The 144,179-nt window shown below is 39.9% G+C and overlaps 6 protein-coding genes and 3 long non-coding RNA genes across 12 annotated transcripts in view; 3 read left to right on the top strand and 6 right to left on the bottom strand.

The window, feature by feature from the left end:
• Positions 1-835: 835 nt before the first annotated feature.
• anos1a (anosmin 1a) lies at positions 836-33,712 on the bottom strand. Its single transcript, XM_074627354.1, has 14 exons — positions 33,439-33,712; positions 29,023-29,070; positions 18,338-18,403; positions 16,718-16,940; positions 14,522-14,706; positions 12,950-13,079; positions 12,584-12,789; positions 12,224-12,350; positions 10,626-10,736; positions 8,964-9,052; positions 8,640-8,814; positions 6,650-6,876; positions 5,723-5,864; positions 836-4,379 (listed from the first exon to the last, which is right to left on the bottom strand). The coding sequence occupies exons 1-14, from the start codon at positions 33,637-33,639 to the stop codon at positions 4,324-4,326; spliced, it is 1,986 nt and encodes a 661-aa protein (XP_074483455.1). The 5' UTR covers positions 33,640-33,712; the 3' UTR covers positions 836-4,323.
• Positions 33,713-34,987: 1,275 nt separating this feature from the next.
• On the top strand, positions 34,988-43,507 carry LOC141763274 (uncharacterized). Its single transcript, XR_012593070.1, has 3 exons — positions 34,988-35,164; positions 35,227-35,362; positions 43,418-43,507. It is a non-coding gene; the product is annotated as an uncharacterized LOC141763274 (long non-coding RNA).
• On the bottom strand, positions 43,387-48,684 carry LOC141763277 (uncharacterized). The gene is made up of 2 exons (XR_012593072.1): positions 48,277-48,684; positions 43,387-44,136 (listed from the first exon to the last, which is right to left on the bottom strand). It is a non-coding gene; the product is annotated as an uncharacterized LOC141763277 (long non-coding RNA).
• LOC141763269 (uncharacterized) lies at positions 44,759-47,285 on the bottom strand. Its single transcript, XM_074627842.1, is given in 4 exon segments — positions 44,759-45,149; positions 45,309-45,429; positions 46,805-46,862; positions 47,153-47,285. Coding segments are annotated over 4 exon segments (459 nt in total). The 5' UTR covers positions 47,249-47,285; the 3' UTR covers positions 44,759-44,965.
• A 1,515-nt stretch (positions 48,685-50,199) lies between the features above and the next one.
• sonb (SON DNA and RNA binding protein b) lies at positions 50,200-67,785 on the top strand. The gene is made up of 20 exons (XM_074627817.1): positions 50,200-50,326; positions 51,950-52,159; positions 52,815-52,849; positions 53,820-54,019; positions 54,481-54,671; positions 54,997-55,214; positions 56,608-56,881; positions 57,120-57,313; positions 59,104-59,256; positions 60,305-60,474; positions 60,702-60,836; positions 61,857-61,943; positions 62,684-62,905; positions 63,201-63,311; positions 64,491-64,607; positions 64,817-64,964; positions 65,430-65,498; positions 65,819-65,934; positions 66,152-66,253; positions 67,085-67,785. The coding sequence occupies exons 1-20, from the start codon at positions 50,244-50,246 to the stop codon at positions 67,160-67,162; spliced, it is 2,913 nt and encodes a 970-aa protein (XP_074483918.1). The 5' UTR covers positions 50,200-50,243; the 3' UTR covers positions 67,163-67,785.
• Positions 67,786-68,213: 428 nt separating this feature from the next.
• gucy1b2 (guanylate cyclase 1, soluble, beta 2) lies at positions 68,214-80,421 on the top strand. The gene is made up of 17 exons (XM_074626482.1): positions 68,214-68,225; positions 69,648-69,721; positions 69,833-69,927; positions 71,451-71,611; positions 71,955-72,054; positions 72,167-72,330; positions 72,429-72,522; positions 74,039-74,142; positions 74,290-74,391; positions 74,614-74,707; positions 74,823-75,019; positions 75,454-75,577; positions 75,657-75,805; positions 75,911-76,057; positions 77,248-77,402; positions 77,930-78,111; positions 79,844-80,421. The coding sequence occupies exons 1-17, from the start codon at positions 68,214-68,216 to the stop codon at positions 80,041-80,043; spliced, it is 2,154 nt and encodes a 717-aa protein (XP_074482583.1). The 3' UTR covers positions 80,044-80,421.
• Positions 80,422-89,180: 8,759 nt separating this feature from the next.
• LOC141762896 (uncharacterized) lies at positions 89,181-93,737 on the bottom strand. Of its 2 annotated transcripts, none has more exons than XR_012592922.1 (4): positions 93,417-93,737; positions 92,075-92,238; positions 89,925-89,994; positions 89,181-89,279 (listed from the first exon to the last, which is right to left on the bottom strand). It is a non-coding gene; the product is annotated as an uncharacterized LOC141762896 (long non-coding RNA). The 2 variants fall into 2 exon arrangements; XR_012592923.1 differs by lacking the exon at positions 93,417-93,737 and adding an exon at positions 93,151-93,369.
• Positions 93,738-95,046: 1,309 nt separating this feature from the next.
• On the bottom strand, positions 95,047-136,809 carry LOC141763289 (uncharacterized). The gene is given in 14 exon segments (XM_074627860.1): positions 95,047-96,061; positions 97,700-97,913; positions 98,654-98,827; positions 101,322-101,495; positions 103,426-103,599; positions 104,387-104,560; positions 106,406-108,197; positions 109,189-109,352; positions 111,594-111,710; positions 112,070-112,213; positions 131,457-131,485; positions 131,487-133,207; positions 135,891-136,186; positions 136,604-136,809. Coding segments are annotated over 14 exon segments (5,415 nt in total). The 3' UTR covers positions 95,047-96,025.
• Positions 136,810-143,934: 7,125 nt separating this feature from the next.
• Positions 143,935-144,179, bottom strand: part of LOC141762869 (serine/threonine-protein kinase pim-2-like) — an 8,938-nt gene continuing 8,693 nt past the window's right edge. For all 3 annotated transcript variants that reach the window (XM_074627008.1, XM_074627010.1, XM_074627011.1), the window contains one exon: positions 143,935-144,179. This exon is cut by the window's right edge and continues 502 nt beyond it. The gene's annotated coding sequence lies outside the window, so the exon portion shown is untranslated.

Raw genomic sequence — 144,179 nt, forward strand, 5'->3', positions numbered from 1 at the left:
TACAGACGGAGAGAATCCTCGCTCAGCAGCAGTGACTTTTAACCATGTACAGACAGTAATAACTGTATGAAATTTATGATATTTAACGGTGCATGCTTTGGCACCAGGCAGCTAGTGAAGAGTGAAGAAAGGAAAAAGAAAATGAGCCTCACTTCTCACTTGATTTATTACCTCAGTAAACATTGTAAACATGAGTTTATGGTCTTAATCGCTAGTTTCAAGTCTTCTTCAATACAGCATGATGTTCATTTAGTAAATGATGGTCCCATTTAGAGTCAGATAGACCATAAAGCAGGGGATGCTTTAGGGCGTGGCTACCTCGTGATTGACAGGTCGCTACCAATGCGTTGTCTGGAGTCTGGGAGTTGTCCCTGTTTTTCGTCTTAGAACTTTAACCCTTTCACAGTGTGTTTTCACTTTATCCTCAGCTCCACCCTCTCGTGTCACTTCTGGTTGCAAAAAGAAACCAAGATGGCAACGGCCAAAAACGCGAACTCGAGGCTTCTTGTACAGTCTGTTTGGCACACCTGCCTGGGGGAAACGGTTCCCTTTAACACTGCAACATGTCTTGTTGTTATTCAATGACTTAGTGTTAACATTTATAAATGGCATCTTTTTTATATACTGTAGTATAATAACAATGTTTATCAAAAAAAGGCAGGTGACTATGCAGGAAATTATTGGTGAATATTGGATGAGTGTGCATCATAACGCCGTAATTTATGTCTTTTTTTTAGGCATACTAACATTATTATGGAAAGCATGATGACCACTTTAATCATATAAATGGGTTTTTCCCGACACAGAAGAGATCACTCCACATAAACCAGTCGTCGTGTGTAAAATCTGTGAATTGCTCCTTTGAGAAAAGTGCATCTTTTACATTTCCCCTCCACTATACTCTCTCCTCAGAGTGACTTTACTGTAATAAAGAATATCTATTGTAGTTTTCTTCCTCTCTCCGTCCCCTCCCTCCAGCGTGGTAAGCATATTTTTAGACCGGCCGGGGGGGGAAAACCCTGAAATGGTCATAAATCGTTGGTAAAGATGTGTTGGGGTTTTTTTTTTACGCTCCAGGCTGAGCTATTCCTTATCCAAATGGACTCCCTGCACAGTGTGTCTGTGTGCAGCCTCCTCCAGCAGGACCTCCATCTTCTGATACAGATGATACTCCATCCTAGAGATGCACTACGTCTGAACTTCATTAACATACGCAGAGCATTAGACAGAGCTGGACTTCGATTACGATGATGGGAAGAACACAGAACATGTTTTGTGTCTAAAGTGTGTGAGGAGTATTAACTTATATACCTGTACTTGTAACACACACACACACACACACTGAAAAACACCATCAGTGTGTGGATATGCATAGGAATGAGGCATGATGCAATCATTGCTGAGCCTTGAGAGTTTCCTCGCCGTGTACACTGTATCCCCCGGGGGGGGGGGGGGTTCTTCAAACCTTTTGTTTGCGCGCCAACTCCAGACTAATGGAGGTAGAATTAGACTGCAGATCTTTGTTTGCTCACGGCTTTCGCTTTTCCCTCACAGGGAATACGGCGTCATTATAAATTCCTCTCGCCAGACAAAGGTCACTGCTGGATACTGAGAAAAAAAACAAAAAATGCTGATGAGGGAGCAGAGACAAAAGATCAAATAATACGAAATAAAAAAACGGCACACGCGCCAAGTAGGCTGTATACATACATCGACGTGGGATTTATCTTCAGTTGAAAAAAACAACTTTGTACAGGGTCTCTAGAGGTTTATAGCACACATACAGTACACGGTACACAAATATACCACAACCAATAAATACAGACAAACAGTATGTACAGCATTTACAGAGTACAGGGGAGCTACACGTCGTTTACAGAACAACATCGGTGAATCAGCTGCAGGAAAATCATTTAAAAACATACTGAAGGTACCACTCCATGATACGGACAACACTATAAAGAGTGTTTGCATGCAATTCCATCAAAAAGGACTGTGTAATGGTGCAGCGGGGGGTTAGGGCTGGGTATCAAAACCTACTACTTCTTCAATACGGAACAATATGTGTCAGCAGAATAGAGAATTGGCACAACCAGCTTCACAGCATTGCTTAATTATTCTTTTATCAGATTGAAATGAATTTATACTGAGCTCCAGTAAAGCTATTTTAAACGCTATCATCAATCAGCTATATGTGATGTGAAGATGTCGACCCTACCTTTGCTCACCGACTACGTTTACATGCACGCTAATATTCAACTGTTATTCCAAATGTGATGATATTCTGAATTTTTGTTGCACACAATCCAACTAGCCGACAGTTTGCAGAGATGCATGCCCAGACGAAAAGAAGGAGAAACACACATTTAAACATTATGAAAGACTTGGATATCAACAGGTTTTTGGTAGGGCTGTCAAAGTTAACGCGATAATATCGGGTTAACGCAACTCGAAATTTTTAGGTTGTAGCAGGCTCAGTTTTAAAGCTAGAGTGAAGATGATGAGAGTGAAATGAATCCATCGGTACCAACCATGTCATATTAACTTGTCGCGATGGAGGCTAAATAACGCTCCAAACCTACGCTAAATTTCCAATATTGATTGACAATAATAAATATATTTACGCATTTGCATAAAGCAGCAGATTTTTCCACTCCCGTGTTGATAAGAGTATTAAATACTTGATAAATCTCTCTTTAAGGTACATTTTGAACAGATTAAAAATGTGGACAATTATGCGATTAATCGAGATCAATCGACAGCTCTAGTTACCTCCGCCAAGGCCAAAGGCCTAGGAAGGAGGTTATGTTTTCACCGGCGTTGGTTTGTCCGTTAGCAGGATTACTTCAAAAGTCCACAATGGATTTGAATGAAATTTTTTGGAGGGGTGGGGCGTGGCACAATGAACAATCCATTCGATTTTAGTGGCGATCCGATTCAGGTCCGGATTCAGGAATTTTTTTAAGCTTTACGATCAGCCAGAACATTAAAACCTCAGGGTATGACACATATTGCAGTGTAACTGATGACGCATTGATGACGCATGACCCCACCTCTTTCCTTCAGAGAGAGAGACAGAGAGTTATAGAAATTACAGTTGAGTTCGACCAAAGCACACTTGGTGATTGTTGGAAAGAGTAACGATGACGGTTTAGGTGAGTTTTATTCTGTTTCTGTCCAGTTTGAATGAAGCGTTTTTAAGGGGAATAAAACTGAATATGTTGTGCATGTAAACGTAGTCATTGTCTCTGTTCTCTTTGATACACACAGCTGCATCTCTATGGGTTGTGTTCAGCCCAAATACAACTTTTGCATAATTGTCTGTATAGTGGACTTGAACTCAAATTCAAATTCAAAACCATGCGTATAGTTCTGATAAAATTGGGAAAAGTTAAGTATCGAGGCGGTAAGACAATGTGGAATATGGTCTCTAGGATCCCACAGAGTTAAGGAAAACTTCTTGTTCAGCTGATTGTGTTAAAATCCAAATCACACGGTCAATGGTTGTTGCTGGACTCGTATCCAAGGGTAGAGTCCAGAAGGGAATCACCAAACTGGGGAAACTCTCGCAAGATTGTTCAGGTTCAGCATTGACCTCGGATGGTTAAGGATAAGATGGGTTGTCGAGCAGCAAGTCTCGCGAGAGTTCTTGTTTTTGCAGATGTCAGATCAGATTTTAGTGTAAAATTGTCATTCTTTAGGTATTGGTACTAAACTTTGGGTAATGTATTAATGTGATTGGATCATACCTAGCCTTACGGGTAATAAAACATGCTATGATGGTGTACACCCACATATCACAAACTAGAGTCAAAGGGAAGTACGACTTCTTTAACTAGATACAGCGTTCCTGCTGTTTCCGAGTAATGCAGTAAATTAATTTTACTCTAGCATTAGTCCTAAGGAATGGGGATTCATTAAAGTGGGATACCTCTGTATTGCTAGTGCAAAATCAATGAGATCATGGTGGATGATTGGCAGCCAGTCTGGTGTTTGTGAATCTGTGTTCCAGTTTGATTCTAGTATATATACAAATTCTAACTGTATTGAAAATGATACAAAAAAGAAGCTCCTGTGGCTTTGTCCTCTAAAGCAGTCCAACAGTTATGGTGAAATAAAGAGGCCAGTAAAGGCTGCCAGTCATGTCAGTGATGGTTTCCTCTCTTTTAACAGTCCACTGGGAGAGATTAAAACGGTTGCTATGGAGAATGCATCTCCATCCTGAGGCTGGTGAGGCTGTCATTACTGATCACTGTTCTGTGGATTCCTCATCATCCTGACTTTGGGAGACTCGGTTCATGCAGGCTGATTGACTGTCTGGGATCAGTGCCTCTCAATGATTGGCTGTTTGTGGTGGTGGTGCTTCCTCAGCCTGGGTCCTGAATGAGGGGAGACATGAGGCGGCATTTGTTAGTAAAAACTTCAAATTAGTCATCAGTTTAAAACATAGAAATAAGAGTTCCAAAAGGGTCCTGAAGGGCTGAGGTTCTACCCAGAACCCTTTTCATCCAAAGAGTTCTTCAAGGATTGTTGAAAGCATGGGTCCTCCCAGCCCACAACCCCAAAAACTGTGATTGTGAACCATGATTGTCGTTGGACGTGGCTCCAATGGCTAACGTGTTTTAAATCCACTGCACCACTGAAATAGTAAAGGCTGTAGTAGAACTAGTTTCACGAAATCTCCACCCCAAAAACTGTGATCGGGAACCTTGTTGTGGGTTGTGCTGGACCACATCAGCCTTTAAGGAGACTCTCAAGGCTTAAAAGGTGTTGAAGGTTCTTTGGGTAATTCCCTAAATCTCCACTCCTAGAACCTGTGACTGTAATCCCCTTGGGTGGGTTCTAGATGAATCCCTTGGAATATTTAGATTTCTTGGTAGACCCCCGTTGGGTGGGATCTAGATGAATTTCTTGGAATATTTAAGATTTCTTGGTAGACCGCCGTTGGGTGGGTTCTAGATGAATCCCTTGGAATATTTAAGATTTCTTGGTAGACCCCCGTTGGGTGGGATCTAGATGAAACCCTTGGAATTACAAAAGGGTTCTCAGTGGTCTCACATGGGTGGGTTCTTGTTAGCACCCTTGGATAGAACCTCCAGAGAGCGTTCTGGTTGGAGCGATTACACCATAGAAGGGCTCTCTGTACAACAGGGGGTACTGGGTCTTGTTACACAGAACCATCTGAGAAGCCGTCATTGGAAACTGTTTGGAAAAGGGCAGGCACTTTCAATAAATACTTGGCAGGTGATTGGATGAACCATCTGTCAATCAAACTCTTGCAGACGCCAGTCCAGAGAAGAGCGAAAAAATATCTTTTCAATCAAGAAAGGCTTTCAATGAAGAAATCCTCTCCATTTCTGATATTACTAATGCTATTGCAGCATCAACGCTAACCTCTACAGGAGCCGCCTCTCTGTGTCACGTCACACACACCTAAGCCACGCCCCTAGCTGCCAGTTGCTCCTCACAGGACGCTGATTGGTCAGAACCACTGTGGTTCACATTACTTGAAGCCTGACAAAATGGATTTTCGTGTGATCTCGTGATATCGCGAGAATCCTCTGCCGTGCAAGGTCAGGGAACCAGAACACCTGGCCGAAACCCACACAGACCAGCGGGTTTAAACCCAGGTTTAGGTTATGGGACGTGGAATACCTGAGATATATAAAGACAAAGTTTGATTCATGCAATTCTGTCAATAGTATTCTCTGTCATGTCTTACTGTGCTTCAGGGTGCTCTGGTGTCCCGGAGTCTGGAAGGTTCGGCTAGTTGCAGGACCTTCCCCGTCTGCCGTGATGGCCTGGACCTCAAGCCTGTACACACTGGCAAGGTGGAGGCCTGACACCACCAGAACGTTACCATCCTGAGTGAGAGGAGAGGAAGAGGAAGCAGGAGACGACGTTTAGAATACTCAAGGGGTGTATTTTTTTTGGCATTTACGCCAATTTGAAATTCATCTGTTCAACTTAATGTTTCTGTAAATATTTCCCAACACAAAGATCTAAATGGTCTATGAACCCTTCTTTAGAAGGGAGTACCTTTGTTTCTTTATGTTGTTGGCCTAAAATAAGTTAATAATCTTAATATTAACTAAAACCAGCCAATTAAATATCCCAAATGTGTATAAAGTTTTATTTGTAGAATCTAAACTTGTAACAATGTATTTTACAGGGCTGTAAAAAATAATCAATTCCTAGGAAATGTCCTGGTAAAATATGTGGTAATATATAGGGGAATTTCTTTGACATGAAATCTCCCTTTTAACTGAAGTATATGTTGATTGATCATTGGAAACTTTATCCTCCGTATATAGTATGCTTGCCACAGTTTTGCATGTTCAGCTGACCTGCTGTGTGCTGCCTGAAAGACTCTCTTGCTTAGCAATTATTTGGAATTAATTGATTGGATTTGTACCAAAACACATGGTAATTTCCTGCAAACGTCCTAGAAAATGATTAGGTAATTATACCCCGCAAAATAATTTGTTACTAACTCCCCTAAAACTCTCTAATTCCCAGAAGAAAACACAGAGGACATGACTTCAGTGTCCTCAATAGTAGCTACGACCCTGTCCCTAATTTAGCTCAAAGCAGTACCACTATACCCGTCTTTACTGAACACATAGGCAAACCTTCTACCAGCACTGACCGGGGGTAGGATCTGGGACTGGGAGATGAGGCTGTGAGGCAGCTTGTAGTTGTTGTGGCGGTTGGTGGGGACGACCTCCGTCCAGGTCACCTGGTAACCTGTCAGCTGCTGGTTGGACGGGGCTGTGGACAGATCCCAGCTAAAGATGGCGGTAACGTTGCTGCTCCAGACCTCAAAGGACGCTGTCAGGTTGGCCGCCTTCACCAGGACCTTCGGAGGGGGCGTCGCTGGAGGGAGCACAGCCAGGGGTTAACTATGATCTTATAGAGCATTCATGGTTGGTTGTACTCATTGACAGAGACAACCATGGAGTCAATGTTGTCACTGTCGCTGCCAGCCAGAACACCGTCACTGTTTCAATGCCTGAAATCCACCCACGGCCTTTCCACCAACATTCCTACACTGTTTTCCATCTTTCTCTTGCACATGCTTCAGGGACTTGCGACTTGTTAGTACAAACTAACGTTGCACATGCATTTTATTTTGGTAGCTGGCACGAGTAAGTCAAGCTGCCATTGGTTTCAGGCCATTAGCTCCCAGATCCACGACTCAGACCTGCATAGTTTAGTTTTTGTTACTGATGCAGTCGCATTTAGCACCTTTAACATGTGAATTGTGTTGATGCTAACTAATTATTCAATGCAGATTTGAAATAATACACACAAACAGGAAGAGTTGGTAAAAGTATTAATACACTACTGCTGTACTGTACTCACTTTCCATTCTTACAGTTACGGTCTACAATTGAGTTTGTCAAACGTTGCCTCAGTTTCTTTTAGTTCGATCAAAGTAACAGTTTGTTGTAGTGTAAAACAGTTAATTACACGTTTTGTGTGTTTGAACCTGCATCAGAGTAATCATGGGAGTAATCAGTGGGGGCTGTATGAGGTGAGGTGTTTGGGGAAATCAAATTCTGCTCAGTGCTCAAGGCTTTATTCTGTGTTAACACCGTGTCACAAAGGGAAGAATGAGCTGACTTTGGAATAATGCATTCACACGCTGTTAATGATTTACCCCCATTTCAAGCCTTGTAGTCACATTAGATGAGTGGGAATAAAGCCTAAATTAGCCATTTTATTTTTATCAAGTATGTATTTGTAATGGTGTGTTAAAGGGACAGTGTGTAGGATTTGGTGGCATCTAGTGGTGTGGTTGCAGATTGCAACCAGCTAAGTACCCCTCGGCTCATTCCTTGGACTGAGGTAACGTGAGCCGCAAAACCGCTTCGTCTTCACTACTTTAGGAGCAACGGAAGTCAGATGGCGGTACCACGGTTTTGCACTCTGCGGTTATCGCAGTTTCACAAGCGTGTCGGAGAACTACGGTGGCCTTTAGGTAACGTAAAAACGCAAAAGGCTCTCTCTAGAGTTTGGTTTGTCCATTCTAGGCTACTGTAGCCCCTGTAAGCATGCATCCAAGAGGAAGCTGCAACAATGGTGGTAACACTTCATTTTACAGGTCTGCAAATTTCATGGTAATTAGGTGATAATTAGCAAGTAACATATTTGAAATTTCTTTGGAATTACTGCCAAATTACACCAATATTTACCTCAAAATGTATCGAAAACTACTTTATTGTAAACATGATTCAATAATTATATTCTGCTATTTCCCAATAACTGGTAATTTATTTAATACATTTCCAGGAAAAGAATACAAAGATGTGTTTTATTTCCATGTCTGTTGATAAATAGATAATAATTAGTAAATCATTTATTTGAAATTTCTTTAAAAAAAACTCCCTTAATCATGACATTAGCTACCAGGACTAACGTGAACATTAGTCTCCTAGTCTCGTTAGTCTCCTATCATATAGTACAGACTGTAATTAAGAGTCTGGATACTCTTAATTACAGTCTGTACTGTATGATATGACAGAACTTTAAATCACCCTGGTTAAAAGGAAGTGTCCAGATGTGCAGACATCCATAAATATGATGCATCACTTTGACTTGTGTGTTTTCTAGACCGGAGGTTCAGGTCGTCTCACCTGTTTCTCCCGAGCAGGTGATGGGTTTGGGGCTCTTGGCCTGGATTGTGGCACAGGAAGGAGTGAAGAAGCTGGTGCTCTCTGACAGCAGAGGATGACTCTTCCTGCTGACGGGCTGCAGAAGGACTTTATACTTACAGGAGAAGAGCAAACCCTGCAGGCTGACAAAGCTCTCCTAGATCACACAAAGACAGGAAATGATCAGAAGATCTGCTCTTACATGAATTACCTGTAGCTCTTGAACTTTACATTTAGTCTTCTTGTGACATTAAATGTTAATTTTTAGATATGTACTTTGAACTTTGTTTTATTTGAATAGGTCACCTGTGTGCTGGTCTTCTCCGCGGGTCTCGTCCGGTTGTGTCCACAATACTCTGGTCCCCACTGGATTCTGTAGAAGTCCACTGAGGGATCTACACACAAAAAAACACACTGCCCTGTCACAGCATGTCTACAACAATGAATGATCTACTAGAAGTTCACTGAACGTTTGATATCAATTTGATTGTCCCAGACAGTGAAAGGTCTTGGAGCTCCATTAAAAGAGCAACATCCTCTCATAAATCCACAGCACAGTGGAGCTTAAAATGTCCCAGACCTATCTGTGCACTCAACACAGAGATGAAGGCTCTTTGATGCCGCACTTGAGCTAAATGCTTAGCGACTCCTCTGATTGTATAGAAGTCTATGAGAAAATGAGCCTACTTCTCACTTGATTTATTACCTCAGTAAACATTGTAAACATGAGTTTATGGTCTCAATCGCAAGTCTTCTTCAATACAGCATGATGTTCATTTAGTAAATTATGGTCCCGTTTAGAGTCAGATAGAGTATAAAGCAGGGGATGCTTTAGGACGGGGCTACCTTGTGATTGACAGGTCGCTACCACGGCGTTATCCGGTCTCACAGTGTGTTTTCAGTTCATCAAAGTTAATTGTAACATTTTGGTCGCCTAAAAAATGTCTCATTCAGCGTTGTACTTAGCTCCACCTTCTCTTTTCAGTTCTGGTTGCAAAAAAAAAACAAGATGGCGACGGACAAAATGGCAAACTCAAAGCTTCAAAACAGCAAGTCCACACACCGTGTCACCACACGGTGACTGCATCCACTTCTTATATACAGTCCTGTGTCTTTTCCTAACCACTTTTCCTTGACCTCGATGGAAAACGTCATCAGGTCAAGGAAATATATGAAGGAGAATTCATAGGAAGAGAGTATCGCGGTACGAAGAGAATCCGACACTAGGCTACGTAATTATACGATGGCGGATGTTATTGATGTGGGTCTGATGCAAGGAATTGTGGGACGGCATTATCTCCTTTCCTTTGGTAGAGGATGGTCCAGTGTACCCTATGCCTAAGGAGATAAGAAAGGAAGCATTGAAGCACCTTTTCTTAGCATTTAGACGATTCGACCAGTTAGGAACCGTCCTGAACAAAAAGGACTATTTGACTGCAGCCTAGGAGTCTGTGGACCATAAATGTCTGTACAAAACTTAATTGCAATCTATCCAATGGTTATTGAGATATTTCAGTCCAAAACCGAAGTGGTGGATCAAACGACACTGTAATACATAGAGCCGTCCCTCTAGTGTGGCTTGAAAAACATGATAACATTTGATTTATGGTTAAAGAACAGATTCCTAGTTTGAATAAAGTTTGCATTAAAAAGGCACAAAGAGGTGAAACAAACACCCGTGCTGGATCTCTCTGCTGTCAACTCTCAGTCAACAGACAAACTAACACCGGCAGAATGACGGACTCCGTATAAGCAGCTTAGTTCATGTTCATACATGTGGGAGGCCGACTGAACATCTCGCGGTGTCGTCCTCAAACAAAAGTGCCTCGGTGCTGCAGCATTACAGACGATCAGCCTTCACAGTCTCTGACAGGAAGGAGTTTTACAGCGTAGCGTGTCAGAGGAAGACTAACTGTTTGCCTCATTCATGTCGATGGCAGACGCTCACATCCGTCAAACTGTACATACCCGTGCTGCTCTGCCAGTAAACATGAACGCGGAGCTGTCCGTCCTGGTAGAATGGAGTCCCCACATCCAGACTGGCACCTGCAGGGATCCTCGGAGCAGCAGTGGTGGTGGCTGGAAAACAGACAGAATATACTGAAACTCCATGGCCTGTTGGAGCAACACATAACTATATGCTTCAGATAATATAAAGTATTACCCCATTTAATACAGTTTGGTTGATCATATTAAGGATGTAACATTTACATGGAACATGGAGCAACCTGGTTATTTACTAAACACAAGATTCAAATGGTACATGTCCATAGGGGCGCTTTGAAAGCATTGGACGCTTGATTGGCCGCCACTGGACCCAAGGCACAAGGCTTTCAAACTGGAACCAACTTGGCAGCTCGTTTTGGAAACTTTCTTCTCTTATATCACGAAAAATAGTTCACCCAAAGGTGTTTCTGAAAACATTTTATGCGAGAAATAAGCTGTACAGTTGGTAAATGTCTTTGTCTTGGATCGACACCGCTTAGTTTATAGGGAGTTTCCCGTGACGCCCACGTCTCTTGGATCGCGCCGCCACGCTACCAGAATAGACATAGACAATGAATGGGAAGCGTGGAAAGGACGGAGGCTGTGAACCAATGACTACAACAGACTAGAAAAAGTCCAAATGAAAAAGGGTTCATGGACCTTGTGTCGTGAGACTTTGCCTGGTGAGATACTACTGTATATCTTACTACTGTATAACATTTTTCTTTCAAGCTCAAGTTTTGTAAATGTCGTCAGGTGATTAAGATGACCACTGTAAGCTCCATCATTTTAAAGATGAACACATTAAACCGTTTAAACTGGCAACGGATAAATTAAAGGCCAACCTGTACATTAAGTTTTGCTATTTTTTGAGTTGAAGTGGACATTTCTTTCTAATGGTGGTACTAAAGGAAAGGTCAGGTGGCCAACAAAAATAATAGGAGACCATGAATATCAAAAGCATATTTCATGGTCGTCTATACAAGGTTTTTGAGACACTTTGTCATGATTCAATCATCTTCTGGGGGCTATGAATATCTATACGGACTTTCATGGCAATCTGGCCAGAAGTTGTTCATATACAACATATACAGAAAACGTCTCTATAGTTGAATGTTTTCACCTTGAGTACTTTTATTTTTCTTGTTTCTACTCGAGAAATGGGCACAAAAAGAAATCCCTTCCATCATTGTATAACGATGCATTCACTCTCAACTTCATGTCTGCCGTCACGCTGCAGATTAAGAGTGTAGAATTTGGTTTGAAGCTCTGAGATACGGAGGATCAAAGATGTAACATCCCAGCGGGAGAAATCTATAGATATTTAAAATGTATTTAAAAAAAAAAAAAAAAAAAGCACCATATATTTCAAAGATCATACAAATGCATTTTCAAAACCAAGAAAAAAAAACATTTACCGCTTCAACATGCTGTTTTATTAAAGAACATTTGAGAATAATAATAATAAGTAATAAGCCCTGCAGCAGACATGAAGAAATGTTCTTTTCTGGCACATTATGAAAAGGTTATCAAGCTGTAAATGCCAAAGTGTCCTTTTTTGATGATGTATAAAGACATACTGCGCTGTGTGCTGAAGTGGAGGATGGCTCGGGGTCCTTTCAGCTGAGTTTGTCCCCAATAAGACACAGCCTGGACCTCCACGCTGTAGCTCCTGTTGGACCGCATGCTGTCCAGTTCCACCTGGGTCTGCACACACACAAGCAGGTGACCAGGCACACAAGAATGGAAAATGAGCTGTCTCTTCACAAAAAAAATATCTGCAATTTTAGTCTTTCAAAGGAGTGAAAATCCTCTCTGAACTCTTCATTGCTTGTCATTTTTCTTAGAGCTTTTCCTAAGCCCCGAAAATAGCTATCCAGACAGCTACCGTGCAAAGGACCTCAGGACATTTTCAGAGTAACATCAGTGTCTTCCCTCACCTCTCTGACTGTCTTCCTCCTCTTGGTCAGGGACGAAGCGGAGGGCTGTCCGAGTGCAGTCCAGCTCCAGCTGACCTTGTAGTGGTGGACGGGGACGTCCAGGTCTGCAGGCGTGCTCCACTGGAGCCTGGCCGACACCGACCTGCCGCTTCCAAAGCTCATGTTGGCCACTCTGAGCTCGGTGGGAGCTGGAGGATTGGAGGGGTCTGAGAGGTGACGGGATGTTGTTAATATTTGTCCATGTGCAATCACAGAGTAATATCACATACTGATGCATTTGTGATATTGGGCTATACTTGACTAAACAAGGATGCTTGACTCAAGAACAAACACTCATGTCACACACAGAGGGTGTGTGTTTCTGACCTCTGCTGGAGTGGATGTGTCTGCTGGGCGTGGTGAATCCTCTGGTCCCGTGGGTGTTGACAGCTGCCACTCTGAACTGGTACCAGCGACCTGGCCGGATGTCAGAGAGCCTCGCTCCCTGCTCGGTGGTCTACGAGGAATCGACAGAGAAGAGGACAAGACGTGAATCCACTGATGGTTGGTCTTCTTACAATCTCAGAAGAGACAGTTGGTTTTCAATCTCAACACAACCAGAAAATTGTCTAGGAATTTGGCATTTGGGCGCTATAAAAACCAAAGTGCGCCCAGTTAAAATTCATAAACAAAAACAAATTTAAAAAGCATGTGTTCAGCAGTGGGACAGCTGCTAAGTCTCAGCTGGTTAGGCCTCTTGCTCTCTGTGATCACCTATACTGTTTTGTAATACAGATGAATTCACGGTTCAGTTGTTTTTATGTGCATTAACATCTTTCCGTTGTTATAACAACTGAATAAGTATAAAATCCAGGCTCATAAATATTAACCAGGTGAACAGGAACTCTTTCACTGCTGCTCTGAGATGTTGGTCAAATCAGTATTTTTGGGTTAGACTCCCGATTCAACAGTTATCAGGCCATTAAATAGGCGTTATCAGTCGCTATAAGCACCATAGATGTGGGTCATTAGGGGCCTACTACACCTACTATGTTGTAAAAGTGAAAATGAAATTTAAAAGTAACACGTTCTAACATGTAAAACTGAATGAAACTTCACGTTTTGAACACAAACAAAAAGGCAACAAAAATACAACTTCTTTAGGTTTAGACAACAAAACTACAACTTCTTTAGGTTTAGGCAACAAAACTACAACTTCTTTAGGTTTAGACAACAAAACTACAACCTCTTTAAGTTTAGGCAATAAAACTAAAACTTCTTTAGGTTTAGGCAACAAAACTACAAGTTCTTTAAGTTTAGGCAACAAGACTACAACTTATTTAGGTTTAGGCAACAAAAATACAACTTATTTAGGTTTAGGCAACAAAAAAAACACTTAAGTAAGTTAAGTTTAGGGAAAAACATTGTGTTTTCAGGTCGCTGTCATGTTTTTTTATACTTTCTTTTGTTGATCTACCATGTGAATAGATGATAAAACCTACTAGTGGGTGTAGTAGGCCCCTATTGACCCACATCTACAGGGCTTATAGCGACTGATAACGCCTATTTAATAGCCTGACAACAGTCTACTTGGCTGGATTGGAAAGGATAAAAGGATGAAATAAACATAAATACAGATTAATGACAACACCTGGACTGTAAAAGGAGAATCAGACACTAAAATGTGCAGCAGGCACTTAAAGAAAGCATTTAAAGCAATAGTTTTCTAAGCTGAATGCCATTAAAACTTTTAAAAGCACAATTACAAAGCACACTGCTGTCAGCAGCCACGTTTAACGCCGTTTGTGCCTCACTCTCAGAGATTTAGAAGTCTTAGCTAAAAGTCTTCAAGAGCAAAGTCATAAATCAGGACGGACACATTATTTTGAGTTAGGAACTGCAGTGCAATGAGCACTTCAATACAAATTTAACACCATACACTGGGCACTGTGAACTAACCTGTGCAACCACCTGCCAGGAGGTGGCAGTGTCCTCGCTGGGCTGAATGCCAAAGTTCCACCTCCTCTCCAGGATGTAGACCACGGGCTCGGCTGAGATGTTGAAGCGGGAGGACCAACGCACCTCCAGCTGACCAGACGAGAGTTCTTCAAAGCCCAGCTCCTTCCTCGGCTTCAGAGGAGCACCTGGGAGACGAATATTATCCTGTTATCTAACCAGGAAATACACACCAAAAGTAGAACAGAATAAAACTGAGGGGATGCATTTGTACGTGTACTAACGGATGTATTTGTCAAACTCTTGTGATTTGAGGTATCTTTTCCTATACCTCTCCCATCTACTGTAATTCTCAGCACATATTGGCTGTGTCCTAGCAGAGAGGACTTGGAGCTCTCAGCCAGGTCAGCCAGCGTCCCCCGGGGCGGTGGGGGATTTACAGCTTTACTCAGTGCCGCGGTGTGAGGAGGCAAAATGAGTTCCCCCCACATCATTCCTCTCCTATCATGTGTGTTACCATCAGTGGGGCCTGAACATTCTGCTGCTAGCTCCCAGGATGTGTTTTTTCCTCAGCTCTCTTTGATCCCTCCTCTGACAATGGAGGCCTAAGTAGGGCAAGCTCCACCTGACTCCGACTCACAGCAGCAGCACAGCCGCACTCTGTTTGTTCCACCTGGATTTACCTCATTTATCTGAGCACAGGCCCATGGGAGGCTGGGATGACGGATTTTTTTTTAGGTTGACAAGACGTTTAAGTATGTCAGGAATGCTTATTAATAATAATATTAACAACAACACAGCACTTTCCTGACAATAAATGTAGCTTTATAATAGAAAACATCTTCAAATTAAAGATTCAGATTGACGGATTAGTCGGCGCGGTGCTATTTTGGTGCTCATCTTGGCATGAAATCAGACCACCTACATTGCAAACAGGACAATTTGTGTGTCTTTAGTTGGCACACACACACACACAGATTACCAGATCACTGATTCATTAAAAACAATTTTCAATGTGACTAAGAAAGAGTTACCAATCCATACGTTACTGAGCAACACATCAGCGCCTCATATGCCCCTCTTGTGTTACTTTTGGACGGACCAGGGACGGCGTGTCAATATATGCTCATTACATGCATAGTGTCCTTTCAAAATAAACTTCATGGGAAGTTAGTTTTAGGCAACACAACCACTTAGTTCGGGTTAGGAACCGGTCGTGGTTGACGTTAACTTGGATAACGTTGACACTAAACGTAGTCACATGACTAAAGAATGACTCACGGGCAAAGAACGCATATTGCCAAGAAGTGAAAGACAACAGTTTGTTCTATTGCAACATCGGCGCCCAGCAGTTTCCGCCATTTTGGACTGAGAGCGGCTACGGATGCCTGTAAAACGTCTGCCTAAAAAGTACAAAAGTAACACTATTCTATTGTCATATTCTACCAAAATGGCCTGTGTTGAACAATAAAATATAATAAATTTAATAAGTGTTTAAGGTTATAAATGGCAGCAATGGTTGTTGTCAAAAAAACGCCGGAGTTTCGTCTCTTTGCTTTTATAGTCTTTGCCCCGCTGCTGACGATACTAAACGACTCACGAGACTAACAAGACTGACGATACCGACGAGTCACGTGACTAAAGACTGACGTGACCTTTCTTCTAGTTTCACGCGGGCCATGAAACAGCTGGTTGAAAGTCATGTGGTTGTTTGACCCATCCACCACCTTATTCTGCTCATGGAAATGTATACATTCCCCTCACTTTTTCCAATAAATAGATGCAGTAAGGGCTGATATTTTGCATGTGAATTTATGAATGTTTATTGGAATTAACCTACATTCAAGACGCATTTCTTGAACATTTCTCTCTCTCAGAGATCTGAGCCTCTCTCCTCAGGTTTGTTTGATCTGTCTGCTTTTTAAAGGGGGTGAGAGGAGCTCATGGGATTCGTCATTACTGCAATTTTCCCCGACTCAACCTGTTCATTCTGTATTCCTTCTACTAATAATGCATTAGCTTCCTTTACATGTTGCTACTGGCTGCACCTGGTTTGCGCTAATGATGGTGGTCATCAAAATTTCAAAAAAGTATGCTGGTCATGTGTGTTTACACCTGGACATTTTGCTTGTGTTTGCTCCCTGTTTCGGGACAGCAGGGCTCTGAGTGTGCAGAACACACTCGTCTGGCTCCACGTACCCTTGTAGAGGTCTTTGGGAGACTGGCAGGTGTGGCCACAGCCGTTGGAGCAGCACTTCTTCGGACCGGAGCATTCCCGGTCGTGATCACAACTCTCCACGCAGGCCGCTTCGAAGCCGCTGGCTCTTTCTGGAGGTGGACATCTGCCCTGCTTCACCGCCAACACGGACTGAAGGAACTCACAGCTGGTCACGCACTCCCAGTGCTTCTTGGGAAACACCCGCTGGATGGGTTGGAGGGAGATCGGTTAGCATCATAGGCTGGGTAACTTATTAGGTTTTCAAGCAAGAACAATCCTGTGAGGGTCACCTGCCACTCAGCAGGTTGGTTGGGTTCATGATCTCTGAGCAGGGGCAGCTGTGGAGCCTAATTGTCCCTGATGAGGATCAGCTGGTTGAAGCCTATATCTACCCCTGGTTTCAGTGCTCAGGTGTTGACTCATTGTCTCTTTGTCAGAGGTAGTGAGAGTGCTGTCCTGTTTTTGCTCTATCTGTATAGGGCTGTGTGAATCTGCAGAAGTACCACATGAACCTATCTGTGGGATTCTTTTAGGCCTGTTTTCATTTGCTGTTTCCCCTCTCCCTTTGAATCGCTTTTTGTGGTTATCCTTCGGGATTAACTTTAAGATTCCCCTGGTCCGCAATTGCATCCCTCCCCGTGTTCCCCTGACAGATACAACATCTCTACATTATACATGAGTATCTACAAACATGAAGATATTTAAATGACATTCAACAGGAGATCTGGTTAAATTTAACAGCCCTTCAATGACAATAATACTTAACAGGACAAAGGCTTGAACATTTGAGTGAAATTTTCTTCTTGACCTGATCCCCATTGTTTTCTTGTCCAATCTCAACCCCTACTATTGGCTTGCCCTATTTCGATATCTATTGTTTTCTTGACCAATCCCGATCCCAACTGTTTGCTTGCCCGATCCCTACTGTTTTCTTGCCTGGTCCCAATTCCCATTGTTTTCTTGCCTAATCCCGATCCCGATTGTTTTCTTGCCTGGTCCCGATCCCGACTGTTTTCTTGCCTGGTCCCAATTCCTATTGTTTTCTTGCCCAATCCCGATCCCGACTGTTTGCTTGCCCGATCCCTACTGTTTTCCTGCCTGGTCCCAATTCCCATTGTTTTCTTGCCTAATCCCGATCCCGACTGTTTGCTTGCCCGATCCCTATTGTTTTCTTGACCAATCCCGATTCCTACTGTTTTCTTGCCAGATCCCAATTCCTATTGTTTTCTTGCCCAATCCTGTCCCTATTGTTTTCTTGTCCAATCTCAGTTCATTTGTTGCCTGATCCTAATTCCTTTTTCAGACCGTTGCCTTTGCTAAAAGTCCAGTCACCATAAATCGGAACTATTAACAGAGCGTAAATGGAAGTGTGATTGTTGAGTGTCCAACCAAAACCCCTTGTGATCGATTAAGGTGTTTGCATTGGACCTCCGTCACCTGCAGCCTTCTGATTCAGCTCTACTTTGTGAAAACAAACTCATGTTTAACAGATTTTCTGACTTTAAGTTAAATCAATAGTTCCACATAATGACACATTGCTGTTTTTGATCCCGTAATACTCCCGCTCCTAGTGCACAGAAAGCATATACAATGCAGTGTACCTCACACAGCTCTCTGCAATTGCTTTTCCTCTTCATCTCCCAGGAAGCTTTGCAGGGCTCCAGGCACTGTGGAAGGCAAAGCAACGAGAGTGAGCAATGACACAAATTACTGTCACATATGACTAAGGAGATTCTGAGGTGAATCTATCTCTCTAGATTGATTAAGAGTAAAATGTCTCAGTGGCAGACAGCTTCTCTTACCAAAGAATGCTGAACGGAGTCAGTGTTAGATAATTTCATCCAAAGAGCTCTATTACAGGTAACAAGAAGTCCTCTGGCATGCTAATATGAATCATTCAGACTGTGAGTTTTATTATTAAAGCCTGAAGTACTGACCAGACCGAGAATTTATCAAACCAGGTCTGACTTTGCCTGTCAGATTACGATCTGTCATCCTGCCGTAAAATGAAAAGCTTGCTTTGGTGAAATATCCTGTATTACATCACCTTGTGAATCGGCCATCTGACCTAATTGGTTCTAGGGAGTACATGTTAGACAAGCACACAATAACTTTCAAACCATTGCAAAGTGAGTTAACCAGTAACACATCCGGTGTTTTAACATAAGAGTATACGTAAAACAGACACAGGTAGAAGTCAGTCCACAAACCTATCATGGTAGCTGATCAAATGTGCTTTTGTTCGCTTGCACACAAGCTTGTCAAAGTTGACACAATAATAACGCGATAACACAAATTTGTTTTAACGCCACTAATTTCTTTAACCCTACTTTTAGGTTGTAGCGGGCTCAGTTTTAAAGCTAGATCGATTGGTACCAACCATGTCATAACAGCTTGTCGCAAAGGAGGCTAAATAACGCTGCAAATGTACACTAAATTTTGGCGAGGAAAAACTGGCATGGCCATTTTCAAAGGGGTCCCTTGAGCTCTGACCTGATTTGAGTGTATTTTTTATGCTAAATGCAGTACCTGTGAGGGTTATTGTCAATATTTGTAATTTTTTTGTGTTGGTAATTGATTTCTAATAATAATATATACATACATTTGAATAAAGCAAGCATATTTGTCCACTCCCATGTTGACAAGAGTATTAAATACTTGAATTACTTAAACAAATTCAGCACCATATGGAGGTCATGAGTCTGAATGAGCCAATCAGCGCAACTCAGCCCACCTGAGAAATGTTTGACTATCTACCACAAAACTCACTGAGAATTGAGAATTGGTGTGTAATCATAGGATATAAACTTCTCCTTAGGTCATTAAATCCTTAAAATCCCAAGAAATATTGCTATCGACATAAACTCTGGTCTCCAGAGTCAAAGTCCTGCTATTTTTAATGTACAAGCATCCATTTGACAAAACAAATTAGTAGTATTTAATAGTATTTTTTTAAGAAATAGGGTTGAATGTCTGACATAACCAATTAACGGCATCGCCCTCCATATATACCATAAAGCTGAATCCTGCACCAGTGAGCAGAGGCAGCCCAGGGGAGCGAGTGTACGCTGATTGTAATTTCATGCTGTAGTGAGAAACAGTGGGGAGGAGAGCGATGTACAGGGACGAGTATCACAAGGCAAGGTCGAAGAGTTAGAGAATACTGTAAACTCTGAACAAACTTGAGGTCTGAAGAGAATTTGTCCCAGGAGTTTGGATAACGGTGCCTTGTGTGGCGTTAACACGCGGCCGTGACAAATCAGCCTCGGTGTTTGACGCCCTGGGAATGAAAACGGGCTGCTGATACTGCACCTACGGTGCCCACCTTATTTCCTCTATGGTCATCTACAATATGATCATGTAAATGTGAAAGAAAATCAATGACAATACCAGCACTTCTATTGTCTGTCCCACAACTGCTTACACCACTCCCACCCAATGCCACACAAGGTTCTTACAGTAAAAGTTGAGTTCATGGGAAGCCCCATGTTCCTGCAATTGAAACAGTCTTTTTGTCTTTTATGATATAAAACTTTCAATAATAGGCGTTTTTGGACCAGAGGGACTTCTTCATACTTCTAAGAACCCCCGTTTTTATTGTGTTCGGACCACGAACGGTCGTAGTTCTTCGAACGCCTTTTTGAGGAACTTTTTTTAGCTCCTATTTCAGAGTGGGTACTATCCCAGTACAAGAGGAACCATGAGTGATGTAGTGATTGGTTCCAGACCGATGGTCAAGACGTAAGTTGATTGGTTGAACACATGAGCCAATGCAACACCGGCAAGCGCCATTTTTGACAACCCGAAGAAAACACGGAAAAATGGACAGCGAAGTCCAGGCTTTATTAAATGCGCCGGGGGAAATACAGTGCTATTTTCAGCGTTCTTATTGGCAAAAAAGGCCCTTGAAAGTATGTAGTTCTTGTGGGGAGCTCCCCAGTAGGCCGGGAGTCCTCAGAACACATCACTCCAATGTTAATGACCTTACACTGGCTACCCATTGGTTTTAGGATTGATTTTAAGATTTTACAGCCCTTCATGGCCTTGCCCCAGAATATACATGCCTGAGGAACTCAGTATCTTGTTTTAAATCCCATTTAAAGACTTATCTATATCAATAGGCTTTCCTATATACAGTATTGTTGTGTTTTATGTGTTTGTTTTCAATAATAAATAAACTTTATTATTATTACTTTATAACTGTTAGGTCCTGTATGCTACAAAGTCTCAACAGTTAAAGCATGTCATTAGGCGTTTTTGGACCAAAGGGTCATAAAAGGTCTGACAAGGACTGTGTTTCCTCATCTTCCTGCAGCATGTTGTGAAAGGATGTATGTAATTGTGTTTACGTTGTGTGTGAGATGCAATAGTTGTCGGAAACTATGAATAAATTGGTGGGAAAGAGGCCCTTCTCTAAATACAGCTGCTCACTTTACAGACAAAATAATACAAGTTAATACAATATTTCTTCTTCCAAATCAGACCAGAACATCTGGTTAGTCACAGCATTACGTATAGGCCAGTTTTCCACTGGCTTCTTATTGTGTAACAATCCAATTATTCCAAATTATGTTGTCAATAAAATACACATATTACATAGTTGGGTGAAAAGCAGTGTTTTTAATTCCTGTCGGTGAATCCGATTCCAGACCAACAAATTAAAACTCAATTGGTTTAGTGATTGTTTGAGGTGATTAAAAAAAAAAAAACGCGGAGCTCCAGGCAGCGCTGTGGTCAGATGTTGCTCCAGTTATCCAGTGTTTTCTGGACGGAGACACTCGGGGGAGGACTGGCAGGAGCGGACGTCCTGAGGGAGTTATTAGCTGAGAAAGAAGTTTTAATTGCTCTGTTCACTGTGTGAACTGCTGGTTCGCAGGAGAAACTGTGCAGAATATTTAATCAAAACGTCAAGTTTGTTGTGCACAAAATAGTCCATGAACCAGACCCCCAAAATTTGGCTGAATATTGATATATTTAAAAGGTCAATGTCCCTAGTGTTGGGAAATGCATGATAGCATCACAGCATTGTGAGCTTTCTATGTGCGATCACTCCTTTTTTCATCCCATCAATACAATTCCTCCATGTTTTTTTCACTATTTTACACATAGAGCCAGTATAAAAGAGGGTAACATACACAGAATAGCACATAGAATGCTACCATTGCTGCAATGCTATCTTGGATTTTCCAACACTAGGGACCTTTAAAAAAAAAAATCACTATGAGACCTGGTTAATAAATAAAATTGATTGATTGATGGTCCCTCCAAATTGGCACGACCAACCCCCTGGCTCATGGACTGTAAGCACTGAGGTCTCTGTGGTTATTATACAACAGTCTGGTGCTGGTTGCACAACATTTAGCCGGCAGATCTGCTCTGTGTAATTGGGTATTAACAGCAGCAACATGGCTCCAGTTCGAAACTGCAGATGGAGTAGATACCTGCAGCCTTCAGATGGCTATAAACAGAGTCACCATCTTTATTCTGCCACGCTGGCATTAATAACAGGAATACAACTTTTTTTCTGTGCACCAGCGAACTGGGATTTTCCTAAGGTTACTGTATTTCGTCAGCTGCACCAGTTTGGTATCTTGGTAACTCGCCAAGCGCCCCAGTGTGAAGGGTAGAGTGGCAGTGCCAATCCAGCGGCATCGTTCTGGTGCCAAGAATGAGCGTGTCTGCTCCGAGCAAGGGCGACAGCTCAATGCACTTGTGTTCAATAATATTCTGGTCACTTCATTTGGTGAAGTCACACTCATATAAACCTCTCTAAAATCACACAAACCCCTTTATTGTTTGGTGCGTCGTTCCACTTTAATTTTACGTTTTTTAACTAGCTGTGACACTGCGTTCACCACACCAACATGAAGCCCCGACTGACTGCTGGTGTTGCTTTACCCATCGGACTGTTCCAAATGTTCCCAAATCTCAGCTATAACTTTGGTGAATACAATAATAAAACGCAAGGTGCGATATTGTAGTTTCTTTTTTTAAGCAAGATTGTGTAACTTTTCTGAATATCGGCATTGTATTCTCAACTACAGGATAATGCAAAAACATAGTGTCACATAAGAAAAGATATCAAGTCTGAGAACTGACTCAGTTCTACAGCAAAATCGATCTAAATTTTACTAACATAAGCTAATATTAGCCACAAACTACTGGTGAGACCAGACAATGGGGTGCGTTTTATTGCATATAAATTCAACTTTTCCTTATAAGAGGGACAATGTGTTATTTTACTGTTGTCAATGTTACATTGCCTTGCTTTAACCCAACACATTAGAGTAGATTCCACACATATACATGAATATGTTCTGTTATAATTGTGATTATTATTTGATTGTTTTAATTCGGGCTGTCAAAGTTAACGCGACAAAAACGCGTTAACGCAAATTGGTATTTTTAATGAACCTCTTAAAAAAAACGACAGACCACCTCAGTTTTAAAGCCAGAGTGAAGATACTGGCATCATATGTAACTACAATACCTAATGTATCCATGGTAACCCTAACATAGCTTGTTGGCGAAGGAGGTTAAATAACGCTCCAAACTTAACGCTAAATGTTGGCGAGGAAAAACTGTCATGGCCAATTTCAAAGGGGTCCCTTGACCTCTGACCCCTGAGTCTCCCCTTTACGGACATGCCCACTTTATGATAATCACATGCAGTTTGGGGCAAGTAATAGTCAAGTCAGCACACTGACACACTGACAGCTGTTGTTGCCTGTTGGGCTTCATGTTATGATTTGAGCATATTGTTTTATGCTAAATGCAGTACCTGTGAGGGTTTCTGGACAATATCTGTCCTTGTTTTGTGTTGTTAATTGATTTCCAATAATACATATTAACATACATTTGCATAAAGCAGCATATTTGTCCACTCCCATGTTGATAAGAGTATTAAATACTTGACAAATCTCCCTTTAAGATACATTTTGAACAGGTAAAAAATGTAAATTTGCAATTAATCGCCAATTTTAATTGATTGACAGCCCTAGTTTTGATGTTATCTGCCTAAAATGCTGCAGGTTTAGAGTGGAGAGGTTGGGTTGTCGCTGCCAAATGGACTACACAGTGTTGTTCATACAGCTCTTCCTGCTATACGATGAAGACTCCTTGAAGCATGTCTGATAGCCCTGTGCCAGCCCTGCCATCTCCCATCTCCCCACTCTGGTCTCCACAGGAGGACTTGTCCACTAATCCAGACTGACGTTCCCACTCTCGTGCCCGGCGTCAGTTAGTTTTCCGCCCCATTTCAAGCTCAAATCAAGCATTTCATTCCACTACGCCGAAAATACAGGGGAAACTTTGTGATGTGGTTGAGAGTGATTTGTGAAAGCACCTATAAGTCCCCAACTGGTAGCGAAGACAACACAGATATTTTGTCTCGGTTGCAGAATTTAGAACCAAATTGGAAACGGTTTGGGATCCAAGCTGTTTCTTTTAGGTCACAGGACGTGACTTGTGTTTATTTGGCTGCAGTGTAAAACTGTGTGTGTGTATGTGTGGTTGCACACCGCTCCTCCATGACCAACCGGAGATAATGGAGCGAACAACTTCTCTGCTGACCGTGCAAAATGCTGTTCTTTCGGTGCTCGGCGCCGTTTGATTCGCTGCCCGGACAAACTCCTCGGAGAGGATACAGGCCCCCTGTTTGTCTCTGGCTTCCTTTTTTTTTTCGACAACTCACACTGTCTTTGAACGTGTTCCAGACCTTTAAACATCCACAGACAAGACCTTGGCTTTTCCAAAGGAACAAACCACATGCAAATTATTTCACAAGTGCTTTTGTACGTTTTGAAAATGTGAGCTGTGAGGAGGAGTGAAGGAAAGGGATGTGTGGCTCTCAGTCAGACATCACAACAAGGCTGTAGGGAGTATTGAAGTCCACTAATGGCTGCCAAGTGCTACTGAAAGAAGTCGTTACACCACGCTCAATGCCAATTGTCTAAGTTTTGCGCTAAGACACCAGCGTCAGTGAATGCACGCAATGTCGCTCCGTGGCTCCGACGCTACAGTATAGTGCCATCTTTAAGCTCTTTTAAAGAGCTGAATTGAACTGGACTGTGTGGGAGTGTGTCGCTAATCAATTCTGGCACTTGCAAATGGCTGTCTGCCTGGAGGAGATAGTGACAGAAGGATTAACAAGCACTCATTACCACCGGGGCCCGCGAGGACGACACGGGGCCAAAATGGTCACGAGCCAAAGTGATGGTGCTGTCTCACAGCAACAAGCTTCAACAAGCTTCTCATCAGGCCTCTCTGAGCTTAAGAGCTGGACAGGGATGTATCAATACTGGCATTGCCACATTACTGCAAAGTTTAGAGTCAAACATAAACCCTGAGAGTGACGGCAAAGTGTCCAGAAATACAATTAGACCTTCTCTTTCCACGTATGGTTCATTGTTCATTTGTATCTAAAGTGTATATAATTTATATTCATTACTTTTATACAGTATTCCATCTATTCTATTTAACACTCAACCAGGGTTTTTGTTTTACATAAATGTCAATAAAACCAAAACTGTGAACCTTACGGGGTGTTTGTAGCTACACCTATGACAAGTAATACATTGTAAATTGTGTATATCCCACAAAATCAATTCATATGTAATCCACGTACGTGTGAACCAGGAAGTATAAAGAGCAATGAACGCAGCATTAGGGAGGAGGTCGGAGTGGATTGGAGTGCGTCAAAAAAGACTTTAGCCCAGAAGACCGGCGTTCGTACCCCGTGTGAAACCAGAAGTCCATGTTGATTTATTTGTCATGTAACTTCCGTAGTTAAGTTCTATCACTTCCAGAGTTATTTTAACCTGGACCACGATCTTTTCCCGAACCTATGTAGGTTTCAATTCAATTAATTTTTATATAGCATCAAATCCAAGTTATCTCTGGACGCTTTTCTTATAGAGCAGGTCTAGACTCTATAATTTAGAGACCCAGCAAGAGATCCCCCATGAGCATTTTTACGCATTCTTATGCGACAGTGGCAAGAAAAAACTCCCCTTTTAGTTTTGTTGCCTAAACCTAACAAAGTCGATCTTTTCCGAAACCTAACTAAGTGGTTTTGTTGCCTAAACCTAACTAGGTTGTTTCCTGTGAAGTTAGACATTTTTTTTAAAAAGACTGGAGCAGGTGTTGCTGGACATTCGTAGGAAAACACACAAAAAATTAGGAATAACTTTTCTCACCTCACCTCTGACCCATAGCTACTAGAACCACAGGTATACAACCACAGGTATTTATATTAAAACTACTTTGAGGTCCAAGATGACACCCATTCATCTGAATGTAAAGCGCACAAGCACAAAAAGTTGTCTTTTGTCTTGGTTTGATTCCATGTTGTTGTCTCTCTCTGGCCTCACCCGCATGTTCCCGCTCAGCCCATTGACTTTAGATTGGGTTGACGTTGCACACATAAAAAATAACTTCTAGGCTAAGAGCATCACTGGTGCTGCTGCTGCTTTAACACTAACACTATGGGGACCATCAGAACCGGTATGTCCGACCACGTCAGGAATCCAAAGTGTTTAGAACTGATCCAAACAGCCACGTTGAAGGGCGGGGTGATTTTCAGATCTCCTGGAAGACATTCATATGCACTCGGTTGTTCACATGCAAAGTGACAGAAGTTGTTGTGTAACAAATGAAAACAGAGCTTGAGAGAGAAGGTCAAGCCCTGGCTCTTTTCTCACCTCCACACAGCTGGCAAATCACGGCGCGAGTGGGGGTGTGAACGTTGGCTTGTCGGTTTCGGGATTTTACAAAAACTGATAGGACACAGTGCTTCGGTATAACGGGCTGTTGGGACATTTTTCGGACTATAGCTCGGGATATTCCTCGACCTCAGCAACTAGTCTCTCCTCATCCATTCATGGACACAAACGAGACAGCAAGATAATAATGCCAGTTAATTTTTTTCAATGTTTTAAACTAAATTTCCTGCCAGATCGAACACATTCCAAAAGGGTTTAAAGTTTGCCCATTCAAACATGCAGATAGTAGTGATTTGGATTAACTTAGCCTTGAAATAATACAAGCCAATGCTTGTTACTGAAAACAGATTAAACGTTATAAAAGTAGTTTATGCCTCCACAGCCGATCATGAGAATTCTAACCAGAATGATCAGCTGTAATGTCGGCAAACCAACCACCCAAAATACAAGAGAATGCGTCCGATACAGCCCTGACCTCCGGCGATGCTTCGGAGAGCACTCGTCATCGCAGAGCAGCTCCGACGGCGTTTACCACGTCCACTGAGCAAACAGACGATCAAGCTGCTCCGGAGTAAATTGCACGCAGCGATATCCTCAGAGGATTGCATCGATTTAACATCAGGCTGAAAGAGCCTCTCATTTCACAATTAACCACCATTAAACAGCAGTGTAATTTGGAGGACTCTCCAAACTAAAAGACACTAGAGGATAACACTGCTCTTATCTATGGAAGGAGTGCAGATAAAAAACCTGAATGTCAGTCTGAGAACGCCGTAATAACTCACCTATAGTTAGTTTTATTATCAGAAACAAGGCGTTCTGCGGCTACATACGAACTATGACGCTCCAAATGTGTGATTAATTTGCTTTTACATATCTTAATTGATTGGCAGCCTTATGTATATTATAATATCATGAAGAGATATTACTAAAATGTTATATAATCATCGTGCAAGTATGATTCTCCAATGAAACGCCAACCAAAATGTACTAATAAAATGCTGTATTTAACACATGACAGGATGAAGCAGCTCTTTGGTATCGTGAGCTAATTCACGCCGACCATGAAACCCTTTCCTCCCTGTGATCATGCATTAAAAAGGCCTGAGTGATGTTTCACTTTAGAGGCTCTTAATAATGCAGCTGGGGAGATGTCTGATGCGCTAACATGTCATCACAATTACCCATCACTAGGATCGCGTGGTTAACAAAGAGAGAGGCTGCTAGGGCGCGTTAATATCTCCATAGCTCAACAAGGAGACGATATTCCTTGTGGTGGGGCTGTTAAATATCTACAGAAACAGGGCGATGTCCGCGCAGTGGATGTGAAATGAAATCATCTGAGCATAATTTCATGAAAGTTACCGGGGGGAAGTTTTATGATTTGAATGTAATATCATAAGAGCGTTGATGTATTAGCTGGGAAACTGGTGTGATGTATCGGACGTCAGAGGATAAAAAGGCAGGTTTGGTGATGAATGGTAGAGCTGAGGAATAGGTAATAACCACTACAGTACAGCAGCATGCATCAATACAGGTTTACACTTGCATACACACACACACAGAACAGTGTCACTGGTTTGCATGTGGAGTGATTTATTGCCGCACATACATGCACATCCAGGTGACACACACTCTGTGCACAGGTGGAGTGATTTATTACACTGGAAAACACCAGCGGTCCCACATGACTTCCTATCTTTAGACTGATCAGCTAAAGGGAACTGATGATATCAACATGCACATTGTGCTGCAGGCATGTTAAAGTGAAGAGCAGTGTATGGTCACGGCACCCTGGGGTGCCTTAAGGTTCTGGCAACATTTATTTCCATTTTTTTACTTTTAATATCGTCTTACAATATAACTAAATACGGTAACATGTGCATGAGTTACGTTTTTATATGACACTTTCAAACATATCAAAGCAGAGAAAATAAGCAATAAATTCACCATATTAAAATCCTGTTAAAATGCAGTTATGCAGCAGTCAGAAATAGTGACTGTTGGAGCAAATGATGGAAAAAAAAAAATTCTGAGAGTATAGAACTTGAGCAGACTATATATATAACTAACTTTATAACTAAAACTGTTAGGGAACGCGTCTCACAGCAGCAACAGACAGTGAAAATGATCTATTGACTGTATACTGACATCATATCAGCAACATTACTACAGTTTCAATGTCTAGACATCTGTTGAATATGTCACAGACGTGAAAAAAGTAAAGATTTATTTTTAAATCAACACTTCCTGTTTCCATTTCAAAATAAAAGCCCTCATGCATTTTTTTTTTCTGTGGACAAAATTCCTTCATTTGTTAACACGAGGCGTTTATTCTGAAATATATGTAGGACAGTGTTGTAGAACATGCAGTGACTTGAAGAGCTCCATGAATGAATATAGTACGGATATTTTGTGGACTATTACTATTATTTACAAATGAGCACACGCTTCTTAACCTTTCTCTGTCTAAAATAAATATAAATGACATTTATAATGAATTGAAATGGCTTTTATGAATGATGCTGTGGTTGAAAAAAGTTTGTGAATCACTGGTTACCTACCTTTGCGCACTGTTTATGATTGTGACACCAGCCCAAGGATCCATTATTCTGAAGAGGAGAATAAAGAAGGAGACAAAGAGAGAACCACAAATGAGAAAGCCGGTCTCACTACATTAAGTGCTGAAGAATACATTTTAATGTCCTTTTTATAGGTTACAGTCACAGCTCACCGGCAGGCAATATAATTACAGTTTGTCAAGAGAACGTCACAGAGTTCACACTTTGTACAGCAAAACTGCTATTTTTCTGTATAAAGACAAATGACTGCTTTTCCTCTGCAGTTTGTGGGACTTGATGTCCTTCATGGCTCCCTGCTGAGAGCCTGAGGCTGTTAGCTGAAAAATAATGAGTGCAGATCCAGGATCATTGGTCAAGCCACATGAGACGGGAGTACAGTGGGTTTATTTTTTCAGTGGGACTCCAGAGGAGAACCGGTGTCTAATCAGCACTCCTGTTCTCGGATCTCTTTGGATTTGTTAAGTAAACACAGAACAGTGTATTCATAACCTAAACAGTATAACAAATATGGATAGACACAGCATGCATTTATACACAGTTTAGTCCGGTCTCTGTACAGATATGATGTACTATCGTAGCTCTGGCTGCCTGCAAACGGTCACAATAAATGTGAGCTTCCGTATTATTATTTTTGGTCTTTTTACCAGATTTGTTGACAATAAGAAAACTATTGAATATTGTGAGCCCTATCTTGCTAGCCATTCACATAATATTGACACCAGAAGTCCATTGTACGGATTAAATATGCAATTGTGAGCTCAGTGTTTTGCATCTATTTTTTTCATTTTACAACTAATGACAGTATTGGAAGAACCACAATTACACATCAAAACAGGTGAAGGTTCCTATTCTCTGTGAACTGAGCTGCACTTCAGCAAATCATAACACTGAGCCCCAGTGGAGCTGCTCAGACTACATAGTGGTTGACCAGGCAGCTCCCAGCAGCAGTAATAACATGTAGGGATGAGTAAATGACTTGATTGGTGGTTGTAAAGATCACCAAACAGACCAAATGAACTACAACAAGTAAATGTCACCCAGACAGGCTTCTCTCGGTCTATTCCAACATGGCAGACCACTCGCAGCCTGAGGCGAGGCCGGCTTACCAACAAGGCCACACGGGCAGCGGCCCAGATCAATGCCCCCAGTGCACTGATTAGTCCGTGGTAATCTGATTAATTACAAATATATTTGGTAATGACGATGGACATTTTTACCTATCATGTCCTGTCTGTTGACCCCATTTGAAAATGTAGTTTTAATGCCAATTTTTCTGTTGAAATTACACTCGCATGGTGTAAATTCTTTAATAATTTTGTGTTGCACACTTTTCTGAAAGCATTGATGATGTAAAAACAAGGTAAGTAAATGTGTACTTGCTTGAGGGACAATTAGACTGTATATAAGAAGTGGACGCAGCCACCGTGACGTCACCCATTGGTTTGTGGACTGCCGTTTTGGAGCCTCGAGTTCGGCAATTTGGCCGTCGCCGTCTCGGTTTTATGTAACCAGAAATGACACGACAGGGTGGAGCTAAGTACAACCGAACACTGAATAAGACGTTTCTAGGCAACCAAAAAGGTTATAATTAACTTTCACGAACTGAAAACACACTGTGAAAGACGAAAACGCAGGCAAACTCCCAGACCGGACAACGCCGTGGTAGCGACCTGCCAATCACAAGGTAGCCCCGCCCTAAAGCATCCCCTGCTTTATGGTCTATTTGACTCTAAATGGGACCATCATTTACTAAATGAACATCATTGAAGAAGACTTGAAACTAGAGATTGAGACCATAAACTCATGTTTACAATGTTTACTGAGGTAATAAATCAAATCAAATGCCTTTGTGCTGCTGCAACAACCGGATCAGTAAAGCGTTATCTTATCTTGATATCGTGATCGGTGTCATCCCTGAAAAGCCTGATGGGAGCATCATGTGTAGACCTAAAAACAGCACACATTGCAAACAATAAAAGTGAAGGTGCAACATAAATGTAGATTAAAATGGTGACTTGGGTACCGCTAGAAACTGACACAGCTCAACAACGGCTGTAACACAATAAATACCCATAAACCACTGCATGTTCCAGACCCCCGGTTCAGCTGGACCCCTGAATCATTCATACTGTACTGGTCACAACATTTTTATGAATGGACCAAAGCAATAAAATATAGCATCAACAGAGTCATATTGTTCCTGATTACCCCAGTCTGGCCTGACCCAGACATCCCCCAGCCCCCATCATCCCACCCACGTCCACGAGGAGGTCAATGTGAGTGTGTTTCACACTCCAGCAGCCAATGATTTGACATCAGCGCTGCACAAAACCATCAGTGACTCGCTTGGCCTGAATGCTGGGCACTGTTAGACCGAGAATGGATGAGTGATGCTTTAGATGTCTGAGGAGTTAAGTGAAGACGTGGAGCTAAAGCCTGCAGTCTACTTCTTGGTTTAGGGAGATAAAAGGAAAGGAATATCAAGACAGCACCGCAGGCATTCATGGTTTAGTCTGATGTCTCCTGGTTGTGGACTGGACCGTCATTCGGTGCACTCATGATTGCTCTAAGTGAGTGTACAGGAAGAGATAGTTACTGACAGAGGGGGGGATCTGTATGAATAATATAATCAGGATAACAAGCCTCTGCTCGCATCCCTGTTGGTCAAAAGGGTCGCAGGGATTTAAATATTATTTATATTTTTTTAATAATAACACAGAATAAGAAAGTTATTGTGGTCTTTTTATTTACCTGGTGGAGATCCTTAGTTCAAGTTCAAACTGCTGCTATGGGGCAAGTAGGTAGCTCGTCCAATCATTACATTCGGGACAAATTATTGGATGGGTTTATTACAGTCAAGACCACTGCCACCCCTAGCTTTAACAAAGGCTTATGTTTGAAATTATTTAAAGGTCCCATATTGTAAAAAGTGAGATTTTCATGTCTTTTATATTATAAAGCAGTTTTAAGTACTATATAAATACTGTTAAACTATCAAAACGCTCAATATATGGAGAAATACACATATTCAGAAATTGCGCATTTGAAACAAGCCGCTAAGATTTCTGTCCATTTGTGATGTCACAAATCTAAAATATTAAGACCATTACACAGTTTTAAATGTAAACATTCTAATTGTGCTCACAGTTTATTTCCTGTTGCAGTGTATGTAAACAACATCAGCTGACAGGAAGTAAACATGGACCCAAACTGTTGCCTATGAACGCAATTCCATTGCAATTCCATTGAAATGCACTAAAACGGAGTGTTTCAGACAGAGGGTGAATATAGGTATGTTCAGGCAGACGGTACGAGGAAAATAAAGTGTTTTTTGAACATTACAGCATGTAAACATGTTCTAGTAGAAACACAAAATACAAGTATGAACCTGAAAATGATCACGATATGGGACCTTTAAGATTCAAGATTGATTCAAGTCCATTTGAGTAAAAATGTATTACCTTTAGCTTTACGCAGCTCAATTATACCCATAAATATTTAAATTGATTATTAAATACCAGTCTTTTAAATATTATTAGACTGGCATTATATATTGTTTGTGATATTTAGTATTCAAAATTCTGTCAAAACTCTGATTAATTCAAATTAAATTTGAGTCAGTGGTTCTTTAAAGCCGTGACTCATCAAAGATACATATTATGAAGGATTCTCCAACAACAACAAAAAACACAATTACACTGTTACATTATATTATCCATGATGATATAATAAATAATATTAATAATTTATAATGACTAATAACTTCACAGACAGTTAACTGAATAAATAACAAAAGAAATACATTATTATTTATTTATTTATTTTAATGGTGGATACTTGGCCTAATAATCTAAGTATTTAAAAAGGCTGTAATGAAAGCAAACAAATTAAAGGACTATACCAAAGCTTTTGTAGGTACAGGTACAGTTAAACACACATCACTGTATTGTACTTTGATTCCTTCAAGGCAAACACTAGTTTCCATTCATTTCACTACAGTTTTCAAATCAAATTATAAATCATAGTAAACATTGTGCCTGCTTTTAATCTACTTACATTGGCATTTAACCGTAACATATGCTGCGCATTGGGATTCATGTCTCTACAGGTTGAGCTCATACTTTATTTGAAAAGATTTGCTGCCAAAGAGGTAAAAAAAAAATCACATTCAAACAGCCAAAACACTGCAGGATATTATGGAAAATCAATTAAGTGCATTTGTAATTAAATAAAAAAGCTTTGCCAACACTGATGATATTTATCCAACTTTATAGTTTTACATTTATTATTTCTTGGCCCCTAAAATGTGCTGATTATTCTAGTTTGAATGCCTTTTAAAGTGCCATAACCTTCATATTAATAAGTCATCCATGGCTCCATCCATCCATCGGGTCCTACCTGCAGCGGAGAGGAGCGCGCGGCCACACTGTGCAGACTGAGGCAGCGCGAGGAGCACGTCGCCCTGGAAACACCCTCCGACCAGGTCTCAGCATCATCATCAGGGTCCTCGCGCTGCTTCCTGGCGCACACATCCGAGCTGAAGAGGAGAATAATCCACAGAGACAGGCTCGTCCTTATACCTCCGCTGGTGGCCAGCATCTTCTTCACAGAGGAGGAGGAGGAGGTGAAACAAGAGGATGCAGTGGGGAGTAATCTGATGGAAGTCCACTTTAACTAGAGTTATATAGCCAAGGGAGGAGCTATACAGTCTAGGCGTTCACAGTTAGGGTCAGGGTGGTGAGAGGCTGTCAGTTCACTGAACCAGCAGCCTAAACTACACTTTAAATATTCACTTCTAAATCCATTAAAGCAGTTCAATCTCATATTATAACAGGAAACAAATATATGTTGTCTGTGATTGCCTTGACCTAATTCATTAGTCCCTTAATTTATGAACAAAACCATTGCAAGATTTCTTTCTTTATTTCTCCAGTTACTGTGGTATATGCATGATGCACATGCAGGTATTATTAATTATAATTATCACATCAAACATGTCATGATCAGGATTTTATTTGCATCTGTGGTTATAAATCAGCTAAATAACTCGAACCAGGCTTATTTTAAAGTGGCAGTAGGCAGGATATATTTTTGGCATCATTGGGCAAAAATTCCATAATAACCTTTCAGCATAATTTAATTAAATTGTTCCTCCTCATGACTCCGTTTTCAGGCTTTAAAAATTCTAGCCTGTGACGGGAGACTTTGACCAATCACAGGTCATTTCAGAGAGAGAGCGTTCCTATTGGCTGTGGTGTAAGGCCATGGGCGGTCTCCTAGGGCACCACCTTCCTGGGGGCTCTGGTCGCCCTCTAAGAATAATAATATTATTAAAAAAGAAAAAAACTTGCCAGTGGGCGCCCTTCCTCATTTTCTGCATTGAGGTAACAAATGAACAAAGATAGAAGGAAATACACTTTTCACCTTTAACTCACTTTCTCACACTTTTTCATCCGCCCTGCCGAACGTTTTTGGTAATGAAAGTGTAAATCATAGTGAAACTGACTAAACACATCCAAGCCAACAATATCAGGAGCCATTTGTTTATTTATATCATAATAAATACAGTTATATATGAAAATAAAAATCTTAAATATTGTCTTAAAACCGTTGTGATGTCTGGTGTGTGTTGCGGTTTAGGGGGCGAAAGGGCTATAGCCTCCAAATCTCCAAACTTTGTCATTTCTAACACAACATATATTCAGTAGTTTGGGGTACCTGTTAAACAGAAACACCTGTACACTGAGGAACAGAAGTCTGAGGAGCAGGAGGAAGAAGTTCAGCCGTCGTCCTCAACCGTATATATTGAAGTGTGTTGTGTGTCAGAGTGAGTGTCTGTCCGTCTTGTAAGGATCTTTGTGTGGCTGTGTTTTTGTGTGAGAGTGAGTGTCTCTCTCTCTCTGATTGGCTGGAGGTTTGTGTCGGCTGCTGATTGGTCCAACCATCATCTCTGCAGTTTAAAAATGCTCAGGTAGTCTGACAGCAGCCATGTTCTGTCCTCAGCCTCCAAACATTTGTGATAAAGCTGTGATCTAGAGTTGAATTAGTAGCCTTAGTGCCCTAGTTGGCTTCATAATTGTGTAACTTGTAGGTTTTCTTTGTTGCTAAAGATAGCACTTCAGTGGTGCCCTTGTCACCCTACCCCATAACAAGGCCTACTGCTGGAATACTCTTTTCAACTGTCAGTTGGATAAAAACTGGCATCAGGGCATCACATCAGACTGAACTCTTTCTCCCTGCTCACCTTTGAAAGGGACTATGAAGTCATTTCAGTGTTCAACACCACAAGAAGCCCCGTCGTCTCCTGCTGGAATCATCAAAAGTAAGCTCATTTACAATGATGGACTAGTGGTCTATTTCATTATTATTGTTTGATATAGTTATATCATATATCATGATATATCATAACTACAGCTGCCTCAGCGTTACCACATTTATGTCTAGTGTCCACACTACTCTGGCATTTTTGAGCCCCTAAAACGGAGACGTTTGAAAATGCTGCCGACCCCGTTTTAGTTGCGTTTCAGTCTGGACAAACAGAAACTTTGAAAACGATGACGCTCACGTTCGCTTCTCGATCGGGTCTTATCAGTCATCACGTGTCCTTCCCTGATTCGTAAACGCCCCATCACGTGAACCTTTTCCAGAAGAAAACAAACGACCACCGGTGGGTTAATTTCAACACGGATAACCCATTACAAGCGTTGCTGACCTTGGTGTCAATGCTGGCAGCTGTAAGGCGGTTAAATTCTGCATTTTATAACGCTTCTACTGCCTAAATGCGCAGCAGGAAAGCTATTATTTGGGCGCTTTACAACAATTCCGGTGTCAGGCTCTGCTTCCTGTTTACACCGGCACGCTACAGTGATATGCATTTTCAGGCGTGCACTGTAAACAATTGCTGTTAATTTACAGCAGGATTTCAACAGTATTAACCTGTTATTGCTAAAAACAGTGCTTTACTGTTAATACAAAAGAAAACCTGTCAAAAAATAATATTGTAAAAAATACAACCTAAATGGTGCATTAAAACAAATCAGTAAAATAATGTAAAAGAAAGGTGAAAAACAGCTATATAATGTATCTTTAAACAGTAAATTAACTGTAAAATACTGTGAAATTAATAAAAAAAAACTGTATTTTTCATTAACAGTACAAAGCTGTAAATTTCAGCGACAGTATAGTAATGTTAATTTTACAGTAACATAAAAACAACCCTGCTGCCAGTTCTTTACTGTTATTTTACTGGGACATTCTTAACAGTGTGCGGTAGTACGGTCGTAGATTAATTCTGAAACGGCCCTAAAACGCTCGCTTAGACGGAGATTGTTTTGTTTTAAAACTCTGACATATGTCATGGGATAACAGGTGGCTGTATATAGGAAAGATGGCAACCCCGGTCTCTGTTCAGAGATGGTCTGTGAGTGATTTTGTGAGTGAACAGCTGATGCTGTATGTGTTCACTGTGTTTCTTATAAAGGTTCAGAAGCTTTATGGCATCTTTCCAGCGGTTTTTATGTTGCAGTAAGGCCAGATGTTGCAGCATAAGGGCAAATCCTCTCACACCTCTCGCTGTTCTATTAGTGCAGTGGAAACATTTATGTTGGTGAATCTGTGATTTGAAACACACACACACACACCAGGAGAGTGTCAAGGGGGACACAGGGCGATGTGTTTTCCAGGGAATCCCATCTGTAATGTTCGGTTGGTAGCTACAAAACAACAACACTTTTTTTATGGACTCCTCTATTAAAGTAACCACAAACATATCTCCCATCAGCAGGCAGGGCACCGCTGGGTTCCTTGCCCAGGGAAAGGAGAAACATGACGTGTTGGAAACTCTGAAGAGATCCTCTTTGGGTCGTAGGTTCTGGCACAAAGGGGCCCCGCTCGCGCTGCTGGAGCATCCTGCAGCGTTTACGAGGTGCCTAGTTTTCCGAGCCGCGTTGCATTTACAAACACACACCGATAGCGTGGTGCTCTCTCTCTCAGGTTTTATAGCACTGTGGCCTAATGAGCCTTTACAGCTGTATACCTCTGCTTTCAGAGAGAGCGAGTCAGGTTCATTACACCTCTCCATGTACAGTCTCATAGACGAGAAGGCGATGATGTGTTCTCACAAGCCAATGGAGTTTCATCCAACTGACTGAATTGAGCCCACGACCAAATCTCTGCAGTGTTTTCTGTTTTGCTTTGCATCTGCCCCCCCGGGGGGTGGGTGGGGGAGGCGTTCCACAAATAGGGTGTTAATGAAGTGAGTGTCTCCGGATCTGTGCGGAGCTGATGCTCTGGTGGTCCACCCACAACAGGAAGGAGAAAATCCCTGCGAGCTCCCCGCTGAGGGCTTCACTTACTGTTTCACAAATAAAAACAAACACACTATGACAGTGTAATTGACTCATTGTGCGTGCGCTTGTGTGTGCCAGTTCGCCGGGGCTAATACCGGCCTCTTTAATTTTTTTTTCAAAATGTCAAACACAGTTCAACCAGGAGAGACAACACGAGTTAACATGAATGCAGATAAAGACTTTTTGGCATTGACCCTGTTAGATCTATAGGGACAGAACAACCCGATAGATCAAGTCCTATAAATAGAGGCTAATTACAGATCCCCCCCTCCAGCGAACCATTGGCAGGGCCTTGACGTTGGTGGTGGTGGGGACGGTGTTAAAATATTCTTCAGCTAAGATCATCGTTGGATGATAGGAAAGCCTGTGAACAGATCCCAGTGACATCAGTTGGATGATAGCTGCGAGGTGGAACTTTAGTGTGATGGTGTCTTCCTGCTTGAACTAAAAGCCTCGTTATGATCCAGGCTCCTCCCTCACACTACCTAATACGAATTAAGAGAAAAACCATGAACAGATGACTGTAGATTTCCCTTGTCTTGTTTCCCGGCGGCTGAGTGGAGTAATGTAGGTTTACTCTGCAGCGAGTAATGTCATCTACTTCGGCTCAAGCAGGACAAGTTTGCAAAGTGGTTTGTTCGTTCTGGGCTACTGTAGAAACATGACGGCCGGGTCCATAAGAAGACCCGGCTCATCCTCAAGCAGGGGTCAGCAACCTGCAGCTCTGGAGCCACATGCAGCTCTTTAGCTCCTCTCCAGTGGCTCCCTGTGGATTTTTAAAAATGGAAATGAATAACTGTTTTTTGTTTGCATTTGCATTTTTATTTTTTCATTGTTGTAGGTCTATGGTACGACGGTACAACGGTACGACGGTACGACGGTACGACGGTACGACGACGAGTATTAGGGCCACATTGCGCAAAAACTAAAAAAACTGAGATTTCGAGAATAAAGCCGTAATATTACGAGAATAAAGTCATAGGTTTACGAGAAAAAAAGTCATATTATGTGAATAAAATCATAAGTTTACTAGAAAAAAAGTCGAAATATTAGGAGAATAAAGTCATAAGTTTACGAGAGAAAAAAGTCGAAATATTATGAGAATAAAGTCGTAAATTTACGAGAAAAAAAGTCTTAATATTATAAAATAGTAATTTTGTGTTATTTTCTTTTTTTCTCGTAATATGACTTTATTCTCGTAATATTAAGACTTTTTTTCTCGTAATATTCTGACTTTATTCTAGTAATCTCAGATTTTTTTTCCCTCAATGTGACTCTAATACTCCGTAGTACATTTGCACTTTGTCCCTCACTGCATTAGACTTACAGTATATACTATATACTTAGACTATAAGTTGTATTACCGTCATCACAATGCTCAAATGTTTTGTGTCTCCAGACAGATTTTCTTTTGGGGGGGGGTTTTCCCTAAAATGTCTCTTTCGATAGTAAAGGTTGCTGACCCTTGTCCTAAGGTAACAAAAACACAACGATTCTTATTTTCAGGTGATTATACACTAAAGAAAACATACTTAATAATATAATATTCTGCAGATACATGCCCCTAAATGTTATACATTGTTGCTTTTAATATGGCAAACAAGAACTGTGATTGGTCATCTTGGGCTGTTTTTCTCCTACAAGTTCCAGATGTTGGAGGAGATTGTTGGTGAAGACAACATGAAGCAGGCGGAAGAAAGACTTCGAAATCTGCTCCTTATCACTGACACACAGACCTTCTGCTCACCACCGTCACTCTCTGTGCCACAGTGAATGAAAGAACGTGAACACAGCGACTGCACAGCAGTAGCCTCCTATTCAGTAATGACACATATAGGAGACATATAAGTGACCTAGTGTAATATAAGCATAGCCTCCATCTATATATTGCAAAATAAATGAAAAGATGTAAACACAGTTACTGTGGGGGATATACAGCCTGAGCACGTAACATATATCCGTCAAGTATAAACCCACTTTTATATTAGTTTCTCCTTTCACACATCGGCATATTTGTATTGTCATTATTTTGTGGCAGCCGTCAACTGTGAGAAAAACACACTTGAACTCACTTTTTTGACAACGTTTTGTTCCTCAGACGTTGATTAGGCAACACGTAAATAGAGTTTACATAGCACCGCCACCATATGTATAAATATAGCCTGGGAAAAGCCATCCATTAGAGGATGCTAGTAGGACCTCCATGGCATTAATCACAATGAGCTCTTCACAGAATCCTGTACTAAGCTCTTCCAGTTGTGAGCATGCAGTATGCCATCGGGGTGCAGAGCTCCGTGGCGCATTGTGTCCTATGGGAACAACCCAATTGTTTTACACCATTTAGACAAAAACAAATCTACAACTTCTTTAGGTTTAGGCAACAAAACTACAACTTCTTTAGGTTTAGACAACAAATCTACAACTTCTTTAGGTTTAGGCAACAAAACTACAACTTCTTTAGGTTTAGGCAATAAAACTACAACTCCTTTAGGTTTAGGCAACAAAATTACAACTTCTTTAGGTTTAGGCAACAAAACTACAACTTCTTTAGGTTTAGGCAACAAACCTACAACTTCTTTAGGTTTAGACAACAAAACTAAAACTTCTTTAGGTTTAGGCAACAAACCTACAACTTCTTTAGGTTTAGACAACAAAACTAACACTTCTTTAGGTTTAGGCAACAAAATTACAACTTATTTAGGTCTAGACAACAAAACTACAACTTCTTTAGGTTTAGGCAATAAACTACAACTTCTTTAGGTTTAGGCAACAAAACTACAACTTCTTTGGGTTTTCTTTATCGTGGGATTTTCACGGCCTATGTAAACACGGGGTAATGCTCATTAGTGTTCCCACTGATGGTCCAAATGCTTGTTTGAATCCTTTTCAACTAAGACAAGAATAAAATAAAGGGGAAGAATGTACTGATCAAGTTAATTGCTGGAAACCAGGAACATAGTGGCATCTTTAAAAAGTCTTGACATGTCAAGAAAAATGAGAAAACAGAGGTGAATGATGAAGAAATATATCTACTGGTCCGACTCTGTTGCGTGATTCCCATCACATGTTTCCCATTGCTTCTGTCAATGCTTGTGAGTGTGCGTGTCTTCCTCTCAACATGTGTGCTGGTGGAATCCCAGTTTTCGGTGTGGGGTCCTAACTGGTATTTCCACAGTGCTCCCAGGCACTTGTTACTGAAGGGAAGCCCCACTTAATGGGGTACACCTCATAAAGAACTGCATTGGTCATTTCCCTGTGGTTTTACTGAGTGTGTGGTGAGGGAGTCCACATTCTGGGGATTCTCTCCATCAACATGTATACTGTATAACCACAGGATTATCTGTGAAGATGGTTGCACATGAACAAATAGCTTCTGGTTATTATTTAATAAGAATCTATCAAAATGTTACCATGGTAATGTTGCCAGGTTGTCCATCCATACCTCCATTTTTTTGTCTCTGGTCACAATGGCAGCAATCAAAGCAGCACAACACAGATGTGCATCTACCTCCCCCCAGCCACATCCTCCAGCTGCTGAATCCTGAGGCATTCACAGGCCAGATGGGATATGAACCCCCTCCAGCTCTGCCCCGGGGTCTTCTCCCCACTGGACGTGTCCTGAATACCTGCACAGAGAGGCGTCCTGCTCAGATGCTTGCTCCAGAGCAGGTTAGGTGTTCAGCATCAGTTACCATGGCGATCTGCCCCGGTAAGAAGTGCAGCATCGTCGTAGGACGGAAAACCCCGAAGGGTTAAACCTGAAGTTACCTCGCTAACCCCAAATCCTGCTTTGTAGTACAGTACAGGCCTCTGGCCTATTCCTATCTTCTTATGCATGTCTAAACTCTTTCACCGGATTCGACTGTTATCAGGTCATTAAATAGGCGTTATCAGTCGCTATAAGCACCATAGATGTGGGTCAGTAGGGGCCTACTACACCTACTACGTTGTGAAAGTGAAACTTAAAAGTAACACGTTCTAACATGTAAAACTGAATGAAACGTCACGTTTTGAACACAAACAAAAAAGTTTCTTTAGGTTTAGGCAACAAAACTACAACTTCTTTAGGTTTAGACAATAAAACTACAACTTCTTCAGGTTAAGGCAACAACACTACAACTTCTTCAGGTTTATACAATAAAACTACAACTTTTTTAGGTTTAGACAACAACACTACAACTTCTTCAGGTTTATGCAATAAAACTACAACTTTTTTAGGTTTAGGCATCAAAACTACAACTTCTTCAGGTTTAGACAAAAAAACACTTAGTTAAGTCTAGGGGAAAACATCATGTTTCAGGTTAATATAACTACAAACACAAAGGCAACTACATAGTGTTGGTTTCACACAGGATGCAAAGTCCTGTGTTTTGTGTCCCGTCCGTCGTCCTCCACCCTTTTATGGAGTTTCACACTGTCTATACTACATCGCCTGACTTCCAGTTCTGCTCCTGTCACATTTACTATCGTCACTATAGGTCGCCGTCGTCTTCTTTTATACCTTCTTTCGGTGATCTACCATGTGAATAGATGATAAAACCAAGTGGGTGTAGTAGGCCCCTATTGACCCACATCTATGGGGCTTATAGTGACTGTTGTCAGGCTATTAAATAGGCATTTTCAGTCTAATCGGCTGACTTTTCACTCTGTTCCATGTGGCCATGCTTGCTTAGCCATGTTTCCTGTTTTATTTTGAAAGTCACTCTCCTATTGCTATGTCTGTGTCTCACACCTGTGTTCCATTAGATGATTAGTTCCTTGTGTATTTAGTCTGTGTTTTCCTTGTCTCAGTGTCAGGTCATCAACATCTCACCCAGTAAGTAGCGTCCTGTAGCTATTATGTCCTAGTGTCTAGTTTTCCCACTGCTTAGTACTTCTAGTTTATTCCCTGCGACCGGTCTTTTGGTTTTCCCCGTTGCCTGCTGCCTGTTGCTCGACTGCCATTACCTGCCTGCCTGTGGACTTTCAGCTGTAAGCCATTCCAAATAAACCATTTAATTGTTCCTGCTGCCTCCTCATCCGTATCTGCGCTTCCTTCTGCCTGCTATCTGCACTCCAAATCATCACAGCCATTTATAAAGTACTAATTTGCAACAGCACACTTTGATAGAAACATAATGTCACAGGGTTATATTTTTTTATCAACATAATGAGTAAATGATTTCTCTAAAGTTGTAATAGGTTCATGCTAAGCATATCTGGAAAACACTGGCTGATGATATATTTTTATCTCTTGGTATTTGCCAAATAAATGTCAAATATACACTCAGTTGCTAAAACTAATGCAGTCTAATACAACAGTCCTGCAGTAAATCCTGCCTTTATGAAGGTTCTAATGTACAGTTTTTGTCCAAAGTGTTGTAGAGAGGTCTTAATTCAATTTAAAACTCATTTAGGAGGATGTATTTTGTGGTGCTGTTGGATGTACAGTATTATACTGAGCGGGATTTCTATTGTTTTTCGGGGGTTTAGAGACCTCAATAGAGTGGTGCAGGGATGACTTCTTTTTGTAGGCCAACCAGGAAGTTAACATCGCCCTGGGTTCCCTTGACAATAAACCAATGGGATTATTCCATTGGGTTTTGGATTATTGCAGAAAATAAACACACGTCAGGCTATTTACTGGCGTATTTTATATTGTAGAACAAAACGTTAAAATCTCTTCAGCTTGTGTTAACCACAGACCTTATTTCAGACATTATAAAAAAAAAAAAACACTGACTTCTAGACGAGGGAACCGAAAGTGCTAAAATGCTGACTCATTTCCAGGTTTTAGGACTCACTTCTGCAGCACTCTATTGAACCCAGAACTTTAGGCTGGACTTGAAAAAAAGGATCGTCACTCACAGTCCCCATGAAACCAGACAGAGCAGTTGTGCAAAGAAGAATGAGAACCAACTGCAGTGTCCAGATGTGCACAGCTGATAAAGACCTATCCACACACACTGAAGGCTGTAACTGTTTCCAAAGGAGCATCGACTATAAACTGACTCCCTGATTGTTGTATTTTATATGTGTTATTTATTTAGACAAGGGGTCAGCAACCTTTACTAACAAAAGAGACATTTTACGCAAAAAATCTGTCTGGAGCCGCAAAATATTTGAGCATTGTGATGAAGGTAACACAGTTTATAATCTAAGTATATAGTATATACTGTAAATCTAATGCAGTGAGGGACAAAGTGCAAATGTACTACGGTATTAGGGTCACATTGAGGGAAAAAACATCTGAGATTTACAGAATAAAGTTGTAATATTATGAAAAAAAAAAAAAGTCATAAATTTACGAGAACAAAAAATAACATGTCAAATTACTACTTTATAATATTATGACTTTATTATCATGATATTATGACTTTTTTCTTGTAAACTTCTGACTTTATTCTCATAATATTACAAGTTTTTTTCTCGTAAACTTGTGACTTTATTCTCATATTACAACTTTTTTTTCGCGTAAACTTGTGACTTTATTCTCATAATATTACAACTTTTTTTCTTGTAAACTTCTAACTTTATTCTCATAATATTACAACTTTTTTTCTTGTAAACTTCTAACTTTATTCTCATAATATTATGACTTTTTTTTTTTTAAACAACTTTTTTTCTCGTAAACTTCTGACTTTGTTCTCGTAATATTACGATGTTTTTTCTTGTAAACTTCTGTCTTTATTCTCATATTACGACTTTTTTTTCATAAACTTATTACTTTATTCTCATATTACAACTTTTTTTTCGCGTAAACTTGTGACTTTTTTCTCGTAATTTTACGACTTTATTCTCTAAATCTCAGATTTCTTTTTTTTTCCTCAATGTGGCCCTGATATTCCATCTTACCGTCGTACCATAGACCTACAACAATGATAAATAAAAATGAAAATGTAAACAAAAAACAGTTATTCATTTCCATTTTTTTTTTAAATCCACAGGGAGCCACTGGAGAGGAGCTGAAGAGCTGCAGGTTGATGGCCGCTGATTTAGGGGTATTTTTCATTGTATAAACACAATTATTTACCATATTATCTGGTCTGTTCGATCGTCAAAGATCTTATTTATTCAGTTAAACATTTGTGTATCTCTGTGTTGATAAAAAGTAGATTTTGATTTTGTAGAACTTTTTACTGAAATCTTTTTCTTTTCATTAACTGTGACTGGCACTGAGTCTTGTTTACAGACTGATTAATGTACAGTAGCCTTTGGATCCTAAATTACTCTTACAAGTGACAAGCCAAGCTGTCAGCTCAAAAGACACGCAAGCTGCTCAATAGACGATCCATTATTAAACGGCGGGTGAAATGAGTGGCTTTAATGGACGATAACTCGTCGTTCAAATCCGTCATGTGAAGAAGAAAGACATCAAAACTCAGTCACAGTCCATGTCACTCAATTCCAGTGTTTGTCTTTTAATAATGCTCTTTAAACACACACAGAACGGTGCTGCTGTGCACAGTTCTCTAGTGCCGTCTAGTGTCGTCAAGCAGTACTTGATCCTCACTGGTTTAAATGTAACCTGCCACAAATGTCTGTATGAATGAGATCATAGCTGTGTTCAAATAACATTTAATTCAATTAAAAAGGAGTCAAACAGGCAGCAGTTGTAACGGCATTATTACAAATCCAACAGCCTGATCAGAGATCAGACGGCTGAAGTGAGGAGAGGCTCAGTTGCAGAGGTCGGTGCTGCAGCACGTGGCGAACACGCCGGGTGTTTGGATGTAGCCCTGACACACCGCCATGTTCATGCACTGACGGAATGAAGAATCATTCTATACATACTGTATATGTATACAGTTTTAACCACTTTCATAGGCTGTGGCATGACATTAAAATACTTCTTTGATATACATTTTATGGATTATTTCTTTTTTATTTAAATGAATAATAAATTAGTGGCACATTGCAGTTTCCATATAGGACTCACGCAGCGCGCCTTGCATGATGACAGCACCGCAGGCGTTCGCTCTTCCTGAACACGTCTGGGTGGAGGTCGGGGTGCAGAGGTCACTCTCCTTTGAGAAGCAGTAGTTACACTTCAGCGCCGCCGCTGGGAACAACACACACACACACACACACACACTTAAGCATTTTCTAAAAACACACCATTTAAAATGATACATTTGCACAATTAAAACTGCAGGACTTTCTTAGCTATGTGTATTTGCCTTAGTAATGTGTAAATCTGTCCAATCAAATGCAATCTACTATATAAACAGGAAGTTACTGCAGCATCGTAACATAACTTCCAAATGACCTCTTCTACTCCTCACTCTAAACAAGTCATGTATTAGCAAGTATTTGTCATTTGGTGCAGTCAACTATGCAACAGCTCTACCTGCAGGTAGTACATGTAAATAACAACTGGACACTGCATAAATTAGGTGGTGCGACCTATTTTAATTAAGAGAAATATAAATCTCTTCAGTAAATACTCATATTATAACTAGACTATGTTTGAACTTTTGAATAGCTAGTGTAACGTCTAATGCAGGGGTCAGCAACCTTTATTATCAAAAGAAACATTTTAAGCAAAAATAATAATAAAAAAAAAAGTCGTAATATTACGAGAATAAATTCATAATATTATTTGAAAAAAGTCAGAAGTATACGAGGATAAAAATCATAACTTTACGAGAAAATAATAAAATAACGAAAATGTAAACAAAAAACAGTTATTCATTTCCATTTTTAAAAATCCACAGGGAGCCACTGGAGAGGGGCTAAAGAGACACATGTGGCTCCGGAGCCGCAGGTTGCCGACCCCTGGTCTAATGGAAACATGCTGTTTATTGCATTATGGGAGATGTAGGATCCACTGTTTTTGGAGCTGGACTCATACTTGGGAATAAAAGTCAAGATATCTCTGCAACTATTACTACAGTGATAACCATTGTTTTTTATTAATCTGCTTCTTGAGTCTACCAACTTTGTGGAGGTGCAGCTCTAAACCAGTGGAATAATCCCTTTAACTACATCATCAATTCATCAGGATGTTTGCAACAGCCAATATGATGTTTCAGTGGCTTTTCTACCTACACAAGAATGAAACGACAGCTGTCAGTGTGCTGACTTGACTATGACTGTAAAGGGGAGACTCGTGGGTACCCATAGAACCCATTTACATTCACATATCTGGAGGTCAGATGTCAAGGGACCCATTTGAAAATGGCCATGACCGTTTTTCCTCGCCAAAATTTAGTGTACATTTGGAGCGTTTTACATGTACATTTGGTTTTAACCTCCTTCGTGACAAGCTAGTATGACATGGTTGGTACCGATGGATTCATCAGGTTTTTCTAGTTTCATATGATACCAGTATCTTCATTCTAACTGCCAGACATACATACATATCACATATATATATATATATATCGCATATATACAGTATATATTTATAGAATGTAGAATAAAAACACACATACCTTGATATATAGTCAGCAGGACAATGGCACATATTGCAGCAGCCTTAATTTTTTTAGTCTAGAATTCAAATAATACGTAAATATATGCAAGAAAAATTGAGACAATTGTGTTCTTATATGTCAGATGATAAAAACACAGACACAATGCACAACACATACATGAGCAACGAGCCACTATCTGCCTTCTATCAAGTTTTAATACAGTTTACTGGCACTAAGTGTTTGAGTGGAGTATCACTTTCTACAGATCACACAGGTCATAAACCTTGAGATAAATGTACAAACTGTTAAAATAGCAAACAAACTGACATTAACATCAGAAAGTATGCAGCTGAAGGACTAACGTACCTGTGAAGAACGGAGATGGGTTGTTACCTTGATGCTCAGATGCTCAGTCTGCAGTGTTCCTGTGTTGCCTTTATTCAACACTCTGTTCCTGTTCATGCGGTTGTGCAATCAACCACGCAGACCTGTTTTCTGTGCTTGACGCGCTGCGATTGGTCATGACTGATTACAACATAGCTGACTTCCCAGCATGTGTTGCAAAAAAGAGGGGAATTTCCCTTCTCAATCCATCACTAACTGACAGGCTTCGTATCACTGTGTGTCAGGACTAATCACATCAGACAGTCCAGTGCAGTGGTCCAAGTCTTCATTAAATTACCATTTTTAAATGGAATTCATTTCATATGTTATTATTTTCTTAATTTTGCTTTGCATGTGTTTTTTTTTCAGTCTTTCTCAATTGCTTTGGCTCATTTTTTTTGCCTTAACGTTCTCTAAACTGTAAGTCAAATTTGATGGGACGTCACACCTCTATTGCATGTCTGCAAAAGTCAATAACTCACCCAAAACACTTCATTCATGCTTCAATACCTAGTTATTGTGTTAGTAAGTTGGTCACCAAAAAGAAAAGTTGTTTTATGTACTAGTTGTGATGGAATTTTCTATCTTTACCTCTCTCCTTGGTGTCTCTCAGGGTGTCTCTCAGGTTGACATCACTGGGGTGGATTCCTTCTAACTATTTCTCTCGCCTTATTTGGGCGTCAAGGTGTCCCTTGTGTTGGATTCCTGCCTAAGGGGGCCACTGTTATCTGTACAGCTGTGTCTGTAGTAGGGGCCATAGAGCCAGTCGCTGGGGCAATCAGGGTCAGAGACGCCAGAGGAAATCTCGCAAGTCAAAACATGATGAGGGTAAAACACTGAGCACCAGGGAGGAAGAGCAGAGTTGCTCTGTAGCCCCTCTCCAGTGGCTCCCTGTGGATTTTTAAAAATGGAAATGAATAACTGTTTTTTGTTTACATTTTCATTTTTATTTATCATTGTTGTAGGTCTATGGTACGACGGTACGACGGAGTATTAAGGCCACATTGAGGAAAAAAAAAAAAATCGGAGATTTCAAGAATAAAGTCATAATATTATAAAATAGTAATTTTACGTATTATTTTCTTTTTTTCTCATAAAGTTATGACTTTTTTTCTCGTAATATTACGACTTTTTTTCTCGTAAAGTTATGACTTTATTCTCATATTACGACTTTATTCTCGTAAAGTTATGACTTAATTCTCTTAATATTACAACTTTTATTCTCGTTAAGTTATGACTTTATTCTCTTAATATTACAACTTTTTTTCTCGTAAAGTTATGACTTTATTCTCTTAATATTAAGACTTTTTTTTCTCGTAAAGTTATGACTTTATTCTGGAAATCTCCAATTTGTTTTCCTTCAATGTGGCCCTAATATTCCGTAGTACATTTGCACTTTGGCCCTCACTGCATTAGACTTATATACTAAATACTAAGACTATAAACTATGTTACCTTCATCACAATGCTCAAATGTTTTGCGGCTCCAGACAGATTTTCTTCTCCTTTTTTTTGCCTAAAGTGGCTTTTTTGTTAGTAAAGGTTGCTGACCCCTGGTATGGACCAACATAGTAAAATTACAGTATTGAAGAATGGGTCCACATTGAGCAACTTCAGGTTTTTGGAGAAAAGAACAAACCCACAGAGGGAGAGAGAGAGACAAGAGGAGAGGCTGGAGGTCCAGATCCAGTCATCTGGAAAAACCCACAGCTAGCACAGAGAAGCCTGAGGAGAGAGGGATCTGCGTTAACAGCAACCTCAGGAAAACCCTCTGTATGATCATCAAACACAGACTCCCTCATTTCCTTACTGAAAATAACATCATCAGCAAATCTCAATTTGGCTTTTTACAAAATTACCGTACAACCCGTACAAATGTTTTGCAGCTCCAGACAGATTTTTTTGGGGGGGGGGGGGGTTTTGCCTAAAATGGCTCTTTTGATAGTAAAGGTTGCTGACCCCTGCCCTAGATCTTAATAGTCTTTACTACTGCCCTCCAGTGGCCACAATGTGTAAGGCATACTCTCTTATTTTAAATTTTAAATAAGTATACTTGAATACTTGCATTGTGACAGGCTCCTGGCCTAGCTATTTAACTTTAATGACTTAAGGGCAGCACTACAGTAAACTCGAGGGGGAAACAGACGGACGCCCGAATGGAGTGGAGATATGGCAGAAAAGATGGGAGGAGGACCAGAAAGGAAGGGGGATATTTCAGAATACAAAAGTCGGTCATAACAAAGACGTATAAAGAAAGGAACAGAAGGGAAGAAATCATCATAACAAGACTCAGACTGGATCACACAGGTCTTAATGGCACTTTGGCTTCAATGGGGGAAAAGGAACAGTGACAAGTGTGGGGATTGTGGTGATAAAGGGAATGTGCAGCATATCCTAATTCATCCTAAAAAGATGTTGCACACTCTTGTACAGTAGGTGGCGGTATGCACCTTAAAGTTGGTTGCGTCACAGATATTATCCAGCAAATCATTATCTTGTTAAGTTTAAACAGGACATCAATGTAAACTGTTCATTCTGTGATGTTACTCCCAGAAATTCTTATTAATTTATTCTGGCACTGGGACCATAGCAAAAAGGCTGTGGAAGGACTTGAGTATTGAGATTCATTATTGATAATATTGACCCTGATTTTATTCTATGTCTGGAGAATGTTTTGTTTGGTTTCCATAAAGGTAACAGTAAAATCAAAGAACATTATATTATTAATCTGATTTATTCTTTTAGCTAAATTTCATATACATAAATCCAAATTTAGTAAATCTAAACCTTCATTTTTTTGTATTTGAACACGAAACCAAACAATACATTAAATTGAACTATTATGCACCTCCTTTAATATATTTATCTAAATGTTTATTTTCCCTGGCTTTGTACTTGTACGCTGTTTATCCCCTGGCATCTGATATTTTGTCTTGTTGTTCCTTTTACAGTTTTGCACATGTCTTTGTAATTGAACCTGTATGACCAGTTTGTGAAATAAAGAAAACGGAACACAGCGGCGGAGGAGGAAACAGTTCCTACCCGGACCTGTTTATGAGAGGAACACTTAAAACATGGCGGCCAACATAGAGCAAATTTTCCAAGATTTTATATTGAATAAAATCCGAGAGATTGAAGACCAGAATGACGACAAAGCGTATGTAAATGTTGCGTTTTCTTTTCCGCTTCAAGTGATGGTTGTAGTATAATGAGCTAGCTGGTGAATATAAGCTAACAGGCTAGTTTTACCAGCTAACGGCCGGTAGCTCTGGTTACCACACAAGCAAGGCCTATTGAAGGAGGATGGGACACGCGTCATAGCTGCGGGGCTATTACGCGTGCGCAGTAGAATCTGGTCTGTAGCTTTAGTGTATTGCGCATGCGCAATACCCCACATTACAAGACGTCCGTGACCTAGCCTCCTTCAATAGGCCTTGCACACAAGCTAATGTTATAGCTTTATGTTTCTGCTTTTAAACGTTGTTGGGATAAAAGTACTTGATGTTATTAACAGGACTGCTCGTGAATGTAGTAGAAGTATTGTTTGTATTTAATGTTATCGTGGAAATGGATTCTGGTGAATACAGACAGTCTGAGTATTTTTTTTATTTTTATTATTTTTTTTATTGAAGATAATTAATTTACAAACATTAAGTTATTGTAATCTAAACTCAATACTTCTAACACACAAGGCACAATTGGATAGGAAAGATAACTTAAATTTAAAAAAAAATTATAATATAATAAAAATAAAAGAGGGTAGAAAATAATTCAAGGAACAAAAAAAGAAATGCATAAATAAATAAATAATAATAAGACTGCACTGTTCCATAGTAGCTCTAGGGGTCATCATCATATATGTTCAGTTCTTCATAAGCTCTGAGGAGACTCTTTGCATGTTGTCCTTTCATTAGTCTTAAAGCACTGAGATGATTGTCCACAAGGTCCCTTTTGAAAACGGAAAATAGGGGTTTCATTTTCCTCCATTTGGATGCATGGATGAAAACAGTGTGCCAGCAGTATCAGACTGTTCAATATCAAGTCACTCTTAATGTCCTTCATGTTAATACTAAACACAATATTAGTAAGTTGTTGGATTTTGGTTGACAGTCAGTCCTGCAAATCTTCCCAGTAAACCGCAGAATATATTCAGTGGAAAAACAGATGATCAGTAGTTTCAATCTCAGTCTCACAAAAGTTGCAGTTATTGTGATCAATAATTCAATCTCAGTCTTAGCAATTCATTGGATGGATAAATATTAGACATTATTTTGAAATGGACTTTCTTTTGTCTTGGGGGCTTACAGGGTAAGTGATGTATTTAGATCTCCATTTCTTAATGTCTGAGTCTGAAAATAGCTGGATGATGTTTCTGTTTGATCGTATTGGGTACGGTATATTGGTCAGGTGATTACGTAACAATTAGTTTGAGTTTTCCCCCGCCCTCTGGAACTCTCTCCCTCCTGAAATAAGAAATGCTTCATCCCTGGACATTTAAAAAAAACAAAACACCTCAAACACCACCTGTTCATCAAGAACTATGATCTCAGCTGACTCTTCCTACACATCACTCTTTTGATTACTTAGCTATAGTTTCTCCTCTGTGTTATTTATTAGTATGATTTTGTGTGCCCCTTTTTTAAAGCACCCTTGGGTTTCTGAAAGGCACTATATAAGTCCAATTTATTATTATTATTATTATTATTGAGTTGCTAGAATAATAACTGTAACTGAATAGTAGTGTCTCTTCTTTTTTTTCTGCCTCTGTGTGTCCCCGTAGTGCTGTTGAGGGAGTGGGTGCTGGCATAGAAATGGTTGGAGCAGAGAAGGCCGCTTCAGAGAGAGACACACAGGAAGACTTGAGGGGCAGCTGTTCACAGAAGAAACACAAGAAGCACAAAAAACACAAAAGCAAGAAGAAGAGGAGGAACCGAGAGAAGGAGAGCAGCTCGGAGTCCGGAGCAGAGGGAGGAACCAAACATCAGCCAAGGTGAATGGGTGTCAATACTCACACAATAGTCTTATCTCCACCTGTATACATGTTGAAGTGTCCTTGGGCAAGACACTGAACCCTAAATTGCTCATGATGATCAGGCCAGCCCCTTGCATGGTAGCTTGTTGCCATAAGCGTGTGAGTGTGTGGGGGGGAATGAGAGGCAAATTGTAAAGTATACATAAAGTATTGATGTATTTATTGGGCAGTGGGGAAAAATCCATATTTACTAGCTTGCAGCCTTCTCCTTCGCTGCCTCTGTTGGTGCATTGCTGCGTTTGTTGATGCTTTACCGCCACCTGTAAATCAGTGGAATAGTGTGAAACCATTGGCTGGAATGGGTTTCAGTGTATGTTCTCATATGCGTGCACAAAATCAAACAAAACGGGCACCCGTATGTTAAAAACAATGTTCCATAGGGTACCTTTAATATATCATTATTTTAAGGAATGGGTAACGCTATAGGCACTGCCTTGTTTCCCTGTGCATTATGGGCCTTTTAGCATACAATCTTATGTTTGCAAAGTTTGCCTGGTAAAGTGATGTGAGTGGTTGGGTTTATTTTGAAATCTTTCTGTCACTTCCTGCCACTTTACTGTCGATACCTGCTTTTAAAATGTGCCTAACTCACGTTTTTCTCTTTGCTTCCCAGAAGAGGAACGCCCACAGAGGCCGATAAGGAGCAAGGTAAGTCTGTCTCTTGTTATTTTGAACTGCATCGTTGCATGTGTTGATCAGCTGTGGTGGAAAAAAACACTCAATTTGTTAATATTTGTAAAAGTACCAGTACCACCATGGAATACTACTGCATTAAAAGTCAAGTATCAAAAGCCCTTATTATGAAGAATGTGATTCAGTGTTAGTTAATTGCCTGCATGTTTTCAGTCAGTTATATTGCTGTGGCTGATGTGTGCCTTATCAAACTAATTTGCCTGGCTACATCACCATACTCCTTAAGAAAAGTCCTATAATTGACCCTTCCTAAGTCCCGCCCCTTTTCGCTCTGTGCTCCAATGACAGTTGAGCAAGCTTGGAACCAAACAGATGTTTTCTTAAGTCTTTAGGATATGATGCGTCGGCCAGGACATCTCTGCAGCACCACAATATTTAATTAGAATATGATTTCGATAACATTTTGATTAATTGTGCAGCCCTTTTTAGGCGGTCCCTGCGGACAAAAGCGGTAGTGAATCCGAGCACCAGAGTCCCTTTAGAAAACCTCTCAATTTACTGCAGCAGGGTCTGACAGTCTGCCGCGCTTAGTCCTGGTTCTGGTTCTCCCGTACCTCCTTTTCCTCCAGTGGTCCCAGCAATACGGCCTGGGCCTCCAGCAGCGTGGTGTCGGTGTCTGCTCCCAGCGGGGACTGGTGTAGCCACTGCTTCCGGGTGCTGAGCTCTCCACCTCCCGCCGGAGCTCCAACTGCAGGGCGCTGCTGGAGTCCCCGCTGGAGTTCTGAGCCGAAGGAGTTTCTGGTGAACCTGCGCGATTTCGTCATTATCTCTGCTCCGTAGCCAAGCTTGTCCAACCTAGCAACAGTAACTAAGGGGGCGGGACTTAGGACGGGTCAATTGTCTATACTTCATCTCTAGATTTACAGTAATTTCTGTTGTACAAAACATGCTGTACTGGCACAGAGCTGCTGAACTGTCTGTCCAGGTGAGGAAAACGAGAGCAAGTCCAGATGCCACAAGCGGCATTCGACAGCAAAGAGGAAGAAGAAGAAGAGGAGGAGGAAAAATGAAGAGAACTCGTCCGATTCCGACTCAGAGTTCGTGTCGAAGCAGAGGGATAGTAAATGCGGTCAGAGCTCATCGCCGAGGCGGCGAGAGGAGCTGCCTGATATCATCCCAAAGCAGGTAAATACAAACTGAAAAAAAAACGTGTCTACACATGCTGTCTAGATAACGTTGACAGTGCATAGTTGACCCCTAGTTTACGGACAGATGCAGCCACCTAGAATTTCCCCATCCAGCCAGTTCCCAGCCAACATCCAGTCGCTGGGACCGCATCCTCCTCCTCCTGTTTCCTGACAGTGTGTGTCTACATTCCACTGTTTTCTAGCCAGCCAGCCAGAAACTGCAATGCATGACAGAGTTACATCAACACAACGTTTTAATAAATGTAACCGCTACATGACTATCCCTAACCTCAACCTAAAACCAATTCTAATCCCTGGATTAGAATTCCCTGGAACAGACTTCTGTCCGTAATGCGACGAATGCAAACAACAATCATGAACACTGATACATAAAAACAAAACTGACATAAAAGACTAATGATAAAACCAGGCTTCTCTTTCTTCGTTGCTTCCTAACAGGACAGCTCCAACAAAGGAAGAGGAGAGGAGGAGAGACACGGCAGGAGGAGTTCTCGTTCACGTTCGCGGTCACATTCCTATTCTCGTTCACATTCCTGTTCGGCGAGGAGGAACTCTCGGTCTCGGCACCGCCGCCAAAGATCTAGGAGCTGCTCCCTATCCGGTTCTCAGCGGCACAGGACCCGGTCCAGGTATGAAGGAGGAACCATCAGTTGATGGGTTGATTGTTGAGAGAAATGCGTAACATCAACACAACAAGAGTTTTGGCCTGTATGACTTTTCCGTTGTTTATTAATTTTCCTGTAAGATGTTAAAGCGTTGATTGATGATTTCAATTTGCCAAACAAACTAAAATGTAATGTAGATAATAATGCTACCCCTGTAAATACTGCGAGTAAAGCAAGAGTATGCTGCTTTCATGGTACCTAAACGGAGAGGCCTTCATCACAATCCTGTCTTTTCTTATTGTGATGTCGTTTTATCCTGCCGTGATCTGGATGACGTTTCTGCTGGTAGGTCTTCAGAGAAGAGGGGAGCTCCGGATGAATCCATACAGTCCAGCCAAGGTCCTCCATCAGGCCTCCAGCCACCTCAGCTGGCCTCCAGCCCCCCCCGCAGTAACACCAAAGCAGAGGAGCTGACAGAGTCGAGCACAGAGCTGCAGAGCTCTGACCAGAGCGAAAAGCCACCGGAGAACAAAGAAGAGAAAGCCGATGAGGCAACACAAAAACTAGGTAGGAACTGTTTGTTGTTCTTGTACTTGTGTTGACTTCAAACTAGTTTATTAGCCTGAATACAGTCTTATGACTATCAGACGGATGGTGTTTAAAAACTAAAGTCTATAGATATTCGTATAGTAGTTTGTTATGCCACATATTATTGATAAAAAAATATTATATTTCTTGAAAAAAGGGATGAACATAGCAGACATTTAAGTTGTAAATGTCCCTCAAAATGCTATTTTTTTATTGCCTCAGTATATAACTAAAAAAAGTGACAGCACATGGCTATTAAGCTTGGCTGTCACTTGTGTTCACCTTGATTAAATTACATGTAAACAGCATCAAGTGTATGTGAGAGACCCGTAGACAGATAAAACAGGAATCCAAGCTTGCAAAGTAGCGCAGATTTATTTTCTTTGGTTTCCTGGTTGATTCATTTTGCATGTGTGTTTTAAGCTCTACAAAGAGCACAATTATTAAAATGCAAATCAAAAATCAGACAAACACAAAAAAATAACATTCTGAGGGGACATTTTCTTGATACTTCAAATACTTTTTGCAGGTAAAACTTCAAATGCAGGACTTGTTTATTTATTTTTTAATATTTGCGCTTTTTTACAACTCTTTTTCTCGTAAAGTTATGACTTTATTCTGGTAATATTACGACTTTTTTTCCCGTAAAGTTACTACTTTATTCTGGTATTATTACAACTTTTTTTCCCGTAAAGTTATGACTTTATTCTGGTAATATTACGACTTTTTTCTCGTACAGTTATGACTTTATTCTGGTAATATTACGACTTTTTTCTCGTACAGTTATGACTTTATTTTCGTAATATTACGACTTTTTTCTCGTAAAGTTCTGACTTTATTCTTGTAATATTACGACTTTTTTTCTTGTAAAGTTGTGACTTTATTCTTGTAATATTACGACTTTATTTCTCGTAAAGTTATGACTTTTTTTCTCGTAATATTACGACTTTTTTTCTGGTAAAGTTATGACTTTATTCTCGAAATCTCACAATTTTTTTTCCCTCAGTGTGGCCCCTACCTCACTGCAAATGTTTTTTTTTTTCTTTGCCTAAAATGGCTCTTTTGATGGTAAAGGTTGCCGACCCCTGGCTTAGACTATACATATGTCTCAATCCTTTATGACTACTCTATGACAACTCAAAAGTGTTTTGTTGCTTCAGAGCAACACCGTGAAGATGAAGGTTAAAGGAGTTTCAGAACGGGAAGATTAAGAAAGTTGCTCTATAGTTATTGTTCTTGTGGAAGTAAAATAATGATTTAGTACCTACCTTTGTACGTTTATGCCAACCCTTACACACAAACCTGTTCTAATAGCTTTGTTGAGTTCTTCAAGATGTGTCCAAGTAATGTGTTTTGTGGTGTAATACCAAAGCTGCAGGTTCTGCTGCACCCCAGTCCATTTCTACTGAACCTGACCAGACCACTGAGCCCAGCTTCCCTCAGCTCAAAGCATCGAAACACCCCGGGGCGTCTGACACCAATGTCAAATCACCAGCGAAGAAGAAGAGGAAACCATCCAAGTCCCCCCAGAGGAAAAAAGAATCAAAGTCATCGAAGAAGCAGAAAAGATCCAAGTCACCATGTAGGAGCCACAGGAGGGGGTCCAGATCCAGGAGTCCCTCAAAGAAGAAGAGATCACGGTCGAGGTAGAGTGACCGGCTTCTTTCCTCTATCCAGGTGTTATAGACAAATTAACCAACAATAATTGCTTGTTTCCTGTACTTTCCTGTACTTTTCCTGAAAACTAACTAACTAACTACAATAAATGGAAGGTCGGTGCAGAGCTGCCGATCAGAGGACTATTTCTCTTTCCAGTCGAGGAGACTTGTTTTAGCCGTTTGCTTCATTGCAGATGAATTGAACTGGATGTTGTTCTCTGTGCAGGTCAGGGGGCCGGCGGTCGCGGAGGTCACGCTCGCGGTCGGCGTCACGTGGTCGGAGGAGGGCTACGTACAGCCAGAGGGACCGCTGGAAACGAGAGCCGAGTCACTCCCCCGTGCTCATCCTCCGCAAAAACAGATCCCCCGCTCGGAAACTCTGCAGTACGAGCAACAGCCCTCAACGCATCAGTGAACTGGGTCAGTTCATATGAAATCACTCATTTGAATGTCACACACCAACTGTAGCACTGTTTTTGTATTATTATTTATAAAGACGGCACCGGTGTCATGAAGTCACTGTACGCCGCGGTCACTTCCCCGATTGGCACAAACAGTGAAAACACAATGGTAAAGAGCTGCTGTGGCAAACAACTGCACAAAAAGGATTCCTTTTTAACAGACTGCCCAAGGCTAAACAGAAGAGAAGCTACATGTTTCTCAGGTGCTGTGTAACATTAGCTTTAATATAGCATCACTTGCCTGGTGTTGACCTACATATTTCTGGCTGGGTGTAGTACGTTGTGCCGATGGAGGTACTTTGTTTTCCTCTCTATATCACAGCTCTACCGATTCATAGCAGCACCAATTTGTTCCATTTAAGCCCCTCAGGCTTGTTGAGGAGGATGGTATCATGTGAAAATGCTAATCCTTAATATCTACAGGTACATTATCTGTGAAAGTGAAATCTGACTTACCTCTGCTTTTTTATGTAGTTTTTGGAGTTACCGGAGCGTTTCAGACAGAGGGTGAATACAGGTTTATTCAGGCAGACAGTATGAGGAAAATCAAGGTGTTTTTTTTTTTTAACATTACAGCATGTAAACATGTTCTGGTAGAAACACAAAATACAAGTATGAACCTGAAAATGAGCACGATATGGGACCTTTAATTAATAAGCTGTACGCCTCACTGTGTGGAAGAGACTAGTAAGTGACTGTAAAGAAACATCAGGCTCGATTTAAACATTGCTTTACTAACTTTGTAAAACAAAATGTAACAAATAAATGGATATAAATTTACTGATTTGTATTAAAGGTCCCATATCGTGCTCAATTTAAGGTTCATACTTGTATTTTGTGTTTCTACTAGGACATGTTTACATGCTGTTATGTTCAAAAAACACTTTATTTTCCTCTTACTGTCTGTCTGAATATACCTGTATCCATGCTCCATCTGAAACGCTCCGTTTTAGTGCATTCCAACGGAATTGCGTTGCTAGGCAACAGCTTGGGTACATGTTTACTTCCTGTCAGCTGATGTTATTTACATACACTGCAACAGGAAATCAACTGGGACACATTTAGAATGTTTACATTTAAAACCGTGTAATGGTCTAAATATTGTATATTTGTGACATCACAAATGGACAGAAAACCATAACGGCTTGTTTCAAACGCACAATTTCTGAATACGGGCTGTGTGTATTTCTCCGTATATTGAGCGTTTTGATAGTTTAACAGTATTTATATAGCACATAAACCTGCTATATAATATAAAAGACATGAAAATCTCACTTTTTACAATATGGGACCTTTAAAATAACAAATCGTGCGACAGCGACTTCGTAAAAAAATCTACCAAATTTAACAGGAATTGCAATTCAAATGTAAACCTTTTTTTTTAATTTAGCAACAAAATGGGTCAAAACAAAACAGGAATTAAAATTTCCAGTTTTAGTATACAAACATAATTGATTGAATTGATCATAATTGAATTAAAAAAATATCGGCCCTATTGTCAACGATACCTGATCCAGCTATTTGAGTCAATATTGGCCCGGTATCAGTATCGGTGCATCCTAGTTTTTTTTCCCAAAGACAATAACAGGTATATAGTCTAAATTTTAGACTCTAAAATAATTAAGTTGGTTTGTGAATAGATATTTAAATGTGTTTGGAACATCAGTGTGAAGAAACTGCAACAACACATCCATTAAATGAATGGATGCCTTTTATTGTATTTATGTTTGTTCTTCGTGTTTTCCTCAGATAAGGACCAGTTGTTGGAAATTGCCAAGGCCAATGCTGCTGCAATGTGTGCCAAAGCAGGTATGCCCATCCCTGCCAGCCTGAGGACCACGGTGCTTCCCCTGACTCTGCCAAGTATGGCCATGAACGCTGCTATGGCCAGTATGACGGCTGGTAAAAACTTGTCTCCTTTTTGCATGTTTTTTTTTCTCAAAAAATGATTTATGTTAGAGAGGTGTTTATTCATTTTGGAGGCTGTAGTTTGTGTTGCTGTTTAAAGCTAGGGTTGGAGGTGTTATTCAGAATTTTTCTTTTGTTATATTTGTTGAAATTCTCATTACATCCTGACAGCAATCACTAAATCAAATGCTTTGACAAAAAAGAAAGAATAAAAAAACCCGGTATCTGTGGCTGTCGCAGGACTGCAATAACTGCCTGTCTACCTACCTACCTGCCTGCACTCAGTGCGCGTCACCAGAGTCCTCCACAAGCTGCTAGCCTGACAGCTGTAAGTACTAATGATGGCCATGTTCATTGTTTTACATTCATAATGATCATTTTAGGGGGGGAGTGGCTTTGTCAGCGTTGATGACTTTGCAACTTTCTCTCTAGACAACTTTTGGAGCTGCCTGCTACTTTCATTGGAAAAGATGGCAACACTGGGCTGGGCTTATCGGTTGAACAATTCTTATAATCTACAGTACTCTTGCTAGTTCCTCAACATTACCAACCCTAGCTTTAATTGTATTCTACTATATTGAGAGGTGTTAGGCCTACTAATTAATTTAGCCCTGTTGAATTGGCTGGAAAATCTTGTCAATTTAGCTTGACTATACATATGCAATTTAGAATAGAATATACAGAAATTGAGTTAATGTTTATTGTATTTATTAATTGAATCACAGATAATGTTTTTTATTAATTTTTTTTTTGTTTGTTATTTAAAATATAATTCAATTAAAAGCTGTTTTCCAGTTCCGTTCTTATTTACATGCGCCCTAATCAGGTTTTTTTTACCTTGGGTTTTACAGATGTTTGTCATTTGTATGTGTCATCATGTCATCTTAGCCTATGTGTTAAGAATTTGGGGAAATTGTATAGTCCTATTATAAGTTGCGGCTTCTGAGACACAGTTGAAACTAACTTGAATTAGCTGCTGTAATAGTTTTTCACTGGCTCCTTGTCTTGTTCTCTTTCTCTGCGTCTCTTATCTTCCTTATAGCCACCATGACGGCGGCATTGTCTAACATGGGCTTGTCTTCACTGCTCCCGCTGCCCTCCATCACCAACAAGCCACCTCCTACCTCCGCCCAACCCAACATCGCTTTGGAGGAAGTGAAGAGGAAAGTAGCGAAGCAGGCCAACAGCATCAGCATCAAGGAGTTTACTGACGTAAGGGTACAGAGCAGAGCGGGGAGTTTCACTGCGCACGGAAAGAAATCAAATGTACTATTCACTCTGTAATGGTAATGAATGTGAAAATCATTTTCTAATATCTCATCTGTAACTAACAGATACAGGTATAGTCTAGAAAAATAGTTAGCCAGGGGCAAGTACACTGGCCAATCACAACCAAGTTAATTAAACCTGTGCTTACATCATTTGGCTTGTGTTTGTAGAAATGCAAGATGATTGTGGACAGCAAAGGAGAGCTGCCGGTGGCAATGCCTCATGTTTCTGACGAAGAGGACGAAGGCAAACCCTTTGGCGGATCGGCTCTTCGGGAGCAAAAAGCCATCAGCTTCAGCATCAACGTAACGTCCACACACACAGTCTACATGTCTTATATGAGTTTACATATTACTGTGAATGACAGTTTCCTCCCTTGTGAATGTGTGGTAAACCCTGCCAGGAATAAAGTGACGTTTATAGGGTAGCACTATAAACAAATAATGGTTATTGTGAACAGATTACCTCATTACCACCCCTATTGTTCCCCTTTTTCTATTTTAACTTCAATCCCATCTTCTATAATAGGCAACATTTTCCTAAAAAAACAATGAATAGACTCAAAATAATCCCTCTCAATCATCACTTATAACCCAAACCAAGTGTGGTATTCAGTCCTCTGCCTGCAGGTGTTCTGCCCCATTATTGCTTGAGATGTGGTAGTCATGCATTGCCTAGGGCCAGTTGCATACAAATAGATCTAGTCTTTGTCTTAAAATAACTTTAAGTCAGACTTGCTATAGACAGTTTGAATTTACCCGTCGCATAAAGCTTCCCTATGAATGGCTAATGTAAGACTGACTTAGATAACCTGTTCCGCAATGCATTATGGGTCAAATAAGACACTTCACAGAAGAGTAAAAATAGAGGATGCAACACCACATCCAAGTATGGGAGGAAATAAGAGAAAAGGTAAACAGCAAAAAAGTCATTAGAATAATTAAAGATGGTCAGAAACAATTCAAGATGTGGTACAAGAATCCCCAAAAAACGTTATGGATAAGTAGTTGAAATAGTTAGCTAATTGACCAACCGACCGACTAACTGATTGATGCCATAGCAACAGCATAACAACAGATTTGACTGACAACAGACAGACAATAGCAGATTTGACTGGGGCAATTATTTGTATGACAATCAATCATCAATAAATGTCATGATCGAGACAGCCGTAGTCATACATTAGATACCTACCAAAAAAAACATTCTGCTTCAGTGTTAAGCAAATGAATGAATGACTTATTAATTAAATGTAAGTTCAGTACTCGTGCAACTCATTGGATGAAAACGAAAATAATGAACACTATCTTACTTTCCCCCTCCAGAACACCACAGTTCGTCCAACAGTGCGTAGTGACGCAGGCATGGCCAAGGAGTTTCCTGTGTCTTCAGGATCCCAACATCGAAAGAAGGTCTGAATAGATGCACATTAGATTTTTGATCTTATAACTGTGTTTAAGGGTCTAGTTTAAAAAATCTACTGTTGAAACTACAGAAAACCTACAACAACGCCGTCTACAATTAACTCACCTATTGTCAAGTTATTGTTTAAATATGTGCAGTATCCAAAGTTGAAAGAGATTGAAACATCCACTCGAAGATTTTTTAACTGGAATCCACTCAATGACAAACAGCTTTTCCTTTTTCCCTCCTTTATTTTGTAGGTTGAGTTGAAAGTTCAGTTCATTTTGGAATTATTAGCCATTGGAAAACCTTTGAAATAGAAAAAATACAGAAAAGAAAATATACACATTATTACAAAATAAGTATAAATAAGAACAAATAAATTTTTTGTTTTAATTAATTAATCCTTATTTAATTGAATACACACACTCCTATTAAATGCCTCATGTTAAATGCAAATAAGCAAATGCCTGGGGTTGCCATATAGCCTTTGCCTTAACATAAAGGTAATATGTATATGTGTATTATATTATTTAATTACTATTTTAAGTATTTATTTAAACACAAAGTATTTTTATAATTACGTTTGAGTTCATATTAAATCATGCAGTCATTTTAAAGGTTCAAAAGTGTTCACAAAGGTGCATCTGTGCAACTGTTACAAATATTACAAATTATATTATTTGAAAAATATTGTCGCACACTAATTTAAGGCTTTGCGAGTAACGTAATGTGTTGTGCTGTCCAGGAGGGCGAGGCACTGGGCGCCTACGGAGAATGGGTTCCGGTTGACAAAGCAGCAGAAAAAGCAGCTGCCTCCAGAAAGGCCCTGACCACCGCTCCCGCAGCGACAGCCTCCTCCTCATCATCATCAGGCGAAACGGCGACAGCGCCGGGGTTACCAGAGGTTGTGGAGCAGCCCGCGTTAGCTCCAGATAATGACAGTGTTTTTCCTGACCCACTACAGCAGGTGAGAACTGGAAGTACACTGTATATATATATATACTGTATTATTATGTATGTATGCAAGTTGTAATATCCACTGGTAAGCACACGGATAATCTGGAACGTATAGATAATGCTGATGCACTGTGTAGGCGAAAGGGTCTTTATTATGTATGTGTAACTTTACTGTTTACTGTTCCCGACTGAACAACCAGACACATACATGACTGACTGACTGACTGAAGAAGGTCTCTCCCTCTTTCTCTCCTCTACTGTTTGTCCCTCTCTCTCTCTCTCTCTCTCTCTCTCTCTCTCTGCAGCCAGTAGATATCTCTCAGGCTGTAACTGAGAGGATCAAAGCTCAGAGGCGATTGGCTGAGAACCCCTATGACGTCAATGCCATCTGCATGCTCAGCCGGGCACAAGAGCAGGTATAATACAGATGTTTTAATGTGAAATGTGTTAAATTATGTTTTAATAGCTTATCATATGTAGAATGTTAATTTGTAAAGTAACTACAGTAGTGGAGTAAAATACACAATATTTCCTCTGAAATGTAGTGGAGTAGAAATTGGTAAATTGTTATATATTTAAGTAAAGTATATGAGTAAATGTACTTCGTTACAATTGACCACCCTTAACTAAATTATTGGACGGGGGAAGTTAAATGTCTGAATCAAATTTCATGGCAATCCAATAGTTGTCGAGACATTTCACTTAACACCAAAAATATATATCATTTTCATTTTTATTTATTTATCATTGTTGTAGGTCTATGGTATGACAGTAAAGTCATAATATTACAAAGTAGTAATTTTGCGTGTTATTTTCTTTTTTTTCTCGTAATGTTACGACTTCTTTTCTCGTAAAGTTATGACTTTATTCTCGTAATATTATGACTTTTTTTTCATAAAGTTATGACTTTATTCTCGTAATATTATGACTTTTTTTCTCATAAAGTTATGACTTTATTCTCGTGATATTATTACTTTTTTTTCATAAAGTTATGACTTTATTCTCGTAATATTATTACTTTTTTTCTCGTAAAGTTTAGACTTTATTCTCGTAATATTACAACTATTTTTTTTTCTTAAAGTTATGACTTTATTCTCGTAATATAAAAAAAAATTCTCGGAAAGTTATGACTTTATTCTGTAAATCTCAGATGTTTTTTCCCTCAATGTGGCCCTAATACTCCGTAGTACATTTGCACTTTGGCCCTCACTGCATTAGACTTACAGTATATACTATATACTTGGACTATAAACTGTGTTACCTTATTGGTTTATATTTCACATAAACCAATCATATTCACACTATGTTCCAAGAGTCAAATCATTTTTCATTAAGGCTTTGGTAGACAGCGATCTGATATTTTGGAGACCGTATCAATATGATCAATCAGCCATCAGTTTGATAGCTTGATAGAGGAAAGCTCATCTTTTTTGGCAAACTCAAATGTCCCGATCAGGATGTCTCAAGGTGGAATAAACAACAGCTCGAGACTTTTCTTTTATTAATGAAACTATAAAAGCGCACTACTGTTTTAAAAGCGTCATCATTAATGACTTATGACAGGCTGGACTAATGGAAGCGTCCTGTTTCAATAGGTGGATGCGTGGGCCCAATCCAACACTGTTCCTGGCCTTTTCACCGGTTCCACTGGAGCCCAGGTCCTCAGCTCGGAGGAGCTTTCCACCAGCGGACCACAAGCATGGCTGAAGAAGGTAAGAAGCACACAAATACAACGTACACAGGTGGGAGTTTCTCTATGTATTAGAGTCAAGGTCCTCGTCGTGTGCTCCCTCTCTGTTGCCGGGGTGAGGGGGGATGATCTTTCTGTTTCTCCACCAATGCACAAGTCGTCCTTATTCCCCCTCACTCACTATTTCCTCGTCCCTTCTGTCCCACTGTGTCTGTTTGTGTCTCGGTTCAGGACCAGTTCCTCAGGGCTGCTCCGGTGTCGGGGGGCGTCGGGGAGTTCCTGATGAGAAAGATGGGCTGGAGGACGGGAGAGGGCCTCGGGCGGAACCGCGAGGGTACCGTGGAGCCAATCATTATTGACTTCAAGGTCGACCGCAAAGGTGCGAAGGGCCACAGAACGCTGGAGCGACAGCCTAGTGATACAGAGTTTGATCGTGAGCTGTGTATGGCTTTACAAGGAGAGGATAGAAAAGGCAAACTGGTCTCATGTGAGGGAATGGACACAGGAATACTGGCTGGCATAGCTCATCCAGACCTGCCCCAGTGCCTGCTGGGAAAAGGGAAAGGTAGAGCAGAGGAAAGCATTCTGAGTGTTGACAATGGATGATCTCCTGATGAGCCTCTCATCCTTTGAAATGCAATCGTTTCATCAGCTTAAATAGGTTTTTGGTGGTGGTCACTGCCTTTGTAAAGAGATTTGGCCTCATTAAAACACTTTAACATCTCACCAGCCAATCAGAAGGCAATGAATTTACCGTCAGAATACAGGTTTCTGCTCAATAAAGTATTCCAAACTCCTCACTGCTGAGGTGATAAATACGATGATGAGTTTTTCTGTGTTTCAGGACTAGTTGCTGAAGGAGAGAAGCCACAGAAGCAGACAGGTGGACTGGTGGTAACCAAGGATCTAATGGGTAAAACATTCACAGCAAACAGTCAGTTCCTGACAAGTTGGATCAGAAAAGGAGAATTTTGACAAAATGTATTACGAATGCACACAATATTTATCTCCAGGCATGCAAAATGTTTTCTTATATCTCTCATTGCAGCTTTAGAAATGCTAATGGTCAGTGTTTTCGAGACACCCTCATACTCAAAATTGTGTTTCTTTTGAGGGAGTTAAGCTCTTCAAAAACGAACACTGACCCACATCAATATGTGTATATATAAAGGAAAAGACTCGCCACTCTTTTATGGACAGCCAAAAAGACCTTGTCCTTGTGTCTGTGCACAGGGAAGCACCCGGTGTCCGCTCTCATCGAGTTGTGTAACAAGCGGCGGATAATGCAGCCGGACTTCGTCATGGTTCATCACAGCGGTCCCGACCACCGCAAGAATTTCCTCTTCAAGGTGGGTCGTGTTTTGATTCTTCGCTAGACGGTTACACGTTGGACCTTGGTGGACCGACCAATTGACAGACCGATATTACCATGTCATAGCAGGACGAAAAATAACTTGGAAATATCATTCCACACAGTCGTCCAACTCTGCTCTACAACAAAATGATATGTTTTTTCTAGGGCTAGAAAGACTTTTTGAAATCGTCTATGTGTTGTGTTGTCTCCAGGTCACGGTGAACGGCGTGGACTACCAACCCCAGACAGCTAGTCCCAATAAGAAACACGCCAAGGCCATGGCAGCTACAGTCGCACTCCAGGCTCTGGGAGAGGTAATACTGAAAATAATAACACAAGCAGTTGGCGAGTTTCACTTTGTTTTAACCTGCATGTATTGTCTCTGTTTGGATATTCCCCATGTCGTCAGGTCCAAGAGCAAGCACATACAGAAAGTACTGCATACACATATTAAATACTTAAAGAGGACCTATTATGCTTCTGTGCTTTTCCCCTTTCCTTAATGCCAGGATCAGACTACACAATATTTTGACGGTTCCGATGGTCACTATGTCAGATTAGACGATTAGAGTCATAAATCGTTGTCGTGACTTGGCCGCAACACACGACAGACTACAAGTCGGTCCCCTGCACAATACACACTCTCCCGGCACCGCCGTCTTTCATATACGGGCTTTACCGGGGCCCACGAGGCTCCATGGGGAAAACAATAAAACTATAATTCACAGGGAGAAGCGAAAGCGGGCGCGCAACGGGATGCTCCACGCACAAAGACACAACGGCGGTGGTGTTTTTTTTTACTCCCGACACGACCTAGATTAAATATCCTACTGCGAGGTCCGGCAGAAGTTGCGCCGGGAAGGTCCGATTACATCATTCTGCTTAACAAGTAGCCCTTCTGTTTACAGCTGTGTGCGTCTGCGCTCAGCCGGTCAGTCCCGCCTTTTCTTCTGTAACGTGGTGATGTCACCAAGTAACACAAAATAAGCTAGTTAGAGCAGAGCTGAAGCGAAAAGTTACATTTGGTCGCCCAATCACAATAGTGGGCCAGCTGACCAATCACGAAATATCAGATTTAATATTAAATATCACATTAGTTCTATGCCTGTTTCTATTCAAATGTGCTTCATTTTTGTCCCTTCCAGGTTCCTGTTGATGGACCAGGACTCTACACTGGCCCTGTCTTCACCGCTGCTTCTACTGGCCCCCTGTTCTCTACATAGACATCGGCACGACAGTGGGACTGACGCTTTCTACGCAGCTCAACTGTCGGACTATGTTCTCTCCTCAGTTCGAGGGACACTGAGAGAAACAGTCCCAAATAAATAAGCGGTCCATCATTTCCACCCTGGTGACTTATTTATACGGTTTAAATAAATATAAATGAACAAACACTGTCGGCACAGGAACGGCGAGGAACCATGAAGAGCTTCATATACCGCTGAGTATCTTTTTATGGACGCTAACGGAACAATTTATACTCACAGAATCACCGTTTCTTTTAAAGACGTTAAGGTTTTTAGGATGGGGAGAGAGAGTCTCCATCATATTGAAAGTGGATGGCGTGTATGTAAGTATGTATGTAAGTATGAACGTATGATATAGTAGCATTTCAGCCTGATAAACTGTATATTAGCTGACCAATACTTTAGACACAAGTTTCTCTGCGATGGATTTGTTGTTGGGCTGTTGGATGAAACATTTATCTGTTGGTTACTGTTGTTGGTCCTGATATTACAGTTGTGGCCTGGCCTCCTTCTGGAAGTGTTTCTCATACAAGAGGCTGTTACATTTTATGGAACTAACCCTCTAAAGATGTGTAAACAGAATAAAGATTATATTTATGTTATGTCATAGGAAGCCACATGATGTTTTTTTGGCGACAGTGCCTGTGTTGAATGTGATTAAACCTTCTTAGGAGTGTCACCAAAGCCCCCCCCCAGTGAAGAGACGCACCGGGAGGTGAAATGATTTTGTGAAGATTTCCCCCCACAAACCAGATACCCTAACCAACCAGCAGGAGTCACTAGTGACGCCATCTCCCCATCTGCAAACACTGCCAGATGTGCAGACCCAGGCAAGCTGGGTATCTGCCGGTGCTTTTACCTTCAAAATCAAATTCCCACACATATATATTATAATTTTGTACCACTGGGCAGCCAGAGAGAAAAAAAAATACTGCAAGTTTGACCTTCACTTTTTGGTCATTTTCAGAATTGTGTCATCCCCGATGGATAAACCATGACTTAATGTGAAGAGCTATATATTCTGAGCATGATAATGCAGGTGTGGAGATTATTCCTGATCTGACCACTCGTACATTTATATCTGACCAAGGTAAGATCTCTACTGTATCTTTACTTTGGTATTTTTCCACCCTGAACTGTATTTTCCCATGTTTCTGTGTGACTAACGGGGACAGTAATTGTTGAAATTGTTTCAGTATTGAAGGAATACGCTGCAGACGGCAGCTGCTAAACGGGGCTGGAATGTAATCGCTTGGTGCAATTCCTAACCGTCAATGTACGTCCACTAAAAGTGCTGTTTTTTTGTGTGCCACTGACAGGCTCAGATTGTTATTATAACAACATAATGGAAAGGACGACACGGAGAAATAAAACTAATTTTTTTTTTAACCTTTTGCTTGATCTGGGTCTGTTTGTTCGCTCGTAGACGGACGATTATATACTATTAAATAGGCGTCATCGGTCGATATCAGCCCCGTAGATTGAACAGCGACCTCTCGCGACCTTAGTAATTATATTACAGGAGCAGAAGTGGAAGTCTGGATGTTAGGACACAAAACACTAACATTTTCACCCAGGAGACTGGAGTTCACATCCCGTGTGAAACCAATGTGTAGTTATCTTTGTGTTCGTAGTTATTGGAACCCAAAGCATGATGTTTTTCCCTTTGCCTTAACAGCACAACCAGCTGTAAGAAGTATAGAAGTGGATGCACAAGGATGATAATCCTCTGTATGTGAGGTGGAGAGGGAGAGAGAGAGAGAGTAGTATGATTTCCATATTTGCACCATTGTGGGTGAAGAGCTCGATGGGATAACATCAAACACAGACATGGTGAGTACATCACTAATGACGACCATCGTCACTGTATTTTGAAGATGTAACATTGGCATTAATTGTGGATTGTGCATTCTAAAGCTTTTGGATTGTAGTGTTTGAGGTTTTGATAAGGGCAAAGGAATGTCACCATATTTGTGTCGTTGTTGGTTTCTATGAGTACTTGACAAATCTCCCTTTTAAGGTACATTTTTAAAAGATAAAAAATGTCGCAATTAAATATTTGAATCAATTGACAGCCCTAATTTGATATCATTGGACTGGAACACAAAGAACTGAGGAGAAGGGGGGTGGTTGATAAGCATGGTTTTATTAGAAATAGTTTGTTTGCTTATTAACGCATTATTGTTTCAGTTGTAGCTGTATTATATCTGATATGCTCTGTAGTTTATTGTATAGTTTTGTATTGTTAAATGCTGTCTATTTAATAGTAAATACTAATCTGTGACCTGTATGGGAGGGTTAGTAAAGGACATTGCATCTAAACTCCTACAGGACTTCATTTATTTTACGAAGTGAAGGCCGTGCATGTGTTTTGTGCTGTTACATGCTCGCTGAATTGATCTGCACAGACAATGTGTGACATTGAATCGAATGGGAACGGTGTTTTCGTGTTCATTTGCAGTACGGGTTCATCAACAGCTGCCTCCAGTCTCTGGTGATGGAGAGGTTTGGCCAGGAGACCTGGGACAAACTCAGGTTTGGCTACATGTATTATAATGGACAGCAATGGCTGTCATGATCAAGATGATGATTGCAATGATGACAATTGTATGCACTAATTTAATAATGGTCGAGGTCTTTGCATAGCTCTCTACCAGGGGTCCAGGATACCTTCATGACATATATGGTTTACGACGACGTCCTAACCCTCAGCCTGGTGCAGGAGGCCTGTTCACTGCTGGGTAGGTCTGCTATGTACCTTCATTTCTCTGTCCGTTTGGTGCTATAGGCTTCCATTGCTTTCTGCTCTGTACATCTCATTTTCTCAGCAAATTTCATGCCAGTCTGTCTAACTCAGGGGTCAGCAACCTGCGGCTCTGGATTCTTAAAAATGGAAATGAAGAACTGTTTTTTTGTTTACATTTTTATTTATCATTGTTGTAGGTCTATGGTATGACCGAAAAATCTGAGATTTCAAGAATAAAGTCATAATATTACAAGAATAAAGTCATAGGATAACAAGAAAAAAAGACTTAATATTCTGATAATAAAGTCATAATATTATGTATTAATTTTAGATACATTTTTTTATTTTTATTTAATTTTCTTTTTTTCTCGTAATATTATGAATTTATTCTTGTAAGAATTACGACTTTTTGTCTCGTAAAGTTATGACTTTATTCTAGTTATATAATGACTTTTTTCTCGGAAATTTATGACTTTATTCTAGTTATATAAATAATAAATAATAGAAATTTGAATTTCTAAGTGGATTTATGGACATTAATCACAACGGTCATCAGAGATATCTTCAGGAAGTCACACTGAACGATATCAATATTAATTCGGTATTTTTAAGATTTGACTGAGTTATGACTCCAAGAAGAAGTACAATTTCTGACTCAAATGAACCTAACACCGTACCTTTTACTCACCCTCAACTATCCTGGGGAGGCTTTGTCCTCCTGTCCTATGTGTCCATGTCTATTATAGATCACGTCTTGTAATTTCACGATAGTTGAAATTTCGTCCGCAACGATGAGATAAATATCATATTTACTGTAAAATAATATTTTGCATTATAACAAAAAATGAAAACGTGTGTTGTCTGAGGTGTGGTGTCCGTGTGGTAACTCAAGTGTTAACGATGTCCCCGATGAAATCCAACAGCTCACACCCAGTAGTTGTTTACATCTCTGCCTTACAATAGAATTAAAAACGGATGAATTCTTTATTTATTTATTTTTAGTTAAAGCAGCAGAAGGCCAAATTGGAGCAAATACGATTAAAAAAAAATTAAAAAATATTTTTTATAAACAGTCAAAATATCTTGACAGTAGTGCATGAGACAGATAATCTGAAAAAAAATCATGTTCCTCTGTGTCCTCCGGTGTAATCCCATGTAAGAGATAGAAGAAACACCAGTTTTTTTGTATCTAAAGGATGAATAGTTGTTGCTGCAAAAAGCTTTGCACATGACAAGTCAATAATTTATTGACTGATTGGCAGTTACCTGGGTAGAATATGAAACGGTGCCCCTGGGCACAGATGTGTGAGACATAACAAGAATTGTTTATTCAGGCCAACACGGCACTAAGCTCTTCCCGAGGGTCTGATTATCTAGACTACATACGTTTGGGAATATGCTGTGATTGAATATCAGCCTGCTGCGAATGCTGCAATAAGACAAACGGGTAAGCATTTTTATATATATCTATAAAGTTCTGTGACAGTGTTCCTCTGTGTGTGTTTCTCCATGTTTCAGATGTCTCCGCTGATGTATTCCTGAAGCTTTTTGGAGAACATTTCTATGCATTCTGTAAGCGAGCGGGCTATGACACCATGCTGAGGACACTGGGAGGAAATCTCATCGAATTCATTGGAAATCTGGACGCCCTCCACAGTTACCTGTCTCTGTCCTACCAGGTATGCACGTGTGTCATTACTGCTGTTTGTATCCTCATACCTCAGAAACTTCGGGATTATCTCATGATACCAACGCATCAACCGAAACAATGAAGTATAGCTGTGTCCTACAGTGTGCTATTTGCAGAGATGTCAGCGTGGATCTGCTATGAAAACATAGTTAGACATCTTCTCTTTATCTCCAGCATAAACAAAGTAGTTTAGGATCTGTGCCCAAGCACCCATCCGTCTTTTAGACCTCTAAACATGGGGACACCACTTCTGTCATAATTTTAAAAACTAGGCATTTCATCAATTGTACTCTACTGTTAACTGAATCCGATCCATACCCTTTGTTTTTAAGGAAATGAATGCACCGTCTTTCCGAGTGGAGATGACAGACGATGGGAAGATGCTACTTCACTACTATTCTGACAGGAAGGGCCTGCACCATATTGTACCTGGTAAAAATCCACCACACTTCCTCAATCCGCTGCATTTATCCTGATCTCCTGTGTTGTTCATAGTAAAAAAAACTATGATTTTCCCCCCCCCCCATTTTCCATCTTGCGGCAGGTATCATGGAGGCGGTTGCCAGAGAGTTGTTTGACAGCAAAGTGACCATGGTGGTGCTCAATCAATCACAGGAAGATGAGCGCACAGGGAAGAAGGAGCATGTTGTGTTTCTGGTCAAACAGACCAACCAAACTAGCAAAACTAGAGACCGCAGAAGGGTGGGTGTCTGTGAGTGTATGTGCTTGGTCTGTTTCTATGTGTATGTATTATGTGAGTTCCTGATTCTTGGTACATGTGTGCTCTGTGTGATTTTTCCCCCCAGGAGGCATTAAGAACAATGAGGGAACGGTGTGCGTCACTGGCTGGGAAAAAGAGAGGCTGGGACCTGATCAGAGCTGTGGTTCTCTCAGAAAAAGGTAAAAGTTATACTTAGAAATTGTGATTTTGAAAACCTGAGCTCACTGACCTGCGCTGAAGAGAAGCTCCCTGCTTCCTGTCTTTATGCGAAGATAGGCTAACCACATCCTGAGTCCAGCTCTGTATCTAATAGAGACAAGAGATTGGAAAGATAGCAAATTAGTGTGTTTCGCAAAACTATTAATTTAACTGATTAATAATAAAGAGAAGTTTGTACTACGGAGTATTAGGGCCACATTGAGGGGAAAAAACATCTGAGATTTCCAGAATAAATTCAGAATATTACGAGAAAAAAGTCGGAATATTACGAGAATAAAGTCATAACTTTACGAGAATAAAGTCATAACTTTATGAGAAAAAAATCATAACTTTACGAGAAAAAAAGTCGTAATATTACGAGAATAAAGTCATAACTTTATGAGAAAAAAGTCATAACTTTACGAGAAAAAAGTCATAACTTTACAGGAAAAAAAGTCGTAATATTACGAGAATAAAGTCATAACTTTACGAGAATAAAGTCAGAACTCTATGAGAAAAAAATCATAATATTATGAGAAAAAAGTCATAACTTTTCGAGAAAAAAGTCATAACTTTACAGGAAAAAAAGTCGTAATATTACGAGAATAAAGTCATAACTTTACGAGAAAAAAAGTCGTAAAAATACGAAAATAAAGTCAGAATATTATGAGAATAAAATTCGTAATATTACGAGAATAAAATCATAACTTTACAGGAAAAAAAGTTGTAATATTTCAAGAATAAAGTCATATTATTATCAGAATAAAAGTCGTAATATTACGAGAATAAAGTCATAACTTTATGAGAAAAAAAGAAAACACAAAATTACTACTTTATAATATTATGACTTTATTCTAATAATATTACGACTTTTTTTCTCATAAACCTATGACTTTATTCTCTAAATCTCAGATTCATTTTTTTTCCTCAATGTGGCCTAATACTCCGTCGTACCATAGTCCTACAACAATGATAAATAAAAATGAAAATGTAAACAAAAACAGTCTATTTTAAAAGTCCACAGGGAGCCACTGGAGAGGGGCTAAAGAGCTGCAGGTTGCTGACCCCTGGGTTAGGGTAAGAATATCAGGGTAAGCCAGTCAGAGGTAGAATAAGGCGGGTCATGGGGTTTTGGAATAATTGGCCGTCGAAACAATGGCATGGCACCGGCGGAGGTACTGATGCTCAAAAAAATGTATCCACCGTTTTACAGCTGCAACAGTAACAGAGCGGGTCGCCCACCAATCGGAAAGTCGGCGGCTTGATCCCCGGCTCCTCCGGTCCACATGTCGAAGTGTCCTTGAGCAAGATACTGAAACCCAAACTGCTCCTGAAGGCTGAGCCATCGGTGTGCGAATGAGTATTTAGATTAGATCCTGAAAAGATTACAATGAGAGCTGTTGGGTGAGATGTGCACTTTACGGAGTGCACTTTTTCTAGTTAACCGTGTTTTAAGGTTAGCTTCTCCAACACTGATGTGTTTCATTTACTTCCCAGGCGGCCTCCATCGCACCTTCAGTCCATGTTACCCGAGCAAGCTGTGGGTGGACGAGAAAGCTTTCTGCAATGCTTTTCCCTTCCATATCATCTTTGATGAGGAGGTAAGGTTCCACGTGTCTGTGTGCTTTAGTAGCTCCATGAGAGTATGGTAGTTTTCATTCGTTCGAACTCAAACTCCTGATACCTTGTGTGTCTGTCCCCCGTCTTTCTCGGTCTCCGGCCTCTTCTGGTTCTCGGCTGCCTATCAGCTGAGGGTGAGGCAGATGGGGGTGAACATACAGAAGTTTCTTCCAGGTCTCCAGGACAGAGACGCTACGTTGGACCAAAGCTTCACCATCATACACCCGCAGGTAAAACCTAATCACAGAACCAAGAGTCCAGACATTTGAGAGACACAGAGTTGTGAGATTGTGTAAAATGCATCAGCAGAGAAGAACACAGCAGAGATATCTGATTGTGAATATATTGACTGGCAACATTGCGAGGTTAAACCAAATAGAGAGCAGTGAAGTGCAGAAGAATATAGGGCTTGAGCAGCAGTAAACATTAAACTCTCCATCTCTGTCCTCCAGGTGACTTTCACCATCGAGAGCATCAGGAAATTCATCAACAGTCTTTTTGTCTTGAAGAGCAACGAAGACAAACACGCCACGCTCAAACTAAAAGGTGGGTTCTAATAAACAGTACCACAATACATGTATACATAGTAATGTGGGTGAAGCAGCGACGGCAACCATTGAAGCTACGTTCTCTCCATAACTTGCATTCCATTTATCTGCAGGTCAGATGTTGTGGATGGAGTCTCTTGGCTGTATGCTGTACCTGTGTTCTCCGAAGCTACGGAGCCTCCAGGAACTTCAAGATGTGGGCTTCCATCTGGCTGACCTGGCCCTGCACGATGTCACCAGAGACCTGGTTCTCCTCAACCAGCAGCGTCTGGCTGAGATGGAGCTCACCAACCAGCTGGAGAGGAAAAAAGTAGGAGAGCAGCTTTAAGTTCATGCAGTCTTTTGGGAGAGTCCCGGCCAAAAGGGCAGCCCAGTTTAGCAACATGATAAGAAGCTGCAATAATATTGTACTACACAGCCCCGGCTCTGTACATGGGAAACAAACAACGTGGCTAACTGGGGCTGTAACGTTACAGAATCTCTCTTTTTCACTTTCTATTGACGTTTTCGAATGAAGATTAAATGTCTGTGCGGCAAGCAGGAGAGCAAACAGTTTGGTGACCGCAGGGAAAGTTTTGTTTTTGAAAGGCTAAATGCCAACACATGTGGATTGAAGTGCATAGATACCATGTGGTTGACAGGCCGCCATCACGCCGTTATTTGGTCTGGGACTTCATCTGCCACTTCATTTCATGGATTTACATAAATATCATTTATTGTGTGTGTCTTTCTGTCGGTCTGTAGGAGGAACTGAGGATCCTGTCGCGCCACTTAGAGGCTGAACAAGAGAAGACGGAGACTCTGCTTTACGCCATGCTGCCGCGCCACATAGCCAATCAGCTTAAAGATGGGAAGAGCGTCAAGGCAGGTCAGTGTGTCTGTCAACCCAGCTGTCTCTCTCTACATATCCGCCTGTTGCTCTGTCAATGTTGCATTGTCTCTTTCAGGGGAGTTTGAGGTTTGCACAATTTTGTTCAGTGATGTGGTGACCTTCACCAGCATCTGCGCTGCCTGTGAGCCCATCCACATCGTCCACATGCTCAACTCCATGTACTCCAAGTTCGACCGACTCACCAACATACACGACATCTACAAGGTATCATCCCACTCCGACATCTGTCATCTCTTCAGGAGGTTAAAGGACGTTTAATAGAAGTGTGCCAGTGTTTAATTTCACCTTGGGTTTCTGTGTTCCCTAAAGGTTGAGACTATTGGTGACGCATACATGGTGGTGGGTGGCGTTCCAGTCCCCACAGAAACCCACGCTCACAGAGTGGCTAACTTCGCTTTGGGTATGAGGATAGCTGCCAGAGAGGTCACCAACCCTGTAACAGGCAAACCCATACAGGTAAGAATGTTTGGTGATGTGTAAAATAATAATAATCTGAAATAATCTACTTTTTATTATCATTCATTTTATTTATTTAATATTTATTCATTTTGTTTTATTTCTTTTATTATTGACTGACTTTATGTGAAATTGCCGATCGCGTTCATCGGAAGATCACTTCTATTTTGAAGTCAGTTCTTGGTCGCTTTTATTTTGAAGTCGCGCTTTCGCCATAATGCCTAGTAAACACACACATCCTGCAACACAACGTGGCGAGTGGGGTTACGCTTTGCTCCCGTTCTAGAATATAAATATAAATATGTAAAAATGAGGAATCATAAGAAAATAGAAATAAAAAATATATACAGTATAACAACAGTGCAAATAATAGCGCTGAAAAATAGGATCTATGCAAATAATATAGATGCATGCATTTATAAGAATAGTGTAAAATAAGAATATTATTTTAAATGTTCTGTATAAATGCATGCAGTGTTAATGCCGGAGTAAAAACAGATTATTGCGCAGCTGAATTACTGCACCAAATTATTGCACTGTTAAGTCAGTTGAAGATATAATAAATTATGGGGTTATAGCTCCTGATAGGGGTACAAAATAATAAATATATATTGTGTGTTTTTTATATATATATACATATATACAACAATTTACAATCTAATGAACATGTCTACCGTTTTCTAGACTGGACGAGGGTATATTTGATCCTAAATACAACCTGTTTACTTTATGTTGTTGGCGTCTGTATGACTATAAAGTAGAATAAATTAAATGCCTATCAGTTTGAGCAGATTGCAAGTAAATTTTTGTACCGGTAGTCGCACGGAACTTACATTGGATCGTGTTCCATGACGAGCGCTTCACTTCTTACGCTCTCTCTAAGGTTAGGGTTAGGGTGAAGCAGAACTGTAGACACAGATGTTTGTCAAACAATCCTTCCAGTAGGTTAGTTATGCCCATGCTGCCAAGGTCAAAAAGAGAGACGTGTGTGGCTCTTCTTAGCTTATCTTCTCTAAAACACCAATATCCAGCCAGAACCAGTAAATCTCAAGAAATTGAGACACCCCAGGGTCTTCTATTCTTTACGAGTGGACAGCCCGAACCTTTTCTGACATCACTTGCTTTTTAGGTTTGTGTCACGATGTAGACCACTATGCATGCATGACACGGTGTGTGTGTATATGTTTCAGATCCGCGTGGGTCTCCATACCGGTCCAGTGTTAGCCGGGGTGGTGGGGGAGAAGATGCCTCGCTACTGCCTGTTTGGAGACTCCGTTAACACCGCCTCCAGGATGGAGAGTCATGGAGTCCCTGACCACATTCACTTCAGCACTTCTACATACAGGTGTGTGTAGTCTTTTATATAGCGAGACGGAGAGAAAGGTTGTGGACAGAGTTATATGTTGTTGTTTTTTTTGTCTGTATCCATGATCTTCCTCTAACCTTAAAGGATAGGTTCACATTATTCTTTTATGACCTTCAGAAAACAATAGATGCCCATATGACAACACATTCTCACTCCCAAATGGTCACATACGGATGCTCGGTCAGTAGCTCTTTGCATCACTTTGTTAACGTCATTTTTCAACATGCAGGGTAGTCCGATAGCCTTCAACACGTGGTTAATGTTACAGTACGTATGTGATGTAGGTTAAGTATGTTACATTACTACTTGGTTAGGTTTAGGCAACAACGGATTAGGGTTAGGAAAAGATCATGGTTTGGTTTGTTACGTAACTTCACTTACGCATGTGAGTCAAGTATGTTACGTAAAGTACGTGACTTGTACAGTGGCAGTTTGTAATCGTTCTCCCCAGATCTTTACTGAACTTCTGTGTCCCTCTGTATCCCCTCAACCATCCACTTATCCAGTAAGCTGAAGGATGCTGGGTTCAACATACGAGAGCGTGGTCAGATTGAGGTGAAGGGTAAAGGACAGATGACCACTTACTTCCTGTTGGGGAACCTGTTGGTGTCAGAAGATCGCATCATGGGAAGAGAGGCTGGAGGGAGCTGTCTTTACAGGGAGGACCTTCATGGCCAGAGGAAAAAAGGTAAATAACAAAAACATAGAAAGATATCAAAAAGTTGTTAAGTCACCAGAGTGGTACGGTATGGTGTCACCAGAAACCTTAGCTCACAGGCTAACCAGATGGATACATTGCTTTACAGCTAGCAGACTAGTTGGTTAGGTGTATAGAGGAGCAGCTGGATAGAGAACAGGTCAAAGGAATACTTCACCCTTAAAATGACCACTTGTATATCAGTTACTCACCGCGTGTTACCTTGAATTCTTGAAGAAACCTTCTCGCATGCCTCCACGGTGAACGGGGAATTCAGAAACCGCTGAAAATGGAACAAATCCTTGATGAATTCAAACAAATGGTGGCCAAGTTTAACAACAGCAAAACTATATCAAGGCGTCCGATTACAAACTCTCACACAACTCGTGCAGTATAATCCAAGTCTCATTTATCCAGTCGTATGCTTAATACGGATGTACGGAAGTACACCTTTCATTATACACCTTCACTGAAGGGGTTTTGTCCCCTGTTTACCCAGCAGACGCCGGATCTACTGTAATAGTGGATAAGACCAACTGTTGGTGACCAGGTGGCAGCACGTCTACGTCTAGAGTAGAGGTTAGAACACCCAGACCAGGGGTCAGCAACCTTTACTATCAAAAGAGCCATTTTAGGCAAAAAAAATCTGTCTGGAGCCGCAAAACATTTGAGCATTGTGATAAAGGTAACACAGTTTATAGTCTAAGTATATAGTATATGCTGTAAGTCTAATGCAGTGAGGGCTAAAGAGCAAATGTACTACGGAGTATTATGGCCACATTGAGGGACAAAAACATCTGAGATTTCCAGAATAAATTCAGAATATTGCGAAAAATAAGTCCTAATGTTACGAGAAAAAAGTCATAACTTTACGAGGAAAAAAGTCGTAATATTACGAGAATAAATTCATAACTTTACGAGAAACAAAGTCGTAATATAACGAGAATAAAGTCAGAACTTTACGAGAAAAAAGTTGTAATATTTCAAGAATAAAGTCATAATATTACGAGAATAAAGTCATAACTTTACGAGAAAAAAAGTTGTTTTATTATGAGAATAAAGTCATAAGTTTACAAGAAAAAAGAAAATAACACGTAAAATTATTTAACAACTTTTTTCTTGTACACCTAGGACTTTATTCTCGTAATATTACGACTTTTTTTCTCATAAACCTATGACTTTATTTTCATAATATATTTACTTTATTCTTGTAATATTATGACAGGGAGCCACTGGAGAGGGGCTAAAGAGCCGTAGGTTGCTGACCCCTGCTCTAGAAGGTTAGGTCAAATGGGTAATGAGAAGTTAATTAGGTGTATGAGACTACCCAGCTTCTATACACCTAATCAAGTAGCAGAAGCTGAACAGAAAGGGCAAAACAATTTAAATAATAGGAAAATCACACTATGAAATGGAAGAGAGGAGAGGACTATTCAGTTCAGTCTTTATCATGCCACATGGGAAATTTGGCCAAAGAGCCTAGATATAAAATATTATTGTTGACACAAAATATGAATGTATCTTATTGGTGTGATGTGGAGTGATGTGAACTGTGACAAAAAAAAGTGTAAAAAGCTTCAGTTTCTTCTGTGAAGAAAGAAATGCAATAGCTAACTTAATGTGTATTTAATGGATGTATGGACTTGGAGGAGACAAACATGACAGAATTTCAAGTGCGGGCACAATGGTTTCTTAAATCATAACAAATGTCCCTTTTATTTAGAGTCTGACAAAGAGCCTGAAGTGAGAACTGAGACTTTGCGAAGAGACACACCTTCAGATGGAGTCACTGCCCCGGACCCCACTCAATTAGACTCAATCACCCCCTTCGCCTGGGACATCACCCCGCCGTACCAGACCAACGACAACAGCTGCAACACATCTGCAAGCAAGTTCAACAGCCGACTCTGCGTCTTATTCTAACTCAGATTACTCTCTAGTTAGATTACTTACATTAGTAACAGGGTCAACTCAACTCCAGACCACACTGGCACTATGTGACGGTTCAGTGAGCATGCCACTTCACACCACAAAGTAGTTTTATTTTAAACAAACAGGGTACCTGCCCTGCAGCTGCAAAGCTCTGTATAGAAACCAACCTGTTTATACAGTTTATCTCTAAATCAATTCAAACTGAGCCATTACTCACATGTTTCTGTAAGTTTAATAACCAATTAGAAACAATTATGATTCATCCTTACTTGGAGACATTTTTTAGCCCTAAAATTGAAAGGTTTAGCAAATAAATTAAAATAAAATCGGTGACCCCAATTAAAATTCTGAACAGGGATAGTTGTTTTCCGTCTCATCTCGGCCAAGAAATAAAACCAATTGGACTCTGATTGAGTTTAATCTATAATAATACATCAGCATTTATTATTATATACTACTGGTAGTTTAATTTATAATAATACTTCATTTATTATTATATACTGCTGGTAGTTTAATCTATAATAATACATCAGCATTTATTATTATATACTGCTGGTAGTTTAATCTATAATAATACATCATTTATTATTTTATACTTCTGGTAGTTTAATCTATAATAATACATCAGCATTTATTATTTTATACTTCTGGTAGTTTAATCTATAATAATACATCAGCATTTATTATTATATACTGCTGGTAGTTTAATCTATAATAATACATCATCATTTATTATTATATACTGCTGGTAGTTTAATCTATAATAATACATCATTTATTATTATATACTGCTTGTAAAACTACTTATTATTATTATATACTGCTGGTAGTTTAATCTATAATAATACATCATTTATTATTTTATACTTCTGGTAGTTTAATCTATAATAATACATAATTTATTATTATATACTGCTGGTAGTTTAATCTATAATAATACATCATTTATTATTTTATACTTCTGGTAGTTTAATCTATAATAATACATCATTTATTATTTTATACTTCTGGTAGTTTAATCTATAATAATACATAATTTATTATTATTTACTGCTGGTAGTTTAATCTATAATAATACATAATTTATTATTATATACTACTGGTAGTTTAATCTATAATAATACATCATCATTTATTAGGTAATTATTCGATTTTTTTTTTCATGAACTAAATCTGTAAAGTAACTAAAGCCGTCAGATAAATGTAGTGGTGTAAAAAGTACAATATTTTCCTCTGAGATGTAGTGGAGGAGAAGTAGAAAGTAGCAGAAAATGGAAATACTACAAGTACATACAAGTAAGTCAAAATTGTACTTGAGTAAATGTACTTACCACTGATAGGCTAATAGTACAACACAATAGTAAGTCAAAATTAAATAGTTTATCATTGACGGTAGACAGGCCAGCCATTAGGAATTACAGGCAGGGGGACAGACTTTCCAACTGAAACAGTAGCCAGCCAGGGGGGTCCGGGGGCAATGCACCTCCGGAGAAAAAAAATTTTCTTTATAAAAGCCCAAATTTGGTGACCTTTAGCACATTCTACTGCTACTATTCCATCATATACACTGATCTTAATTACTATGTATTTTAATGAGTTTGCCTGCCTGATTGTAAACATGTAGCTAGTGAATTATTGTAAAGGAGAATCAGGCTTCTTGTGTATTTTAGCCCACAGTCTGTAATAGTTATTCATATTTAAAACCACATCTATTCCTGACAGATCAGAACTTTTCTAATTTATTATTTATTATTTATTTATTGACACCTTCACTGTGGTTTATCAAGACATGCCACAAAGATGTTCACTGTATAAATGAACTCTTATTCAATGGAAATAAACAGTTACTTTAAGGATCCCAAAATATGACACAAAGATATATGACACAAATATATTCACTTTGTGTCATATATCTTTGTACAGTGAATATCTTTGTGTCATATATCTTTGTACAGTGAATATCTTTGTGCCATATATCTTTGTACAGTGAATATCTTTGTGTCATATATCTTTGTAAATATGCCGCTCCCCCCCCCCCACTGTAAAAATATACTTATATTATATATATTCACTGTACAAAGATATATTCATATTTGTGTCATATATCTTTGTACAGTGAACATCTTTGTGTCATATATTTTAATAAGTCTATGGGGAAAAGTATTTAGTAATGAAGCATTTAATTGAATTGTGCAATAAAAATATGCATTCATAAATTTGTTTACAGATATATTTATGAATAAATGTACTAAATTACAAAGTCATTCATTATTTGACATTTTAATGGGCAATAAAAACGAGCAGCGTAAAGCGGAAATACCAAAGTAAAGTACTTGTGTAAATGTAGTGAGTTATTTTCCACCACTAGAAAATGAGGAAAAGGACGTAAAAAATGTCATCGCATAGCATGTCATAAAAAAATATAGTATGTCTAAAACATTTCATAACAGTATGTAATTAAAAAATAATATAATATGACATTAAATAATTATATAGGATTTTAAAAAAAGTTATCGTATAGTATGTCATAAAAAGTCATAGTATAGTATGTCATAAAATAATGATAAAGTATGTCATAAAATAAAAATATAGTATGTAAAAAAATAATAATATAGTATACCATTAAATCATAATATAGTATGTCAAAAAATGTCATAGTAATAAAACATAATATAGTATATCATTAGTTAGTTATTTTCCACCACTGGAAAATGAGGAAAAGGACGTAAAAATAAAATAAATAAGTGAAACATATATAAATTAAGTTTACATTTATTTTATCACATGGTTGGAAGGAAAGAAAAAAATAAAAATTTTAACCAACTGATTGGAGATTAATAGACATTATGGGAAAAGCATAGCCTATATTTATTTTTCCCATTTTAATTATCTAAGTAACAATATTATTTATGGATGCTTTCAGTTATATTTTTTTCTTACGAGCTTTAAATCAGTTTTTGTTTTTTTTAACTTAGTTTTTATTGCAGTTTCAGCAACGTATACAATCATTATCACATTCTTTCCTACTGTATTTTCATTTTACAGAAAACACAAAAAACAAAACATCTTAAACTATAATTTCAATTGAATTCAGAGAAAAGGGAGGACACATACTTAAACAATCCAAAGAATTAAAATGAAATAAAGTAAAATAAATACATAAATACATTTAAATAAAAATTAAATGTGTTTTTAATCAGTTTTAATAGATGTTGTCTGTTTGAGGGAAGTATTGATGAAGTTTATTGAAAAACAAAAAGGTCACGGAGACGTCAGAGGTCAGAGGTCAGAGGGCGGAGAAACAACACGGCGGACGAGACGAGCAGCTCGAGCGGGAGCTTTCCACCCGCAGTCTGAAGCTCGTGGAAGTATTTTGTCTTTTTAAGAGGAAATAGGAAACTTCTGCTTTGTGGAAACTACTGCGGAACGACGAGGCGAGAGGACGAGAGGGAAACAACACAAACTACTGCGGAACGACGAGACGAGAGGACGAGAGGGAAACAACACAAACTACTGGATTAATAGAGTTATGAGGTGAGTCAGAGGCTCAACGGCTCAAACAGGAAACCGTTGCTAGGTAGCTTACAGCTAACTCTGCTAACGGCCGTTGCTAGGTAGCTTACAGCTAACTATGCTAACGGCTGTTGCTAGGTAGCTTACAGCTAACTCTGCTAACAACTGTCGTACTTTAACTGTTTAGAGAATCAACAAACGAGCCAGTTGGTCAAATTCACCCGAATGATGAAAGGCGAGCAGTACAGATTATAGTGAGAAAGAACATGTTGTTTATCGCTTTTGGTGTGTTTTAAGAGTTTTATTGTCAGAGGTGGCTAACGCTAATCAAGACACCTGTGGATGAGCAACTGACAGCCACTAAAGCTACAGAGGAGGGCACAAAATGGCGGACTATCTAGTTGCTATGTGATAATAATAAAGTATTGTATATATATTTATATATACATATATATATTTATATATATACATATATATGTATAATTATATATATGTATAATTATACATATACATATATAATTATATGTATATACATATATATGTATAATTATATATGTATATGTATGTATATATACATATATATATATATTGAAAAGGATAATTATATCAGTAATTAATTTATATTTCTGTATGACACAGATTAAAGATAATAATTATAGTTAGAATAATTATAAATAATAATTATAGTTAGACAAATTTAGGAAAATTTCATTAGAGTATATGTATGGCTAAATAAGGAAGCTGGTTAATAATTAATAATTGATTTGTAGAGAAGGGGTGGGATTAAATAAGTTTCTACTTCTTCTCACTCCTTTTCAAATATGTAAATCAAGGCATCATGTGTTGACAATTTAGTTTTCTTATGCTTTTCATTGTATGTAAATGCTACTTGTTTCTGGCTGTCCACTTGTTGGTATGATCATGCTTTTTCTTTATTTTTTATTTTATTATTTTTTTGTATTCTACATGTTTGAAATAATGTGCTGAATTGTCTTCATGCATGCTTCTGTCATTGCCACACTGCCAACTACTGTAAAGTTGCTGTTGGCATAATTATCTCCTTGCACGTTAGCCTTTAGTTAAATGGTCCAGTACATTTATTAAATGCCTCCCATCAGCTTGTAGTCCCGTGTTATGCGGTTAATTAGCTCCAAGCACACAACTCTAAACGGCAGTCTAAATGATTATTTATTATATTATATTTAAATAACTTTTCAGAGCTGCTGTGGTCCTCACTCTTTCCCTCTGACTTCAACTGTGCAGGTACAAGAGACTAGTTAGTATACAACTAGCCTCCAAACAAAAACTATCTGATTGATTGAATTATTCCACCACTGTATCTGGAAGGAGTATAGTTGGAAACAAGTGGTATACGTGTCTTTCTTCTTGAGGAAAAACATAGGCTAACTACTGTCAGCATACCTGTTATTTTAAATAACTCTTTTTTATGTGATACAATTGGCCACAAAGTCTGACTATTATTCATATAATTGTAGGCAGATTCTGGATCCCTACGTCACCCTCAGGAACAGAAATGGTTGATTTAGTGTTTCCTTAAATCACACTTTCATACAATCTTAATTGTATTAAAAAGCTCAACAGTCCCCATTCATTTCTACACTATTTTTTTTATTGTCATAAAGAGTTTCTGAAGTTGGAGCTGTATTTTTACCTGAATTGATTACTTGATTGACTCCAATTTTCTTATTTAATCAGACATTTTTTTCCACCTATGGTGTCTCCATAAGCCTTATGTGAAATGTATTTTTTTTTTTTTAAGATAACATTTTTTTATTTGAAGCCCAAAACTTTTAGTGAGGTTACTGAGTATATATGTTTGCTTTATTTTCCTAGGAAAACAATATTTAAAAGTTTACGTTTTATTTATAACAATGATGGAAAAACAGGTTGAAAAGGTAGACTCAGGATTCATGTGAAAGCTAATGACAAAATAAAAGAAATTTATCAGTGCATCTTTTCATACATGGTTGGTTAAACTTGAATTTCATGCAACTCCAAATTCTGATGACTTTATTTTGCATTTCATCATAGAGACGGTTGTAGGTGATCTGGTGTTTACACGGTCCGTGGGAACTATGGAAGTCTTCAGGTTGGTCTTCGTCATTTTATTCATGAACTTTAAGCAGTTCTCCACTTTCCAGTGTTAATGCTAACTATAAATACAACAATAAATTCTATTAAAGTTTATTATTGTTGTATTATTTTCCAGCAGACTGGATGGAGATGAGGAAATCAAGGTGAGGAGAGGTGGACCTGAAAAACACCACTGTCGGTACACAGCTGGAAACGGCAACAGTCAAATGACATGATTTTTATATTTGAATGATTGTGTGTTTATAATGTGTTTTTTGTGTCTCTGTCCTCCAGAAAACGCTGGAGGAACAGCTGGAAAACCACAGATAGGCTCATCAGAAGCAGCTCAGCTGCCTCCGAGACGCGATCTAGCAGAGGATGCTGTACCAACTCACTGAGTAAGGAAACGCCAGCAGAGCAAAATATTGTGTTGATAGTGATTATTATGTGTTTTTTAGACTGCCTTCACTGTCTTTCAGAGGCTGTAGCAGCCCAGTTTTAGAGCTGTGTGAAGGTACTGGTAACATATTAAACTAGAAACCTAAGGAATCCATTGATACCAGCCAAGTCATGTTAGCTTGCTCCAAAGTTAGGCTAAACTCTGGCAAGGAAAAACTGGTATTTCCATTTTCAAATGGGTTCCGTGACCTCTGACCTCAAGATATATGAATGAAATGTTGCGTTCCCCCATTGGACCCCCGATTAAGAGTAACAATAACTTAAAACGCTGTGAAAGAGTGACATGAAATGTAACACATTATTAACAATAAAATACAACGAAACCAACGGTATTAATGGAAAACTACTTCCCTGAGGAAAGCGGCACTAGTTATCTCACATTGTAGTGGGGCTCAAAAAACTATGACCATATACTTTAATTCTGTATTATTTACGATCGAGTGTGGTCGCATACGCAGCGACAAACACTCTCAATAGTTACTTTGGCATGGTCTGAATCTGCAGCAAAGCTGCCTGAACGCTGTGGAGAGAAGGACTCGCCGTCCAGTCTGTTTTTGGTTCGCTCCGCTTATTGACACATTCAGGTAATGCCGCCGTAAATGAAATGTTTGCAGTTTGTCCACAGATATACCAGACTTCAGTTTATCAGTGTTGGCATACAGTTTGACATAAATCGTTGTCCATTGAGCTCGATTAACCCGACTAAAAGCCGACTGCTACAGCTGTCAGACAACAACTGGCGCTCAGCCAAAACTTTCCGGGTAAAACTCGCGCTCCAGAATTTCTGTTCCACTTGTGTGAGTAGTAGTGTCTTGCTAAAATTAAGCGTCGGATTTTAAGAGGTTAATTAAAAATCGATACAGCGTTTTGGAGAATCGAGTATTGCAAAACATAATATCATGATACTCATGTGTATCAATATTTTGTCATAAAAAAAGTAATATAGGGTAATAAAAATAAGACAGAAAAATGTAATTTAAAGAGCCATAGTATAGTATGTCGAAAAAAAATAATACAAAAGTTATAATAATAATACATTTTATTTATAGAGCGCTTTTCATAGTACTCAAAGAGACTTGATTCAACTTAAAATTATCATAGAAAACAACACACTAAAAACATACAACACAACTTTAATCACACATTAAAGTAGTTCTAAAACAGTGAGTTTTGTTTTGTGATTTGAATTTGGACAGATCTCGGATGTGTTTGGGGAGTGAGTTCCAGTTGCCGGGAACAGCTATGGAGAATGCTCCGTCTCAGGTCCGGTGCTTGGTCCTGACTGGTGGAGACAGGAAGTTGGCATCAGAGGAGCGCAGGCTGCAGGAGGGAGTGTGGTGGTGGAGCAGGTAAGTCATTAAAGAGTCAGTTAAAAGTATGTGGAAAACATCATTAAAAGTAATAGTATAGTATGTCCAAAAAAGTCATAAAATAGTCATAGTATAGTATGACGTAAAAATCAGAAAAAGTCATAGAATAGTCATTCAAGAAAAGTCATGGAATAATCAGTCAAAAAATATTCATAAAATAGTGCAGCATGTCATAAAAATAATATAGTAGGTCAAAAAATAATCGTTGTATAGCATGTCATAAAAAATGCCATGGTATAATATGTCATAAGAATCATGCTGTAGCATGCCATAAAATAAAGATATAGAATGTCTTAAAAAAAATAATATTGTATGTCAAAAAAGAATCAAAGTATAGCATGTCATAAAAAAATGTCATAGTATAGGATGTGGAAAAAATACCTCATGGTATAGCATGTCGGGAAAAAATCATAGTATAACGTCATAAAAAAATGTCAGTATAGCATGTCATAAAAAATGTCATCTTATAGTATGTCATAAAAAATATAGTATGTCATTAAAAAATTATATAATATGACAGGATATCAAAAAAGTCATCGTATAGTATATTATAAAACATAATATGACATTAAATAATAATATAGGATATCAAAAGAAGTCGTAGTATATTATAAAACATAATATAGTATATCATAAACAAATAATATAATATGTCAAAAAAAGAATCATAGTATAGCATGTCATAAAAAACAATATAGTATGTCAAAAAATGTCATAGTATAGTAAGTCCTAAAATAATAATATAGTATGTCATAAAAAATGTCATGGTATATTATGCCATAAAATAATAATATAGTATGTCATAAAATAATATATTATGTCAAAAAAAGTCATAGCATAGTATGCCATGAAATAATAATATGGTATATCATAAAAAAATAGTATAGTCCGCATAAAATAATATACTTTCTCAAAAAAATTATAGTGTAGTATGCCAAAAAATAACAATATAGAATGCCAAAAAATAGTAATATAGTATGTCGAGGTTTTTTTCGACATACTATACTCTGACTTTTTTATGACTTGTGGCTCAGGTAGTTATATGCGTGTCTTTAATATGAATACCGTGTCTCTACACGACAGATGAGCTGATCCAGAAAACCATATGGAACAAGTTCAGAGAATGTACTGTGCTCACTATAGCTCATCGTCTCATCACTGTCTTAGACAGCACCCGGACACTGGTGAGTCCTCCTACTCATAGATTCTAGAAAAGAGTACTTGTTTATTATCATAAAAGGCATAGCATAGTATGTCATGAAATACGAAAATGGTACGTTATAAAATAATATGTCAAAAAAATTCATGGCATAGTATGTCATTAAATAATATAGTAGGACATTAAATAATAATAATATAGGATATCAAAAAAAAGTCAAAGTATAGTATGTAAAAAAAATCATAGTATAGCATGTAATAAAATATAGTATGTCTTTAAATAAAAATAAAGTATGTAAAAAAAAAAAAAAGGTCATAGTATAGTATGTCAAAAGATAATATAGTATGTTAAAAAAATCATAGTGTAGTATGTTAACGAAATATCATAGTATAGTATGTTAAAAAAAGGTATAGTATACTATGTTTAAAAAATATCATAGTATGGTCTGTTAAAAACATAACATAGTAAGTTAAAAAAAATATTTTTTGCATTGATGCACCATTCAGCAGCAAAGAGTTTAAGAAGCAACAGGGAAGATTGTGAATCACCATTGTTTTTATTATCACATTTCAATGTTTACAGACTCCATGAAGAAGAACTTGGAGCCTTCCAGCCAGCACACTGATGAGGACCTGTGGAAGCTCTGGAGGAGGTTAGTATCTGATCAGCACAGTTGGTAGACCACTCTACCACAGAGTGGGGTACTTCTCCACTCTGTGTTAGAGTGGAGTAGTACCCCACTCTACCACAGAGTGGAGTAGTACCCCACTCTACCACAGAGTGGAGTACTCTACAACAGAGTAGGGTACTCACACTGTACAACACACAAACTGGACTGCTGCTGCTGCAGAGCGCCTGTTGACTGTGGCTACTTACTGTTGAGTGTTTTTAAGTGTATCATGTGTCTGTGTGCGAGAGCGATTGGGTTCTGCGTGAAGCCAAAAGGTTATTCTTTGAAGTACAAAGAGCAACGATTTATCATTAACTTTCTGTACAGTAGAGTACTACTACTACTACTACTACTACTCTACTCTAGAGTAGAGTACTCTAAAGTACTCTACAGTACAGTAGAGTACAGTACAGTACTCTAAAGTAGAGTACTGTAGAGTACTCTACAGTACAGTAGAGTACAGTACTGTACTCTACTCTAGAGTCCTCTACTGTAGAGTACTCTACTCTAGAGTAGTAGTAGTAGTAGTAGTAGTACTCTACTGTACAGTAGAGTACAGTAGAGTAGAGTACTCTACTGTAGCTTGGTGTGCTGATCGGACACTAACCTCCTCCTGAGCTTCCACAGGTCCTCATCAGTGTGCTGGCTGAAAGGCTCCAAGTTCTTCTTCATGGAGTCTGTAAAAATTGAAATGTGATAATAAAAACAATGGTGATTCAAAATCTTCCCTGGTGCTTCTTAAACTCTTTGCTGCTGAATGGTGCATTAATGCACATATTTTACTATGATATTTTTAACATACTATGATATGTTTTTAAACAAACTACACTATATTTTTTAGCATACTATACTATGATATTTCTTTTACATTCTATAATATGATATTTTTCATCATACTAAACTATACTATGATTTTTTTTCAACATACTTTACTATGATATTTCTTTAAAAATAATATATTTTTTTAATATAGTTGCCTATGACATTTTTTTCAACATACGATACTGTGATAATTTTTATCATACTAAACTATATCTTTTAACATACTATACTATGATATTCTGTAAGAAACTATACCTAGATATTTTTTAACATATTTACTCTATTTCTTTATTATTATTATATATTATATTATACCATGATCTTTTTTTAAATGCTATACTATAATATTTCTTTATCATTTGTTATATTTTTATAGCATACTATACTTTGTCATTTTTTTCAACATACTATACTATTTTTTAACATACTATACTATATTTTATAACATACTGTACTTTGATATTTTTTAACATACTATGATATAGTTTTTAAATACTATATTATATTTCTTTTACATTCTATATTTTTCATCATACTAAACAATTTTAAAAAAAATACTATACTATGCCATTTTTTTCAACATACTATACTATGATATTCTGTAAGAAACTACTATATTTTCTTTATCATACTATACCTAGATATTTTTTAACATACTTTACTATGATATTTTTTGTCTAACTATATCATATTTTTTAACATACTATACTATATATTTTCAACATACTATACTATATATTTTCAACATACTATACTATGCCATTTTTTTCAACATACTATACTATATTTTGTAACAAACTATACTATGATTTTTTTTTATCATACTATACCTAGATATTTTTCAATATACTTTACTATATTTTTTTCAACATACTATACTATGATATTTTGTAACAAACTATACTATGACATTTTTTTTAACATACTATACTATATTTTTTTAACATATACTATGATCTTTTTTTAAATGCTATACTATAATATTTTTTTAACATCCTTTATTATATTTTTATAGCATACTATGCCATTTTTTTCAACATACTATAGTATGATAATTTTTAACATACTAAACTATAATTTTTAACATACTAAACTATTTTTATAACATACTATACTATATTTTTTTTAACATACTATACTATGATATGTTCTTATCATACTATAACTAGATATTTTTTTAACATACTACACTTTGATATTTTTTCTACATCCTATACTATGACTTTTTTTTATATATTCGACATACTATAACAATAACAAATACTGTTCAACACCTCTAGGGAGGGGGGGGACAAAGGAGGACGGTCTGCAGGACAGATAATGCACTATACTCACTTTTAACAGTCTTCTGCACTATATTCACTTTTTTAATAGTTGTGTATCACAGCTGTTACTCTGCACTATATTCAGTTTTAACAGTTTTCTTCTTCATCTTGTATTTTTATATCTGGTATATTTTTTTGTTCTTTGCACTACTAACTTTTTTACTGCCTTTTTACTAATATGTTTTTGCACTATGGAACTGTGATGCTGGAAACTTGAATTTCCCTCGGGATTAATAAAGTTACTATCTATCTATCTATCTATCTATCTATCTATTTATCTATCTATCTACCATGACATTTTTCCCACACACTATACAATGACTATTTTCGACATATGCACTATGGCTTTTTGAAAAATAATAATTTAGACATACTTCACTGAATTTTTTTCAACATTGTATAGTGTGACTTGTTTTCCAACATACTATATGCCATTTTTTTCATGACATACTATACTATATTATTTTCATGACATACTATACTATGATATTTTTATGGCATACTAAACGATAACTTGTTTTATGACATACTATAACTTTTTTTCAACACTCTACAGTATGACATTTTTTTTCTTTTCAACATACTATATAATGATTTTTTAATGACTTACCCGCTCCACCACCACACTCCTTCCTGCAGTCTCAGCTCCTGTGATGCCAACCTCCTGTCTCCACCACTAAGAACCAAGCACTGGACCTGAGGAGACCGAGCATTCTCCATAGCTGTCCCCGGTCACTGGAACTCACTCCCCAAACACATCCGAGATGCACCAATCTGTCCAGATTCAAATCACAAAACAAAACGCACTGCTTTAGAACTACTTTAATGTGTGATTAATGTTGTGTTGTACATTTTTACCGTGTTTACTATGTACTATGACATTAAAAAATATTCCACTTACTATACTATGAGTTTTTTTCCCCACATACTATACAATGACTTATTATTTTTTCAACATACTTTAATATCATTTTTTAAATACCATGACTTTTTTTAAACATATTATACAGACCTTTTTTATTTTTTCGACACACTATACTTTGACTTGTTTTTCAACAAATATACTACTTTTTTTTTATTTCAACATACTATACATGACTTTTACAATTTGTTCGACATACTATCTTATACTGTTTTTAAACATACTATATTATGCTATTTTTTTCGACATACTATACTATGACTTTTTATACCATGCGTTATTTTTTGTCGGACGCCCTGTTCCTATTGATCCTGTTCGCGTTGAGAAGGCAGCAACATGGATCAGGAATGGCTGATTAGTTCAGATGAAAATAGAGGATGGCATCAGTATTGACAATAAATGAAGCAGTAGAGCATGGACAAGAGACACCAACAACATGACGAAGAGTACTCAAAGGCTTACTGGGATCAGGACCCAGCAAAAAGAAGACCACAAGAACAATATAAAAAAACACTGAAATATCAGGACAAAAGACACAATAAAACGACCACAGGATAAACTTCCAACAACTTAAATGATATTATTGACAATTATTAAAGCGCAGCAAGTACCGGACGAACTGACCCACAATGCACCTGCAGGTACTACAAAATAAAAGCCCTGGCTGTCCGCTAATGCTAGAGGCACTGTTTACAAAATAAAAGCTCTACAGAAAACAACAGTTGGTTGTCCCAAAAATGAAAACATGAATTTAACTATATTACAGAAACACTGTTATTGACTCCGTTACATGTTGTTTTCTGGTTTTGGTCTGAGGAAAATGTTAATATTCCCAACGGCCCACTGGCTCTTTTCAACCGCCTTGTACCAACCGTTACCAACCGTTACCAACGGCTCTGACGTTAGCATGTAGCATCAGTTAGCTGGACGCTAAGCTAGCTAGCTAGCAACGGACAGTTAAGCTGCCTAGCAACGGACCCAGCGAGCCTGTGTAATGTTTGTTTGTGGGGCTCTACAGCCTCTGACTGACCTCATAACGTCCTCCACACGTCTTCATGAAGCACATCATCATAAATCCATGAATTCATCCGCTCTAATGTCAACATGTCCAGCCGTCTGCAGACATGTTGTCCTGTGGTGGTAGTAGTAGGAGGAGAAACACAGGTGCTGCTGATTGCACTGATGGATCACACTGGAGACAAGGCCTATGGAAGGAGACTGGGTCACGCGTCATCATCGAGTCATATCTTCTACACATGCGCATTAAGATCTGCTCTGTACTCGCCGAAAATGAGCCAATCGCAACGCAGGACCGCAGCTTCAGTCACACTGCGCATGCGTCATACCCCGACACCAAACCCATCACCATGATTATAAAGACCGGTCGTGACCTTCTCTTCTCTTAATACATCCGTGGTCGTGACGCTCCGTTCTTCGAATCGCGCCGCCACGCTCCCAGAATGCATTGCGCGGCTGCTTAGAGTTGAACTACACGTGCATGAAAAGACAGCTGTATAACTATGTTAGTAATGTTGTTGCATATATATATATATTTGTGTTTTCTTTAGTATAGCAACAATTTGATATTAGAAAATGTAGTAACTAACGATAAATTGGATGGTTTCCTACGTCTTAAAGGGACTGTTTGTAACGTCTTACACTCTTATAAATCATTGCGGGTCGGTGTTTCCCATGCGTGCTCGTGTGTGGCTACGCTGTTCAGACTCAGACTCCAACACAAACTACACGGAAGCACCAAAACCACAAAGTTCTATCTAGTGAAGCCCGTCTGTTAAACAGTGTCGGCCGCGGTCGGAGGACGCGGGGGAGACCCTAGCTTTGGTCTCCAGGACCGGAGTCTCTGCTACTCTGCCTGCCTTCACTCAGCTCGCTCCACCTCACGTGCATGCACGCACACTACACACTGCAGAAGACTTCGTAGCTCTGAGAATATCTAGCGAATGTACAGTGGACGTTAGTGCAGAAATAACTGCTGCAGCTCCTCCAGACCAACAGAGGTTTCCCGTGTTTTGTGAAGTGACGGGGCTCTGCAGAGAGAAACGTTATCGTCTCCGACCGGGTGCCGGTTTCTCCCGTTCCCTCCGGACGCGGTCGGGAGGCTGAAGCAGGAAAAGCCAACACTAGGATCAGCATTGATTCATGGAGAGACCTTTGTCTGGTCAGCTAACATTACTGCCAAGCAGCTGAAATATAGAGTGATATTGTGCTTTTAGCTGACGTGTGTCGCCTCACTGTTTTGAGCGATGCTCGTTCATGTCTATGTAGAGCGAGCACAAGCGCGAGCAACAGGACGCTGACTTTAGTTGACTTAACGGCCACAGGTGTCGCTGTTAATAAGCATTTCTGATTCTTACAAACAGTCCCTTTATAACACCAGGCAGTTGTGCTGGTCAACATTTAATATTTCCAAGACAGAAGAATTTAATCAGTCGACATCAAAGTTTCAAAATTGCAAAAAGAAACCTGGTTTCTGGTTCAAGCTCAAATTGAGATTTTCTGGTTTAAGACATTTTAAGATGTGACCTGTGACTCTGGGAAACAAAAGGTCACAATTTTAAACCAAAAATAAGATTCAAAAAGCCAAAAACATTCATAATGAAAATCTGCTCTTTGAAGTAAACAGAGGACAAAAGAATTGGTTCGTGTTAGTTTCTTTATTTGCATGACATTAAAGAAATGACGCAGGACACTCATGCAGCTCACTGGAATGTGCAGAATTTAAGGAATGAGTCCAATATTGCTTAGCAATTATAAACACTTTGGTGTTTGGCTTTTGTTTCTGGGACTGGTGGACTGTAATGGAGCCTGTGGAGGCAATTTCAACATTGATTTCTGAGGGTAAAAGCTCCACAGGTTGACTTCATGTGTCTGTGTGGAGCCATGTAATGTAAAAACTAGCAGGGTGACACGTACATCTGTAATAAACTAACAAATATGATTTGTTTTGTAGCAAAAACTCAGATAGTCAGAATTTTTTTTGTTTTGTTTTACATCAAACATCACATACAAAAGACAATATCAAGGAGCTGACTTTCCACCAAAATCCAGACATAATCTGTTTGTAGTTAGTTGAGAAACTGAAGCCTCAGGTTCAGGTTTTATCTACTTCTTTCTGTTTGTTACAAGCATAATGTTATAATATGAAAAACGGCTGGTTTTGGTATATATATTGTATATGGTATATATATATTTAGTAGTATGAGGAAATTAACTGCAAAACTCCATCGTTCCACAGGGTGAAGCTGCAACAGAAAGCAAAGCAGAAACATCTATTTAAATGTGTTAATCTACAGTTCTGTTGTTATAAACAGAACTGATCTGCAGAGGCACTTTGGGTTCAGAATATATGAATGAATGAAGACAAAGTGAAACCCAGGTCCAGGTGGAGGAGGTGGTTGAGTGTGGAGCAGAAGGAGTGGAGGAGTCTCAGTGTGTCTGCAGAGACTGTGCAGAAGGACAAAATCCAGATACACTGATGATACTCTGTCAGGTCCAGAGGAACACACAGGGATGATGGTGGTTAGAGATCACTACTACAATCCTTTCCATCTGATGAGAGAAGAAGAAAACAGAAGTCATCCATCAGTGTTTACAGAGACTCCCTTCATCAGCTGTCAGTCAGCATCCAGTATAAAGAGCAGAAGGGACTTCAGTCTGTGTAGCGTAGCCAGCTTCCTTTCAGCTCTCATGTTAACGTATTGGAGTGAACACACTGAGCTCAGAGCTCCCAGACCAGAGGCCTGTACTACGAAGCCAGTCCAACACACCCAGGGTATCTTCTCCTTATCTGGTTTAACTAACCCCTCAACCAAGATCCCGCTAAGCGGTCCTACGACAGCCATTATCAACTCCGTAAGTCAACCCAGGGTTTCTCAGTCTGGCTATGAGCGCGTTCACAGAGAAGGGGCGGGGTTTGTAGCACATGACCAATCACAGACATGGACCAGTCTACAGTCAGCAGAGCGGCATACTTTACAAACACATATTAGAAAAGTTAAACACATAATCCAGACTAAAATTAACACAGTTTAAACTGCCAGATGCAGGAAGGACAGCTGACAAAAAAATCACTGACTGTGTGAATGTGTAAATAAACAGACTTTTAATATCCCGATAGATCTGACTAGAACTAATTACACGTGTGTTCCATTAAATCAATGTGTTGATTAGATGTGTTCTTATAGAATAGAATAGAAGATACTTTATTCATCTCCTGGAGGAATTATAATACTTTAGTCTTATTCTTTCAGCTCCAACCCCGGCGGTGTGAAACAGACTTAGGAGAAAGTAAAAAATAAATCTATAAACATAATTCACAGCGGTAAGCAGGCTTACTTTCACTTCTTCTAATCACCCACAGCATACATAAAAGTATTGGTAGCAAACTAACCAAGGCAACACATTCAGTCTGAGGGACTGTAGGAACACGACTCTGACGTGTCTCACAGCAACATACGGCTCAAGAAGCTGATTCAGATGAGTGACTATATGAATATCATATATGAATATATGATAAGAGATCATGTACTGATTTTGTGTTATTGTGGTTATATAAATGTCATTTATGTCCGTTTCACACCGCTGGGTTTGCAGCTGAGAGAAGAAGGCTACATTATTGTCATACAGGTCATAACAATACATGTGATCACATTAACTCAGCAGAGTACACAAAGTAGTTCTAGTCAGATCTCTGGTGCTCTAGACGGGGCAGTGATATTACAAGTCTGTTCATTTACACATTCACACAGTCGGTGACCTTTCTGCATGTGTCACTTTAAACTGTGTTGCTTTTAGCCTGGATTATGTGTTCAAATTCTTTGTCTCTGTGTAATATTATCTTATGATCCACACAGTGGAAATAAACTGCTGAGAGTCCTGAGAGCATCATTACTGCAGAAACAGAGAGCTTTTCACTGCTCACTTTAATGATGGATTTACTGCTGCTAGGTTGGTTTCAGTCACATTTCAATGTTTCATCTACTTTTAAATATTACATGACAAATATGTAAATATTAGGGCTGTCAATCCATTAAAATATTTAGTCGCGATTAATCGCATGATTGTCTATAGTTAATCGTGATTAATCTCAAATTAATCACATGTTTTATATCTGTTCAAATTGTACCTTAAAGGGAGGAGACATGAACACAACAACAACATCATCTTCTTCACATCAACTCTAACACATGATCACAACAAGCTTCTGGCTGATCTGATTGGTTGACTGTTCTCTCTCTGTGTGTCACCGTTCTCCTCTCACAGCTTAACGGAGGAAACACGTCACAACAATACTGCTGAAACCAGCATGGACCGACTCCGACCCTCTACTGACCTCAGAGTCTCCAGTCTGCAGTGTGGACTCTCCACAAGATCAGACAGCAGCTTCACGTCTGATTCCTGCAGCTTGTTGTATCTCAGATCCAGCTCTCTGAGATGGGAGGGGTTGGACTTCAGAGCTGAGACCAGAGAAGCACAGCTGATCTCTGACAAACTGCAGCCCCACAATCTGAATAAAGAATAAATGATGAAGATAAAAATCACTTTATAATCCAGTCAGATGTGTTCAGGTTTTAAATGTGTAGCTCAACATCACTATGTCCTAATCAATGATCTTTTCCCTAAAATGAGTAGAGTGAGTGACTGAGCCAATCAGATTTCAGCCAGAACGAGGATCAGTCCAAATTAGGAGGGGCCGCTCGTCCCCCCCCCCTCGATATGTAATGTATTAGATTGACCCAGTCTGACAGGCAGCGTTCTGCTCTGTGCCGTCTGCCTGCAGTTACCGGTTACTTTTTATTATTATATTATTATTGTTATGTTGCTCATGATGAATAGTTGGCCCATATTTGGCTGCCAAAGTGCCGCCCTAGGCGGTTGCCTAGTCGGCCTGTATGGAGGTGCCGGCCCTGGCTGTGACGTTCAGGCGTAGAGGCAGCTCTGTAGGAGTGTGCGTTCAGTCAGAGCCTACTTCCTGTGTTGCTTTCAACGACATCAAGCTCTCTCTGGCCCCCGCAATGATAAACATTCATTTACTTTAACAACTAACAGTGGACATTTTCTACACTTTCTTTAAGAAACACAAGTCTTTTGTGACTGCAGACTAGATTTAGTTCAAGAAACATGAAAATATGAAGAAAAGGACATTAATAACTTTATGGATGTAAGTTATGTTTGTACATAAATCAGGTTCAATTGTTAATTCAACATATAAGATCTCTAATAGTAACAGAGAGTCAGTGAACTGACCTCAGAGTCTCCAGTCTACAGTGTGGACTCTCCAGAAAACCACACAGGACCTTCACTCCTGAATCCTGCAGCTTGTTGGAGCTCAGCTCCAGCTCTCTCAGATGGGAAGGGTTGGACTTCAGAGCTGAGGCCAGAGAAGCACAGCTGATCTCTGACAAACTGCAGCTCATCAATCTGAATAAAGAATAAATGATGGAGATAAAAATTACTTTATAATCCAATCAGATGTGTTCAGGTTTTAAATGTGTAGCTCAACATCACTATGTCCTAATCAATGATCTTTTCCCTAAAATGAGTAGAGTGACTTTGTCATTGTGTTATTGTGGATCATCATAATGTCAGCCTTCTACAGACATCATCCAAATGTCACCACAACATTCATACACCTGTTCATGTCAACACACATCAATAACATGCTGCTGATCTCTGTCAAGTCTGGAATTAGAGGATCAATATTAAATCAGACTTATTGGACTTCATTACTTCATTTATTACATGGCCTTCTTCTCACTGTATCTGCTAGCCTAGCAGGTTTATGTCATTTACAGGAAAAGTCCACATTTGTTCAAGTGTGTCTGTAAACAACAGCCACATGTCATATGTACATTAACAGAGTTATTGGTGGCAGTAATCATTCCTCCTGTGAAGTGGTCCCTTCATAACACAACTACACTGTAAGAAATGACTTCACAAGTTCAAGTGAAACTAATATGAAGATTCAGCAGTCTGAGTCGACAAATCAAAGTTACACACTGTTTAGTACCAAATTCCCTCTTTGAGTTACTATTCCTCCTGCAGCTCAACAAGGAAACTGTCAAACACAACATACTGACTGGATACATACTAAGGCTGGGCAATATATCCATATTATATCTGTGATGGAATTTTCCATCAATTCCTCTCTTATTGGTAGAAAGGTCAGAGTGTTTGTCAGAGTGTCCCTCTGTTGACATTCTTGGGTTGGAGTCCTGTCTAGAGGAGCCACCGTTATCTGTACAGATAACAGGCTGTGCCTGTAGTGGAGACCGTAGAGCCAGTCACTAGGGCAACCAGGGTCAGAGATGCCAGAGGAACGGAGTAAGTCAAAACATGATAAGGGGTAAGACACTGAGCACCGGGGAGGAAGGACAGAGTTGGGAGGCCTTCACGCAGAGAGCATCTATTGTGGAGACCTGACAATTCTCCTTGATCAAGCTTCAATAAACCTTCTTTTGTAAGACATCATCAGCTCCGGACCTCTTCCTTCCAAAGATAACTTGTTTATCAATTATTCCATCACAATATCCATATCTTGAAATGAGACGAGTTATTGTCTTTGATTTTGGATATCCCAATATCTAGGGTTGTCAAAGTTAATCGTGTCACATGCAGTTTGGGTCAAGTCATAGTCAAGTCAGCACACTGACACACTGACAGCTGTTGTTGCCTGTTGGGCTGCAGTTTGCCATGTTCTGATTGGAGCATATTGTTTTATGCTAAATGCAGTACCTGTGAGGGTTTCTGGACAATATCTGTCATTGATTTGTGTCTTAATTGATTTACAATAATAAATATATACATACATTTACATAAATCCTATTTGTCCACTCCCATGTTGATAAGAATATTAAATACTTGACAGATCTCCCTTTAAGGTTCATTTAGAACTGATACAAAAATTGTGAATAATTTGCGATTAATCGTGATTAAATATTTTAATGGATTGACAGCCCTAGTAATGTCGTGTTGTGTTGTAAGTGTCGTCTCTTCCTGGTTTTAAAGGCTACATTACAGTAAAGTGATGTCATTCTCTGAACTTACCAGACTGTTCTAGCTGTTCTATTATTGGTCATTTACACAAAAAAAATATGATATTTGATTTTCTCCAAGTCACCCAGCCCTAATACATCTAACTCAGACTGCTGAAGCCTCTGATTAGTTTAAGATCAACTTTACAGGTCATTTTACACAGAACAAGACTGTGGATTTAGTCCTCATCTCGTAACACTCAGGTTATACGGGGGTTGCTTCACAGACAGAAGGAATGATGACAGACATCAATAACTCTTTGAATGTTCATATGAACATGTGAGTATTGTATTCAGATAGACTTGAAAAAAATATGGACCTGCAAAGAGGTTTCTGATGCAGAATATTTATTTGGTTTTTGCTTCAAATAATTAGACAATGCTGACATGAAAACAGATCACAGTTAGATCTGCTGTCAAAAAGAACGTGGGAATAACTTAGAACCATAGAGACCTCTGATTAGATGGTGTCGTTCATAATCATCACTTATGTGCCTTTAAGTTGGTGCAATACGTGTTTGTTGAAGAGTGCTGCACCTTTAGACATGTTCAAATAGAGAGCTACAGGAATGAGTCCTAAAACTCATAAATGAGTTAGCATTTTAGCACTTCCTGTTCCCTCGTCTGGAAGTCAATGGGTTTTTAGTTAGATGGCTGAAATAAGGTCTGTGTTAAAGGTCCAGTGTGTAGGATCTGGAGGTATCTAGTGGTGAGGTGAGGAGATTACAACCAACTGAAGCCTCTCCTGTGTGCCAAGCCTGTTGGAGAGCTACGGTGGCCGACGTGAAAACGTGAATGTCCCTCTCTAGAGCCATCTGGAGCAGAGCCAGTGTGTAGAGAGTGTGTGTACAAACTACATAAACTACAGTCAGTGAACTGACCTCAGAGTCTCCAGTCTACAGTTTGGACTCTTCAGTCCAGCAGAAAGCAGCTTCACTCCTGAATCCTTCAGGCAGTTGCCTCTCAGATCCAGCTCTCTCAGATGGGAGGGGTTGGACTTCAGAGCTGAGGCCAGAGAAGCACAGCTGATCTCTGACAAACAGCAGCTATACAATCTGAATAAAGAATAAATGATGAAGATAAAAATCACTTTATAATCCAGTCAGATGTGTTCAGGTTTTAAATGTGTAGCTCAACATCACTATGTCCTAATCAATGAGCTTTTCCCTAAAATGAGTAGAGTGACTTTGTCATTGTGTTATTGTGAATCATCATAATGTCAGCCTTCTACAGACATCATCCAGATGTCACCACAACATTCAAACACCTGTTCATGTCAACACACATCAATAACATGCTGCTGATCTCGGTGTTCATCTATGTGTGTGTGCTGAAGGATCAATATCGATGATCAGACATTATTTGTGGAACATGTTGAAACAATCAGAAACCAGAGAAATATTTCTACTTCATGAAGTAAACTTGATCAATTCAGAACAAATATTCAGGGTTCCTACACATTTTACATTTTACATTCTTTTCCAGACTTCTCTGTAGATATTTCAGACCATATTTGACTTTGTGACTCGGGGTTCAGAGGACGCTGTTACAAGACTACAGCCCCCCCCCCACCATGTTTGAGATGTCAAACCATTTTCCTCAAAGTTTGCATTCAGCTCTCTTTTCCCCATTTGGAATTGTTAACCAACCAGGCTTTGTGTTTGGGATCATCAAACCAGCCCTCAGAACACTTTACTCATTGTGGTCGTTCAGTCTACAGTCCTACAGAGAAAGCTGGACGACGTTCTGCTGTCAAACATCCTGCTCTAGGTGAATCACAATGATGCCGTCCCTCTATTAGCACCAGGGACAGACTGGGACACAAACCCATCCCAGGACTTTGAGACGGAGAGGTGTCTTATGTGAGCGGACGGAGGGCGCGAGACGAAACATTGTGGGTTAGTAATTTTACCACTAATAGAGTTTTAGTGGTATAAAGAGAATGTGATGATGATGATGAAGACCTTCAAGACTCTTCATCGTGGATGACACCTCCTCAGTTTGTATCAGCACGTCATCACTGAATCAAAACAAGACCGTCCAGCTGGAACACTGGTCACAGTTCATCACATTCATGATGTAAATGACTGAGCCAATCAGATTTCAGCCAGAACGAGGATCAGTCCAAATTAGGAGGGGCCGCTCGTACCCCCCCTCAAGATGTAAAGTATTAGATTGTCCCAGTCTGACAGGCAGCGTTCTGCTCTGTGCCGTCTGCCTGCAGTTACCGGTTACTTTTTATTATTATATTATTATTGTTATGTTGCTCATGATGAATAGTTGGCCCATATTTGGCTGCCAAAGTGCCGCCCTAGGCGGTTGCCTAGTTGGCCTCTATGGAGGCGCCGGCCCTGGCTGTGACGTACAGGCGTAGAGGCAGCTCTGTAGGAGTGTGCGTTCAGTCAGAGCCTACTTCCTGTGCTGCTTTCAATGACATCAAGCTCTCTCTGGCCCGCGCTCTCTCACACAGGAGTAAACATTGTGGCTGCACCGGCTGCTCTAAACACCATGAAAAACACTCTGCTTGTATGATCTATTTATTTTTAGAAATTCTGAATTTGATATCTTAGAAAGCAGAATAGGGGCAACAGTCTGGAAACAGACATGTTTTTCCATTCTCTCTTTTCTTTTTTCCATACTCATCCAGACCTGGAAATGACTAAAATCAAATTCCATACTTCTCCATACTGCGTAGGAACCCTGAATATTAGTTGAGAGGATCTTCTGTATCCAGATGTGACCATTTACCAACAATGATAAACATTCATTTACTTTAACAACTAACAGTGGACATTTTCTACACTTTCTTTAAGAAACACAAGTCTTTTGTGACTGCAGACTAGATTTAGTTTAAGAAACATGAAAATATGAAGAAAAGGACATTAACAACTTTATGGATGTAAGTTATGTTTGTACATAAATCAGGTTCAATTGTTAATTCAACATATAAGATCTCTAATGGTAACAGAGAGTCAGTGAACTGACCTCAGAGTCTCCAGTCTACAGTGTGGACTCTCCAGAAAACCACACAGGACCTTCACTCCTGAATCCTTCAGGTCGTTGTGACTCAGATCCAGCTCTCTCAGATGGGAGGGGTTGGACTTCAGAGCTGAGACCAGAGAAGCACAGCTGATCTCTGACAAACTGCAGAGACTCAATCTGAATAAAGAATAAATGATGGAAATAAAAATCACTTTATAATCCAGTCAGATGTGTTCAGGTTTTAAATGTGTAGCTCAACATCACTATGTCCTAATCAATGATCTTTTCCCTAAAATGAGTAGAGTGACTTTGTCATTGTGTTATTGTGGATCATCATAATGTCAGCCTTCTACAGACATCATCCAAATGTCACCAAAACATTCATACACCTGTTCATGTCAACACACATCAATAACATGCTGCTGATCTCAGTCAAGTCTGGAATTTGAAGATCAATATCAAATCAAACTTGTTGGACTTCATTACTTCATTTATTACATGGCCTTCTTCTCACTGTATCTGCTAGCCTAGCAGGTTTATGTCATTTACAGGAAAGGTCCACATTTGTTCAAGTGTGTTTGTAAACAACAGCCACATGTCATATGTACATTAAAAGAGTTATTGGTGGCAGTAATCCTTTCTCCTGTGAAGTGGTCCCTTCATAACACAACTACACTGTAAGAAATGACTTCACAAGTTCAAGTGAAATTAATATGAAGATTCAGCAGTCTGAGTCGACAAATCAAAATTACAGACTGTTTAGTACCAAATTCCCTCTTTGAGTTACTATTCCTCCTGCAGCTCAACAAGGAAACTGTCAAGCCTCTCCTGTGTGCCAAGCGTGTTGGAGAGCTACGGTGGCCGACGTGAAAACGTGAATGTCCCTCTCTAGAGCCATCTGGAGCAGAGCCAGTGTGTAGAGAGTGTGTGTACAAACTACATAAGCTACAGTCAGTGAACTGACCTCAGAGTCTCCAGTCTACAGTTTGGACTCTTCAGTCCAGCGAAAAGCGGTTTTACTCCTGAATCCTGCAGCTTGTTGTTACTCAGCTCCAGCTCTCTCAGATGGGAGGGGTTGGACTTCAGAGCTGAGGCCACAACTTCACAGTGAGTATCTGAGAGTCTACATTCAGAAAGTCTGTGATGACACAAAAATGACAAAATATGTTATTATGAAAGAGGACAGTTTATATTTACTTCATGCATTTGATGACTAAACAGTTTGATATATACTTCTTTAATCAACATTTACTCCTCACATCAGTGGTTCAGCTAATCTTATCTCACTGTTTGACATGAAACAATAATTCTCATCACTCTCTCTCAAACCTGCAGACTTTTAATCTTTGTTTTTCTTTAATCTTGCAGATGAAGAGAGAGAACATGTAGTTACATTGAGGCTTCCCTAATGTCCAGTCTGTCAGTGTGATCTGATCCCAGGTCTGTCTCCACAAAGTTAGCATGAGGCCTTCTTGATTAGAAAAGCATTTTTAAAACTCAGTGAAGAAGTAATAATAATACAGTTGATAAAGATGACCTCTCTTTGCTAGCTACCTGCTGCTTTCAGGTACACGTCCATAAATGGGAAAATTAAACAAATTGCTATAATATTAGACCTGTACATAATTAAACATTCATATAACTAGATATTTTGATGACTGCATGGCGTTTTGTCATTAACACTCTTTTCTGAGCATCAAACGTATTCAGCTCACAAACACAATGAATGAACCAATGAGGTTGCATTATTTACAACATAATGACATCAGAAAGATGATATCAGTGTATCAGCATTAAAAACAGAACATTGATCTTTGGTTTGTATAAGATCTCTTAAAAAGTCTGAATTCTACCATTCTGCTGTTATATATTCATCAGACTGCTGTTATTGGTGGAAGCTGTGTATTTCCTGTTACTAATCTTCTCTACAGCAACAAGAGAGAGAAACACCAGAGTTTCCTTCTGTGAGTAACAGAATAAAAGGAAAGACTTCAAAACAAGATGATGGAACACAACTTGAATTCATTAGCAATAAAATGCACCATTGCTCGATTCAACACACTCAGGGGTTTTACAACGACTATCTTTGTCTCGTATGACCAGTAGTTTACGGTGGCTAATGCTAGAGTTGGGTCGGTTTTGCCGGACCGGTCCGGTGAACAAGCTTAAACCGGTTTGATTTTATGCTAACGACACGTTCTGGCAAATTAAAAAGTAGCCGACATCAACAACCTGTGCCGACAGAGTCACAGTGCTAAATCCAGCCTGTATTGCATTACTAATAAGGAATATGACAACGTGATTAACGTAATATTATGATATAATGTTGGTGTATAAACAAGAAGAGGTTTGTTTACTAGGAAGTTCATGTGTTTTTTGGGGTGATCAGACGAGACATGACAGAGCTGGTCTCAAAGAAAACTAAAACTGCAGCAACATGGCAACAGTTTGGATTTGAAGCCAACGAAAGAGATGAGCCCAAAAACACACGAGGTAAGGTGTAATGTGGTGCAAGGCCTATTGAAAGCAAACCCCAGCACCAGGGCTCTGATCCCAGGACCGCCCCGACTCCCCGCCGGATCAGCAAACGTTCTGTTGCTGCCGTTACACCGGTTAGACCCAGCACTCCACCAGACAGCTGATCTTTTGTTTTTTTCATTTGTTTTACCAGGTTCACATGTCGACTCCATCACCCCAAAAGATAAATAAGAAAAAACTGTAAAATGTAACAATTATTAGAAATAAATAGAATAAGTGTTCATTAACTTGACAGCTAGAAACACAAACTACTGAAACATTTTGAACTCAACATTTGAAACAGCTCAAGAACATCTGTGACAAAACACAAATACATATTTATGTCATAAACACGTGGAACATTTATAAGAATATTATATTTTAAGAATAATTTATAGTGTGTATATTTGAAGAACTAAACTAGTAATCTACACTGATCTATAAAGTTAATCACATCTGGACTTACACAGCTTTTCTGCAGTTCCTCACAGCTGGAATCAGTCTCAGTCGTCCCTCGTCTGATGTGTTGTACTTCTTCAGTTCAAACTCATCCAGAACCTCCTCTGACATCTGCAGCATGTAGGCCAGAGCTGAGCAGTGGATCACAGAGAGTTCCTTCTCTGATCTGTTCTCTGACTTCAGGAACTCTTGGATGTCCTGATGTACCGAGTGGTCGTTCATCTCCGTCAGACAGTGGAAGATGTTGATGCTTCTGTCAGGAGAGGTAAAAGAATTGTTCATCTTCTTCAGGTTGTTGATGGCTCTCTGGATGATTTCTGGACTGTTGTCTGTCTGACCCAGCAGACCTCCTAAGAGTCTCTGGTTGGACTCCAGAGAGAGGCCATGAAGGAAGCGAACAAACAGGTCTAGGTGGCCATTTTTACTCCTCAGGGATTTCTCCATGGCTCTCCTCAGGAAGACATCCAGGGTTGAATGAACATATATTTTTCCCAGGAAGTCCTTCAGTACCTCTGTGTTGCTGTTTGTGTAACAGTGGAACATGTAGACTGCAGCCAGAAACTCCTGAATGCTCAGGTGAACAAAGCAGTAGACTGTTTTCTGGAAGATCACACACTCTCTTTTGAAGATCTCTGTACAAACTCCTGAGTACACCGAGGCCTCTGTGACATCCAGACCACACCGCTCCAGGTCTTCTTGGTAGAACATGATGTTTCCTTTCTCCAGCTGTTCAAACGCCAGCCTCCCCAGCTTCAGAAGAACTTCCCCGTCAGCCTCCGTCAGCTCCTGTGGACTCGTCTCACGTCCCTCACCGTACTTCTGCTTCTTCCTCTTTGTCTGAACCAACAGGAAGTGTGAGTACATGTCAGTCAGGGTCTTGGGCAGCTCTCCTCTCTGGTCTGTAGTCAACATGTGGTCCAGAACTGTAGCAGTGATCCAGCAGAAGACTGGGATTAGACACATGACGTGGAGGCTCCTGGATGTCTTGATGTGTGAGATGATTCTGCTGGACAGCTCTTCATCACTGACTCTCCTCCTGAAGTACTCCTCCTTCTGGGCGTCAGTGAAGCCTCGTACTTCTGTTACCCTGTCAACACATGCAGGAGGGATCTGATTGGCTGCTGCAGGTCGGGAAGTTATCCAGACGAGAGCTGAGGGAAGCAGATTCCCCTGGATGAGGTTTGTCAACAGCACGTTGACTGTTGACTTCTGGGTGACATCAGACACAACCTTCTTGTTCTTGAAATCCAGTGAAAGTCTGCTTTCATCCAGGCCGTCAAAGATGAACAGAACTTTACAGACAGCGAGCTTCTCTGCTGTGACCTTCTGTAATGTTGGATGGAAAACATGGAGCAGCATGAGAAGACTGTACTGCTCATCTCTGATCAAGTTCAGCTCCCTGAACGAAAGCAGAACCACCAGACTGACATCTTGGTTCTCCAAGCCCTCTGCCCAGTCCAGAGTGAACTTCTGCACTGAGAAGGTTTTTCCAACGCCAGCGACGCCGTTCGTCAGAACGACTCTGATGTGTCCCTGTTGGTCAGGTAAGGCTTTAAAGATGTCCTGGCACTTGATTGGAGCGTCATGGAGGCTCTTCTTCTTGGAAGCTGTCTCAAGCTGCCTCACCTCATGTTGGGTATTAACCTCTTCACTCTGTCCCTCTGTGATGTAGAGCTCAGTGTAGATCCTGTTGAGGAGGGTTCCACTTCCTGTTTCATCAGTTCCTTCAGTCACACATTCACATCTCCTCCTCAGACTGATCTTATGTTCATCTACAACCTCCTGCAGACCTCTATCTGCTGAAAGAGAAGGACAAAAGTTAAAAATAAAGAAGATGTGATTATTATTTTCATTGCCAATATTGAAGTGATCAATATAAAGTAAATAAAAAGCAGTAAAGGTTAAACAGTCTAGTTTTAGTGGAAGCATCAGAAATGCTCCTTTTTCTCTCAGTCGGTGTACATGTTTGATTGACAGCAGAGGAGGCGGAGCCTCAGCTGTCCGTCTGCAGCTCTTCATCTAAACAGCTCACTGTGGCTGTTCCTTCCTCACTGTAATATTTAAAACTGATCCACTCATCAAATAAAAAAGTTCCTGGGACTTTTTAGTCCTACTACTTTTAAGGAGCTAAAAGGTTCCTTCAGTCCACTGTTGTCTGTTTCCACTACGGTCTAAAGACCTGTGAAGATTCAGCGAATTAGTGCTCTGATGTATGAAAAAGCAACATGACATGTGACGAGAGCTGTTGGTGGTCGCTGTAGTAAACACACTCTGCAGTCTGCCGTTCAGTGTGTCGTCCGTTTCATCTAAAAAACACGCTGGAAAAAAATAAACATTAGGTTTTATCTCACTGTGACGACATTTACTGATGCACGTTGGATGTAATGAATGAAATGCAGAGGAGGAAAGTGAAACTAAGAGCGTCCGTCTCCACAGTAAATCATGTTGAGTATTTGAGGGTTATTTATTTATGTCTCTCTTGTTTTCTCTGTCTTTTTGGCTGGACCGCAGACGGCCAGCCCTACAACCCTAAAAGTCTGTCACTGAGTGAAGAAGTTACACGATTGGTCGTCTGAGTGTCGGAGTTTCCTCATTGACCTCTGGATCGTTGGCCAACGTTGGTGTATGTATATACAGTATGTCTTTGGCCTGAACGGCCAGTTGAGTGGAGCGGGGCGTCCCCTAGTGTCCTCGCAGGACCTGGTGGGACTTTTATGACTTTTTATGTATTAAAAGAACAAGTAGTGTTTTCAGACATGGAGACGTCAGCAGACAGATGTAGAGTCTTACTTTGTACAGTGCTGGTCTGACCGGCTGGCTGCAGTCCAGCTCTGGTTCTGGATCTTTGTCCACACTGGGGACAGGAGGAGTCTCCTGATGAAGCAGACTGGTCCAAGTACACAGCACAGCAGGACAGCTGGTCCTCCACAGAGACATCACTCCTCTTCCTCTTCCTGTGAAGACATGTCTTTATAACTAAAAGGCTTTGTTGATTGGCCGACACTGTCTCAAAGCTCAGATGGTCACAGGGAACAGTTAAAGTGTTACTTTTCTGTTTGAATTCAGCATTCAGTCTGTGATGACAGTGTTGCTTTTATTTCAACTCTCCTGCTTTCATAAACACTAATGAGCTGAATTTTACTATCTGGCTGTCTTATTAACCTCTTTACAATCCGACGGACGATATTCTGTCTTTCAGAGGTTATAGCGGCTCAGTTTTAAAGCAAGAGTGAAGATACTGGTAACATGAAACTATAGAAAACCTAAAGATCCATCGTTACCAACCATGTCATGCTAGCTTGTCTGGAAGAACGCTCTGACCTCCAGATATGTGAATGTAAATGGGTTCTATGGGTACCCACGAGTCTGCCCTTTACAGACATGCCCACTTTATGATAATCACATGTCATAGTCAAGTCAGCACACTGAGAGCTGTTGTTGCACGTTGGGTTTCAGAGGGGTCGTCCTCCAGAGGGGTCGTCCTCCAGAGGGGTCGCCCTCCAGAGGGGTCACCCTCCTGATCAGTTTCTCCTGTCTGTCCTGTCCCCGGGTCGTACGCCTGAGTTCAGTGCCCGGCCGCTAGCCCCTTAATCCCTCCTCCGGACTCCCTCCACCCACCCTGATGGAGTTCATAGACTCTGTTTTAGGGACGTCTGGGATCCGTCCCTTGAGAAAGGGGGGTACTGCCATGGTCTTGGGTTTTGGTTGTAGTTTGTTTCCTGTTTTTTTTTTTAGGTTCAACACTTTCTACAGCTACTTCACAGTGAAAGTCCTCCATTAAAGAGAGCTGATCATGTTCTTAACAGTCTCACGGTCACTTTGGGCAGCTTAGCTTGAGTTAGTTAGGTTTGAACTGAGGTTAGAAGTGGTCTAAATAGTGTGGTAGACCAGCAGTCTAAGACACACAGTGTGTAACAGTGGTGTCTCTGGTTCAAATCCAGATGGTTTACATTTATTTTTCTGTCATTCTGTTTTCTGTCACTTTCTACTGTAAACAATCAAATGAAGGCATGAATTCAAATATTCTAAAAAGAGAAGTGGTCCAAATGTACATTACTGCCCCTTTTTGTATGAGCAGATAACTTTAACATCACTACTGCCCAGGGATGTTTGTTCTTGACCTTAAGGAACAACATATGGTGGAGAAAATCTAAGGTCAAAGGTCCACTTACTAATGATCCAAAACTTTCAACTGCAAGCTCTGAATCTTTAGTAAGTGAGCTTAAATTCCCTTCACCATATTCTACATCAGTAGTTAGTTAAAGAACAAACTCAAACATTCAACTCGCGTTAGTTTGGATCAGAAAGTCACACAATAACACAAACTAACTAACCGATGGAAGCAGCAGTAGAGCAGCAACTCCTGTGTTCTGAGAGGGAAATTACTGCTTTTGTGAATGAAGTCTAGTGGCTCTGAAGAGAGTGATATAACTACGTGGTTTCTATTGCTCTGGTCTATCATGACCTCTCTATTGCTCTGGTCTATCATGACCTCTCTATTGCTCTGGTCTATCGTGACCTCTCTATTGCTCTGGTCTATCATGACCTCTCTATTGCTCTGGTCTATCGTGTCCTCTCTATTGCTCTGGTCTATCATGTCCTCTCTATTGCTCTGGTCTATCATGTCCTCTCTATTCTCGAGGTAAAGCTCCCGTCCACAGCTGCTTTACCTCTCCATCAGACAGCCCTTTCTGACGGGGAACTGAAGCTGTTATATCGCTCTCTTCAAAGCCACCAGACTCCATTCACAAAAGCAGTCATTTCACTTCTCAGAACACGGGAGTATACGTACAACCCCACTTCAAAGAAGCTGTCATAACAGCTGATTTTAGGAGAAATCAAACCAACACAGTATTTTGAGGACTAATGTGAGAAAATGAATTACACATTTGAAGCACATTCTTTCATATTTTGAATAGTTGTAAATCTTTACAGTGACTTCAACGTTCAGGCAGAAATATGAATATTTTCTTGAAGTGTAAATTGTGAAATGGAGGTTCTCAGGTGTTTTGTTACAGAAATACAATCAGTAGTTTGTGGCTCTAAAACCCAGACTAAGATCCATCTTAGTTTGAAACAGTATCTGCACTAATAGTTCTGCATCAGGAATATAAATCTGTTAGCAGAACATTTAGTCTTCATCCTCAATACATCATCATCCATCAGGTCAGTGCACAGTAGAAACAGTCTCTTACTTTGTGTCTGAGGGTCCAGGTTCATTACTGAAGGCTGGAGGAAGACCTATGGACCGGTCACTCTTCATAGACAGACAGCTGGGTACTGGAGACTCTGCTCTCTGTCTGGACTGAACTCTGCAAACACCAAGATGATTTGATTCACATCACATGAATCCTTGATAAACTCTCTGATGACAAAGACATTTCAGTTTCTAAATACACAAACTACTGCTACTGTCAATAATGTGGTTTAAAGTTTGTATTAGTCCTCTTAGATTACAGCTGTTCTGGGTGACTGACAGCTGTCACAGATACGAAGAGGAAGAATGCACTAATTCATTCTCTTTGTGTCACCAACAGTGTGTTAAACTTCACTTAGTAAATACATTTTAGTAGAAACTTTAAAATAGAAACACAAAATCAACAGAAAACATGGTATTGGTAGAGGAAAGTGAAAATGAGTCTTATAAATGAGTTAGTAGCAGCTCTCTTACTTTGACTCTGAGGGTCCAGGTTCATTACTGACATGTAGAGGACAACCTTTGGACCCGCCACTCTTCAGACAGCCAGAGACTAGAGACTCTGCTCTGTCCTCCTCTTCCTCCACACTATCACTCATCTTCGGATCTGAAGTCAGTCTGAGAGGTTAAACATTAACACTGACTGTGACCATTTAAACGAAAGGTTAAACATTAACGCTGACAGTGACCATGTACAGGAAACATGTACAGTTATCACACACTCACACACACACACACACACATACACACACACACACACAGTATACAGTATACAGTATAATAAAACCACCCAGCACTCCACCTGGTCACTTCTCTTTAACTCTCTGCTTGTTTTCTTGTCTTACAGCAGGTTTAATGAGGATTATTCAGCCAATCACGACTTTGTGTTCTCAGATGAATCAAACTGTTGAGTTCATTCTAACATTTCTCTCCTCTACAGTCCACAGGGAGGAAACTGACTCAGAGACTTTAACAGTAAACTAATACAATGTTGGATTAACACTCACCCTGCTTCAGTCTTCAGTCGTCACCTCTCTGTGCTGTTAACACAAAATGGAGTCTGAACTCTCTGAACCGGACTGAACGCTTTCCCGGTTCCACCCCTGTACTCATGTACCTGAATCACCTGGTCAGTGTGGCTCCTCCCCTCTCTATTTACAGGAAATCAGCTGAGTTCATCTGTGACTGTGTGTGTTCACAGCGGTTCACAGCCATTTAACATGATGTGGTCATAAGAATCTCTCTTGGCTTGAACAGGCTGAATGAACCCTCTAAGACCCACAATAGACCAGTTTTAGTCTTTTTTAGAGGGGTCCAGGGGGTCTTTAGAGGGAGATAGCAGGTCAGCAGTAGATGTCACATAGAAGTGGTGTACATCATCTGAAAGCTGGGAACCTGGAGATTAATTTGAGATGCAGCTCAGCACTGAGTGTCAAGTTGTTCTAGTCATTAATCAGAAATACTCATTAATTAATTAATTCATTCATTAATTAAAATAAATAGTGAAAGTGTATAAGGGTTTAGAACATTATGATAGAAGTATATGATGGTCATCCCCATACCAACAACCAGACAAAGCTAAATGTGTGGCTTCAACAACAGTGTGTTGAACATGCACCCCAAAACAAAAAGGGATTGTTCTTGTGACCGACGGTACAGCTTCCATCGCCGACCTACAGACGAGGAATCCACAAGAATGTGGCTGAGAAACCTAAACTTGAAGAGACCACCTAAAACACTGTAAGTGTGCTCAACGGAGGAAAACCTGTATCCTACTTCGTGGTTGGGCTACGAAAGAGCAGCGGAGGAGAGACGTCGGGTCCCTTAAAAGGACTGATAGCAGAGCCAGGAGAACGTCAGCTATGATTTCATGTGTAGGGAGGACACAGCATTGTAGCGTCTGTTTAATGACAGCCAGTTACTTTTACTATTTTATGTACAGTTTAAATGTAAGGCAGTTTATGGGCAGCATTACACTAAAAAAATAGCTCAATGCTTTGATCACATGATCCTGTTTGAGCTGTAAGAGGTGGTGTTCACACATGTTTTACTAGATGTTTTAATATGGAGAGAGGATTAGCGTACCGTTGGAAAACAGCGGTTCCGGCTCAGTGACGCGACACGACGGAAGTTGCGCCCATAATTCACGCAAGGCATCATGGGGACTAGGAATAAGGTGGATAGGCATCCTATAATATATTATAGAGTGATGCTACAAATAACACAGGAAAGCACTTTAAGTATGAACACTATATACAAACACACCACCTTAACCCTATAATGTTCCATTTGGAATATTATTGGAGTATTATAGGCCAACTATAGAAGATGCATAACCCCAAGTATAATAATATAGCAATAAAATCCCAGCTGATGATGACTGAAACAGTATAACATGCTTAAAAATCATACATAAATAGGAATAAGTCAAAAGAGATTGCGGCTTACACACGGTAACATATGAATAAGGGGAGTACTGACACTTATTTGTCTCCACTTCAAGCACTGAATGGAGGTCTGCCAAAGAGATTCTGTGATGATCTGACCCTTTAAAGTTAACTCAGTTCCATCAACATTAAACACAGCAGCTGGTAATACTGAGAGAAAACATATCCTACCTCAGAGCTTCAGTGAAGAGAAGATGGTCCTTCAGTTGGTCTGTATACGCTTCCTCTTCTTCCTCCAGATGTCTTCCATTGATGCCACATATCTACAAGTGTGTGACAAATAAAAGTCTTAACATGCAACAGTAAAACTCATAATACACTTTTATAGAATTTATAGTTATATTTATAGTTAGTATTAACCTAAATACCTGGAGACTTCCATAGTTCCCACGATCATGTAAACACCAGTCGGTAGGTTGGCTATATGATGAAACACATGAGCCATTAAACTGTATTAACATCTACAATCTTACACTAATTGTGAGTATTGTGTGTTTTATCCTCTTTCTTTCCTCTTGATGTTGTTCCAGAGCCGGTACGCTTTCGCCAAGTGCTCATCCACAGGTGGCACTGATTTACCTCTGATATCAACAGCAGGAAAACTTTAACAAAAGAGATATAAAACGCCATGTTCATTCTCACAATAACCCTTTAATTTTCGCCTCGCATCATTCTGGTGAATTTGGCCGCTGTGTCGTTTGTTTATTCGCCGCAAACAGCCAATGTAACGTTACCAACTCAAGGCATATTGAAAGAGGCTGGCACACGGGTCTTGGTGCCTTCAAATGTTGTCGTGTTTAGGTAAGATAAGTGGAAAGTTTCTGAAAGCTCAGAGTTCACAAGTTGTGACGTGTTTGCTGACGGAGGCCACGGAAGTTCATTTTCCGCTGCATAATAAGTTAATATATTGTAATTTTAGTCGTATATTTGTGACCACTCTGTTTCCGTCCTCCATGTTGACCCAATTATGGCGCGGGAGTCGAGGTCGATGGAACAATTGAGTATTTATTTCTCATCTGTATAATGGGGCACACACAACCAGGCAGGTCAGGACTACTGTTAAGATGGTCGGCACAGCCCGCTCCAACCACAGCCTGAGAGTTTCTTTCTGCTGTAGGTTACATTATGATCGTATAGCAGGGCTGTGTGTTGGCAAGAATTGGGCAATACGATACGTATCACGATACAGGGGGAGCGATTCAATATATTGCGATACTGTAAGGAAGGCGATAAATTGCAATTTTTTAAATACAATTTTAGGAAAACTGTCGTAAAACACCATATGCATAAAATCGGAGTAAAAAAAGTTTATGCAATCATTTATCACAGTCCCTGTAACATCCAGCATCACAGCACTACTTTGAGAGGACAGTACACTGAGAGGGTGCATCTCTTTGCAAATGCTAAAGTATTGATTGAGTTAATCTTTGCATGTAAACTATTAATTAAAAATAGATAGAGTGGATTTGAGAATCGATACAGTATCACAAAACATAATATCGCGATACTCTATATTTTCCTTACACCCTTCTAAATCCATAATGGAAAAATATTTAAATACAAAGTTATAAAATGACTTTGTTTACAATTGTATTGTAAAACATGAGCATAAAAAACATAAAACCTCTTTTCACATTCCACACTTTGTCATTCACATACAGTCATATCAATGCTATCTAATCAAATGTGGTTTTAACAGCACAGCTAGTGTGTTTCTTTATCCCAAACTCTAAATGTGGTTTTCATTTCTCTTTAACAACAGAAGAGATTTACATATAAATGGTGCTCTGCTGCCACCTTCAGGAGGGTTACAGAACACAGCAGGTTAACAGGTCAATAAAAGCCTGATAACAAAGTGAATTAGAGCCAAAATGAAGAAGCTACTTAACATATAGAACATGCAACTAACATCCCACACCTGTATGATGGGACACACACCAGCAGACAGGTGAGGAACAGCGTTCAGATGGTCATCACAGCCCGCTCACACCTGGATGAAAGGACAGAAAGGTGCTGCATTAGCAACTAGCTAGATACCCGGATGTTACACGTTAAACTAGCAGGCTACGTCAATAGTATCAACCTCTCAACCGGAAATGACGCATTCACGGGACTGATAAGTTACTAAATGTGTTGAACGTGAGTTACAGCGTTAAACAATCTGATACTGGAGACTGTAGCACACTGAGAGACAGCTTCAATGATGTTACTGACCATTATTAGTGCGGAGCGAGCACCGGACACCTACCCACAGTGCACCTGCAGGTACTACAAAATAAAAGCCTTATAAACCCCTACGTTATGTTACCCACAGTGCACCTGTATGTACTACAAAATAAAAGCCTTATAAACCCCTACGTTATGTTACCCACAGGGCACCTGTATGTACTACAAAATAAAAGCCTAATTAACCCCTACGTTATGTTACCCGCAGTGCACCTGCAGGTACTACAAAATAAAAGCCTTAGAAACTCCTCCCTTATGTTACCCACTTGTTATCTTGTTAGTTAATGTTGCCGTTGCTTCGCAGTGGAGTTCTCACGGCTTTAACCACTTGAACATCAAGCATATTATATATGTATTATAGATTATATCTTGTGTACAGGACTTCACGAGTTGTAAACACGAGCTCACGAGTTTCATTGTAATTCTCCCTACACACTTCCACTCCGTTTGCGCCCTCGCGTGGAGGGTCCGCCATTTTAAGTCATATTATAGTATGTCGAAAAAATATAATAGTATATTATGTCGAAAAAAAGTCATAGTGTGTCCGAAAATTTAAAAAAGGTTATAGTATAGTAAATTGTGTTAGCTCACCTGGAAGAACAGATGCCCCGTGTACTCAGGTTGAGTCCTCATTGCAGCAGGTTCGAATCCAACCTGTGGCCTCTTTTCTGTATATCGTCCTCTCTCTCTCCCTTTCACTAACTCATGAAGGCAAAAAGCCCAAAATCGTAAAATAAAAGTCATAGTATAGTATGTTTAAAATTTTTTAAAAATCATAGTATAATATGTCAAAAACAGTCATAGTATAGTATGATGAAAAAATAAAAATAAATTCTTATTATGGTATGGTATGTTGTGTTAGCTCACCTGGTAGAGCAGATGTACCAAGGATGAGTCCTTACCACAGTGAGATTGAATCCAACCAGTGGCTCCTTTTATAGTATGTCAGAAAAAATTAAATAAAGTCCTAGTATATATAGTATTTTGAAAAAAAGTCATAGTATAGTATGTTGAAAAATGTCACTTAATAGAAATCTCTGTAGGCTATTATGTATTATTTATATTTGAAACAATCATGCATACTTAACAGTGTTTTCTTCTCCCTGACGCTTGGCCATTGTTCCATTAGCTCTTTATTCACTCTTTACTTTATTAGCATCAATGTGTGCACAGGTAATGTTCAGATGTTGTGATATGGTTTGCTAGAGGTAATGTTCTGCAACTGCATCATTCCAAAGGGATATTCACTCTAAAAAACTCAGAAATTAAATCTTTCTTTATTTGCAAATAGCCAGTAACATACAGTATATACAGAAGCTTACACCTTTGCAGAAATCTCCCAAGTGTTGCCTTTCTTATCATACCAAGATTATTCATATGTAGTTGCAGAGATATTCTCTTCATTTTGGGAATGTCATTTTCAAGCAGGGGCCTGAGCCAGAAGGTTACCGTCTCCTCATCGCTCCATGCAGATGTGATGTTTTCAACTCTTCCTGCTTCATGTACGTCATGTACAAAGACAAGATGGCTTCTTGTCTCAGAATAGTGACTGAAGCTGCATGGACTACAAAACAATATGGCTGACCATGTAAAACTAATAACAGCGTGCAGGGTGTGACGCCCGTTCAGGTCGTCAAATACTGCCGCTCTGTCACGCCCTCGTGTTGTGATTGGCTAGTACTACACAGTGCTATGATTGGTGAATTATCTGGCAATAGCAATGTGCTTTCTTATGCTGTGACAAGATGGACAAGAGTGTGTGGACGAAGCCATGAAGTTGTTCATGTTTACTCATTTAGTGGCTGGCTAGTTAGCTAGCTAGCTAATTCCACCATGCTTTCATGCTACACTGGTAACAGAAAATGAGCAAAACAAAGTTGTCACTCAAATGGTGATGAGCTTTCCTACACTGTGACAAGTGTGTGTGTTGTTCAAATTTGACTAATATAGTGGCTGGCTAGTTAGCTTGCTAATTCCATTTAAATGCTAAACTGTTTGAATTGAGTGCACATGGGAGAAGTTTGCCTCTGTCAGAAACCTCTTCAGGTTTAGGCAGCAACTCTACTTGGTTAGGTTTAGGAAAAGATAATGGTTTGGGTTCAAATAAACCCTTTCTGGCAGAAAGCCCTGAAGGCAAAGACTTCTCCCGTGTGCAAAATGAGCCGAACAGTCGAGGCAGAGGTAACGAATACTAGCCAATAATTTTGTCCACGTGTGTACATCTGTAATAAACTAAAAAAAAATGTTTTGTTTTGTTTTACATCAAACATCACATACAAAAGACAATATTAAGGAGCTGACTTTCCACCAAAATCCAGACATAATCTGTTTGTAGTTAGTTGAGAAACTGAAGCCTCAGGTTCAGGTTTTATCTACTTCTTTCTGTTTGTTACAAGCATAATGTTATAATATGAAAAACGTCTGGTATTGGTATATATATTGTATATGGTATATATATATTTAGTAGTATGAGGAAATTAACTGCAGAACTCCATCGTTCCACAGGGTGGAGCTGCAACAGAAAGCAAAGCAGAAACATCTATTTAAATGTGTTAATCTACAGTTCTGTTGTCATAAACAGAACTGATCTGCAGAGGCACTTTGGGTTCAGAATATATGAATGAATGAAGACAAAGTGAAACCCAGGTCCAGGTGGAGGAGGTGGTTGAGTGTGGAGCAGAAGGAGTGGAGGAGTCTCAGTGTGTCTGCAGAGACTGTGCAGAAGGACAGAGTCCAGATACACTGATGATACTCTGTCAGGTCCAGAGGAAAACACAGGGATGATGGTGGTTAGAGATCAATACCCCTCCCATCTGATGAGAGAAGAAGAAGACAACAGAAGTCATCCATCAGTGTTTACAGAGACTCCCTTCATCAGCTGTCAGTCAGCATCCAGTATAAAGAGCAGAAGGGACTTCAGTCTGTGTAGCGTAGCCAGCTTCCTTTCAGCTCTCATGTTAACGTATTGGAGTGAACACACTGAGCTCAGAGCTCACAGACCAGAGGCCTGTACTACGAAGCCAGTCCAACACACCCAGGGTATCTTCTCCTTATCTGGTTTAACTAACCCCTCAACCAAGATCCCGCTAAGCGGTCCTACGACAGCCGTTATCAACTCCGTAAGTCAACCCAGGGTTTCTCAGTCTGGCTATGAGCACGTTCACATAGAAGGGGCGGGGTTTGTAGCACATGACCAATCACAGACATGGACCAGTCTACGGTCAGCAGAGCGGCATACTCTACAAACGCATATTAGAAAAGTTAAACACATAATCCAGACTAAAATGAACACAGTTTAAACTGCCAGATGCAGGAAGGACAGCTGACAAAAAAATCACTGACTGTGTGAATGTGTAAATAAACAGACTTTTAATATCACGATAGATCTGACTAGAACTAATTACACGTGTGTTCCATTAAACCAATGTGTTGATTAAATGTGTTCTTATAGAATAGAACAGAAGATACTTTATTCATCTCCTGGAGGAATTACAATACTTTAGTCTTATTCTTTCAGCTCCAACCCCGGCGGTGTGAAACAGACTTGGGAGAAAGTAAATAATAAATCTATAAACAGAATTCACAGCGGTAAGCAGGCTTACTTTCACATCTTCTAATCACCCACAGCATACATAAAAGTATTGGTAGCAAACTAACCAAGGCAACACATTCAGTCTGAGGGACTGTAGGAACACGACTCTGACGTGTCTCACAGCAACATACGGCTCAAGAAGCTGATTCAGATGAGTGACTATATGAATATCATATATGAATATATGATAAGAGATCATGTACTGATTTTGTGTTATTGTGGTTATATAAATGTCATTTATGTCCGTTTCACACCGCTGGGTTTGCAGCTGAGAGAAGAAGGCTACATTATTGTCATACAGGTCATAATAATACATGTGATCACATTAACTCAGCAGAGTACACAAAGTAGTTCTAGTCAGATCTCTGGTGCTCTAGACGGGGCAGTGATATTACAAGTCTGTTCATTTACACATTCACACAGTCGGTGACCTTTCTGCATGTGTCAGTTTAAACTGTGTTGCTTTTAGCCTGGATTATGTGTTCAAATTCTTTGTCTCTGTGTAATATTATCTTACGATTTTATATCTGTTCAAATTGTACCTTAAAGGGAGGAGACATGAACACAACAACAACAACATCTTCTTCACATCAACTCTAACACATGATCACAACAAGCTTCTGGCTGATCTGATTGGTTGACTGTTCTCTCTCTCTGTGTGTCACTGTTCTCCTCTCACAGCTTAACGGAGGAAACACATCACAACAATACTGCTGAAACCAGCATGGACCGACTCCGACCGTCTACTTACTCCAGAGTCTCCAGTCTGCAGTGTGGACTCTTCACAAGATCAGACAGCAGCTTCACGTCTGAATCCTGCAGGTTGTTCTCTCTCATATCCAGCTCTCTCAGATGGGAGGGGTTGGACTTCAGAGCTGAGGCCAGAGAAGCACAGCTGATCTCTGACAAACTGCAGCGCCTCAATCTGAATAAAGAATAAATGATGAAGATAAAAATCACTTTATAATCCAGTCAGATGTGTTCAGGTTTTAAATGTGTAGCTCAACATCACTATGTCCTAATCAATGATCTTTTCCCTAAAATGAGTAGAGTGACTTTGTCATTGTGTTATTGTGGATCATCATAATGTCAGCCTTCTACAGACATCATCCAAATGTCACCACAACATTCATACACCTATTCATGTCAACACACATCAATAACATGCTGCTGATCTCTGTGTTCATCTATGTGTGTGTGCTGAAGGATCAATATCAATGATCAGACATTATTTGTGGAACATGTTGAAACAATCAGAAACCAGAGAAATATTTCTACTTCATGAAGTAAACTTGATCAATACAGAACAAATATTCAGGGTTCCTACACATTTTACATTTTACATTCCAGACTTTTCCATATTTGACTTTGTGACTCGGGGTTCAGCTGTTACAAGACTACAGCCCCCCCCCCCCAGACTGGGACACAAACCCATCCCAGGACTTTGAGACGGAGAGGTGTCTTATGTGAGCGGCCGGAGGGCGCGAGACGAAACATTGTGGGTTAGTAATTTTACCACTAATAGAGTTTTAGTGGTATAAAGAGAATGTGATGATGATGATGAAGACCTTCAAGACTCTTCATCGTGGATGACACCTCCTCAGTTTGTATCAGCACGTCATCACTGAATCAAAACAAGACCGGCCAGCTGGAACACTGGTCACAGTTCATCACGTTCATGATGTAAATGATTGAGCCAATCAGATTTCAGCTGAAACAGGGACCAGTCCAAATTAGGAGGGGCCGCTCGTCCCCCCCCTCAATATGTAAAGTATTAGATTGTCCCAGTCTGACAGGCAGCGTTCTGCTCTGTGCCGTCTGCCTGCAGTTACCGGTTACTTTTTATTATTATATTATTATTGTTATGTTGCTCATGATGAATAGTTGGCCCACATATGGCTGCCAAAGTGCCGCCCTAGACGGTTGCCTAGTCGGCCTCTATGGAGGCGCCGGCCCTGGCTGTGACGTACAGGCGTAGAGGCAGCTCTGTAGGAGTGTGCGTTCAGTCAGAGCCTACTTCCTGTGCTGCTTTCAACGACATCAAGCTCTCTCTGGCCCGCGCTCTCTCACACAGTAGTAAACATTGTGGCTGCACCGGCTGCTCCAAACACCATGAAAAACACTCTGCTTGTATGATCTATTGATTTTTAGAAATTCTGAATTTGATATCTTAGAAAGCAGAATAGGGGCAACAGTCTGGAAACAGACATGTTTTTCCATTCTCTCTTTTCTTTTTTCCATACTCATCCAGACCTGGAAATGACTAAAATCAAATTCCATACTTCTCCATACTGCGTAGGAACCCTGAATATTAGTTGAGAGGATCTTCTGTATCCAGATGTGACCATTTACCAACAATGATAAACATTCATTTACTTTAACAACTAACAGTGGACATTTTCTACACTTTCTTTAAGAAACACAAGTCTTTTGTGACTGCAGACTAGATTTAGTTCAAGAAACATGAAAATATGAAGAAAAGAACATTAACAACTTTATGGATGTAAGTTATGTTTGTACATAAATCAGGTTCAATTGTTAATTTAACATATAAGATCTCTAATAGTAACAGAGAGTCAGTGAACTGACCTCAGAGTCTCCAGTCTACAGTGTGGACTCTCCAGAAAACCACACAGGACCTTCACTCCTGAATCCTGCAGCGTGTTGTAGCTCAGATCCAGCTCTCTCAGATGGGAGGGGTTGGACTTCAGAGCTGAGGCCAGAGGAGCACAGCTGATCTCTGACAAACTGCAGTCACTCAATCTGAATAAAGAATAAATGATGAAGACAAAAATCACTTTAAGATCCAGTCAGATGTGTTCAGGTTTTAAATGTGTAGCTCAACATCACTATGTCCTAATCAATGATCTTTTCCCTAAAATGAGTAGAGTGACTTTGTCATTGTGTTATTGTGGATCATCATAATGTCAGCCTTCTACAGACATCATCCAAATGTCACCACAACATTCATACACCTGTTCATGTCAACACACATCAATAACATGCTGCTGATCTCAGTCAAGTCTGGAATTAGAGGATCAATATCAAATCAGACTTGTTGGACTTCATTACTTCATTTATTACATGGCCTTCTTCTCACTGTATCTGCTAGCCTAGCAGGTTTATGTCATTTACAGGAAAGGTCCACATTTGTTCAAGTGTGTCTGTAAACAACAGCCACATGTCATATATACATTAAGAGTTATTGGTGGCAGTAATCATTCCTCCTGTGAAGTGGTCCCTTCATAACACAACTACACTGTAAGAAATGACTTCACAAGTTCAAGTGAAACTAATATGAAGATTCAGCAGTCTGAGTCGACAAATCAAAGTTACAGACTGTTTAGTACCAAATTCCCTCTTTGAGTTACTATTCCTCCTGCAGCTCAACAAGGAAACTGTCAAACACAACATACTGACTGGATACATACTAAGGCTGGGCAATATATCCATATTATATCCATATCGTGATATGAGACTAGATATCGTCTTTGATTTTGGATATCCTAATATCTAGGGTTGTCAAAGTTAATCGTTTTAAGGCCACTATTTTCTTTAACGCATTAATGCAATGGATCTTCCGGAGGTTATAGCGGCTCAGTTTTAAAGCTAGAGTGAAGATACTGGTATCATAGGAAACTGGAAAACCTGATGAATCCATCGGTTCCAACCATGTCAAACTAGCTCATCGGGAAGGAGGTTAAATAACGCTCCAAACTCACTCTAAAGTTTGGCGAGGAAAAACTGTCATGTCCATCTTCAAAGGGGTCCCTTGACCTCTGACCTCCAGATATGTGAATGTAAATGGGTTCTCTGGGTACCCACGAGTCTCCCCTTTACAGACATGCCCACTTTATGATAATCACATGCAGTTTGGGGCAAGTCATAGTCAAGTCAGCACACTGACACACTGATAGCTGTTGTTGCCTGTTGGGCTGCAGTTTGCCATGTAATGATTGGAGCATATTGTTTTATGCTAAATGCAGTACCTGTGAGGGTTTCTGGACAATATCTGTCATTGTTTTGTGTTGTTAATTGATTTACAATAATAAATATATACATACATTTACATAAATCATATTTGTCCACTCCCATGTTGATAAGAATATTAAATACTTGACAGATCTCCCTTTAAGGTTCATTTAGAACAGATACAAAAATTGTGAATAATTTGCGATTAATCGTGATTAAATATTTGAATGGATTGACAGCCCTAGTAATATCGTGTTGTGTTGTAAGTGTCATCTCTTCCTGGTTTTAAAGGCTACATTACAGTAAAGTGATGTCATTCTCTGAACTTACCAGACTGTTCTAGCTGTTCTATTATTGGTCATTTACACAAAAAAATATTATGATATTTGATTTTCTCCAAGTCACCCAGCCCTAATACATCTAACTCAGACTGCTGAAGCCTCTGATTAGTTTAAGATCAACTTTATAGGTCATTTTACACAGAACAAGACTGTGGATTTAGTCCTCATCTCGTAACACTCAGGTTATACGGGGGTTGCTTCACAGACAGAAGGAATGATGACAGACATCAATAACTCTTTGAATGTACATATGAACATGTGAGTATTGTATTCAGATAGACTTGAACAAAATATGAACCTGCAAAGAGGTTTCTGATGCAGAATATTTATTTGGTTTTTGCTTCAAATAATTAGACAATGCTGACATGAAAACAGATCACAGTTAGATCTGCTGTCAAAAAGAACATGGGAATAACTTAGAACCATAGAGACCTCTGATTAGATGATGTCGTTCATAATCATCACTTGTGTGCCTTTAAGTTGGTGCAATACGTGTTTGTTGAAGAGTGTTGCACCTTTAGACATGTTCAAATAGAGCGCTACAGGAATGAGTCCTAAAACCCAGAAATGAATTAGCATTTTAGCACTTCCTGTTCCCTCGTCTGGAAGTCAATGGGTTTTTAGTTAGGTGTCTGAAATAAGGTCTGTGGTTAAAGGTCCAGTGTGTAGGATCTGGAGGTATCTAGTGGTGAGGTGAGGAGATTACAACCAACTGAAGCCTCTCCTGTGTGCCAAGCGTGTTGGAGAGCTACGGTGGCCGACGTGAAAACGTGAATGTCCCTCTCTAGAGCCATCTGGAGCAGAGCCAGTGTGTAGAGAGTGTGTGTACAAACTACATAAACTACAGTCAATGAACTGACCTCAGAGTCTCCAGTCTACAGTTTGGACTCTTCAGTCCAGCAGAAAGCAGGTTCACTCCTGAATCCTGCAGGTTGTAGTTGTTACTCAGATCCAGCTCTCTCAGATGGGAGGGGTTGGACTTCAGAGCTGAGGCCAGAGAAGCACAGCTGATCTCTGACAAACTGCAGTCCCACAACCTGAATAAAGAATAAATGATGAAGATAAAAATCACTTTATAATCCAATCAGATGTGTTCAGGTTTTAAATGTGTAGCTCAACATCACTATGTCCTAATCAATGATCTTTTCCCTAAAATGAGTAGAGTGACTTTGTCATTGTGTTATTGTGGATCATCATAATGTCAGCCTTCTACAGACATCATCCAAATGTCACCACAACATTCATACAGCTGTTCATGTCAACACACATCAATAACATGCTGCTGATCTCTGTTCATCTATGTGTGTGTGCTGAAGGATCAATATCAATGATCAGACATTATTTGTGGAACATGTTGAAACAATCAGAAACCAGAGAAATATTTCTACTTCATGAAGTAAACTTGATCAATTCAGAACAAATATTCAGGGTTCCTACACATTTTACATTTTACATTCCAGACTTTTCCAGACTTCTCTGTAGATTTTTCAGACCATATTTGACTTTGTGACTCGGGGTTCAGAGGACGCTGTTACAAGACTACAGCCCCCCCCCCCACCATGGCTGAGATGTCAAACCATTTTCCTCAAAGTTTGCATCCAGCTCTCTTTTCCCCATTTGGAATTGTTAACCAACCAGGCTTTGTGTTTGGGATCATCAAGCCAGCCCTCAGAAAACTTTACTCATCGTGGCCGTTCAGTCTACAGTCCTACAGAGAAAGCTGGACGACGTTCTGCTGTCAAACATCCTGCTCTAGGTGAATCACAATGATGCCGCCCCTCTATTAGCACCAGGGACAGACTGGGACACAAACCCATCCCAGGACTTTGAGACAGAGAGGTGTCTTATGTGAGCGGCCGGAGGGCGTGAGACGAAACATTGTGGGTTAGTAATTTTACCACTAATAGAGTTTTAGTGGTATAAAGAGAATGTGATGATGATGATGAAGACCTTCAAGACTCTTCATCGTGGATGACACCTCCTCAGTTTGTATCAGCACGTCACCACTGAATCAAAACAAGACCGGCCAGCTGGAACACTGGTCACAGTTCATCACGTTCATGATGTAAATGACTGAGACAATCAGATTTCAGCCAGAACCAGGATCAGTCCAAATTAGGAGGGGCCGCTCGTCCCCCCCCTCAATATGTAAAGTATTAGATTGTCCCAGTCTGACAGGCAGCGTTCTGCTCTGTGCCGTCTGCCTGCAGTTACCGGTTACTTTTTATTATTATATTATTATTGTTATGTTGCTCATGATGAATAGTTGGCCCACATTTGGCTGCCAAAGTGCCGCCCTAGGCAGTTGCCTAGTCGGCCTCTATGGAGGCGCCGGCCCTGGCTGTGACGTACAGGCGTAGAGGCAGCTCTGTAGGAGTGTGCGTTCAGTCAGAGCCTACTTCCTGTGCTGCTTTCAACGACATCAAGCTCTCTCTGGCCCGCGCTCTCTCACACAGTAGTAAACATTGTGGCTGCACCGGCTGCTCTAAACACCATGAAAAACACTCTGCTTGTATGATCTATTGATTTTTAGAAATTCTGAATTTGATATCTTAGAAAGCAGAATAGGGGCAACAGTCTGGAAACAGACATGTTTTTCCATTCTCTCTTTTCTTTTTTCCATACTCATCCAGACCTGGAAATTACTAAAATCAAATTCCATACTTCTCCATACTGCGTAGGAACCCTGAATATTAGTTCAGAGGATCTTCTGTATCCAGATGTGACCATTTACCAACAATGATAAACATTCATTTACTTTAACAACTAACAGTGGACATTTTCTACACTTTCTTTAAGAAACACAAGTATTTTGTGACTGCAGACTAGATTTAGTTCAAGAAACATGAAAATATGAAGAAAAGGACATTAACAACTTTATGGATGTAACTTATGTTTGTACATAAATCAGGTTCAATTGTTAATTCAACATAAAAGATCTCTAATAGTAACAGAGAGTCAGTGAACTGACCTCAGAGTCTCCAGTCTACAGTGTGGACTCTCCAGAAAACCACACAGGACCGTCACTCCTGAATCCTGCAGCTCGTTGTCACTCAGATCCAGCTCTCTCAGATGGGAGGGGTTGGACTTCAGAGCTGAGACCAGAGAAGCACAGTCGATCTCTGACAAACTGCAGCGACTCAATCTGAATAAAGAATAAATGATGAAGATAAAAATCACTTTATAATCCAATCAGATGTGTTCAGGTTTTAAATGTGTAGCTCAACATCACTATGACCTAATCAATGATCTTTTCCCTAAAATGAGTAGAGTGACTTTGTCATTGTGTTATTGTGGATCATCATAATGTCAGCCTTCTACAGACATCATCCAAATGTCACCACAACATTCATACACCTGTTCATGTTAACACACATCAATAACATACTGCTGATCTCAGTCAAGTCTGGAAATAGAGGATCAATATCAAATCAGACTTGTTGGACTTCATTACTTCATTTATTACATGGCCTTCTTCTCACTGTATCTGCTAGCCTAGCAGGTTTATGTCATTTACAGGAAAGGTCCACATTTGTTCAAGTGTGTCTGTAAACAACAGCCACATGTCATATGTACATTAAAAGAGTTATTGGTGGCAGTAATCCTTCCTCCTGTGAAGTGGTCCCTTCATAACACAACTACACTGTAAGAAATGACTTCACAAGTTCAACTGAAACTAATATGAAGATTCAGCAATCTGAGTCGACAAATCAAAGTTACAGACTGTTTAGTACCAAATTCCCTCTTTGAGTTACTATTCCTCCTGCAGCTCAACAAGGAAACTGTCAAACACAACATACTGACTGGATACATACTAAGGCTGGGCAATATATCCATATTATATCCATATCTTGATATGAGACTAGATATCGTCTTTGATTTTGGATATCCTAATATCTAGGGTTGTCAAAGTTAATCGTTTTAACGCCACTATTTTCTTTAACGCATTAATGCAATCGATCTTCCGGAGGTTATAGCGGCTCAGTTTTAAAGCTAGAGTGAAGATACTGGTATCATAGGAAATTAGAAAACCTGATGAATCCATCGGTACCAACCATGTCAAACTAGCTCGTTGGGAAGGAGGTTAAATAACGCTCCAAACTTACTCTAAAGTTTGGCGGGGAAAAACTGTCATGGGCATCTTCAAAGGGGTCCCTTGACCTCTGACCTCCAGATATATGAATGTAAATGGGTTCTATGGGTACCCACGAGTCTCCCCTTTACAGACATGCCCACTTTATGATAATCACATGCAGTTTGGGGCAAGTCATAGTCAAGTCAGCACACTGACACACTGACAGCTGTTGTTGCCTGTTGGGCTGCAGTTTGCCATGTTATGATTGGAGCATATTGTTTTATGCTAAATGCAGTACCTGTGAGGGTTTCTGGACAATATCTGTCATTGTTTTGTGTTGTTAATTGATTTACAATAATAAATATATATATACATTTACATAAATCATATTTGTCCACTCCCATGTTGATAAGAATATTAAATACTTGACAGATCTCCCTTTAAGGTTCATTTAGAACTGATAACAAAAATTGTGAATAATTTGCGATTAATCGTGATTAAATATTTTAATGGATTGACAGCCCTAGTAATATCGTGTTGTGTTGTAAGTGTCATCTCTTCCTGGTTTTAAAGGCTACATTACAGTAAAGTGATGTCATTCTCTGAACTTACCAGACTGTTCTAGCTGTTCTATTATTGGTCATTTACACAAAAAAATATTATGAAAGCACAGTTAGATCTGCTGTCAAAAAGAACGTGGGAATAACTTAGAACCATAGAGACCTCTGATTAGATGATGTCATTCATAATCATCACTTGTGTGCCTTTAAGTTGGTGCAATACGTGTTTGTTGAAGAGTGCTGCACCTTTAGACATGTTCAAATAGAGCGCTACAGGAATGAGTCCTAAAACTCAGAAATGAGTTAGCATTTTAGTACTTCCTGTTCCCTCGTCTGGAAGTCAATGGGTTTTTAGTTAGATGGCTGAAATAAGGTCTGTGGTTAAAGGTCCAGTGTGTAGGATCTGGAGGTATCTAGTGGTGAGGTGAGGAGATTGCAACCAACTGAAGCCTCTCCTGTGTGCCAAGCGTGTTGGAGAGCTACGATGGCCAACGTGAAAACGTGAAAGTCCCTCTCTAGAGCCATCTGGAGCAGAGCCAGTGTGTAGAGAGTGTGTGTACAAACTACAGTCAGTGAACTGACCTCAGAGTCTCCAGTCTACAGTTTGGACTCTTCAGTCCAGCGAAAAGCAGCTTCACTCCTGAATCCTCCAGGTCGTTGTAACTCAGGTCCAGCTCTCTCAGATGGGAGGGGTTGGACTTCAGAGCTGAGGCCACAACTTCACAGTGAGTAACTGAGAGTTCACAGTTAGAAAGTCTGTGATGACACAAAAATTACAAAATATGTTATTATGAGAGAGGACAGTTTATATTTACTTCATGCATTTGATGACTAAACAGTTTGATATATACTTCTTTAATCAACATTTACTCCTCACATCAGTGGTTCAGCTAATCTTATCTCACTGTTTGACATGAAACAATAATTCTCATCACTCTCTCTCAAACCTGCAGACTTTTAATCTTTGTTTTTCTTTAATCTTGCAGATGAAGAGAGAGAACATGTAGTTACATTGAGGCTTCCCTAATGTCCAGTCTGTCAGTGTGATCTGATCCCAGGTCTGTCTCCACAAAGTTAGCATGAGGCCTTCTTGATTAGAAAAGCATTTTTAAAACTCAGTGAAGAAGTAATAATAATACAGTTGATAAAGATGACCTCTCTTTGCTAGCTACCTGCTGCTTTCAGGTTCATGTCCATAAATGGTAAAATTAAACAAATCGCTATAATATTAGACCTGTACATAATTAAACATTCATATAACTAGATATTTTGATGACTGTATGGCGTTTTGTCATTAACACTCTTTTCTGAGCATCAAACGTATTCAGCTCACAAACACAATGAATGAACCAATGAGGTTGCATTATTTACAAACATAATGACATCAGAAAGATGATATCAGTGTATCAGCATTAAAAACATAACATTGATCTTTGGTTTGTATAAGATCTCTTAAAAAGTCTGAATTCTACCATTCTGCTGTTATATATTCATCAGACTGATGTTATTGGTGGAAGCTGTGTATTTCCTGTTACTACTCTTCTCTACAGCAACAAGAGAGAGAAAGACCAGAGTTTCCTTCTGTGAGTAACAGAATAAAAGGAAAGACTTCAAAACAAGATGATGGAACACAACTTGAATTCATTAGCAATAAAATGCACCATTGCTCGATTCAACACACTCAGGGGTTTTACAACGACTATCTTTGTCTCGTATGACCAGTAGTTTACGGTGGCTAATGCTAGAGTCGGGTCGGTTTTGCCGATCCGGTCCGGTCCGGTGTACGAGCTTAAACCGGTTTGATTTTATGCTAACGACACGTTCTGGCAAATTAAAAAGTAGCCGACATCAACAACCTGTGCCGACAGAGTCACAGTGCTAAATCCAGCCTGTATTGCATTACTAATAAGCAATATGACAACGTGATTAACGTAATATTATGATATAATGTTGGTGTATAAACAAGAAGAGGTTTGTTTACTAGGAAGTTCATGTGTTTTTTGGGGTGACGAGACGAGACATGGCAGAGCTGGTCTCAAAGAAAACTAAAACTACAGCAACATGGCAACAGTTTGGATTTGAAGCCAACGAAAGAGATGAGCCCAAAAACACACGAGGTAAGGTGTAATGTGGTGCAAAGCCTATTGAAAGCAAACCCCAGCACCAGGGCTCTGATCCCAGGACCGCCCCGACTCCCCGCCGGATCAGCAAACGTTCTGTTGCTGCCGTTACACCGGTTAGACCCAGTACTCCACCAGACAGCTGATCTTTTGTTTTTTTCATTTGTTTTACCAGGTTCACATGTCGTCTCCATCACCCAAAAACATAAATAAGAAAAAACTGTCAAATGAAACAATTATTAGAAATAAATAGAATAAGTGTTCATTAACTTGACAGCTAGAAACACAAACTACTGAAACATTTTGAACTCAACATTTGAAACAGCTCAAGAACATCTGTGACTAAATACAAATACATATTTATGTAATAAACACGTGGAACATTTATAAGAATATTATATTTTAAGAATAATTTATAGTGTGTATATTTGAAGAACTAAACTAGTAATCTACACTGATCTATAAAGTTAATCACATCTGGACTTACACAGCTTTTCTGCAGTTCCTCACAGCTGGAATCAGTCTCAGTCGTCCCTCGTCTGATGTGTTGTACTTCTTCAGGTCCAACTCATCCAGAACCTCCTCTGACATCTGCAGCATGTAGGCCAGAGCTGAGCAGTGGATCTCTGAGAGTTCCTTCTCTGATCTGTTCTCTGACTTCAGGAACTCTTGGATGTCCTGATGTACCGAGTGGTCGTTCATCTCCGTCAGACAGTGAAAGATGTTGATGCTTCTGTCAGGAGAGGTATCATACATGTTCATCTCTTTCAGGTTGTTGATGGCTCTCTGGATCATTTCTGGACTGTTGTCTGTCTGACCCAGCAGACCTCCTAAGAGTCTCTGGTTGGACTCCAGAGAGAGGCCATGAAGGAAGCGAACAAACAGGTCCAGGTGGCCATTTTTACTCCTCAGGGATTTCTCCCTGGCTCTCCTCAGGAAGACATCCAGGGTTGAATGAACATATTCTTCTCCCAGGAAGTCCTTCAGTACCTCTGTGTTGCTGTTTATGTAACAGTGGAACATGTAGACTGCAGCCAGAAACTCCTGAATGCTCAGGTGAACAAAGCAGTAGACTGTTTTCTGGAAGATCACACACTCTCTTTTGAAGATCTCTGTACAAACTCCTGAGTACACCGAGGCCTCTGTGACATCAAGACCACACCGCTCCAGGTCTTCTTGGTAGAACATGATGTTTCCTTTCTCCAGATGTTCAAACGCCAGCCTCCCCAGCTTCAGAAGAACTTCCTTGTCAGCCTCCGTCAGCTCCTGTGGACTCGTCTCACGTCCCTCACCGTACTTCTGCTTCTTCTTCTTTGTCTGAACCAACAGGAAGTGTGAGTACAGGTCAGTCAGGGTCTTGGGCAGCTCTCCTCCCTGGTCTGTAGTCAACATGTGGTCCAGAACTGTAGCAGTGATCCAGCAGAAGACTGGGATTAGACACATGATGTGGAGGCTCCTGGATGTCTTGATGTGTGAGATGATTCTGCTGGACAGCTCTTCATCACTGACTCTCCTCCTGAAGTACTCCTCCTTCTGGGCGTCAGTGAAGCCTCGTACTTCTGTTACCCTGTCAACACATGCAGGAGGGATCTGATTGGCCGCTGCAGGTCGGGAAGTTATCCAGACGAGAGCTGAGGGAAGCAGATTCCCCTGGATGAGGTTTGTTAACAGCACGTTGACTGATGACTTCTGGGTGACATCAGACACAACCTTCTTGTTCTTGAAATCCAGTGAAAGTCTGCTTTCATCCAGGCCGTCAAAGATGAACAGAACTTTACAGACAGCGAGCTTCTCTGCTGTGACCTTCTGTAATGTTGGATGGAAAACATGGAGCAGCATGAGAAGACTGTACTGCTCATCTCTGATCAAGTTCAGCTCCCTGAACGAGAGCAGAACCACCAGACTGACATCTTGGTTTTCCAAGTCCTCTGCCCAGTCCAGAGTGAACTTCTGCACTGAGAAGGTTTTTCCAACGCCAGCGACGCCGTTCGTCAGAACGACTCTGATGTGTCCCTGTTGGTCAGGTAAGGCTTTAAAGATGTCCTGGCACTTGATTGGAGCGTCATGGAGGCTCTTCTTCTTGGAAGCTGTCTCAAGCTGCCTCACCTCATGTTGGGTATTAACCTCTTCACTCTGTCCCTCTGTGATGTAGAGCTCAGTGTAGATCCTGTTGAGGAGGGTTCCACTTCCTGTTTCATCAGTTCCTTCAGTCACACATTCACATCTCCTCCTCAGACTGATCTTATGTTCATCTACAACCTCCTGCAGACCTGTATCTGCTGAAAGAGAAGGACAAAAGTTAAAAATAAAGAAGATGTGATTATTATTTTCATTGCCAATATTGAAGTGATCAATATAAAGTAAATAAAAAAGCAGTAAAGGTTAAACAGTCTAGTTTTAGTGGAAGCATCAGAAATGCTCCTTTTTCTCTCAGTCGGTGTACATGTTTGATTGACAGCAGAGGAGGCGGAGCCTCAGCTGTCCGTCTGCAGCTCTTCATCTAAACAGCTCACTGTGGCTGTTCCTTCCTCACTGTAATATTTAAAACTGATCCACTCATCAAATAATGCAGAATATGTTCATATCTCTCCTCGTGTGGACATGTTTTTATTGAACAGCATCAATAACAAAAGCCGGGTTTCCACCAAAAGTTCCTGGGACTTTTTAGTCCTACTACTTTTAAGGAACTAAAAGGTTCCTTCAGTCCACTGTTGTCTGTTTCCATTACGGTCTAAAGACCTGTGAAGATTCAGCAAATTAGTCCTCTGATGTATGAAAAAGCAACATGACATGTGACGAGAGCTGTTGGTAGTTGCAGTAGTAAACACACTCTGCAGTCTGCCGTTCAGTGTGTCGTCCGTTTCATCTAAAAAACACGCTGGAAAATAAACATTAGGTTTTATCTCACTGTGACGACATTTACTGCACGTTGGATGTAATGAATGAAATGCAGAGGAGGAAAGTGAAACTAAGAGCGTCCGTCTCCACAGTAAATCATGTTGAGTATTTGAGGGTTATTTATTTATGTCTCTCTTGTTTTCTCTGTCTTTTTGGCTGGACCGCAGACGGCCAGCCCTACAACCCTAAAAGTCTGTCACTGAGTGATGAAGTTACACGATTGGTCGTCTGAGTGTCGGAGTTTCCTCATTGACCTCTGGATCGTATGCCAACGTTGGCGTATGTATATACAGACGAAGGCAAAGTTGTTGGTAACCTTCCGTTAAAGAGAGAAAAACCCACAATGGTCACTGAAATAACTTGAAACTGACAAAAGTAATAATAAATAAAAATTTACTGAAAATGAACTAATGAAAATCAGATATTGTTTTTGAATTGTGGTTCAACAGAATCATTTTAAAAAACAAACTAATGAAACTGGCCAGGACAAAAATGATGGTACCCCTAGAAAAGATGTAAAATAATGTGACCATAGGGACATGTTAAACTAAGGTGTGTCCTGTAATTAGCATCACAGGTGTCTTCAAACTTGTAATCAGTCAGTCTGCCTATTTAAAGGGTGAAAAGCAGTCACTGTGCTGTTTGGCATCATGGTGTGTACCACACTGAACATGGACCACAGAAAGCTAAGGAGAGAGTTGTCTCAGGAGATTAGAAGGACAATTATAGACCTCCATGTTAAAGGTAAAGGCTATAAGACCATCTCCAAGCAGCTTGATGTTCCTGTGACTACAGCTGCACATATTATTCAGAAGTTTAAGGTCCATGGGACTGTAGCCAACCTCCCTGGACGTGGCCGCAAGGGGAAAATTGATGACATATTGAAGAGACGGATAATACGAATGGTAACCAAAGAGCCCAGAACAACTTCCAAAGAGATTAGAGGTGAACTCCAAGGTCAAGGTACAACAGTGTCAGATCGCACCATCCGTCACTGTTTGAGCCAAAGTGGACTTAATGGAAGACGACCCAGGAGGACACCAAATCATAAAAAAGCGAGACTGGAATTTGCCAAAATGCATATTGACAAGCCACAAAGCTTCTGGGAGAATGTCCTTTGGACAGATGAGACAAAACTGGAGCTTTTTGGCAAGTCACATCAGCTCTATGTTCACAGACGCAAAAATGAAGCATCCAAAGAAAAAAACACTGTACCTAATGTGAAACATGGAGGAGGCTCGGTTATGTTATGGGGCTGCTTTGTTGCATCTGGCACAGGGTGTCTTGAATCTGTGCTGGGTGCAATGAAATCTCAAGACTATCAAGGCATTCTGGAGTGAAATGTGCTGCCCAGTGTCAGAAAGCTTGGTCTCAGTTGCAGGTCATGGGTCCTCAAACAGGATAATGACCCAAAACACAGCTAAAAACACCCAAGAATGACTAAGAACAAAACATTGGACTGTTCTGAAGTGGCCTTCTATGAGCCCTGATCTAAATCCTATTGAACATCTGTGGAAGGAGCTGAAACAAGCAGTCTGGAGAAGACACCCTTCAAACCTGAGACAGCTGGAGCAATTTGCTCACGAGGAGTGGTCCAAAATACCTGTCGACAGGTGCAGAAGTCTCATTGAGAGTTACGGAAATCGCTTGATTGCAGTGATTGCCTCAAAAGGTTGTGCAACAAAATATTAAGTTAATGTTACCATCATTTTTGTCTAGGCCAGTTTCATTAGTTTGTTTTTTTAAATGATTCTGCTGAACCATAATTCAAAAGCAATATCTGATTTTCATTAGTTAATTTTCAGTACATTTTTATTTATTATTACTTTTGTCAGTTTCAAGTTATTTCAGTGACCATTGTGGGTTTTTCTCTCTTTAACGGAACGTTACCAACAACTTTGCCTACGTCTGTATGTCTATGGCTTGAACGGCCAGTTGAGTAGAGCAGTGCGTCCCCTAGTGTCCTCGCAGGACCTGGTGAGACTTTTATGACTTTTTATGTATTAAAAGAACAAGTAGTGTTTTCAGACATGGAGACGTCAGCAGACAGATGTAGAGTCTTACTTTGTACAGTGCTGGTCTGACCGGCTGGCTGCAGTCCAGCTCTGGTTCTGGATCTTTGTCCACACTGGGGACAGGAGGAGTCTCCTGATGAAGCAGACTGGTCCCAGTATGAGGTGATGCACTGTCTGCAGAACCAGTGTCCACAGCTGGTAGAGACTGGATCCTTCAGGACGTCCTGACACAAAGCACAGCAGGACAGCTGCTCCTCCACAGAGACATCACTCCTCTTCCTCTTCCTGTGAAGACATGTCTTTATAACTAAAAGGCTTTGTTGATTGGCCGACACTGTCTCAAAGCTCAGATGGTCACAGGGAACAGTTAAAGTGTTATTTTTCTGTTTGAACTCAGCATTCAGTCTGTGATGACAGTGTTGCTTTTATTTCAACTCTCCTGCTTTCATAAACACTAATGAGCTGAATTTTACTATCTGGCTGTCTTATTAACCTCTTAACAATCTGACGGACGATATTCTGTCTTTCAGAGGTTGTAGCGGCTCAGTTTTAAGGCTAGAGTGAAGATACTGGTAACATGAAACTATAGAAAACTTAATGAATCCATCGCTACCAACCATGTCATGCTAGCTTGTCGGGAAGAACGCTCTGACCTCCAGATATGTGAATGTAAATGGGTTCTATGGGTACCCACGAGTCTGCCCTTTACAGACATGCCCACTTTATGATAATCACATGTCATAGTGAAGTCAGCTCACTGACAGCTGTTGTTGCACGTTGGGTTTCAGAGGGGTCGTCCTCCAGAGAGGTTGTCCTCCAAAGGGGTCGCCCTCCTGATCAGTTTCTCCTGTCTGTCCTGTCCCCGGGTCGTACGCCTGAGTTTTCCTGCCCCGTCCCTGTTCAGCGCCCGGCCGCTTGCCCCTTAATCCCTCCTCCGGACTCCCTCCACCCACCCTGATGGAGGTCATAGACTCTGTTTTAGGAACGTCTGGGATCCGTCCCTTGAGAAAGGGGGGGTACTGTCATGGTCTTGGGTTTTGGTTGTAGTTGGTTTCCTGTTTTATTTTGTAGGTTCAACACTTTCTACAGCTACTTCACAGTGAAAGTCCTCCATTAAAGAGAGCTGATCATGTTCTTAACAGTCTCACGGTCACTTTGGGCAGCTTAGCTTGAGTTAGTTAGGTTTGAACTGAGGTTAGAAGTGGTCTAAATAGTGTGGTAGACCAGCAGTCTAAGACACACAGTATGTAACAGTGGTGTCTCTGGTTCAAATCCAGATGGTTTACATTTATTTTTATGTCATTCTGTTTTCTGTCACTTTCTACTGTCAACTATCAAATGAAGGCATGAATTCAAATATTCTAAAAAGAGAAGTGGTCCAAATGTACATTACTGCCCCTTTTAGTATGAGCAGATAACTTTAACATCACTACTGCCCAGGGATGTTTGTTCTTGACCTTAAGGAACAACATATGGTGGAAAAAATCTAAGGTCAAAGGTCCACTTACTAATGATCCAAAACTTTCAACTGCAAGCTCTGAATCTTTAGTAAGTGAGCTTAAATTCCCTTCACCATATTCTACATCAGTAGTTAGTTAAAGAACAAACTCAAACATCCAACACGCGTTAGTTTGGATCAGAAAGTCACACAATAACACAAACTAACTAACCGATAGAAGCAGCAGTAGAGCAGCAACTCCTGTGTTCTGAGAGGGAAAATACTGCTTTTGTGAATGAAGTCTGGTGGCTCTGAAGAGAGTGATATAACTATGTGGTTTCTATTGCTCTGGTCTATCGTGACCTCTCTATTGCTCTGGTCTATCATGACCTCTCTATTGCTCTGGTCTATCATGACCTCTCTATTGCTCTGGTCTATCATGACCTCTCTATTGCTCTGGTCTATCATGACCTCTCTATTGCTCTGGTCTATCATGTCCTCTCTATTACTCTGGTCTATCGGGACCTCTCTATTCTCGAGGTAAATCTCCCGTCCACAGCTGCTTTACCTCTCCATCAGACAGCCCTTTCTGACGGGAACTGAAGCTGTTATATCGCTCTCTTCAAAGCCACGAGACTCCATTCACAAAAGCAGTCATTTTACTTCCCAGAACACGGGAGTATACGTACAACCCCACTTCAAAGAAGCTGTCATAACAGCTGATTTTAGGAGAAGTCAAACCAACACAGTATTTTGAGGACACATGTGAGAAAATGAATTACACATTTGAAGCACATTCTTTCACATTTTGAATAGTTGTAAATCTTTACAGTGACTTCAACGTTCAGGCAGAAATATGAATATTTTCTTGAAGTGTAAATTGTGAAATGGAGGTTCTCAGGTGTTTTGTTACAGAAATACAATCAGTAGTTTGTGTCTCTAAAACCCAGACTAAGATCCATCTTAGTTTGAAACAGTATCTGCACTAATAGTTCTGCATCAGGAATATAAATCTGTTAGCAGAACATTTAGTCTTCATCCTCAATGCATCATCATCCATCAGGTCAGCGCACAGTAGAAACAGTCTCTTACTTTGTGTATGAGGGTCCAGGGTCGTTACTGAAGTTCAGAGGATATTCTTTAGACCGGTCACCCTTCATAGACAGACAGCCAGAGACTAGAGACTCTGCTCTGTCCTCCTCTTCCTCCACACAGTCAATCATCTTCTGATCTGAAGTCAGTCTGAGAGGTTAAACATTAACGCTGACTGTGAACAGGAAACAAGTTTGTACAAGAGTCACAGGCAAGACTGAGAGAACAGGAAGTAACACACAACCTCTCTATCTATCTATCACACACACACACAGTATACAGTAAAATAAAACCACCCAGCACTCCACCTGGTCACTTCTCTTTAACTCTCTGCTTGTTTTCTTGGCTTACAGCAGGTTTAATGAGGATTATTCAGCCAATCACGAATTTGGGTTCACAGATGAATCAAACTGTTGAGTTCATTCTAACATTTCTCTCCTCTACAGTCCACAGGGAGGAAACTGACTCAGACACTTTAACAGTAAACTAATACAATGTTGGATTAACACTCACCCTGCTTCAGTCTTCAGTCGTCACCTCTCTGTGCCGTTGGCACAAAATGGAGTCTGGAATAACTGACTGTGAACATGTAAAGGAAACAAGTTTGTACAAGAGTCACAGGCAAGACTGAGAGAACAGGAAGTAACACACAACCTCTCACCCACACACAACCACACACAACCACACACACACACAACCATAGACACACTCTCACACACACTCACACACACATAGTATACAGTATACAGTATAATAAAACCACCCCATGGATTAACACTCACCCTGCTTCAGTCTTCAGTCGTCACATCTCTGTGTCGTAATATATACTGCAGGCACAATCCTTATTACTAAAATGTCCTGGGTGCCACACATGCTACTAAACTTGACTGTTTTCATGTCAAAACAAAATAAGTTTGTATTTCATGCACATTGTAGCAATTAAATCTACCTGCTCCTGCTGCAACACACACAACCAATGAGCAAACCAACAGCACAGAGCAATGGCAACCTGTTGAGGACATCTGAGCTCTACCTGGAACTGCTTGTTAGTCCACAGATAAGGCAAGACAAGGCAAGGCAGCTTTATTTGTTTAGCACATTTCAGCAACAGGGCAATTCAAAGTGCTTTACATAAACATTCAAGAACATTGCGACAAAGTGCAAAAGAAAAATAAGACATAATTAAAACAGTTATGAAAACATAAAAACATTAAAGATTAGAAAATAAAAACAAGCAAAAAATAAAAGCTAGGATAGAAACTAAAATAGAATATTACACACAAGAGTAAAAGTTCTAGTGCAGTATATAAGATCATTATCTGGTTTAATAAAAGGCAGTAACAAACAGGAACGTTTTAAGCTTTGATTTAAAAGAACTCAGAGTTGGAGCGGTCCTGCGGTTTTCTGGGAGCTTGTTCCAAATATTTGCTTGAAATATATTTATAGGTAAATATTGGGGTAATTTGGCAGTAATTCCAAAGAAATGTCAAAATGACTTGCTAATTATTACCTAATTACCATGAAATTTGTGGACCTGTAAAATGAAGTGTTACCATATATTTAATTTAGTCTTTAGAATTGCTTTTTAAAAATAATATTTCTTAATATAAGGAAAACCTGTCTGCCATGGTGGGAGCTAGACTTGATATGTTCACCTGCCACAGCCAACATTTACCCTGTTATCTGGCAGGTGGCAGGTGATCATTTCATTCCCTGCACACAGTCCTCTTCTTCTTCTTCTTCTTCTTCTTCTTCTCTCGGTTTCTGGCGGATCGCAACCAACTTTAAGGTGCATACCGCCACCTACTGTACAAGAGTGTGTAACATCATGTCATTTGCGCTTTACTCCTACTCTTAAATTCTATCCACCAATCCTGTGTCTCTTAAGAACATTAATAATGCCTTCCTGGTGCCTTCAACCCCCTCACCCTCTGTTCCCAGTATCCCCATCAGATCCCAATCCCGTCCCTCCTCTCTGATCTTTTTCTTTCAGCCTCATACTTTTTACATTGAATTAGGATATGCTCCACATTTTCTTTAACACCACAATCCCCACACTTGTCACTGTTCCTTTTCCCCATTAAAGCCAAAGTGCCATTAAGACCTGTGTGATCCAGTCTGAGTCTTGTTATGATGATTTCTTCCCTTCTGTTCCTTTCTTTATACGTCTTTGTTATGACCGACTTTTGTATTTTGAAATATCTCCTTCCTTTCTGGTCCTCCTCCCATCTTTTCTGCCATATCTCAACTCCTTTCCTTTTAATCACAGCTTTTCCTTCTCCTTTCCCAAGTAAAACTGGTACTGTAATGTCTTTTTGCAGTGAACTTTTTGCTAGTTTATCTGCAAACTCATTTCCTTTCACCCCCTCGTGTGCTGGAACCCAACAGAATAATACATCTATACCCCCTCTGTGTAGTCTTAGCAAGCTATAGTACAATTCAATGATTAGATCTTGCCTTACAGCTTCTGTTGAATGTATACTTTCCAAAACAGCTTTTGAATCCGTGCATATCACCACTCTGTCAGGTCTGACCTCCTCAACCCACTGCATTGCAATGATGATTGCCACTATTTCTGCTGTGTGCACTGATACCTAGTTTGAAATTCTTTTGGAAATAGATATTTTAAATTCTGTGTGTTGACTTGATAGCTCCGATACATAACCGTAATGCTCTACACTGTACTCTATCCACTTTTTGTAATGATGTCTTTGCTGCTGCTTCATAAACTATACAACCATAATCTATTGTTGATCTCATGATCGCCCTATATATGTCAATCAATGACTGTTTATCTGCCCCCCAGTTACATCCAGCCACAGCTCGTAGTCAATTTATTACTTTTTTGCATTTTGTTTCCAGATGTTTTATATGAACATGCCATGTATATTTACTGTCTAACCATAGACCCAGATATTTGTATTCATTCACCCTCTCCATCAACTGACCATATAATGTGAAATTCTCAGTATTAATGTTTCTCTTTTTTGTAAATATCATATAACATGTTTTATTTGTTGACATTTTGAATCCCCACTCATATGACCATTTCTCCACTTTCCCTATTGCTTTCCTTATATTTTCCATCACATATGGCACATTTCTTCCCCTCATCCATATTGCCCCATCATCTGCATATATCGCTGATTTGATGCATCCATCTAAATTTTCAAATATATCATTTATCATTATGTTAAACAACACCGGGCTGATTGCACTCCCCTGGGGGATACCATTTTCTATATTGTAGTCCTTAGATACTTCTGTTCCAACCTTGACTTTAAATTTCCTGTCTGTTAAAAAGTCCATTACCCAATTATACAACCTCCCTCCAATACCCATTTGACCTATCTTGATAAGCAGCCCTTCCCTCCACATAGAATCATATGCTTTTTCTATATCAAAATATACTATTGTCATCACCTCTTTCATTTTGAGTGTCTTTTCTACCTCATTAGTTACTCTAACTAGAGCATCTATTGTAGATCGACCTTTTCTAAAACCACACTGAACATTACTCACTAACCCTCTCTGTTCCAAAACATACATTAATCTACGTACTATTATCTTCTCCATCCATTTGCATAAGTGAGATGTCAACGCTATGGGCCTATAACTACCAGGATTAGCAGGATCTTTCCCTGGCTTGTTGAATGGTAATATTACTGCCATTTTCCAACAACTTGGTATGACTCCCTCCGTCCAGATTTTATTAAATAGTCTCAACACTAACTTAAATGATTCCACTGGTAGTTGTTTAAACATGGCATAACATAACTGGTCTTGTCCTGGTGCTGTATATCCAGTATTTGTCAAGGCTATTTTGAGCTCTGCCATTGTAAATTCCACATCCAGTGTTGACATATCATCCTCTCTCTACTCTCTCACGTTTTCATTCTCACTGAGCACACGCTCTTTTTGCTGCCTGTGTATATTATCAAGGTGCTCCCCACTATGTACTGCAGCAAATGCCTTACCTAACACATCCGTCTTCTCTTTATCTGATACTGCCATCCTCTCCCCATCAATCAATGCTGGAATTTTTATTGACTTCCTTTTCCCACTCATTTGTTTAAACATGGACCAGACATCACCTATCTTCACTCCTCTGCCAATGGTGGAACAGAATTCTCTCCAAGTCCTCTTTTTGGTATATTTGACTGTTCTACGAGCCACTGCCCTTTTCCTTTGATACTCAATGAGATTCTCTTGTGACATGTTTTTTCTCAGAGCTCTGAAAGCCTTGTTTCGTTCTTTAACAGCTATGCTGCATTCCTCATTCCACCAAGGTACCACTTTCTTCCTACCCTGTGTTGTTCGTTTTGGTACACTTAGTTTTGCAGCATTCAGTATATGTTCTGTAACTTGACTTGTACATTCCTCTATGCTCCCTTCTAATATTACCAAGTGAGCTGACTCCTCACAACATATTGTAAACTTCTCCCAGTCAGCCTTGCCAAAACACCACCTTGTAATTGTGCTCCCTTCCTGTATACATACGTTTGTGTTTATTATCGTGAGAACTGGGAAATGATCACTTCCTATAGTCACACATATAATATCCGGTACTACTTCTAATTCATATACATACTTTTTAAATTCTTGCCCATTAGCTATCAGGCTTCTCGCATTCCACTGAAGTATGTGGAGCACCATAATTAAAACTTTAACCCTCATTCTGTCCATTTTCCCCAACCTCAGTTGCTGTCAGAAGAGCATGTATCTGATCTGCTTTTACATCACGTATATCAAGGAATCTTCCTGCTGCCTCCACTATGGTCTTGATTCTATCACTTTTCTTTTTTAGCTGAGCTGCAACATTAATGATGTGGCAGATGAAGACAACAAATTCCACTTTGTTTACTACTAGTGAATCATCATTCATTTTACATTTATGAGCACGAGCATTTTGCATATTGTCTGGGACTTGGGTTTGTGCTTGATTTCCTAGTGCATTACCATCCCTTTGTGCTGCATTTCTTTGGTCCATTTCACTGGAATTCCTGTTGTTTGTTTCTGTCGCCCTTACTTTCTTTAGTGCTTCTGCGTATGATATTTTGTTCATTGTCTTAACTCTCTGTACTTCTCTGGCTTCTCTCTGCACTTCACATCCTCCAAACGCAGCACTATGCTCACCTCCGTAGTTCCAGCATTTAACCTTTGCATCCTTATCACATTTTCCATACTCTTTCAACCTGGTGCAGCACATCTCTGGTTCAACTCATAACCGAGAACACGCCCTTGACCTCGTCTTTACTCTGGGCCTGAATATAAACTCCCTCTCATTGATAGACCTCGTCTCTGACCATAAAGGTAATCTATTGGACTCCTGTATCCAGGCATAAGCAGTCTGTCCATGACCTTTTATGGTATACTATACTATGACTTTTCATGACATTTGTTATGACATACTATGCTACTACATACTATGACTTTTTTATAAGTTTTTCATGACATAATACACTTTGACTTTTTTAACATATATTTATTTAACTCAAAATGCAGTTAGAAAAAAACAGTATGTTGATTCTCTGTGGTCTAAAGAAAAGATGAATTAATTGGGTTTAATTTAATTAAAGTTTATTTTCATGGCTGAGTATTAAAAATCACATTAAATAATGGCTAATTGGAATATGAGCAGAACCTGCCCAGCCCAAGCTCTCTAAGAAGACGAGGAAAAACTCCTCCAAAGTCCTGAGGCCAGATGGAAAATGGGAAGAAACCTCGGGAAAGGCAATTCAAAGAGAGATCCCCTCTCCTCGAACGGCTGGGGGTGTTACAGGATCTGCAAAAAAAGGGCAAACGATG

This window comes from Sebastes fasciatus, chromosome 24 (assembly GCF_043250625.1).
Source record: "Sebastes fasciatus isolate fSebFas1 chromosome 24, fSebFas1.pri, whole genome shotgun sequence".
NCBI classification, from domain to species: Eukaryota; Metazoa; Chordata; class Actinopteri; order Perciformes; family Sebastidae; genus Sebastes; species Sebastes fasciatus.

Bases quoted from the DNA above. Each gene is read 5' to 3' on its own strand.
- gucy1b2 (XM_074626482.1), top strand. The intron at 69,722-69,832 runs GTTTGGCTACAT...GTCTTTGCATAG, and splicing joins GAGACCTGGGACAAACTCAG to CTCTCTACCAGGGGTCCAGG. The intron at 75,578-75,656 runs GTCAGTGTGTCT...TGTCTCTTTCAG, and splicing joins TGGGAAGAGCGTCAAGGCAG to GGGAGTTTGAGGTTTGCACA.
- anos1a (XM_074627354.1), bottom strand. From the start codon at position 33,639: ATGCTGGCCACCAGCGGAGGTATAAGGACGAGCCTGTCTCTGTGGATT. The intron at 29,071-33,438 runs GTAGGACCCGAT...TCTCCTCTTCAG, and splicing joins CGCGCTCCTCTCCGCTGCAG to AATAATGGATCCTTGGGCTG. The intron at 12,351-12,583 runs GTGAGGGAAGAC...GTGTGTGTGCAG, and splicing joins GGAGGAAGACAGTCAGAGAG to ACCCAGGTGGAACTGGACAG.
- sonb (XM_074627817.1), top strand. From the start codon at position 50,244: ATGGCGGCCAACATAGAGCAAATTTTCCAAGATTTTATATTGAATAAA. The intron at 50,327-51,949 runs GTATGTAAATGT...GTGTCCCCGTAG, and splicing joins GACCAGAATGACGACAAAGC to TGCTGTTGAGGGAGTGGGTG. The intron at 52,850-53,819 runs GTAAGTCTGTCT...CTGTCTGTCCAG, and splicing joins AGAGGCCGATAAGGAGCAAG to GTGAGGAAAACGAGAGCAAG.